General features: G+C 44.7%; 1 protein-coding gene across 1 annotated transcript; it reads left to right on the top strand.

Moving 5' to 3' along the window:
* Positions 1-64,898: 64,898 nt before the first annotated feature.
* Positions 64,899-92,059, top strand: LOC147712974 (olfactory receptor 11L1-like). Its single transcript, XM_086919757.1, has 3 exons — positions 64,899-65,226; positions 88,217-89,114; positions 91,783-92,059. Exons 1-3 carry the CDS (start codon positions 64,899-64,901, stop codon positions 92,057-92,059), a joined length of 1,503 nt encoding a protein of 500 aa, XP_086775883.1.
* Positions 92,060-144,179: the final 52,120 nt, after the last annotated feature.

Below are 144,179 nucleotides of genomic sequence, written 5' to 3'. Positions count from 1 at the left end.
CAGTTTCTTCACTTCGTCCCTTGAGTGGCCTGTGCCTGTGTTTGTGCGCCTTGGAGGTTTGGTGACAACCAGGATTTGCTTATCCCCAGACAACAGGTTATGAGTCACTGCCCTACAGGAACGAAAAGTCCCAAACATATTTTTTAAAACATAATAAAGCTCATTCTCAAGAAAATCTCCATAGAATCAACACCCTATGTGATAGACATAAGTAAAATGATTCAGGCTCGGATTGTACATTTTCTTAGACTGAACCCAAGTAAGATTCGGTGCAAGCAAGTTAATCAGATCTTCACTCATGTCACACATGACTATGCAAAAACAATACCTAATGATAACACAGGGGTCCTCATAGTCACAGACCCTAGAAATTAAAATGCAGAGACCTCAGTACAGAACCATTCACTCTTAGTTTGTCACTGCATTAATGTCCACTTTCCTCATCCACTCTACCTGCATGTAATGTTATAAGTATGGTGATGATAAACAGATATTTTAGGGAGTAACCAATTTCTTACCAAATCATACTATGTATCTACAGCTAGTATACTATTCTAGTACGCTACATCTTACTAGAATAGCTTTGCAAAATAAGCCTTGTATGGTTACAAAACACCCTAATCTCAAACCAGCTAAAATAGGCATGCTCTTTTATGGTGATCAAGTTGTAGCCCCACCCTCTCAGCAAGGCCCTCCATCCTAAAATAGCATAATCACAGACTCCAAACCCATTCTAGAATCACAAATCAATAGAGTTTCAGATCTGTTAATTCAGTCTCATACGCATTTTGTCAGCATCAACATTATCTGGGCTACTCCCAGAGTTTTTTGGCTTGCAATTGTAATCCTCTCAAACCATGACCATGCAAGCATGCAAACATAAGTCCTTATTTGGAGTTTGTTGGATGAAATACTCAATCAAATTGTGAAGGCTCAGTCAAAATGTGGACGCTGTCCCATCCCCCTATGACCCACTTGTAATATTTTGAATGGGATATCCAGCAGGATTGTGACTGAGTTTCTGGTATGCCAAACTTTAAATAAGGACCATACTGTTCTTATGCCTCTATAGCATAACATATTTGAAGACTTTAAAGTATCCACAATGACGCAGACAGGACCTTATTACACATTTGTTTAAGAGAACATAAAATACTTTATCCTATTCACTTTATGTAGGCTGTCTGAGAAGCTTCAGTTACCTCAATGTTACTCATAAACCCTATGAAGGTAAACGCCAAAACGCATCCCAGGACGAGCACTCTACATGCACACTCCAGTGCAGCCACAAACTTTTAATCAGAAAGTTGCAGTTCAATAATTAAATATGTTCAGATTCTCCCCTAGTCTAGTAGCAGCAGAATTGCATAATCTTCACAGAACTGCCTAGACACTTTGAACTGCATTATTACAAACTTGGCTATGGAATGTGGTAGTCCAATCATTGCATAAATTAGCCATGCCATATTTTACAACACACATTAATTCAACTGTGGGGTCTGGCAGTTTGGGCAGGGGAGTCGGCTGACTACACACACATGCACACTCACTGACATCCATGCGTTCACATGCACACATGCCCACACACACACATTCATAGCACACACTCACAAATACACATACATTCCTACAAACACACACACCAAACATTAAAAAAATGAATACTTGTAGGGATTTAGAGGTGATCTGTGGTGGTGGGAGGGTATCCTTGGTGGTTCCTGATATTTGGGACTGCTACCTCCTCTCATTGCCTGACCTTATTTAAGAGAAATTGGCAGTTCCTTACTCATCAGAGAGTAGAATGGAGTGAGTTAGAATGTTGATCCACTCTGTGATGAGAGTCCTTGATAGTCAATCAGCCATGAGCACTTCAGTTCTTACAACTGAAGCTCCCGGCTCCAAGGTTATCAGTGATGTTCCCCATATGAGGGGAGGACAACCAAGTGCATTGCCTGAGTGAGGAGGTCAGACAGGGCTGTGACATCTCCATCCCAGCAAAATTCAGCTCTGGCATTCTGGCACCTGTGCATTTAGTGCAAGTACAGCACCTGACTGCCGTACCTAAACATGAAGAGTATCTTTCAGACAGACCTTTGCTTAGCCTGACAGAAACTCTTCATGTTTGGAAAACGGTGGGCTGCAAGGGCCCCTCTGCCCATAAGGATAGGACCTCGCTGCAATTCAGGCAGCCGCAGGGGTTCACATTTATACACACACCAATAAAAATAATGCATCAACAACACTCTGGAAAACTCAAATCATAAATACAGCTCCAAACCAAAGGTCAACTTTTTGAAGCCAGTTATGCTGCATTATCAGCCTTACTAATCATACTTCATCAGCTTATTTCATGCCAACCACCTCTCCATCCACAACATAACCACATCCTACTATTCAACACCGGATCACCTCTTACTTACCACATTAACAGGGAGCTTGACATCCACACATCCACAAACTCTTCCTCAAAGCTCAATTAAACATGTGTTAGTGTTTCATTTGAAAAAACACAACCAGTGACAGGGTAAAGCAACAACTTCCTACAGATTTCTGCTGAATAACACACACCTCCTTACTAGAAAACAAAAGAAATTACACACAATCTTACACTGCCAAAAATCATATAATTCTGTGTCGTAAAAGGGTGTTTCATATTCTCAACTGGCAACATATATCATTCCACTCATAATTCCAATCAACATCTTAACATAGCACACATTTCTATATGTCTCCACACAAAAATATTCCAAAGATGAGTTACCATTTCTCTAGACAGCACTGGGTCACATAACATTTGTCTCATGCTCTACACTTCACACTAATTAATCCCTTTACTCACAACTACACTTCAACATGCCATGCTATCCAAATTTAAATTAGTAACAAAACATAAGTGAAATATCAAAACTGTAAGAGGAAAACTAATCCATCATTTTTTTTTTTGCACCCCACACCACCCGAGTTCAGACATGGCCATGGCAGTTCGGGCTGGACTGTTCCCATGAGGCACAGGGTCAAGGCTGATTTGCATATGGCCATATCTGAACTGGGGTTGTGTGGAGTGCTAAAAAACGATGGATGTAGGCCCAGATCTCTGTACTGTGGTGAATTTATGACATTGCTCTGCATTCTGTCCATCAATTGTTGTTTTTGCATTTGTCACCCCGAGTGGGATGGGTATGCTCAGACGTGAGTCCCATGCTCTCCACACCACTGGAGTCAAGCTATCCTCGCTTAAGACGGCTGATAGCCAGAAACCAGTCCTAGGATGCTTGATTCTGGTCCAGGAAAGACATGGCTTGGCAGTTCGGGCTGGATTGTTCCCATGAGGCACAGGGTCAAGGCTGATTTGCATATGGCCATGTCTGAACTGGGGTGGTGTGGAGTACAAAAAAACGATGGATTTAGGTCCAGATCTCTGTACTGGGGTGAATGTATGACATTGCTCTGCATTCTGTCCATCAATTGTTGTTTTTGCATTTGTCACCCCAAGTGGGATGGGTATGCTCAGACTTGAGTCCCATGCTCTCCACACCACTGGAGTCAAGCTATCCTGTCTGAAGACGGCTGATAGCCAGAAACCGGTCCTAGGATACTTGATTCCGGTCCAGGAAAGACATGGCTTGGCAGTTCGGGCTGGACTGTTCCCATGAGGCACAGGGTCAAGGCTGATTTGCATATGGACATGTCTGAACTGGGGTGGTGTGGAGTGCAAAAAAATTATGGATTTAGGCCCAGATCTCTGTACTGGGGTAAATGTATGACATTGTTCTTCATTCTGTCCATCAATTGTTGTTTTTGCACTAGTGGGCTTGCACCACTGGTTGTGCCACCCACAGAAGTAGACCTGAAAAGGTAACTCAGATCTGCCACCGCAAAGTCTGTGCGTAGTTTGTGACTGCCATGTCAATCTGACTAGTGTGCCCATTTGCCAGGCCCCAACCTTCCCTTTTTCTACATGTCAGTCACCCCTAAGGTAGGCCCAAGTTTCCCCCTGTGGGCAGGGTGCTCTGTATGTTCAAGGTAGGACATGTACTGATGTGTGTGACATGTCCTGGTGGTACATTACAGTGTATTTCATTTTTCAACATTGCAAGGCTGCCTGTTCCCATAGGGCAGCATTGGGAGTTTGTTTATACAATCTTATAAACATAACTACCCCTGAGAACAAGGTAGAACAATAAAGTTTAGTATGTTTGGACTCAGAATGTTCAAATGCATTTTTTAGTGAAGATGATTTTTACATTCTGTGATTGAGGACATCACTTTTAGAAAGTAGGTATTTTCTTGCTCAGCAATCCTGTGTGCCTCTGCTGGGGTTGTGGATTGACTTTCAGGCTTTGGATGACAGGGGATGGAGAGGGTCAGTGGCTCCAGAGCCTGACCGGGTCAGGGCTGGGCTGAATAGACCTGGGTCACATTTAGAGTAGTGGGAAGAGATTTCCTTGCACCTTAATGGGTGTGGCCTGTCTTGTCAATGCTATCTCCACTCCCTGCCAGGCAGCTGCACCAGTGAGAACAGGACTGGTTTGGGCTGGGTACAGACACTCTCTGCCTTCAGAGAACAAAAGATTTGGTGGTATAAATATTTGGGGCCAGACCCAGGATCTTTAGAACTCTTTTGGACCAAGAAGAAAAGCTGAAGAAGCTATGAGAAGGAACTACCACTTTGTTTTGTGCTTTGCTGTGTTGCTGTGCAGTGGCTGCTTTTGACTTGGGCAGTGAAAGGACTGGACCAAACTTTGCTCAATCTCTTTTTGTGAGTTTCTCCAAGGGCTTGAAGTAGAGCTTGCACCCTGTTAAAGAAGTCTCAGGAACAACAAAGACTTGAAGTTCTTCTGCTCCCATCACTGGGGACTGTGTGTTTTGTGCTGCAACAACAGAAAAAGCAATCTGACCCCGTCTACGATGACGCTGCTGACTCCGTGTCCAGAAGGCACCACAGAGGGCACCACCGCAATGCCACACACCAACCATGGTCTCACCGCCGCAGCCTGCGGATGCTGCCACTAAGCCGCTGCTTGCACCGCAACCTGTGGGACAATGGTCGCTATGACCTCAATAAACCAGAACTAATAATTAATTGACAAACTAAAAATCACAATTCATAAATTGATTAAACAAACTCATGCCTCTGAAAAACAAAATCACAAATGATAAATCAGGAAAGAGGCTGAAGATTGGAAGGAGTGTCGACGTTTCGACCCAAACTGATGCAGGCATGGAGTGGAACCTTGCTAGAGGGTCTTCATAAGGACAAGGGCGCGAAAGGGGGCAATGAATCTAGTCAAAAGGAGCGTAATCGGAGATGGAAGGGGAATCCGTCACATGAATCAGGATCCTGAAAATCTTAAAAGAGCTGTGGGACCCGAGGGGTTCCTATGTAGTCAATCTCTCCAGTAATGCAGTCGATCGTATTCTGACACATTAAAATCGCTGGACTCTAATGAGGGGGTCTGTATTCTATGCTGCAGGTTAGTTAAAATCGATGGTAAAGAAAGCCGTTGAGAGGGGTCAAGCCTCTGTGAAGGTTCTCGGGCTGTCACGAGGGTCTTATTTTAAAAATATCGTAATGAGATGGCCACATAAGTCGGTCAGGAGTCTTCTGGAGAGATTCACGGGCTTGCACGGGGGTTCTATTCATCTGCTAATGCTTATCATTTGTGATTTTGTTTTTCAGAGGCATGAGTTTGTTTAATCAATTTATGAATTGCGATTTTTAGTTTGTCAATTAATTATTAGTTCTGGTTTATTGAGGTCATAGTGACCATTGTCCTATTACTCATTTAGTCCCTTCACTATCCAACCACTACCCTTCCCTTTCCATCTTATTAGGGGCATCAAATGTGATCAATTATTGATGTATTTTATGAATAATTTTTTAAGGTACACGTTGTGAATAAAAATAATGTTGTTATATTCTCTTTGAATTCATTTAAGTTTTTCATTTATGGTTTGTTCGTTTTAGTATCTGGGACCACCTTGTCTGTATCACTGCTTTGTGAGTGGGACCTGAAGACAATTGAAAAATATTTAGATCAAGCATAGTTCAATTTAAGAGACAGGTAAGCTTACAATTTGGATCATCCTTATGTACAATGATATCTCTGAACACACTGACATTTGAATACACTATATAGATAGGATCTACAGCATTAGCTAAAGTCAATGCAAAATTAGAAAAATATTTGGGGGTGTCGATAAATCAATGCCTCTGAAAAGGAGCAGTTGGGCATGATAATATTAGAAAAAAAAGATCAAGAACTTTCAAACCTTGCATACTTTCTAGGTTGGTCATGGCGCAGATGAGGTGAAATGAAACAAACATTTCAGAGTCACTCCCTCACCCATTCGATCAAGCTTATCCAAATGCACCAGTGAAAACCCAGAATGAATACCACAGGCTATATTTGGAGGAGACAAACCCCATACGCAAGTTTCAGTGAGTAAAACGAGGTCCTATCTAGGTTCACTGAGGAGTCTAAATATATTGAAAGTGTGTTTTGGCAGGGACCTCCTAATATTTAGGCATGCCACTATATTCTTTATCACAGGTTGTGGCCTATTTTTAGCTTGCGTAAAGGGCCTTTCTTCTTTCTCACTAGTATCTCTTCTCGTCAGGGACACAACCAGTTTCAAATGGCACTTTGGACAGAATATTGAGCAATTTACATCAAGTAAATTCAACATGTTCTTGCAGCAGATACCTTTCCTGAGTGTAAATAGTGTCTGCTGGATATAGGATATTTCCTCCCTTCCTTGGGGAGGTAACTGGGCAGCATTGCTGACAGTGGACGTGGGCCAGGTGCAAGCTGGCATGCCTTTGGCACCCCAGAGTCATTATATAGCCATGAATTCCAACCCTAGCTTGGTCACCAAACACTAGAGCGCATCAATGTATTATGGCACCTCTATTTTGTAACGATCTTTCTGTGGAAAACAGCCACCTGCCTCCCTTCATGAACACAGACCAGGAAGCAATGATTACAGTTCAAGAAAGCACTTGGCAAACAGTATACAGTTTTAAAGTTTGGAATAAGTGAATTAGGTAACAACATAAGTGCAAAATGCAAAGTGCTGTACTGGTGGTGAAACTTGCTGACTGCACGTCAGTGACCTAGCCTCCATTATGTAAGGCAAGGAATTCATGCCCCCACTCCATTACCAAACGCTGGAGCTCATCAATCCAATATGGTGCCTCAAGGTTGAAAAAATCTCCTCAAGGGAAAATGGCCATCAGTCTCCCTATTTAAAAAAATACCTGGGAGCAGTATTACCAGTCCAACGTACTTCTCATACAGTACACAATTTTATAACTATCAGCTTTAAAATACAGGAATTGGACAATACCATAAAGTGCTGGCTCCATGTGAAACATGCAGTCTCTCCAGCATGAGGCCTTTTCTATATTCGCCCAGGATCTGGAACAACAACTCTTTATCCATCACCCTCTTCCAATGAAGGACAGATTTGGATGAACCTACCTTTTAAAAAAAGCACTTTATTATGATGCAGTAAGAGGCCACAAATGAGCTACCTCTCAAACCACTTGTTGGCTATATCCTTACATTGAACCAGTAAGACACTCCACTGGCTTTGAGTGGTTTAAGCTCCACAATTACTACATACATGTCTACATTTGCTCTCCAGTCTTGACAATGCAAGTGGACTTCATCTCAGTGAACTTGACTCCAGATAGTCCAGAATATAGTAGAAATGTGTTTACTCCATCCGTAGGACCATATCATTCTATAGCTACACACAATCTATTTAGCCAAGAGGATACCCTTCAAACTTATGTGCCTCACCTGCCATGCTTCTTTGATTATTGGAACCCTTACTTAATGAAAGAAGACTTTGGAAAAAAGATCAAGATCCGTTGGTTTAATAAGACTCTACTAGGAGGCTCAACATTTGGTGGCCAAATTTGGAAACTATGCATGTATTTTCCAAATCAAATTTACAAGAACCCTGGTTAAATGCATAATCTAGATGTGTCTGACTACAATGAGGAGTCGCGTTAATGACTTGCATACACATCATTTCACATTTTCAGAAATAAAGTGCACTCTTAGTTGATGTGAATGGCAGTTCTCCCCAAACATGTTTTTCTTTTTGTGCATGTTAAGTTCAGAAAATCAGCAAGATAGAAGTTGCATTCAAGATAATGTTTATTTTTATAAAATATAACTGTGTTCATTGGTGTTCTCTTAAGAAAGCAATAGATATGTGAGGATATTCCAGTCTTTGTAACATTCAAGGTCCTTTGACCAAGCCTTTTCTAGGGAACCTTCATTAGATAAACTGTCTAATGTATTTCTGCATTGTATAAATGTCAAGGTATCTCCATCACTCCCCATGCACACCTCTACATTAACATGCAGCACGGTGTTTTTTCTAGAAGCATCTTATTCAATGTATCTTGTGTAATCAAGTAATGATCAGTTTTTATGAATGTACCATTGTTAATCTAGCCCTATAAGTGGATGTCTCACCATACTGAGTACGTGGCTTCCTTTGACTGAAACCCTATAAAAGATGCTGTTTTGGGGAAATGTGCCAGACTTTTCTTGATTTCCTAACTGTGCAGACTGTCCATTGATTTATACTTAGACTTTCTCAGCTATTGAAAAAGAGCAGACACTGTGCTAGTCTGTTTACTTACATAATATTTAGACTTTTGCTTACTTGCTTTGGAGGCAGACTCCATGTCAGTTTTCTTCCTGAACTATAACTGGTTTCAGGATGCTATGTGCTTTAGAGAACAACCTTATGTTAATCTTCTTGAACATTTTCATTTCGATTTATATTGATTGACTTTTAACTGCTGCATGATGCTTTTACTTAATCTGCATGATTAAGTAACAACTCTTTGCCTTCTGCAGCGCCCTTAATTGTGAACACACCTTTAAGATTTTGACTTTTTATCTTGAAGAGCGTTGACATTATGAAAGATCTAACTCCTCAGTTACTTTGAGCTAGAATACCAGGTACAAAAACAACAACAAATGAACCAGATTAGCTTTGAAGTGGTCAGTTTCAAGTATAAGTAAAAAAAGAAAAAGGTTGTTCAATGATATCTATGAACCCAACTTTAGGCCAGGCATAGGACCCAGAAAGCCAGAACAGAACAGTCTCAATCATTCCTCTGCAGCTATTTTAGTAGACACTATTCAGTAGTATGAAAGAGTACTATCCATGAGGTTGACCAGGATCCAAATAATTGACAGGAAACAGCATCTTTCTTGTCTTGGCTTAGGCGGAGTGATGATATACCTAACCACCACTGCAAAACAGACACCCCATATAGACAACTTCTGACATATACCACATTCAAATAGTTTTAGATAGCTCAAGGTGATACATGCCCAAATAGACCACTACAGAAAGGAAGGCCCTCACTCGCCAGACTATTTCACACCAATCTATTTGGTCCAGAATCTGTCAGCCGGAACAAGGAGTTCTGCTGGGTGCACCCACACCTGTAGACACAAGTCTGCCCAAATAAAGCTCTAAGAGGCACATAATTAACTAATGGAGTAAAATGCTAAACATGCACAACATAACATCAGAAAGCTGACGACTGCCCACATTTGGAATGATATTAAATACTTCTGTTCTTTGCTGACTTTCCCTTTTCTTGTTCTGTCTGTCCACTGGCATCGTTTAAACGACCAGCAAACTGTGGGGCCAGCAACGAAAGAGAAAGTAATATATTTTTTTGTTCACTGATCTACCTAGTCCCGTCTTAGTATTTGCTGGTAGTTGTTTCAATAAGTGCCTTTTAAAAGTTACTAGTGTTGAGCACGCTGACTATACAGTCAGCTTTATTTCTAGCTGAAATATGTCATGAGATTGTTTTGAAGCTTTGTGTTTTATCAATATTTATATCTCCAAGTGCACATTTTGTAAAGTGTTGTGGGATCTGACGAACATTCTTTAAAGACTACGAACAATATCAAAATATGCGCTGTACCTTGATAAGATGTCTCTTTCTTTAAATTAAAACACATATTTTGATACATAGTCCACTTGCAACATCTTCTTTGCTCGAAAAACGCACATAAACACCACAGCAAAGAAAACGGTATGGTAATGAAAAGGAGCTTTAAAAAAATAGGACACAGTCACTTACGACTACCTGGGCCATAATTATTCCTGCACAGAGCTCCAGTTTAGGACGGAGCTTCCAGAAGCTCTAGAGAAGCTGAATCGAATTGCTACTATTTATATTGTGAGCGGAGTCATTAACAAAAGCAAAGCTAGGAAGTAAACTCCACACCGATTAATTACCGTTAATTAAAACACAGCTTTCGTTCCCAGGATGATGATCAGCTTTGCTTTCATTAGGCTAATTATCGAGTTCTAACCACCTGAACTCATCGAAATATTTTTAATGAAAAGGAAACAATCACATTTTAATTATGTTAAACAATTGCATACTACCCTGAGCAAGGATACAACATATGGCAAGTAGAGGTGTGTCTGCTAAGAACTCCTTCGAAGGTCTGCTACGACAATCCTGTGCAGAACCTAAGGTGCATTGCTAATTCATACTTTTTTACTGTGCAAAGGCCAGTGGCATTGTACTGCCTGATGTGCAAACAGAGATTCTCTCCGAACTGTGGCCCTCATTATGATGTCAGGCGGACTGCCATCAACAGGCTCTCTGTGGCAGTCTGCCCGACATAGAGGGCATCATCACTCCTCCGACTGCAGCATTACAATGCAGGTGGTCGGGTGATAATGTGGGGGGGGGTGGGACTCCCTCTCCAACAGAATCCAAGATCCTGTCAGGGCAGCGGTCAGATTTCTATCCCTACAATGAAGGCTGTGTTTGCACAAGCCCTGCCGTACTGATTAGAATGTCCCGTTTTGATTGCCTTTTCATGGTGGCTTTCATGGCTCTCCACCGCCATGAAAAGGTCATGTCCCCCGTGGGTCACTACTAAGTGCACACAACAATGCACATGGTGCCTCACACATGGTGCATGGATGTTTGCAAAGTGCCTTTTCCTACTGCTGCTTGTGCTGCAACTCTTTTCCTAGGCCACAGTATAAGCTGCAGTTGAATAAGGCGCTTTCCACCTGACAGCAAGGAGGTCTCATCCTAGTTCAGTAGATGGTACTGCGGAATGATTGTTTTGCAGACTCCTCCCGATGCGATGGTTGTTGAGGTCCGCCCAGCATCCATTGTAATAAGGCCCATTTTGACCTAACCAGAGTGGGTTTATTGACTTGGTAGGGGCATCCCATCCTAATATTAATACCCAATTTCTAAAAAATAGATGAACGGTGTGGAGAGATTTTCTTACCATTCTTGAAGGCAATGGACAATCCATCCTGCAAACTTAACATGAAATGCTACTAGATAGTCATTCCCAAATAAATAGTGTCTTTGACACGTTGGCCCTGATTACGAGTTAGGTAGAGCAGAATTCCAGAGTGGAATTATGGTCTACTTATGCACACCTAAATTGGAAATCTCACACCAGGAGTTTCTAGGTACAGGAACACTGGACCAGTTCTGCCTGCCAGCTATTAAAAGTGGTAAAATCAATTAAGTCTTTGGCTGTAACTGCAACAAGGCCTCTGCCTCGTGCCTGCCAAACCACTTTTTATGGCCATAGAAGGCAATACAATGCTTCAACCTGCCAGGTCATTTTTACCCCTCCCTACCTCTTAACTCTCCTCCCAGCAGCCCGATTCCAAAGAGAAACCCTTGTTCCCATTTACCATCTACTCAGTTCAGGGGGTTAATGGGTGCATTAAAGCCCTCAGAATAGAGACTCGCATGCAGAATCCTGGCCAGTATTTCAGTGACCACACAATTATTTCCAACAAATCATGCATAATTACTTGCCACTGATGGATAATTACTGCACAGTAGTGGTAACTACAGGCGCAGAGTTTGAACCCCACCAGTATTTTGCAACTCATATTTGGGGCCATATGGTTTATGTACAAAAGAAAGAATAAAAAATACATAACCACAGAAGCCCTAACACCTAAGTAAGCTGTAAATCCTAAAATAGAAACCTCCATGAATTTGTGATACATAACAGGCAGAAGCTATAGAGTGAGACTCATTTGGACTATCACAATTAAAAACACACTAAGGGGCATATTCACAACGAGTTACCTCTGATCTATCACCACCTTAACGCATCAAAAGTCGAGAAAGAACTAACACCCCATATACAAGCTGGTGCAAACAGCAGACATTGCCAGAATTCCGCGATGACAGCCCCAAAACCAAACATCACGGCGGACACCACCAACTAACGCTAATGAGATGCAGAGTAGGCATGTCCGTGCAGAAACACACAAAAAAATAGCAACTCCACTTTCATAACAAACTGACAGATCCGTGAAGTGACCTGAAAACACGTGTTAAGCTGTGTTAGCCGCAGGTATTTAACACCTGCCTCAAGCAGGTGTAAAGCCGGACGACTACCTGCAGTAGGCAATTGAGCCCCGCACACAGCCACACCCGAAGAACGAACAACGCCATGGAGCTACTCATCATGCAGCACGGAGCCCCAACAGGGCCCCAACACAAAGCGGCAGGCACCGCGAGGTGCCTGCCGCTTCGTGTATGCAAATGCGTGCATTTCATATTAAGATTGTGGCGGGCGGTGCAGTGAGCACCGCCCGCCACAATGTTAAAATGAGGATCCTAATGAGCTCCTAAGAGTTACACATCCTTCAGCACGCTAAAGTTAATATTGAATTGAAACAAAGATAAACTTGCCAAGCAAGCACTGAAACACCCTGAATGGACGGCGTTTAAACCAGGAGTAACCGTCATTTCCCCTTAATTAATTTGTGAATAATTCCTTTCAAGAAACTTTCTGACCCTCAATTAAAGCCTAGCAAAAAATACAATTTTAAATCGTATTGTTGTTATGTTGTGAAACAGTGCAATCAACCTACTCTATCAAAATATTCCTATGCAGCAACATATTGCTTACAAAAGAATGCTACTGGTTTAATTGGATGATACTTGTTTATTCATACTTGTTAGCAGTAACCATATTTTTTGAGTATATCTTCCTTCAAAAGTATGTTTGTATTTAGACCGATAGAGTTTTTGTTCAGCCCATCAAAGTATTTTGATAGTAACCATTTCAGATTGGTTACCGTAATATTTTCAAACATGATGTAATGTAACAAAGGCAGATTTAAATATCTAAAATGTTTTAATTGTATGAACGTTGTACGTTATAAAGCATCAAGTGTTCCCTCGCAAGACCATTTGTCATTGTTCATTCCCTCTTCTTTAATTCTCCTCACCTCAGTTCTTACAACATGTCTCTTGCTTTCCCACACACAATGCATTTAACAGCCTAACAAAATTCACAAAAGGAAAATATAAAGGAACAGTACTTGTTGCCATATCCTACACACCTCCATATAAGGCAGAAATTCCTAGCTCACCTAGGGCCACGTGTACAAATGAAGCAGTTTTCAATTTCCTAATTGCGACTTTTTGCAACTTGCAATAGACACATTTAGCGATTTCCAATGTGGTCGCAATTGACCTACCTCGTTAATATTAATGAGTTAGGTCGCAATTTGCAACCCATTGTGAATCGCTAAAAACACAGGGAAGGTGGCCTGCTGGGGACAGCAGACCACCATGCCTTTATTTGCTTTTAAATTAGGAAAAAACTTTTTTTCAAATGCAGCCCGTTTTCCGCAACGAAAAATGAAACGTTTCTGTTTTATGTTTTAAGTGTAGGCAGTGGTCCGTGAGACCACTGTCTGCTCTTAACAATTGTTTTCGCTACCATTCACAAAGAAGTAGGGGTCCCCTAGGAACCCCTTCCTGTTTGCAACAGGCTTACCACCTACTTGAAGTAGGCAGTAAACTGTGATGGTTTTGCAACAGCAATCCGGTTGCAAAACAATTGTACACCCCCCTGCGATTCACTATTAGGAAGGGACGCCCTTGCTTAGATTACCAAATCGCAAAGTATGGTTGGTTCATGCCAAAAGTGATATTAGCAGTCACTAATGGCCCGATATCCCATTATCAGCCTCTAAAAAATGTCATACATGTGCCACTATATATTATTATTTCTGCAGACTGATTACCAGTCTGAAGGTGATAGGTGATATTAGGTTACTTAGTTTTTAAGAAGCAATTTACCTCAAAGAGGAAACAGATTACATTGAGACCCTTGTGGCTACAAATGAGCTAGTGCAGAGAAATTGTATACACTCAATTGGATTTCTATATTTCACTGCTTGAAGGGCCTTCAAGGCAGCCCTCAGCGTTCTTGTGACATGGCCTTTCAGAACAAGAGTTGGTTGCCTTGATACCAATACAATCAGGAACCCCTGCATTTGTCTCTGTTTCATATTGAGCTACATTGTCTATCAGCAGGTTGTGTTTTTGGCAGTCCATTATTCATCTGTATATAGAGCATAAAAAGTGTTGAAAGTGCATAATTATAATATTAAATATTCTGAGTCACCTGCTTCTCAGCACACTCAAGAGGTTTAGTGAAACTTTCTACTCCTTCCTCTGTGACTAGGACTTGATCCAACAGGCAGTCGCTGTAACACTAGAGGACAGCAACTAATCTCCTTCTAATGTGTCTATGTGGGATGAGCCTAATGGTGATGAGTCTGAGGTAGTACTTAAACGGCTCCCGTGAGCCCTGAGCTGACAAGCTCTTGGAGACGCACCTGCGCGCCGGAGAGGCATCAGGGCCTGTGACGGTTACTTGGCGGCCTTCTCATCCACCCCAAACACTGCTCTGCTGACGAGGGAAACTGTCCCGAAACCCGGGCCATGTCTCGGGTCCAGAGAACTTGGGGATAATGAGTAACTACTCGCACCAACTGTGGTGAACTACTTTTTACTCGTCCATCTACATGCACTACATGTACCAGAGTGCCAAGGGGCGACCCGGAGGAGAGGCTAGTGGTGTGCGATCCATCTTGGTTGAGGTAGATACAATAATTGGGCTTTTTGAGCAGGGTACAGACTTTGCAGAGGTACTCCAACACTGAAGATCCTATAATTTCTCTAGCCTATTCAGGAGTAAGTTGATGATTTCTACAGGAGTAAGTTGATGATGTCTTCTTTCAATATAAAAGAAGGGAGCCAGAGTATGTCTCACTTCATGGGACAATTCCTAGGACGCTAACACAGTAAGGGAGTGGAAAAAGCTTGACCACTGATATTTCCAAGATTTCTCATGAAGAGTCCTCCCATGAAAAACTATATTGAAGAGTTTCCTTCCATGGTGAAGATAGAGTCACAAAGGGCAGGACCATCTCCTCAGGGAACCCTAATCTCCACAAGGCAGATGCAGTGGAAAAGAAGGCTGAGGTAGTCAGAAATAGAGTCCATTTGTAAGGACTAGCACTAATATGTAAAATGACTGAAGGTGTTTCAATCTCTGGATGAGCAGATGCATCAAGAACAAGATTGTACAACCACGTTGTGGAGGGCTGTGTAGGCATGCGTGAGGAGCTAGAAGGTAATACTTTTGTTGATATGTAGCCAGTGAAGGTCTTCCTGGTGACCTGTGATGGGGCTGGGGCAGGGGAGGTTCAGGATGAGTCTGGCTGCAGCGTTCTAGATATTCTGCAAATTTCTTTAGTAGTTTTTGGGTGGTGCTGGCATAGAGTGCGTTGCGTAGTCGAGTCTGTCGATGATGAGCCGATGAGTGACCGTTTTCCTGTACTCCTGGGGATCCACTTGAAGATCATCTGAAGCAGGAGAAGTGTGTGGAAGCAAGAGGATGAGATGGTAGTTGATTTGATTGTTCATTGAGAGCAAGGAGTCCAGGATGAGGTATAGGTTTCGAGCGTGGTCCGTGGGTGTGGAGGGGTTCAAACAGCATGGCCCACCCTCCCCAGCCCACAGCCATGTGTTAGATAACTCTGTTGACAGTGCCTCTTAATAGGTAGGTAGCCATCTCACTGAGGAGGGGGTTGTTGAGCCCTGACAGCAAGACCACAACCACCCCAAGGCCCCCTGTCTTCCCTCCCAAACAGCATGGCCCACCCTCCCCTCCCCACAGTCAAGTGTCAGCTAACTTTATTGACAATGCCTCCTAACAGGTTGTTAGCTATCTCAGTGGGGAGGGGGTTGTTGAGACCTGACAGCAAGACCACAACTCCCACAAGGCCCTCTGTCTTCCCTCCCAAAAAGCATGGCCTACCCTCTCTACCTCACAGCCATGTGTCAGCTAACTTTCTTGACAGTGCCTCCTAACAGGTAGGTAGCCATCTCACTGAGGAGGGGTTTGTTAACTCCTGACAGAAAGATCACAACTCCCACAAGGCCCTCTAACTTCCCTCACAAACAGCATGGAGCCAAATGACCCCCACATACAGTACTTGGTATTCAACTCTGGAAACCCCCATCAGGTGTGGACAGTGCACATTCAGCTAATACCATGGAGAGGCCATATGATTCACAGTGTATGTGATGAAGTCACATGTAACTGCAGAGCAAAATACAAGAACGTGATCACAAAAAGACAATTTGCAAGTCCCATTGCCTCAAAGCAGAAAGACTAGGGTCAGCAAAACACATGCATGGAAACTCTGTCAAACCTCACAAACCACAGGAAATAATAACAAAAATCATAACACAAATCATGAAGTTGTGGTATAGTAGTCAGCTGACTGCTGACAAACTGTTATGAATGCATAGTAATGTCAAGGTAAAAAGTAAGGCCATCTCAAATGAAATGTGCTAAACATGAACATCCTAGTTGTGCTGTGTAATGAACATGCTGACGATATAACCTCTCTTCAACAGCTGATTCGCTAGCAACAGCAGGCAACCGTACCATAGGCGAGACCAGCCAGTCTCCCCCCAGGAAGCTCAACCCTCGGATGCAGAGACTCTGTTCTTTTCGGATGAGGAGGACCGACCTGGCCCATTACGGTGTGCCCAGCACAGCTCGGTCTCTGGACCTCACTGTCCCCACCACCACCACAACTCCCACAACAGCTGAACCACCAATGCGGACCCCGGCAGTAAAGACCTGTGGGGCAGCCACATCCACCATCACCAGCGCTGCCTCCAACACTGTCCCTTTGCCAGCAATTGCAAATAACATCAGGCAGACTGGGGATGCTGGGGATGGTGTGCGGCGGAAGCGCCTGGCACCGCCACAGGTCCATGGCAGCAGAGCAGGTGGGAGGCCAACTGGGGGAAAAACTGTCCTTGGGTCATACCAGCAGAACCAGGGACAGATTGGCCAGGTCTTTGATGAACTGTGTGAACTCCGCTGGCTGCAGAGGTCAATGGACACTTGTTTGGGACAAATTGCAGAGTACATGGCCCAGCTTGTGGGTATCCTGAGAGACATGCATACAGCTCAAATCACTGCCAACCCCCCGTAGCCAGCCAGATGATATTCACACCACCTCAGCAGCTGCCACAGGGAGGGGTGAGTCACACCATGGTAATTCCTCAGACACCTCTGAGCATGCAGCAGGTTCCCTCCCACAGTCAAACAGCAGAGGGGGCATCTGAAAAAGACTCTGGGAGGATCACGTGGCACAGCACCGTGCCGTACCAGTTCTCAGAGCAACCGCTGATGTCACCACTGTAACACCAAGTATTGACTTTCTTGTAAATACAAAACCACATTGCCACGAGGATGGGAGTGTTCGGTTGGGATTTGGAACTCTACCATCCTGTGTTCTACCCTAACTATCCATGTACCATCACTTTCTACTTCACCCCTCACCTGTAACTCATTGCAAAATAAACACAACTCGCAACAGTATGCCTTTGAGTCAAGACCATTTTCATCAAAGTAAGTAGCACGTTGACTCACATTGCAATGTATCCGAATATGTAAAAGCGAAAATCCATTGAGAGAATGGAGGAACCTGGAAAGACCCAAGGAAATAACAGTGCATTGACATATTATGGAATAACCGCAAAGGCACACAACTAGGCATCACTGTACAATATGCATTATAGATAACACCAGCCAACACCATCAATATGGACAGCAGGGCGAGTGGAGCACACAACTGCACCTCCCAACACAGTTTAGCCCTTAGCATCCCGGTAAATGCGGTTCAATTGAAAAGCTTACTTCAGGTACTGTTGTCGTGCAGAACAATTAAATCCTTAGCAGTTTGCTCACAAGAGCCAGCATCACAACACATCCTGTCATGTGGATGATGGTGACATTGTCACATTCACAAACTATAGTACAGTTGCCCAGGGATTTTCATGTGACATGTATGATCCATGCATTTTTACCCACATGAACACTAGTCCCATGCTAAATCTGTTTTACAACCAAAGTTATCTTCTCCTGAATGAGCACAACTGCTGTGGTTACAAGGCAACGCACTGCTGCGGTTACAGGGCAGGCATCGCGTATATAGGAATTGTTGCACGCCATGTTCCTTGCTGTAGCAATGTTCTCCTTACTCCCCGATACGTGATTGTGAATAGTTATTTGTGGCCTCACATTAACACAGAGCAAGCATACTTGAATAAGTGTGCAGGCACAATGGGCTTCTGTTTCAACAAGTAGTTGCTCACACACCAGCCCTGAGACCTTCAAATTCCAGGTGGCCTTGACCATCCCCCGCGATTCAGTCACAGCTGAACACAGCACTCCCAATTTTTTTTCAGGGGACCAACACAAAAATCCTCGAAAGCCTCTGATACTGAAGGCTGTTGCACACTTTTTTCAAAATTGTGGGCTCTGGCCTTGTCCTTTCGTTTCATGGTATTTTCGGAGTACTACCGGTTGTCATTCCTCCAATTTTCAGACTGCATTTAGAGCGCTGGTCTAAGAGTACTCTCACACCATGTCTGCCCATCCTGTGGTCCAGGCAAACTCCTTTCAGTTGCAACTGTACCGTGACTGCATGCAGCTTCTCTTCAGATGTGTCCCATTAGCTGTGCTATGCAGCAGTTATAGGCTAACCTTCTGCTATGCCTATTTCACCTGTGTGCAATGTGTGCTCTACTGTCTCTGATGCCCCTTTCTCTGGGCCATGGATGTCTACCTTTCCAACACATCCCTTGATGCCCTGGGTCATGAGCTGTGGGTGAGTCCTTTGTTGGTCCACAACCAGGACTGCTTCAGTGACACACGTTTGTGGATGCTTTTCAATGTGTCAGACAGACTGCCAGCTGCGTCTGTGCGTTTGTGCAATGGGCCCTGTGCCATGCTGACATCAAACATCTCCCAGGTTGCCATGGGATGCTCCTTTCACCCTCATGGTGCGAGGAGCACATCTTTTCCTTCATACTACTGGATTTGATATCGGTCCATTTTGCTGAAGATGATTTGGATCGTCTTTTGGAACTGCTTGCCTTCGAAGCTGCTTTTGCCTTCTTGGACTCATAACAACTTAACAGCAACAGGAAATGTTTGTGACTAATTCAATATCCTTTTACCATTCAGCTCTCTGACTTTTGCCCTGTCTGCATTAACTTTGACTCTGCTGACATCTGCGGTCTGTTACGCTAGGTTCCACAAACCTGAGCAATCATGGACATTGTCGACCGGCATGAGCTCGTCTTCCATCATGCAGCTGTAGCGCACACAATTTACATGGCGTAGTTGTTTTGCAGGTACATTAGTATTTGTCTGCCACATTAAATATGTCCACAGAGCTTGTTCTCTTCACAGTCCAGGAGTACTGCCTGAATATTCTGTCCGTGGCAGGAGGACATTGTCCGCTGTCATTCTGTTCTGGTCATGCCTTAGCACCCCGACTCAACAAAGTGTCACAGCTGCTAGAGGGCACGGGTGCCTTTTAGATGTCATGGAGAGGCGTACTAGTTGCCCCCCACTTGGAGAGTGATCCATCCACTGATGAGAGTGAAAGAGCACATGGATTGTACATTTCACCATGTTTTGGCGTAGGAATGGGGTCTGCTGACAAAGGCCATAAACCTGGGACATCTCCTACAACTCCTCCCAGCAAGGGGTGCGGGGATATGCTTGTGGGTCTTTGTCCAGAGGGAATATTGATATGACATCTTGCTTCATGTGTTATAGATGTGTCACTATGGTAACTGTTTTTGTACTCATGTATTCTCAATTTGTTGTGGCACGTATGTTGCATGTTTTGACACTGTAGTAAAACATGCACATTTCAAAGTGTTTCTTGTCTTCAACTTATCTACACGCTCTTGAGGCACATTATCAATTGTGCTTATGGGTGCTTCCGGGTTCTTAGTCCTGCCTGCCCAAGTTCTCTAATACTGCCCATAGTCCTGTATGTGTACAAAATGCCAGCTACAATTCTCAAAGTTTGTGAGATAACAGAAAGGCACACAGACACAGTCATAGTAGCTCAATGTTAACTTACACTCAACATAAGTAGTTGATGATGAGCTGTTGACGCAGGTCAAGGCCTTCTTCCTCACCACTGTCATCGTCATTGGGCATGTGTGGGTTGGGAGTGGGGGCTGCTGCTGTTCATCATGGTCCAGAATTAGGGGATCCTTCGGCGTAAGGCCAGGTTGTGTAGCATACAGCAGGCGACTACCATCTGCAATACTTTCTGTGGTGAGTACAAAAGTGGACCACTAGTCTTGTCCAGGCACCTAAATCTTGACTTCAGGAGTCCAAAAGTGCACTCCACCACACTACGTGTCCTCCCATGTGCATCATTGTATTGGACTTCCCCCAGCGTTGTTGGATTCTGCAGTGGGGACAGCAACCATGGATGATAGGGATACCCAGAGTAACCTAGTAGTGAGATAAACAGGCAAACGGTGTGATCTAAATATGTGAAGAGAGCAGCATGTCACACATACATCACAGTCATTGACACAGCTCACTCACCAACAAGCCAGGCCCTCTCGGGTGCATATTGTCCATCAATTGGGGTATGGTGCTGTTCCACAAGATGGGAGTCATGTGCTGACCCAGGATACTTTGCACACAAGTGTGAGATGATCTGATCCACCTGGCATACCACTTGCATGTTGATGGAGTGTTAGTGTTTGCGATTTCTATAGATGTGTTCACTTGCCTGTGGTGGAACAAGGGCAATGTGAATACCATCAATGGCTCTCACAACATTTGGAATGCTTCCCAGGTCATGGAATTCCCCCTTCACAGCTGCCAATTCATCCCACCTCGGGAAGTGGAAATTAGGCATGGGCGAATTTTGCGAATCTGGTGTTCGCGAATTTGCGGATTTGCGAACTCGCAATCCGCAAAATCCGCGAATTCTCGCAAATTTGCAGTTTTTTTTTTTTGTGTTCGCAAGGATTTCTGCAAGTTCGCGAGGGTTTTGTACCAGTTCGCAATTGCGAACTTACATGTGGGCTCGCAACGGTCTCGATTATGTTGTTTCTACGTCTGGTTCATCATCACAGTTTCCCAGCACCCTCTGTTTCACCACTGCCACCCTCTGTTTCACCCATGCCACCCTCTGGTACATCAATGCCACCCTCTGGTTCATCATCACTGTAGATTATGGGGGGAAAAAGCAAGCACACCTGCCCTGCTTCAACTGACATGAATTAATTTGGGGTTGATTTATTAATGTGTCACTGTTTTAAAATTCCAGTCTGCACCTGCTTCCTTATCTGTAATTCGCTTTCTGTTGCAGTGCAATTTTTTTTTCCAGGACCTTTGTGGCCTACTTGTAGCTATTCTATGATCCGGCTGTGAGGGTCAGAGCAGGGTCATACAATTGTTGCCACTAGCAACTGAACTCTGGAGGGGCCCCAGTCAGGAAGCACTACAGGGAATGGTTACTAATGATGAATTTGAACTTTTGCACCTGCTGCTGAGTGCTTTCAGTTTAGCAAAACTCGTTTTTCTGCAGAACAGCAAATGTAATGCCAACAAACTTACTTGTGAAAGTTTATTTCTAATCCAAAAGTTATCCAAAGAAAGTCAAAAGGCCTCAGATCCAAAAAAGGGCAGGCAAATGTCAGCCTGAGGAGTTATTCTGATAAAAATCATCATTTTCAGAAGGTCTATGCTGCTTGCTAGTGGATTTCTTGTGCAGAATTGCAAATTTTGTAATTTCGCGAGTGCGAGATTGTTGCTGCCCGCCGCACCTACATGTACGCAATTGCGAACTTACACCGCACACCGCAAAATTGTATCACCAAGAAAAAAAAATCCGCTGCGTGCGAATTTGCGGATTTTCGGTAAATTCGCGAGCGTTCGCGGATTGCGAATTTACCGAAAATCCGCAAAATCCGCGAGCGGAACGGATTTTCCGCCCATGCTTAGTGGAAATGTCTGTCCTTGTAAAGCATCAATGCTGACAGGACATCATGCAACTCCATGCTGAACATGGGCTGTGACATCCCACTGGCGCTGATGACAGTGTACTGGAAAGACCCAATAGCAAAGAAATGCAGTGCAGCCATAACCTTCACTGTAGCAGACAATGCAGCCGTATATATTTTTTGGTCTTCAAATGCAGCTCCAACTGGCACATAGGTTTCGTAGTGTGCGGCGATTCAAACAGAATTTCTGGATGATTTTGATGTCCTCCATCGTCGTTAGGTCGGGCACAGGTCGAAAGATGGGTGGTCTCCTCCCAAGTATGTCAGGGTACATAAGCATGGGCTGAGTTATAGATGAGATGTGGTGAACAGCTTACCCAGGGACTCACACAACTACAACATTGATAGGACTCATGGTCATGTGAAATTCACAAGTGACCCACATTCAGATGTTGTTTTTCTTCACTCACTCAACATACTGACACTACAACATTCAAAGAAGTCGATGTGTATGGCATATTGTACACTGCTACATTAGGGATGAGCTGCCCGGTGGTTAGATGGCACAGCACTAGGGTTTCCCAGCATCAGTGCTGAGTTGCATGTATCTGCTGTCACAGCACAGCTGGAAGCTTTAGTCTTACAATACACAACAACATTACGGAATGAGGGCAGTGAGTGTCATCTGGACAACATGGATATACAGCATTGTGGACAGACACATGTGGACATTATGGGGTCAGTCTTGCGTGAGTATGTGAGGAATTTACATAACAGACATTGTAATGTTCACCTGAATGAGGCACAAATGCACATGGATTATGTATACATGCCCTCATGGCTGACAGTGACTGATGATGTCAGTCAGAGCTATGTTTGTTCCACATGTGCACTCCTATGACGTGTGAGAACATTTAACGGCAATGGCAGCTAGGCAAACTCAGTCCATGCTGGTCATGAGGCATTACTATGTATGTAATTTCACTCTCCTTTTCTTGGAAATACCGGTGCACAGTCTAAATATCGATTCCTAAATTTCGACTTACCGTAATATCGAGTTGGAAATATCGAAGATGGAGAATATCGAGGTCAAGAATATCGTTGGACAGAATATCGACCCTAAGATAAGTAATATCGATTTTTTTTACATCGATGTAAGTAATATCGAAGTTAGTAATATTGATATCAAATATATCAATGTTACTAATTTCGATGCTATTAATATCGATATGTGTTTATTGTTATGTATTTTATGTATTATATATGTATGTGTTATATATTTTTTGTTAAGTATTTTATTTGTTTTAAAGTATATGTGTACTATTTTTTATATATTAATAATGTTATTTTAAGTTAATTTTATGTCTTAGTACTGGAGCGGGTTTTGGGTTTATAGGGGAATAGGGTGGGAAGTAATTTAAATGTAGTAAAATAATTATAAATTTTTAGTAATTGTAAAATAATTGTAATTCATTTTTGTGTTGAAGTTCTGTAGCGGGTTGTGGGTTTATAGGGGAATTGGGTGGGAAGTAATTTAATTGTAATTAAGTAATGATTTTTTTTTATTGGAATTGATTTTTATTTTATTTTTAATTAATGATTGATTGGTAATTAATAATTTTAATTAGTAATTATTTTTTTAATTGGTAATTAATGTTTATAATTGGTAATTACATTTTTTAATTGCCAATTATTTTTTTTAATTGTTAATTAATTATTTTAGATGTTAATTCAGATTTTTAATTGTTAATTACTTTTTATTTATTGGAAATACATTTTTATCATTTGGTAATTATTGTTTCATTTAAAATATTTAAAAATAAATGTATTGTTTACTATATTTTAATTGTTAATTAATTTGAAATTTTTAATATGTTTGAAAAAAAAATAGTGTTCCATTTTTAATATTTGTTAACTAATATTTATTAATTATTATTTATTGGTCTTTATTGTTAATTTATTGTTAATTAATTATTCTATTGTAATTATGTTTTTAGTTTTGAAAAATATTTTAGTGTTCAATGTTTATTATTTGGGAACTAATTTTTATTAATTAATATCTATTGGTATATATTGAGCCACACGTGGAGAATTGTGGCTCAGTGGTTAGAGCGGCAGACCCTTATGCAGAGGTCTGGCCAGGACCAGGGTTCAATTCCTGACGCGGCAGGGTCTTGGGCTCAATGTCCACAGACTCAATAATTCTCGCCTCGGTGCCTACACTAATCATGGGTCCCCTCTCTGCAACTCTGGGCAATAGTTTTCTTAATCTCCACAACGGCCCTAAAGCGCTGGGATGCTGGGTTTCACCTTGGGGGTGCCCAGTAGGGAGCATCTCACAGGGAAAGCCAGGACGGGTTCCACAGCGGTATACAGCGCCAAGATGCCTGTCAGGTGATAGTGCGCTTTACAAGTATACATACATTTACATTTAAATATATTGTTAATTTATTATTAGTTAATTATTCAATTGTAATTATGTTTTTAATAATTATTAATGGGTATTTGAAAATGATGTAGAGTTTAAAAAAAATTAAAATATATTTTTTTTTATTTACAACAAATATTCATAAGATTGTTATATTTAACTTCTACGCTATCCAACATTTTCCCTACTGTTGCACTCTCTGGAGTTAGAATAGTAATTTTTACCCCTACGCTATCCAACGCTTTCCCTACTGTTGCACTCTCTGGAGTGGGAATAGTAATTTTTACCCCTACGCTATCCAACGCTTTCCCAACGGTTGCACTCTCTGGAGTGGGAATAGTAATTTTTATCCCTTCGCTATCCAATGATTTCCCTATTGTTGCACTCTCTGAAGTTAGAATAGTAATTTTTACCCCTATGCTATCCAACGCTTTCCCTCCTGTTGCACTCTCTGGAGTGGTAATAGTAATTTTTACCCCTACGCTATCCAACGCTTTCCCAACTGTTGCACTGTCTGGAGTTTGAATATTCATTTTTACCCCTACGATATCCAACGCTTTCCATACTGTTGCACTCTCTGGAGTGGGAATAGTAATTTTTACACCTACGCTATCCAACGTTTTCCTACTGTTGCACTCTCTGGAGTTGGAATAGTAATGTTTACCCCTACGCTATCCAACGCTTTCCCTACTGTTGCCCTCTCTGGAATGGGAATAGTAATTTTTACCCCTCGGATATCCAACACTTTTCCTACTGTTGCACTCTCTGGAGTGGGAATAGTTTTTTTTACCCATACGCTATCCAACACTTTCCCTACTGTTGCACTTTTTGGAGTTGGAATAGTAATTTTTACCCCTACGCTATCCAACGCTTTCTCTACTGTTGAAGTCTCTGGAGTTGGAATAATAATTTTTACCCCTACGCTATCCAACGCTTTCCCTACTGTTGCACTCTCTGGAGTTGGAATAGTAATTTTTACCCCTACGCTATCCAACGCTTTCCCAACTGTTGCACTGTCTGGAGTTGGAATATTCATTTTTACCCCTATGCTATCCAACGCTTTCCCTACTGTTGCACTCTCTGGAGTTAGAATAGTAATTTTTACCCCTACGCTATCCAACGCTTTCCCTACTGTTGCACTCTCTGGAGTGGGAATAGTAATTTTTACCCCTACGCTATCCAACGCTTTCCCTACTGTTGCACTCTCTTGAGGGGGAATAGTAATTTTTACCTCTACGCTATCCAACGCTTTCCCAACGGTTGCACTCTCTGGAGTGGGAATAGTAATTTTTACCCCTTCGCTATCCAATGATTTCCCTATTGTTGCACTCTCTGAAGTTAGAATAGTAATTTTAACCCTATGCTATCCAACGCTTTCCCTACTGTTGTACTCTCTGGAGTGGTAATAGTAATTTTTACCCCTACGCTATCCAACGCTTTCCCAACTGTTGCACCTTCTGGAGTTGGAATATTCATTTTTACCCCTACGATATCCAACGCTTTCCATACTGTTGCACTCTCTGGAGTGGGAATAGTAATTTTTACACCTACGCTGTCCAACGTTTTCCTACTGTTGCACTCTCTGGAGTTGGAATAGTAATGTTTACCCCTACGCTATCCAACGCTTTCCCTACTGTTGCACTCTGGAATGGGAATAGTAATTTTTACCCCTCGGATATCCAACACTTTTCCTACTGTTGCACTCTCTGGAGTGGGAATAGTTTTTTTTACCCATACGCTATCCAACACTTTCCCTACTGTTGCACTTTTTGGAGTTGGAATAGTAATTTTTACCCCTACGCTATCCAACGCTTTCTCTACTGTTGCAGTCTCTGGAGTTGGAATAATAATTTTTACCCCTACGCTATCCAACGCTTTCCCTACTGTTGCACTCTCTGGAGTTGGAATAGTAATTTTTACCCCTACGCTATCCAACGCTTTCCCAACTGTTGCACTGTCTGGAGTTGGAATATTCATTTTTACCCCTATGCTATCCAACGCTTTCCCTACTGTTGCACTCTCTGGAGTTGGAATAGTAATTTTAACTCTACGCTATCCAATTGTTTCTCCACTGTTGCGCTCTCTGGAGTGGGAATGGTAATTTTAAGTTCTATGCTAGACAACGTTTTTATTACTGTATTTTTTTTAGTTATGGGTTTTAAATAGTATTTTTATTTATTTAGCTATTTGATAGTGTTTGTATAATTTTAGATAATGTAGTATATAATTAATTTTAAAAATATTAAAATTATTTTTAATTTTGTTAATTTATTAATATTAGTTATTTACTTTTTATTTATGTTTTTGTTTTATGTTTGTAAATGTATTTGTAATTTATAATATTTGTTAATTTATAAAAGATTAAAATATTTATTAAAACTTATTGTTAAGTAAGTATATATTATATATTGTTTTTATATGTTTAATTAATGTATTATTATTATATATGTATTATTTAATAATTTTAAACATTATTAGATATTTTTAACTATGTTTATTTTATTTATTATTGTTATTTAATTTATTTTACATTTATATTTTTACAGTAAAAAAACAATATTTTTAACATCGATATTTTTAACATCTATGTATTTTTTTCGATATTTTTGTTCTTACCATGTTGTAGACGGGATGTCGATATTCTTGCCTTCAATATTTCAGTATCGATGTTCCTGTAGGTGGATATTTTGAAGGTCAATATTTTGTCAGTGATCCGGACTTACCATGTATGTGAAGACTTGACTCACAGGTCACACTCTCTCATACCTTCACAGTGTAATGACCAGCTGGTCACTGTTCTAGTTGTTCTGATGTACCAACCACTCCCAGAGAGTTGGCTTACTCCCTCCCCACAGCCACCTAGCACAGGCGTCACTGGACATGTGACCCTGCCAGAAAATGGGGCCGGATGCACGTGCCCTGGGCCAGATTTCCTATAAATGTATGGTGTCTGTGTGGTTACTTCATATGCATGTGGGCTTTTTGCCCCACAACATTACACATGGGGTGCACCAATCACTTTTGGCTAAAGAGTTGTGATGTAATTCGCATGGCGCTAATGCAAATGCAGTATGTGTTTGCATGCGTGGTAGCTGGTATCCGCAGCGATGACACGCATTGGCCCCAATTGAAGGATGCAGGGTTGTGGTCGCAGCTTCCAGGCTGCTGCGGTGTTGCAACCACTATGGGAATGAGCCATCAACCAATGGAAGCCTTTGGCCTACTTGTTTTGATATTGCAGTGTGCGCTCTGCAACTGGGGGACTCGGCTTTGGCCCCAATCGCCGTCAGGGGCACCAAGGGTCACTCATGGAGAGTGGGTGGGCCACGTACTTTGCATTTGGCAGGTTCAATATTCATTGTGGTGCCCCCACGCTTGATGGGAGTTGTATCTGTTCAGCGGTTGCATGAGTAGAGATGTTTGGAACACACCTCTGCTGTTGAGCATGGTGGCGTCTTACCTGCTGGAGGTGCAGCAGGTAGAGTAACTGGAAAGGTCTGTAATGCAGGATAGATGGCAGCTCCGGTGGTTTAATGGGTTCTGTATCGGGTATTCCTCTCCATTGTTGTGTTTCTGCTATTTGCACCGTGGTGGTTTTTACGCGGCAGTGGGAAAGATTGTTTACAAAATTGTGATCTGTTTGTCGGACGGAATGTGTTTCTGCAGGCCGGTCTTGCTCTGTTGGCTCCATCCACCACTCTTGCATACGCAAAAAATGTGCAGAGCCAGAAAGACCACAAATGACGGAAAGTGGCCTCTGTTGTACCATTGTAATTCGGTGGTTGCAATGACCACATCTGGAGCAGAAAGATGAACGTTTTCCGCCACATCCACCAGTGCAGATGTGCTTCCATCCATCATCGTAATAAGTCCCTTAATAATTACATTGTTTAATAAACATATAAAATGTTTAAATGTTTTAGAAAAAAATGTTGGGTTAATTATTAATGCTCATATTAAGATTTTCATATGTGTTCTCAATTAATGAGGTTTTCAAATATTGATGTGCTTGAAGTGAAGAACCTTCCCTACTGTTGTTTAGACTGGAGACGAAATAGTAAATGTACCCTCCAAAGTCAAACGCTTTAACTACAGTCGCATTGGCTGGAGTTGGAATAGTAAATATTACCCTTTCGGAGGGCAACACCTTCCTATGGTTGCACAGACTACAGTGGGAATAGTAAACGTAACCCTTCCGAAGTCCAGTGCTTTCACTACTGTTGCACAGACTGGAGTAGAAATAATAAATTAATTCCCCCCGAAGTCCAATGCTTTTCTTACTGTTGAAAAGACTGGAGTGGGAATAGTGAATCTTACCACTCCGAAGTTCATCACTTTCCCACCTGTTGCACAGAGTGGAGTGAGAATAGTATATCTTACCCCCCCCCGAAGTTCAATGCTTTCCCTACTGTTGCACAGACTGGAGTCGGAATAGTAAATGTAACCTCTCTGAAGTCCACCACTCTCTCAATTGTTGCACAGGCTGGAGTGGAAATAGTTAATCTTACTCTTATTTGGTTATGGCAGAAATAGTCAGTCTGACCACCCTCTGCAGAGTGCAACATCTTCCCAAGTGGTGCTTAGTTTCTAGTGGAATAGCAAATCTGTCCACAAATATTTGTAAGTTAAAATGGAGTATGAATAGTACATTTGACCCTGCTAAATATGTGCATTTTCTTCAATGTTATTTGGATTGGAGTTAGAAGAGTACAGTGGACCCGCTCAACCCCAAATAGATTCACTTAACCCAATATTAGTTGAAATGGAATTAGAATAATTATTCTGACCCCAACAAAATACATATTTGTAATTTAAAAAATAACATTTAATGAAATATTGTTTTACATTTTAGGAGATTTAGAAGTTACTTGTGATGGTTTCTTATGCTATATTAATAGTTAAAAAAAATATACCTCTTTATTTATATAGATGAATTTTATGTAAATAAATGATGTTACTATTGTCTGATTATTTAATTTAATGCATAAATACCATAAGGAATAATTACAAAATGAATTCCTTAAAGGTATATAGAATATAGTTTTAAAAACTACAAGAAATTAAATATTGACATTTCATATTTTAAAATTATCTTATCAATATTTTTAGACTATATTTAGATTTTTTTTATTTTTCTTAAATCTGATGTTACTTTTAAAAATCAATAGAATCTATAGATTAAATAATAAATATTTTTAACTATAGTTTTCTATTGATGACATTTTGGGTTACTCTTTTAAATAGTTTATTTATAAGTAATAAAGTGTTAGCGATATTTGGGTAGCCAATATTTTGATCTTGATATTTTGGGAGGTTGATATTTTTGTTTTCGATATTCAGGAGTAAATGCTCACAGGAACAAAGACCAATGGAGAAAATGGGGCAGAAAAATGCAAAGCCAAGGCAATGAGAGATTTTCTGAACAAAGTAATATTTGTTATCTGTTTGAGGGACTGTTGTTCTTCAGAGCAAAAAACTAATAACAGTAGATTGTTTTAAAAAAAAAAGGAATATCACAAAGCACACTACAGAAATATTTTTTGCCACAGTTTATAACTGTGCTACTAGTTTCTCCAGTGGTGTCCCTGGTGGATCCTGGATGGAGCGATTTTGTTTCATTTTATGCTATCACACACAGAATAATCAAGCACCCCACCCATCCTTGGATGGTGAAGGGAAGTCTGGCAGCACTGCACAAGGCAGGTAAACAGAATGCCTTGGTCTTCATAAACATTCATATTAGTTTCTGACATGTTTTCTCCCTATCAAATGCCATACTCTTCTCAACTTAATGCTTCCATCACCTCTAAAATAAACACCTAAAATTCTTGTGATGCTCGGCAAGCTTTTTTGTCAACTGTGTAACCAAGAACGGGGAAGTTTTCCACTTTGCATTCCAGCATAACTACCTACATGTTCTGTTAATTGCTTGACTCCAAGCTGTCATGGCTGTATTGTTTCCTGAAAGTCATGCCCTATAAATTGCACTCTTAAACTTCCTGTTTCTCAATGTGAACGGAGTCAGAGGCTGCCATATCATGCATTGTAATCACTCTAGTCACTTTTTGCAAGCGTGATTTATACTCCTTAAAGGCATTGATTTTTGTCCCTATTCTTCACTAAATCTTTCCTCAAATGAGGAACCATATTCACTTGGAGTTCATCATGGATCTTGACCTTTCACTCTTCACCATGTTTAATATGAATAGAGTGTTGAATCGCATTGTTGTCTTTGGATCTTTCTCCTAAATTCATCAAGCATCCATTTTGCAATTCCTTATTAGCGAAAAATAAGGATTCGCTAATGCGGAATAGCAAAATGCTATAAATGAGGAACTCTGAAAAATAGCGATTTCTTAAAATTCCGTAATTGCGACTCGCAAATTGTGATTCGCAATTAAGGCCTGGAGGCCCATAGGAATGAATGGGAAGACAATCTCAATTTGCGATTCTCAATTAGAGAATCGCAAATTGAGATTGCAATTTCAAGGGTGCCAGGGTGTCAAAAGGACACCCTGTTGCACCCCTAAAATCTGCATATGGGTACATCTTGCACACACACATGCCCTAAGGGCATGTTTGTGTGTAAACTGGAACTTTGAAAAATGCACTTTAGTGCATTTTTCAAAGTTTTTGCAAATTACCATGAAGTTCAATTTCATGGTAATTTGCTCCCCCTATTAGCAAAATCGCTAATTTTTTAACTTTAATGCATTGCATTTAAGGAATCTCAATTTGAGATTCCTTAAATGCAAAAGCAATTTAAGTAATCACAATTTTGCGATTTCCTAAAATGCGATTTTTGCATTTGGGATGATGCATCCCAAACGCAAAAATACCGATCGCAAAGGGGCAGATTCTGAGAATCTGCCCCTTTGCAAGCGGTTTTTAGCTTGATGCATCTGGGCCTTTATTCCTTGCCTGGGAGGATTTTTATGCTGCTGAATTTTTCCTCTAATCATTGACCACTGTTGCAGGCACTTGTCACTATTGTGTGTCTTCAGGAACATAAGGAAAAATTCAGTGAGGACCTGGCCTAACATTTCAGGATGGGCAGTTCTTTTGGGAGCAGGGTCAAGACTTATTTACATATGGCTGGGTCCAACCTGAGGTGAAATGGTGTGGAAAATTATGGACTAGGTAATTGCCAGAGTAATTACCATAGGCTGAGATTCATTCAAGTATTCATCTCCTATTTGTATACTTTAAAGAGCAGGTGCAACCAATGTGTCAATGTGGGATATTGACATTAATGTCCACTCCACCATTGTAACTTCTAAAAATAAGTGAAAGAGAATTGATAGAGAATGATGCTTATGCTAGTGGAATACATTTGCTTGCCCTACGCCTATATATTATAACATGGTACTGGTGCTTGAATATCCAGCAAATGTATGGGTCAAATCTATTGGAAGTAAGTATGAAAAACTGTAATATGTATGATGAGTGTTACACCTGCTATGTGGGTATGCTTTACGAGTGACTGTCTGAATCAAAGTTATATACTGAAATATGGGAGCACAAGGGTACAGTAATATGAATTAGTTCATCAAGAAATGTCCAAAAAACAATTTCAAATATTTTGCATTGCTTTTATCTGTTGTTAATAGGATGGTTTTGAAGATTCATAGCCACAACTTTTTCCAATCATCCATCTGCATATGAAGTGCCATCACTGGTTTCCTGCCAAAACCATCTTTAAAAGAAGAAGCCTTTCTGCGTAGGAAGTGATATAATTGCATTTCCCATCATCCATCTGCATACCACCCCCTCTACTCCTGCCTCGTCCCAGGATCTTCTTATTAGCGGCTGCAACATATCTGCACAGTGGATGTGTGTAGCAAGCACGCAGCTGATTCACCAAAGGCAAGCCATTCTGCAAGTGGACCAACCCAGTGTCAGGAACCCTGAACCTAAACCTAAAAACAACTACCCTGCCATTTTCCTCTGCAATCTCAACCCTGCCTGCTGCTCACCACACTGTTGCCACACTGAACCACATAATACGGAGGGAGCATTCACCTATGTCAGCTACAAATTCTAATGTACTCTTCCATAGACTACATCCAACTCTATCATACTAAAAGCACTGTCCTTGCTTACAGTCACACAAACCAGCCATTCAGTCACACCGACCAACCACCACACATACAACATGCCACACTCCCATAAATGCTCTTCACGCTCACCTGCTCACCAAAACCACTACTGAGTTATGGGCTTTACAGCTCCAGACCTGTTCTTCCTCACAGAAACATGACTAAACCAATCTTCTGCATCAAGCTTCACTACAGCCATCACTGCAGGCTACATTAACCCCAGGCAACACCACTATCATGAGCCCAGAGGCTGGGCAACCATCTTATCTAAACACACATTTAGATGCACCACCTATTCAAACCCCACTGCCAGCTACATGGAACACATCACATTCAAGATACACATCCTATCCAATTCTCCCCTAGCTGGCACCCTTGTACACAGACCACCAGAACCCCACACAAATTGGACCCAATTTTGTCCTCAATCAGCAACATAACAGTTCATAAGCCAGCAGCTATGACCTGCACAGACTACGCCATCAGCAGATTCTGCATACCCATTCCGCACCATCACATACCTACCACCATCCATCAGACCCACCTGCCGCAGCTGGAATAGGATCAGAAAAGAAGCTTCTAACCCCTATGTGCAGCCGCAAGGCTTCCACCAACAACTTGCTGAAAGCCATACGGATCCAAATGGCTTAATCACTGCATGTGATGATACCCTAGCTCCCTTCAAGTGCAACCCAAGGGCAAGAGCCTGGCCTCAGGCTAACTGGTATACAGAGCAACTCAAACAGACAAAACTGCAAGTAATTATAACAAAAATGGAGAACAAGTCAAGACACCATGGATAAAGCCATCTTTATGTCCAGCTTAAGATGCTACAGCCAGCAGATACAGAACATCAAGCATATAGTTATTGCAGTCAGCTTCAACTCTGGTTTTATCCTGCAAGATACAAACAGCAGCAATGAAATCCTCACCCTTGTCAAAAGTATTTCTTTGTCTGCTGCTGCCTCCAGGAATTTCACCCACTCACAAGACTTTTGCAACCAGCTTGTGAAATTAATCTGTGACAAAATCACCCCACATACTGCAACATTGATCCTCAACTAGAACCTGTTACCATTGCAATTCAACTTCCCATCTTGGTCAATAAGAAAACCCTGACCTTGTGGCCTGCAGTCACCACTGTCAAAATTGCATCTGCCATGATAATCATCTACTCGGAGGCCCTATTGGATGCTTGCCCCACCACACCTTCCCCATAGGACTTCTCCCAATTAGAAAAGCACTAACTTCCATGATCAATGCCTCTATCAACTCAGCCCTGCTCCTGAATGCCTGGAAACACACCATTGTGATACCCCTGCTCAAGAAGCCATCAACTGACCCATTCACACTCTCCAACTACAGACACATCTCAATCCTAAAATACCCAGCCAAAGTCTTAGAGAAACTAATTACCTGATGCCTCACTCTCCACCTAAGCATCTACCAGCTTTTCAGTGCTACACAGTCCAAATTTGAACCCAACCACAGTATAGAAACAGCACTCATCGCAACCGCAGATGACATCTGTATAATCCTTGATAGAGGAGACCACCAGCATGAGCAAGCAGCTCAACAGAAGACTACACACCATCCAGAATTCACCAGTAAGACCAACCATAACCTCCAACACATTACTCACATCATCCCACATTCTACTGGCTCCCAATACACAAACATGATCATTACAAACTCATCACACACATTCAAGGCACTACACAAATATAGCTCCACCTACCAGACAATTGCATCTCTTTCCACCAACCACCAAGACACCTCCACTCTCCAGGACTCCCTCTCACACATAGATCTCTTACACCACTGCTAAAGTTTAGAACATCCTCCCATTCCACATCAGAATATCTCTTCCCTGCTTGAATGCTACAAGATGTTACAAACAACAGGGTTGTACCCATGAAGTCAGAAGGACCTGGGTGAATAATCGTTATGGACAGAGGAGTACCAGACTTAAGGAAGCAATCGGTATAAGGTATACCACAAAAGTATTTAACAAACATGGAAATAAAAGAGAAAAACAAATAAAAGCAGTGTTTCTATTCACAATGCACTTGTATCACCTTTTTATGGTTTAGACGATATTTATCAAAGGAGACATTGGTATTTTTTCATTAGTTTTGTGCCCACATAGGAAAAGAGGGGGAAAGGAGTGCAGGGTAAAGATTGAAGTGAAATAGTTGTGACTCACTATTCAATTCATTGACATAAACAACATACATTAAAGTTCATGTATACGTTCTTTTAGATGGTCCCCATCAATCGGGGCCACACGGGAAATGCAAAAGTCAATACATTTGTATTTTACAGTCAAGCTCCTACACGGCTGTATATATCCTACTGATGGTAGGAGTTGATAGGGTAGATAGCAGTCTAGGTTTCGACCCTAAGGTTCGTAGGATGGATGATCCTTACAACGCGGGTCTTCATCAGGACAAACAGGGGAAGGGGAGGTAACGAGGGGGGCTGACCACCTAGGGTTGAAGAGGAAAGTAGGAAACGAATTAGTCATGAGGGTCTCCACAGAGCCCCTATGGGCCATAGCGGAAGGACCACTCGGCAGTTAGGTTAAAAATACACTGAGGACAGTACAGGTAAAAAGAGCCACATAGTTAATTGTGCTCTCACCATTTAAATAAATTATGATTACCTTGCCGAGGTTGTGGGTCGGATGGTGTCGGATGAGGCAAGGTTCACTCCGTGGATAATATGAGGGAGCGAGAGGACTGGGTAAGGATCGGGTTCAATAGGTTACAGAGGAGGCATAGCTTATTGGTGTGGCAGTGATTTATCTTGTAATCAGGAGAATCGGCTGGAAGGATTCATTCAGCGGCCCGTATCTAGAAAGGGAGCAAGTGGGAGGGCTAGTGAGTTTTTGGAAGACCAGGCATCAGGAGTCTATCCAACATAACTCAGACATGACACAGAGGTCTCATGTAGAGCTTACCTGTTCATTCAAGCATCTAGGGCTTGTACGAGGTCTCGAGGCTGTGGCTCATCGTGTCTCCCGTAACCAGGAAGTAAGACAGGGAGGGGGCGTGGTTGCCTTTTTATCTGGTGTGTTAGAGAGTGAGGAAAGACTAACATGCAGTGGTTGCTAGGTAACCTCAAGCTTCTCAGAGTGCCCATATGTGAACCTAACACACAGCGATTGGAGCGCATGTTACCTAGATGATTACAGCTAGAATCAAAAGACAGTTGTACGTGAGACTGCCATCAGGGGGGTCAAGCAGCATAGTGTGCGCTGCATATTTCGCTAACCCTTTCAGGGTATAAATATTCATATATGTACCAATATATGAATAGACTCATGACAACTTTCAGTATAATATATAGAAACCTCCTAGTTGGCGTGAACCTACCAACAGGGTGGTTTAGACGCACAATATATTGCGATACGGGCTGTCCACACATGCAAAACACATTTCTGTAGATCATATGTTTGCGCGAACCTACCTACATGGTGGTTTGACGCACAACGTTGCAATTGGAGGTCAGCCCCCATCGTTACCTCCCCTTCCCCCGTTTGTCCTGATGAAGACCCGCGTTGTAAGGATCATCCAACCTACAAACCTTAGGGTCGAAACGTAGACTGCTATCTACCCTATCAACTCCTACCATCAGCAGGATATATACAGCCGTGTAGGAGCTTGACTGTAAAATACAAATGTATTGACTTTTGTATTTCCCGTGTGGCCCCGATTGATGGGGACCATCTAAAAGAACGTATACATGAACTTTAATGTATGTTGTTTATGTCACAATTAATTGAATAGTGAGTCACAACTATTTCACTTCAATCTTTACCCTGCACTCCTTTCCCCCCCTTTTCCTATGAGGGCACAAAACTAATGAAAAAATACCAATGTCACCTTTGATACATATCGTCTAAATACAAGTGCGTTGTGAATAAAAACACTGCACTGTTTTGATTTGTTTTTCTCTTTTATTTCCATGTTTGTTAAATACTTATGTGGTATACCTTATACCGATTGCTTCCTTAAGTCTGGGACCCCTCTGTCCATAACGATGAATGCTACAAGAAGCTGAAGACCTGGCTTTTCAATTAACAAAGATATCCTAGGCAGGGCCTGGCACACCCACCTGCTAGTGCCAGGCTACCTTCACAGGTGATAGTGCTCTTACAACTACACTTAACAACCAACAACCATAGAAATATATGGAGTTTTGAAAAGCAAGCCTGTAGTACCAATATATGATTACCTTTCCAATATTTTAGTACTCAATATTATTCAGCGATATTAATGTAGCGCCATATTTGTTAAATACTATTTGGTTGCTATAGCTGCAGAAATAGGAACAGAAAGGTGAGCAAGGAATCCTCAGAGAAGGTGTGTCTCTCTGACCTCTATCAAACATTTGCATTTCCGCTATCCTAATGGAGCATATGCAAGTGTTATTCCTATCCATGCCTGATACCCATTGGTTGATACTCTTGGCTGGTTATCCCTCTTTTAGCCTACACCACCATTACTTTTCTAAAATTCTTTCTGTGCACTTTACTACTACTACCCATAACTAAAGGGTTTGTGCCTCTTATTAAACATAGTAGAAATGAAATACTACTAGTGGGCCTGTAGTACTTATTGTACCACCCACAACAGTCGCCCCTTAATGCATGTCTCAAACCTGTCACAGGCTTAATCTGTTTTTTGACTTAGAGCTTCTTTTTTAATACATAGGTAACCCCCTAAAGTGGGCCCTCATTGATCCTAGGGCAGGTGCATGGTATTTCAAAATTAGGACATGTGGGTTTAAGTTTTACATGGCCTAGTAGTGAAAGTCATATTGTAAAGCTTAACTCTCCCTTTGACTTACATTGAGTTGCTTTATTCCATTTAATATGTGTTAACGTTTTATTGGGAACAGGTGGACAATTATTTCATTGTCTCTTTTTCTCTTTAATGGTAGAATTGGATTTTAAAGTTGCAATTATAAAAATTTCACTTTTGTAAAGCATACTGAAAAGTGATGCATTATTCTAAGTGATACGTAATTACTCAGAGCCACCTCTCGGTGTATTGAGGATCCCATTAAAATTCGCCCCATATTACTAATAATGAATATGTGGTCAAAAAAAGAACAGGATCTAAAAAGATGTATGGTGAAGGACTGTTTGACATTATATCTTAGGTACGATATACTCTGGCTATATTTTGTTCAAAGCACCTTATGCGATCTGGGCTATACTCACATATATTTTTTTATCCTAAGCAAATTACTAAAGAAGGGGTTGTGTGGGTTAGTAAAGCATTTTCTGCACGAGTAAAAAAAACAAGATATAATTGTATGTTGGTGAATATATCTGGGGCACAATTTGCTATGGTTAAATTCATGAGTAATACAAAAATGTATTTGACTTTAGGCATGGCAAGTTCGGCCACCATTGCTTTACCTACAGTTTTTATCTAATGTTAAGGTCTACTTTTATGTATCATGGTTTTTAGCTGGGGTTTATCACTCTGAAAGGTTATATGAGATTTTACATTTCGGTGCTTGTATTTAACACTGTATTTTAAGTATTATGTACTTTTATGGTTTACTGTGTTCAAATTGAATAAAGCATTTTTTAAATTCTTCTTACATCCCGGTGTATCATTATCCCTGAACCAGAACACTAGCAAACCAGGACCGGTTTTGTCCTAGTTATGTGCTCATCAGCAGGGTGTAGCTTGTTTCCAGTAACACAGTGTGCACGGACCCACTTGAGGTGAGTAGGAAGTTGACTCTTTAAATGATACATCAAAATGAGGCATATTGTTCAACACGTCCAGTTATTTCCTTACTGGTGGACAGCAGCTTGATTTAGAAATCCCAAGATGCTCTACTAGGGTGTAGAGTGGTCGAGCAGCCTTAGGCTGATCAGAGAGGAGTATACAACATCTGCAAATGCACACAATAGTCGATAAATGAGGCAACCAACTGAATAAGGAGATCCATACCAATTTATAAAATTAACATGGACCTATATATACATTTAGATTCCAGAATCAATATGATCAGGTAAGTACATTTTTCAAGAGAAATACTTTTGCATTTAAAAATTCGACACAGTGCAATTTTCAAAGGCTGCTAAGTTATCCTGTGGAAGGAAAAACGAGCACAGCATATTATTTCTTTGCAGCAATATACAGGACCAGGCTCCTGGATTAGAGGTGAGTATGGGGCACAGTCAAGGCAGCACCAGCAGGTCACCTCCAGTCACCTTTGCCGGCAGAAGGGTGGCCGAGTGCAGTGGTGCAAACAGCGTTGGGTGCCCAGCGTAATAAAATAGGAATCGATCTGGTCACAAAAAGGATGCAGGGAGGAACTGGTGGAACTAATTAGTGGGTTCAGGTCTTCCGATGTTGGCAGACATTTGGACACTTTTGGTCCTCTTTTACTCTGGCCGGGGCACCAAAGTGGAGAAGGTTTTTGGGCTGTTGGGTTTCTTCATCTGGCAAAACCTGCGGTTGAGAGGGCCTGCACACAGAGGCTGCAGGAGGCGTCATAGAGTTCACAAGGGGCAAAACCAATGTGGACTCCATCGCTTGAGGACTTGAGGCCCACTCTGACTCCATTGGCCCACTTCATCACGGGCCCTGCGAGGTGCAGATGCAGTTGTGCTTGGATGCATTCGGTTTTGCAGTACTGGAGTCCTCACAGATTTTCTTCTTTGGGAGCCTGCGGGATGCAGGGAAATGATTCTGCTGTTTCACAGGAGTTTTGGGTACCTGGGTGAAGTTCTGGCTGGTTTTTCAGGCTTTAGAGACTCAGCAACTGCAGAACAAGTCATCTTTTTGTGCAATTGTCGAAGTCAGCAGGCAAACCGGCAGGGTTGGCATCAGGTCAGTTACTGGGTGTTCTGTTCTTGCTCTTTGCGAATCTTCACATCCGTCCTCTTTCAGGTTGGCAGGATCTAATTTTTTGGTGCAAGGGGCTCTCATAATTACTCAAGTTAGGGGTGTTAGGGGAGTGTAGGGTAGTAGCCAATGGGCGACTGACTCCTGGGGTCACTATACCTCCCATATGACCACTTCCTGTGGTAGGTGGATATAATATTTATGAGTGCTTCCAAATGTCTTGGTTGCAACCCCCTTTGGGGCACTTCTTTCTGTGACCAATAAAGTTTTCAATAAATTTCAAACAAAAATTCTTGTTCTCTTATTCATGAATTGTATTCATTCATTAGTATTCTTCAATTTGTTTGGGGGTTGCAACCAAGACAGTTGGAAGCACTCATAAATATTAGTTTACAAGACGTTCATACAGGACAGAAACGTCACCCCTGGGAGCAACCTAAAAACACAAAAAATCCTTATCAAAATTGGAAACTTTCACAAAAGGAAACAAGATATATACCATTTCTAAATAAAAAAAACTAAAAAACTGGTTGTGCGCAAGCAATCCTTAAAGCATTTATGTTGTACATCCGCTCACAGCAAGCAGCATGCCATGGCATCATATGATGAAATCACAAAAACTACTGATCAAAGGGCAGAAACATATGCTTTTACAGAAGATGCAGCAACTAGGATCTATGTGTTAATACAAGAAGAAACATCTCAGGCATCCATGCACAGATCAAAGGAGCAAAATATTAAACAATTAATATATCTATCCAAAAGAGAAATAAACCAACGTTTACATGCAAGCACGCTCATTTAATATCACCGGGCCCAAAGGATACCCCGCGGATTACGTATTGCACTCAACCCTTCATTGTGTAAGAATGCGAACAAAATTTCAAGAACGATGGTATGCCATCCTAAATAAGTGCTCATTGGACCTTATTTTATTAATCGTTGAAGAGCTATCTAACATTCTAGAGGAGTTGTCTAAAGAATTTATGAAGGTCACAAATGAACTAACAAACATGATGTCAGCAGAAGAGTGGTCAAAGATCTTGGAAGGCATTATTAGCCACATCTCTGAACACTCACAGGAAGTAAATGAACGGAAGATACGAAAATACAAGAGGGACACCCTCGGCTACAAGTTGGGGGAGGTTTATACTTTGGCAGAAGCTTACGCCCAAAAATGAAGGAATCGCCCTTACACCCAGAACACTGATACGTCATCATCAGGTAGTGAAAACACAGAACGACCACAACGTAAAACTCCTCAAGAAAGCAGTTCAAGTCACACAGCTCCACAGGCAACAACTGAAATACAACCAACAACCTTTGGACAACCTTTTTTAGAGGGAGGCCAAAGCGGAACAGAAGACCCAGGAGGGGCAAAAGACAAGGAAAAGGAACATCCGAATACCAGGAGCACCAACCAACCAAAACTAGACAAGAAAAAGATAGTGAAAGAAATGTAATCATTAATAAATCGGATTATGAATTAACCCCCCAAGAGTCAAAAATACTACAGAAGGGAATATTTTTCGTACCAACTACTGACAGCAACTTATTGGAACTTGACATAGACCTTTTCAAACTCATGTGAAAGCTACGACTGAGAAACTTTTTTGATAATGTTATACAACCACAAAATCCAAAAGAAGAGGAAGATAAACTTCAAGGCCTAAGGGGCCGAAGCTCATATATGGCTCCAATGAGCCATAAGACCTTAGACCTTTTTGAAAATTTAGTCAAACAAGAGTTGAGTTCAATAAAGTTCAAGAAGACAAATAAGAAAAACACTACACGCAAAGATTGGAATGCATTGAAGAAACTAGCCAATAACCCAGATATAGTATTTTAAAAAGCGGAGAAAGGGGGAGCACTGGTAATACTTACCAAGACACATTATGACAAGAAATTAAATGAATATATTATGAAGAATAATGTATATATGAAATTGGATAGTAATCCCACCAAAGAATTTTCTAAAACATTGAGAGAAATAGTGGATAAGGCATATGACATGGGAATTATAAAAGAAAGAACAAGATTGCTCCTACTAACGCAGAACCCCAGGTGTCCGGCACTATATATATATTGCCCAAAATGTACAAAAACCTTACGGATCCTCCGTTCAGACCTATTGTCTCCACATGTGGAAGCATTCATGAGCACATAGGCAAATTTATAGATAAATATCTCCAGCCAAGCGTCAATAGAAAGACATCTTACACAAAAAACACAACCGATATTATTCTGAAGCTTCAGAAAACGAAATGGTCAACTAATGATAACATCATATTGTGCACAGCGGATGTTAAATCCCTGTACACATCAATCTCTCATCAAATGGGATTAGAAGCAGTAGAGCACACACTATTGAACACTGATTTAGAGACCAAAATGCAAGTGTTCATCATGGAACTATTACACTTTTCGCTCTATCACAGCTACTTTAAATGGAAGGAGGAATTGTTCCTCCAACTAAGCGGTACATCAATGGGGAATTGTATGACGCCCTCATACGCTAATCTTGTGATGGAGAAGTTATGGAGAGCATATTTTATCGAACCAGGATTGGAAACCGCATATTGTAATGTACCAACGTTATATAGATGACATATTCATGTTGTGGAAAGGCAACAAAGAAAAGGCAAAGATTGCCATTCAGACTTGGAACTCGTTCAATGAACATCTCCGGTTCACTGGTGAAATTTCTGAAACACAAATAACATTCTTGGACGTACTCATACTGAAAACAGAGAAAGGTTTGGAAACAGACATTTTTCGAAAGACAACAGACAGAAACAACATTTTACATTATTTTAGTCATCGCCAACAATCACTTAAAACACACTTACCAACATCACAAATGCTCAGAATTAGAAGAATAGTTTTGGATAATGACAAGGCCAACCTCAGAACAAATGAAATGGCAAAAAGATTTAGAGAAAGAGGGTACCCTCCATCAATAATTACAAAAGCAACAGCTAGATGCCAATCAATCACACGCATGACAGTGTTGACCACCACTGCAAAAAAGACAAAAACACCAAAATGGTGCTAGTAACAAAATTTTCTACATCCAGTAAAATCTTCAAGAAAATAATAAATAAACATTGAACCGGATTTCAAGAATGCATTTTCTGAACCACCATTATTTGCCTATACAAGAAATAGAAATATTGGAGAAATTCTCAAAAAGAAGGATTTACACAGACAGACATACACAGGGACCATGCCCTGTTTAAATTGCCAAAACTGTCACAACATCATCCATGGAACCACTATTCATCACCCAATGAAGGGCCATGAAATCAAGTTACATATGACCGCCACTTGTGAAACCACAAATGACATATACCTGCTAAAATGCCCATGTGGCAAGGTTTATGTGGGTTAGACTGAAAGAAAAGTCTGACTGCGAATTACCAAACATAAATCCAATGTAAGAACAAAGAATACCAAGTCAACTGTGGCAATGCCCTGTTTAAATTGCCAAAACTGTCACTACATCATCACTGGAACCACTATTCATCACCCAATGAAGGGCCATGAAATCAAGTTACATATGACCGCCACTTGTGAAACCACAAATTTCATATACCTGCTAAAATGCCCATGTGGCAAGGTTTATGTGGATAAGACTTAAAGTAAAGTTCGACTGAGAATTACCAAACATAAATCCAACATAAGAATAAAGAATACCAAGTCAACTGTGGCAACACATTTTGAAGAATTGAAACATAACATCTCACAACTGAGATTCTTAATCCTGGAAGTAATCGATAAAATTGAAGGAAGAGACAATAACAAACAGCTATTGAGAAGAGAAAACTTTTGATATATATATTTGCAAGCCATGAGACCATATGGTCTTAATGACGGTACTGAATTTGCCTGTTACTTATGAACGCCAAGTGGGCCATTTTGCTCTAGAGAACCTGTGTTTGAAGCCTTTTATAATTGCTGTAAATAGTTTTATTTAACAAAAAAACATACACAAAGTGCACATTAAATCATACTAGATTGACATATAATACTAGGGAGAGTTATCACATCACGTCCGCCTTCTTTTATAACACTTTATGAACACTTCATGTACTTCATTTGCATACACCCGCATAGTTGTAGATCTTTTGCATAATTGTAGTTCTTTTGCATAATTGTAGTTCTGTCATCATAGAAGTCTGTCTTCTATGTCGCCAATAGTCCATTCATACGGAATACGTTCAGCACCCTGAATGGAACTATTCACTTAACACAGAAGCAAGCGGCCGGTAAAGAGAAGTCGTTTGCACAAGTTACTGAGTAAGTGAAAATTAATAAGCAAAGCACTTGTCTGTTAGCAAGCACGGGTAAAAACTAGTTAACGGTAAGGCCATATAGACATAATGCACTAACAACGTGGCAGGACCTCGGGGTAGCAGCTGACTAAAGCGCTAGAGTAGACAAAATTGTTTACCACCACTAGTTCTGACATATTATGAAGCAACAGGCAAACACATTAATCGTAACAAAATTCTTCCTTGTACAGATCTTTTATACAGATTTCCCATCATACCACGCAACAATTACGTGAGTAAAGTGGTTTTTCCTGATATTATAATGCATTTTTAATACTATTTCCATAGACTGTACTCCCTGATGAAGAGCAAATATTGCTCGAAATGCATTGGAGAACAATGTAAAACTAACATGTGGAAATATAACATGTAGTACAGAGGAAATTGAAGAATAATGTCAAAAAATAAAAAACAAATTGAAGAATACTAACCCTGGGCGAAGCACTACGCTACGCTCGCGGAGTTTGCGAAGTTTGGTCAACTTCGCACTACGCGAGCTGCACGTAGCACAGTGCAAAGACTTATTTTTTGCTTGTTCGCGGTCCTGAACGTCATGTTCATGACCGCGAGCAAGCAAAATGACATCCCGGCGAGATTCTCAACGCGGGGAGGTAAGGTTTCTCATTGTGAGTGGTTGCGCATGCTCGCGACCGCTCTCAATGAGAAACTACCAGTTCGCGTTGAGAAAGCTGCAGCTCAAGTAATAATCTACTCAAGCAGCAGAAAACTACAGCTCGCACTGTGTAAGATGCCATTTTCAATGATTGCACAGTGCCGGATGCTTGTCCGCACTGTGCAATCATTGAAAACACATCTTGCACAGTGCGAACATGCTACTACGCAGCTCGCGTAGTGCTACGTGAAGTTCGCGTAGTGCGAAGTGCACTTCGCGTAGCTTCGCGTAGCGCTACTTCGCGAACTACGCCCACCCTTAAAGAATACTAATGAATGAATAAAATTCATGAATAAGAGAACAAGAATTTTTGTTTGGAATTTATTGAAAACTTTATTGGTCACAGAAAGGAGTGCCCCAAAGGGGGTTGCAACCAAGACATTTGAAGCACTCATAAATATTAGTTTACAAGACGTTCATACAGGACGGAAACGTCACCCCTGGGAGCAACCTAAAAACACAAAAAATCCTTATTGAAATTGGAAACTTTCACAAAAGGAAACAAGATATATACCATTTCTAAAAAAAACTGGTTGGGCGCAAGCAATCCTTAAAGCATTTATATCGCAGGTAGACATAACCCAGTCCCAGAATTCTAAGTGTGCCATCACTAAGATGAACAACTCTGAAAAGTTGTGTCAGCTCCAGGTAGGTCACATTAGGGATGATAGTAGCCTGAGGGTGGGCATGCCTACCTGACAAGCTAATATTCCCACCTATACAGGTGCCAAAGGGCTCTGGACAAAGGGGGGCAGCTCCTTCTCCTGTGAGGGGTGCCAGACTGGCATTTCAAAGCCCTTAGCTACTTTAAAGCTTTCCTGTCTTGGAATGCTAATCAGCAGGTCATCCTCTGAGAGGGGGTATGGACACTCTCTTCCCAAGCAGGCTTTGTTTCTGACCTCCGGTGAGCAAAGGCCCTCAACCTTGGAGGGCGCAATCTTATCTCTGATAACAGGCTGACAGAAAACCTGTCAGTCAACAAACCAGAGGTTGGTGGGCTTTTCAGGGGGAACCTCTAAAGTGTCCTCTGGGCGCATTTATTAATAAATCCACTACTGGAATCAGTGTAGGTTTATTAATATGACATGTTTGATAACAAATATCCCTATTTTCAGTGAAGCCATCATGTAGCTGGGGAACTTGTTTTCATCAGTGTCCAACACATGTTTTAAAATGGCTTTGCTTTTCATTTGCGCTGGCGGTAATAGAACTGGCCAGCACAGGGGCATATATCCGCTCATTATGATAAGTCTTCACATTTAATATAAGGTCCCCTGCCTTAGGGCAGTAAGGCCTGCTGTAGGGGTGACTTTAAAATATTACATGCAGTGTTAGGAGACATGCACACAGGGATGTGTGCCATGTCATGTTTTCGCTTTTGTCTACACCAAAATACTGAGTCTGCAATTGCAGTCTTACATGAGTTGGGCGGAGGGTCTTTTAGGGTGGTACAATTCGTGGTGCAGCCCTTATGGACCATCTTTAGTTCCTCAGACCCTAGGTACCAGCAGTACCATTTGCTGGGGCCTTACAGGGAGTGCTGAAGGTATTGCCAATTGGTGGATACAATTCAACAGTATTGGGAAAGAGATGTTGCACTGGGGACCTGATTAACAGGGAATCAGTGAAAAATCACATCAAATGCCAGGCCCAAAGTGGGGGAGACCATGTCAAAAAGGGGCACTTACCTAAATGGTGATACACTAAAGTATATAAAAGAGTGATGGGTGGAATACATGAATACATCTCTGCCACTGGCAATTACTCCGAGCTACATCTCAGTCATTTGTTATTTTGAACACTATACCTCCTCATGTTGGCTACATAAAATGGCCAAAGCAGCATGGCCAGCAAAGAAAGCAGCATGGTGGTCAAAAAATACAGTACTGCCTGCAGCAGCTCCCATCCTCAGAAATAAACACATCGTACCATTGTAGGGAAATAATTGCAAATATGTTATTTACCCAATGTGTCTGGGCCCACAAATTGAGCTGTCCTTTGCCCACCAAATAAAACCAGCTATACTATTACCCAACCACAAAATTAACCATGTAAAACATACAAAAGAAATGGTAGGCAAGAAGAAGGTAGTTCAGAACAAAGGAAGCTATCCGGCTACATAGGCATGGACTTCAGGACTTTTTGTAACCATAGCCAGCAACAGTACATGCAGACAACAAGTAAAACAGCCTACTTTTGGCATTTTATCCAAAGTCAACCACAATCCTCAAACGTTTTAAAAACATATACAGTAAAGCAGCAGTAGAATGTGAAAAATAAATCAAAAATACACCCAAGGCTGAATGCAGTGAAGACTAGGTCCCCACAAAGTAAAACAACAACACAGTAAAGTGGTAAACAAATCAATATAACATTTAAAAATCCACAAAAAAATTGGAAAAAAGTATATTTATCCCTAGGCCTCCAACATCAAAGAATTGCAAGCATTTCCCCAAAATAGTTAATCCAGAATGCCCCAACCATCACTTGTGCAAATACTCCAGGCCACCCAAACACAAATACACAAATTTAAAAAAGGAACAAAAATGACATGTGCATGCCTTCCCTTGAACAACAAACTTTTTCCAAAGTGCTGTTTTGAACTTACTTGATTTCTCCCAAAAAGTTAAAATTCCAATGGTGTGGATACAGCACAGACTGCAGACAAGAGAGAGAGAGAGAGAGAGAGAGAGAGAGAGAGAGAGAGAGAGAGAGAGAGAGAGAGAGTGAGAGAGAAAGAGAGTGAGAGAGAGAGACAGAGAGAGAGAGAGAGAGAGAGAGAGAGAGAGAGAGAGAGAGAGAGAGAGAGAGAGAGAGATGCTTTCCCACCAAAATCCAAATCCAAATTGACCAAGGGCTGGACAAATCAGAAGGACAGGACAGGAAGTGAAAGTTGTTACTGTATGTACAGTGTTCCTTCTTATTTAAAAAAAAGAAAAGAAAAAGTGCATTTTTTGCTACAAATCAAGTACAAAATCTATTCACCACACATGTTAATGAACTGCCTCCCTCAATTCAAATGACCGTTAAATGTTCTGATCACTATCGTCAAAAGACGAATGAGTCTTTCATGCTCTCAAGTTGTTTCAGTGCTTCTTGTGGTCTGATTTTCCCTGAACAGGCCCTAGGAAGACCTCAGAAGCTGATATCTTTAGGGGTGGAGGCATGTACTACCTGTGACAGGGCCCCAGTGTTTTATTCTCCCATGGGCCGTAAATTTATGTAAGGGGAAGGGTCATGTGACCATGAGTCCCAGATAGGACCGGGGAAGCCATCTCCTGGGAACGCATTTTTATACATGGAGGGGAGTGTCGAGCTAGGAGACACCATCCCTGAGGACCCAGTCAAAGTAGTGTCCCAGGTACCCCATTCCACAGCACACTGCTGTTCCGTCTCTTGGAGAGTGCAGACAGAAATTATCATTTAGTTCCGTGCCTGCACTCTCCTGGGCATGGTACACAAATTTGCTCCTCCAGACTGAAGTACAGATAAAGGCTGTTCCCACCCGGGCAGGAGCAAAGGAATGGAGCCAGCTCCAGCCTACACCCACAATGGGTGCTTGCTGGGAAGGTGACAGGGGCCACAGGGGCCCTGGGCCCTTCACAGCCTCTAACAATTGGCCGGTTATTGGTGACCTGGGTGTCAAAATGTTTCAGGCCTGATTCCCTGGGTCTCACCCATGGTCTCATCCATGGTAGTCACCCGCATTCCCAAACAATCTTGCAACATTAATTTCTGACTGCTGTTCCATAACAACCTTCTCAACCCAAGATAGCTTCAGTCAATATCGCCTCCTCAAATTCAGCATCTCCTCAGCAGGAGAAGCTTTAAAAAATTACATTGAAGTGGGGGCTGCAAAGTATCATTTATATCTATGATGCCATTCTAATCAATGCCCCTACAATCTCAGAGCAGTAGAGACTAGCAGCCACCCCCAGAGGATCAGCGACCTTGAGCTGATACTCAACAAGAAAAAATTCAATTCCTACAGCAAGAAATGGAATTGCACAGTTATGTCTTCTTGGCAAAAGCAATCCGAGCTTATCATTCTTAATGTGCTGGCATCAGTAATGCTGAACCTTCACAATCCCCTTCTGAGGTCAAGAGTTTTTAAGTCTTGCAACACACTGCCTATGGCTTACCTACAACTTGCTGACCTTAGCAGGCCACTGCAAAATTTCATGGAAATATTGCCACACTGAATCTGCAGAAAAGTGTAAGAAGGAGCATTCCAGGGCATCAGGGTAGCTCTTCTGCAAGACCCAAAATCCTACTTTGACCTTGTCATGGAGCCATAGCTCATTGTTCATGCTAGCCCAATTGGAGTCTTTGCAGTCCTGATAGAACAAGGGAACAACGTAACATGGAAACCAATTGCCTTCATGATCAGGACACTCAAACACACAAAGAAGATGTTGCATGCACAAAGAAAAGGAAACACTTGCAATTGAATGGGGCTGCATCCATTGTCACTCCACAAGTATGGAGAAGTAGTCAAAGTCACCACCAAGCATAAGCCCCGGCTTGTTGGACATGACAGCCTTAGAGTGGTCTTCCCCCCAACTCTTTGCCTAACTGTTCCATATCTCTGATCTCGTTTTTGCTGGTTTTATGACTCTGGGCACTAAAGTACATGTTCTCTTTCCGTATAACATGCTAACATTGGCTCACACATACCCAATTGGCATAAATATTGTTCTTATAAATCCCAAGTAAAGTGCATTACATGTGCCCTGGGACTGTAAATAAATGCTACCAGTACGCCTGCAGCACTGTTGTGCCGCACACATAAGAAGCCCCTTAACCATGACTCAGGCAGGCCACTGCGGAGCCTGTATGTGCAGTCTCACACTTCCATGTCGAGCTGGCAAGTAAACCCTCTTGCCAGGCCTAAACCTTCCTTTTTTACCTATAATTCACTCTTAAGGTAGACCTGGTATAATCCACAGGGCAGGGTGCAGTGTATTCAAAAGGCAGGACATGTACTTTTAAGCTTTAAATTTCCAGGTAGTAAAAAACAGTTACATTAATTTTTCACTACTGAAAGGCCCACCTGCCCCATATGATAACACTGTAATTACCTTATTCTATTTTATAAATGTAACTAGCAGCCCGACCCGACGTTGTCCGGGGCAGAAGGGGGCTGGGGAAAGCACCGCTGCAGGAGACGTGCAGCAGAGCGGCCATCAGCGGGAGCAGCAGAGCGTACATACCAGCTCCCGCGCCACCGCTCCTCCCCGCATGTCGGGTGTGTGTCCCTTGCTCCTTCCTGCGTTCCCACCAGCATCCCCGCTCCTCCCCGCGCTGGGCACTCCAATGTTGTGTGTCGGTCCCGCGCCACCGCTCCTCCCCGCATGTCGTGTTTTGTTCCCTTGCTCCTTCCTGCGCTCCGGTCCGTACAGCGAACGTCGCGTTGACGTGACGTCACGCCCACACGCCATTGCGCCTCTCGCAAGCGTTGTGACGACGCCGAACGCCACGCGCAATCACTGTATCCATACGCCCATACAGACTACTTTCCCCCTAACATCACCCCCTAATGTATATGGTGTGGTTTTCTATAGCCTATGTCCATCTCCTGGACCTCCCCTTTCCAAAGCTGTATTGGGTGTTGTGATTGATGGTGTACTTTTCGAGTTTATCTGGCTCAAAAGACACAGTTTTCTCTTTATAATAGTAGTATAGATTTCCAATAGGCACAAGGTAGAAATTTTGAGTTTGGTGTCTCTGGACAATTTAAAATCACAAATTATGGTGAAGTAGTTGTTAAATTTAAAGTCCGAAAATTCCACTAGCAGAAAGTTGGCCTCGCTTACTTTAACCATTCTGTGCTTCTGCCTGTCTCTGACTATACGTCTGTGATGGTTGACAGCTAAGATCTGTGCATTCACTCTAGAAAGCCACACACAATGGGAGCATAGTTGTGCCTGATGGTCCATTCACAACGTTATGGACCATCACCTGCCTGATGGGTATTCCTGAGCTAGATTGGAAAGAGGAGCTGAAACTTGCACCTGAATAGTAATATGCCTGTCCCGACACAAAGAGCTGCATAACCTGTGTAGTCAGTCTGGAGACCGGGCAGGAAAAGTAGGGACCTCGTGCACTTCAAAGCTTTTCTTTGAAGTTCCCCCCACTTCAATGACGCAACTGATATAAGTACTTGACCCCTGACGCCACCAACTCAGTACACTTCTGGACCTGTGACTACTCTGCCAGAAAGAAGAACTGGTGTGCTGCTGAATTGACTGCCACTTTCTGGACTACTGCTTTGCTGGAATCTCCCTTGGTGTGCTCTTGCCTCACTTAGCTGCAATTCAGCCTGTTGTTCCCCTGCCTGGGTAAGAAAGACTGGACCTGCATCCCTTGAACCCAGAGTGACTCCAATGGCTTGCTGGGGTGCCTCTTATTGCCTAAGTCTCAGGAACATCAAAGACTTAGAATCCACATGTCCCAACCCTTGAGCTCATGTGCTTGTGAGTCTGTCCTACCAAGTGGTGCCATCCCAGTCCTGGACCCTTGGAAGCAGACCTACGGGTTTGGTCCAGTGGAACCAACCCATTCTCTGCTGCAAAGGCAGATCTGGTGCATTGCCACTGTTGTGGGAACTGGATTGGTGCATTACACTCCAAACTGCCACATCACACTGAGAACCACCGCCCTGGAACCAATGCATCGCCGCCACTGCGTGGAGAACTTCGACGCATCACCTCTACAGCATAAAGAAAACCGATGTATTGCACTTTCAACCACCGCACTTCAGAATCAACACTTCCCTCACAGACCCGATCCATTGACCCCATTGGATGGAGAACTACAGCACAGCACCTCACCTGCAAGGAGAAGAATCAACACATCCATGACCTCCGTGATCAAATGCAATGCATCTCACAACACATCTGGTTGTGGGGACAGGGAATGGTACTTTGTTCCCCAGGGACTACATGGGTCCTGTAGCCGCTCTGTGCTGCATCGTGGGTGGCCTGAGCACCTGACTTTGTCCTGGCCCAGTGCAACCAATAACCTCTTTAAGTGCTACTTGATTCTAAGATCTATATTTTTATTTAAGCTTTAATTCATATCTTGACTACTACTGGATGGATTTTTGTCATTAGGGCCATATTTTTTTTAGAACATCAAATCTATTTTCTAACCCGGGATGGAGTCTTGTTGTTGTGTTTTCACAGTGTTACTGTATGTTTTATTGCACAAATACTTTACACAAGGCCTTCTATATTAAGCCTGCCTGCTCTGTGCTAAGCCAGCCGGCGGGTAAGACAGGATAATTCAGATGGGTTGTGACTTACCCTGACTAGGATTGTGGTCCCTACTTGGACCCAATTTCTAGCACCTGTAATAACTGCTACAGCGTCACACACCCCACCGTGAATAGAAAAATGGGAGCTCCAGCTTTAAAAGTATAAATGTGTGTTGGAATACAAATCCGACTCACTAATATGATGGATTATGTCTCTGGCTTCTGGCACCCCAGAACATGACAGACCACTGCAACAGATAGAGGTGCTGATGTTGACGAGTACATCAAATATTTTGTCAAGACTAATTGCCGTTGATTAGACCTCAGGAATATGCCTGCACAACAAATGTAGACCCAATGCTTCAGCGAGATTCCACAGCCAAACTTTCTAGCTAATAAAAGACTTCCCTCATCATGTCACTGGATGTGATGACAAAAGCAGCTGGAAACTGAAACATTAAGCTATGTATGTAACTAACTCCGTATAATGGACAGGGAATAGGATTTGCTTTTGCGTGGGTGCAGACTGGTTATCCGGCACTTGCAAAGACATCAGATGCTACACCTAGCCCAGAAAAGACATCAAGGAGTGATAAAAACGAAAGCCCGGCTAAGGTGCAAACTATAACACCCAACCTTGGACACCAATATTGAGAAGATGGTTGCCATTTGTCACTCCAGCAGCACACCTGACAAGCCAGCACAGGTTATCACTGGACAATACATTTTGGTAGAGTCAGATGCATGCTCCATATCTCCAGTCGTAGAGGTAGTTACCAGCAGTCATTTCAAACAAATGAGGAGTCATCTGGACAAGATCTTCACAGTGTTTAGACTTCCAAAGACATTAAAAACAAATAACGAACTGCCATTTCAAGGAAGAGATTTTTGAGCTTACCATGAGAAATAACACACTGGTGGCCTCCAGCCAACAGGGTAGTCAAAAGGCTCATGAGCAACTTGAACAAGGCCATCAGGATTTGTGTCGAACAACACAAGGATGTAGAAGATGTTATCAACAAGTTTCTCTGAGGCTATAGATGTACACCTCATAGCAGTGATCCCCACCCTACATCATAATTAGAAGAGCCACAAGAGATATCTTACCCATGCAGTCGTGGTTCCCAGCACCACTGGACACACACACCAGCCAGCAGAGACAAGCCAGCAATAATGCCCATGCCCATGTAAGCCAATCCTGATGGTCAAAATAATTTGATCAGTTATGGGTCCTGGTGCTCAATCTGTACAGTGGAGGCAAACTGACTTCCTTTTGAAAGACATCCCCTCACAATAATGAGAAGGTGTGGGATTATAGAACCAGCCCACATGGGCAGTAATCAAGTCACAAGAAAAGTGTCTGCTTCTTGGAGGTGGCACACCCACCAACAGGAAGGCAGGACAGGTCATGTCCTGACGCTACAGGAGATGATCAGCAATGCCACATTGACTACCGTTGGGGCATGGAGACTCCAGCATGCCCCAGCAACGATCTCACCAGAAACTGATCAAGCCAATACTTCGCAGGCAGTCGCGGCTGGCATGACTCGTGGGGATGGGGGGGTCGCGCGGGAGAGGGGGGTTAATAGAAAAAATTAAAAAATAACTTACCTTCGCCTCCGGTTCGCGTTGCGTCTCCTCCCTCTGATCCTCTAAGCCACTCACAATGCTGCAATGGCAGCATTGTGATTGGCTGGGACACCGACCGCACATGCATCTATGGGGAGGCCGTTTTCTCCATGCCAACTGCATGCAGCCTACATGGAGAAAAAGGGAGAGTTCCTATGACTGGTTTGGTCAGCCCTGGGGCCGACCAAGCAGTCAGCCCCCGCAACAGTGGACAAAACTCCTCCCCTGCCTGGACCAGGGCCGCCTACCCGCCCGCCCACAACCAAACCCTTCTGCTTTCGCACAGTGTTGGATGCAGAAACATAAAATTATATTCATAATACCATTTTATGTTTCTGCTTCTCGCACTTCTTTCAACGCTCCTCCACCCACATGGAGGAGCTGCCCCTGTCCCAGAGAAGAGTTGGGGTGGCCCCTGCGCCTACTGCAGAATTCCAGAAACAGCCCCACAACCTCCCATCTCACAATCACAAATTAGACATTGTTGACGTTTTGAGTTCAAAGAAATTTGGGGCGGAATATAGTGTGTCACGTGACACATTGCTTATGTAATGATGCAAACACGCATGCAGGCATCCTGACACCGGGTGCAGTGTCAGGGGAATCATTAAAGGACGGAGCTCGGACGTGCTCATACGGTGTGGAGCGTATATGTCCCAACATCTGGTGCCAGCCTCTTATTTGCACCCCAAACAGTGCCCAACCCGCCACCAACACACGTTTCACCTTCAAAATCAACTACTCTGTCCTTTGCCTCCCAGGAGAATCTTTGCCAATGCCCGTTACTCACACTGAAACGTGTTGCCACCCACGTCCCCTTTACTCTTCAAAGTCCCCTGTAATCCTTTCGCCAAGACTCATATTTTGGTGGTTGTGGCAAGCTTTCAACCGCCATTTCCTGTCGCAGAACATCCCACGTACCGGGCATGTTGTAGGAGGAAATGAGCATTTAGAGTGGTTCAGGTGGGTTAAACTTCGGATGATTTTTCTTGCCTGCAGGTGACTTTTGATTGGCCTTTAAACGTCTGCCCATCTTTTACGATGAAATTCAAAATACTGCCTAAATCAATATGCTTGTTTTCGTAACGTGACAAGTAAGTACCAAAGCATACAATGGCGTACTGTAAAATGAGTGATTACTGTGTCCTTTCTCATTGGTTTCTCAGTACATGGAAACTTTATATTATTATTCATTTCTGAATCCCGGTCCTTAATCTGCTTCTTGTAATCAGTGTCTGTGTAATGAGTTTCGTTTTTATGATATAATAAAGTACTCCCAAATGAACATTCCTAATGGGGGTTTGTGGAATTTACTTTAGATGGAATCTTTCTAATTAACTATATTTCCCAGAAGATGCATTGTCAATGTCCCAATCGTGTGGTAGAGGTGTGCCCATCTTTAATGAAGAGGTTTATAAATTGTGGCATGAGAATCACATTCTATAACAGGGTGAAATCGGGTCCTTTGTCCTTCAGTGATCCAGAGCTCCAGAAAGTTTTCAGAGTTCCACAGATGTCCATAGGTTTCTTTTTAGTCGGAAATTAGGGGACACCGTTGCAAGCCAGACTCCGTTTACAATCTGCGTTATAGAAAACTCAGTTGAAAATTAGTGTGTTTGGCTTTCCCCAACAGAAGGCTACATGTCAAGTGCTTGCCCCCCTTCTATCATCCATGAAGGTAATGCCAATCATGATCAACATATGAATTTTCTTTGCTTGTTTACACATCACGCTCCCTTGTCGCTGTGACATTCGCATGGAAGTGCATAATACTCAATTAATATTTTATTTGCTATAATGTGAGATATGTTTAGGATTTTGGACATGACACTGTGTCAAAAATTCATCACAAAACATAACAGGAAAGAATCAAAGCAGAATGACAGAGAGCAGCAAAAGTTCTTGGTGAGATTTCTGTCAGACCCTTACCAATGTCAGAGCTTACTTTTGCAGAAAGTACTGGCATGTTCTTTTTGCTGTATTTTATACAATATATAATGCTCTTCAGTTTCACTGTCTGGACCTTTGCAACTAAAGTGTCTATTCTCTAGATTAGATTGTCTTCGAGGAGCATCTCAGTATTTGATTGTAAGTACTTATTTCATTAGATTCAATTTGTTGCAATCATTCGTGAAAGATGTGAGGGGCTGCTTTGGTTGGCAAGTTACCTTACTCCCATAATCAGTGAACATAAATATTACAAACATTTGTGCATTAAAGTGCACTAATAGGAGTGATCCAGCGGAAGTCCAGGGATGAATACTCCACAAACAAATATTCAATGGTGCTCATACACATTTACCCAATTGTTCATTCACACGCCCTAGCAAAACCGCTGGGGGTCAAGTTTATAATTCACTTAAATTTGGATTAGTTAATTTTCCGTAATCTCAAACAATTTGGAACAATATTTGATACCTTATTAATCTTTCACAGATCAACACTCTTTCCTCTGGTCGATGGACAGTTAGCTGAGTTAGTTGATGGTAATATTAACAGTTATCTAACTAATTCATAGATCTTAGTGAAATAACCACAGACTTTGGATACGATTAATACGTTTTGTCTAAGTTTTCAGTCGTAAATTGAACGCTCACTAATACAACTTCACCGCGCAAACTCCATTATTCTTCACATGGGAGAGAAAATTTAATTTGGCAAATACAACCAATAATGCAAACTCATTCAACAAATCAATGCATAAGATTGGATAGATGAAGAGACAAAGGTTCTAGGACAGGATCTGGACAGGGCAGATGCTTAGACTTCTTTACAAACCCAAAACCCAACTGCGCATTACACTCTCCCCCTCCTCGATGTTCTTCCAGAATCTTCAAATCTAATCAGACTGTCATTTGGATATGAATCTTCCCAGACTGCTCTCTCCTCTCTCTCAACCCAGCAGCAGCATCAAGATTAACTTGTCTTCTCTAGGCTTGGCAACCACATCTCCCATCAGCAGCAGCTCTCGCCTCTCTCTTTTCTCTCGACGATGACACCAACTAATCCTAAATCACTGTAGTTACAGTCTTCATTTCTACATGTTCCATCCTCAATGGTTGCAAATATTAGTAAAATGCGGAGTATGATTGGACAGGGCTAGGGGAGTTTTCATCACACTATGCTGACATATTAATTTTGTCAAGGTAACATTGTCTCGCAAACCCTTCCCCTTCAGCGCATTCATAATTTTCTTTCACATACATATATTGTTGGCATTTCAATACAGATCCGTAGAGGATGGATACATATCTTCACTTTCCCATGTCTTCTGTCCTTGGTATCTGGCAGCTTTTCAGTTTTCCGGTCATCGGGTAACTTTACGAATCCACTGAGCATGCATGACTCATTGTCATCGAGCGCCATTTCCTCCTTTTGTCATGGGCGTAACAGGCCCAAATGCTCACTATTAATAAAAGAATCATAAACAGATGTCATTTTCTTAAACATATAATTCTCACTGTTCACCACCCACTTCAATTCTACCCCATTTGGTTATTATATTTCCTGGGCAAAGCACTAACAACTGTATGACAAAAAACAACCTAGGCAACTCACATCTAGACATTCAATTGTATTAATGGACAAAAGGCTACAATTACTTAGGAAAATATATGTCTTTTTATTTTAAATCATATAAAAACACAACATACGAAAAGTTTAAAACAAGGAGAACAATAAACATCAGTAAAATATTGTCTTATCTGTTGGATTCAAGACTGACATGTATTTGTGACAATCAATGACAACATATATGAAATCAATTAAAAAAACTGGAAGTGGCAATTAGTGTCTACGCGCGTTTCGGCGAACCAGCGCCTTCTTCTGGAGTAGCCACACAAGCTAAATAATGTGCGAGATTATGACATCAAAAGTTGATGGAATGCCCAGTTGATGTCCCAATCTGTTCAGGTTAGGTGATGTATCCTTATATTTATAAAAGTGGGTTGATAATTCCCGCCCGCCGGATAGCTCAGGTAGATAAGTACTGTATAGATATTCAACTTTCGTCGTTGTTCACAGAGTTATCGATTTATTTTGGAGATCTCTCTGCCCACAATTATTTCGCAGAGCTCTTAACGATGAAATTTTTAAAAGGGAAGACCTCCCTTAGTTGTAAGGAGAGATGTTCTGATAAAGATAGTAGTTTTTTGAGTACTCCAAGGATGATTGGTAGTATGGTTAAAGCACTAACAACAGCAGCTTTCTTTTAAATTCAAGCAAGCAGATGCCTGGCATTCAGTTCCTCAAGATCACGTTAGTCCTCCTTGCGCATGCATGAGGCTTTTCCCTCTCAAAGCAGGTTAGTCACGTTATCTCTATGTAATTCTGGTTTGCACATGCGCCAAGTGTTTTTACAAATTAATGCAGGTTTTAGTCGTGTTGCACTTTATTTCACATTAATTAAGCATTTGTAAAGCTTTCTCCCTATGTGTCGAAAACTAGTTTACAATACAAACCGCTATTAAAAACTTTAAAAACATATAAACAGAACTAAATGCAATGATATCCATTTTACTTTCATACAGCATTAATGTGAAGGATGATCACAGCCACGGTTAGCAGGCATATTTAAAACTGTGAGTTAGCATTAAAACTAGCTCAAAATGCAATTGTTCCCTTTACAGAGCTAACACCAATCAGGAGTTCCCGTCAATTTGCACTTCTGTTTTTTTAACCATATTTAGCCAATGAGCACTTCAAATCATGATGCGATTAAAATACAACTGCATAAAAAAGTTAATTATCTGGTATTAAAATAAAGCATGAAAGTAGGCCTAAATTGGAGAAATACCACCTGGACTAATGTAGAATGTAGTGACCTCACTCCCAACTTGGAAAAGGAGAGACCCCAAAACCCCAAGAACTTTACTGCGTTTTGTTGCCAATGAATTTGGAAGGTGCCGGGAGATTATAATGTTGAATGTCTTATGAGTCAAATATGCACACACTAGAGACTCTGTCATCTGTAATTGACTATGCCATTATTGTCTTGCTCGAGTGATGTGCACATGCACCCAAGGGAATTAATCTTCCAAGCATGATCAGATGCAAATCGTTCACAGAGCCTTGTAGGCTTTTTGAAACATGTGGTATTTTAAAGCTAATTCAGGAATGCAGACACAACTGTATTCAGGAAGTCTCTGCACCCTCAGACTCCTGAAGCAGATATCACTTTTTCTGTCTACATTAGATATTGGTAAGCTTGCAGCAAAGCATATATAGTCACATACTCTTAGCTTTAATTACACTAAAAACAAGCATTTGCAATGCAATAGGTCTCGCATTTGCGAGAGTTAGAGATATCGGCATTGTTAATGACAATGGGCCATATTATCAAGAACAGGCGATACATTATCGCCGCTTTGGCAGCAGGAAACTGCTGCTAAAGTGGCGATAAGGGGCTTGATATTATGCCCTATAGAATTCCAATAGAAGCTCAGGTTTGATGTCCTTCACACCAGAACCTGGGCTTCTATTGGAATTCTATAGGGCATAATATCTAACCCCGTATCGCCGCTTTAGCGGCAGTTTCTTGCTGCTAAAGCAGCGATAATGTTATCACCCGTTCTTGATATTATGGCCCAATGTCTATAACCTATGTGTTTTAGTTTGGAATGTAGTGGATGTATGTGGTGTGGAGTGGAATTATGTAGGTTGTATTTGAGTTGTTATGTTGTGGAAATGTGTGGAGTGGAATTTTGTGGTTTGAGTACATTTGTGTAGTGGTATTATATGACACTTGGTGTTCCTGTGCAAAGCCCAGTTCAAACCGGTTGCAGGGGCAGCCAGCCCCTGCTCTTGCGAGAAACCGGACAAAGGAAATGGGTATAACTACCCCTCTTTCTAAACCCTCCCATAGGTGGGTCCACAGAGTATGTTCCTACCCGTTTCTTAGTACAAGCAAGGGACCCCTGGGAACAGGACTTTAGATTACACCTGGACAAAACTCTGAAACAGAATCCTGGAACTTCGATGCTCTACTAACAATTAGAGGACGAAAGAATCTCCCTTGGGGTCAAGTAGTGACTCTCCTTTTCAAACAGGCACCAATGAGGCATTTGCCTGTCTGCATCTTTGGAGCTCCCGCCGGACTCCAAAGTACCTGCAGCCCAGAAAGAGGATTTCCAGACTTCTCTAAAACCGATCCGAGTCCCCAGCAAAGCTGAGACCCACAGCTCTCACGAGTGACGTGGAACCGAAAGCCTGGACACTGTGCACATTTGCTAAGTGCCTTTAATTCCCGATCTTTCCTGAAGTTGTGCTTTGGGTTACTTGTAGCGCAATCCCCAAGAATTATCTGCACCAAAGATTGTGGACCTACACTCCACGAGTATTCTGTGAGCCCGCTTCTAGCATTTCTGCTTTATGCTCCTTTGCGATCCCTGGTCTGTTGACTGTTGGGTCCCCTCGAAGGTAACTCTACTTTTCCTTGGGCTTCCCTAGTTGCTCCAGATGTGCCCTGACTCCCTACCTAGTGGTGAGTCTCTCAGATCTGGCTGGTCTGCACCAAAGCCTATCTCTGCTTTCTGTGTGGGTTGCTCTTGCCAAGGCTTGTTGGGTCCAATCTGGGCACCGACACTGCAGCACTCAACATGATTTGTGGGACAGGTCGAATCCAGCTCCTGGTCATCGTCGACATCTACGGGACCTCGTGGCTGAAGAGTCAAGCTTCACCTTCTTCACCTGAAATCACCCGACATCGGTAGACATCCGCCTATCATCCTCCTGGTCACTGGCAATTGACCCAGACTCTGTCCCCTCTGATTTCAGGTTCTTCACAACTCCGATCCAGGCTTGGATCCCTCTGGACACTTTCCACTTGGATGCAAGCAGCACTTTGCAGCAGATTGCCATTGAAAATGACGACAAAACCTGACACAAAAAGACACCAATGCACCCAGCTTACCTGGGTGAGGTAACTCAAGTACTCCAGTGCTCCCGTGGGTGTTAACTCTAGAACCTCCTAGTTCTAAAGGGGTTTGCTCCAAGTCCTCTTCTAAGTGTACTGTATCTTTAAAATTCCAACCGCGACTTTCCCCATAGAAGTTAATGGTGATTCTCGTCTGTTTTTAGACACTGCACACTTCCCCCGTGGGTCCCCTGTGTCAGTACCTTGGGTGGTTCCTGGTGGCCCCAGCAGTTCTAAGTGTATCTATGCAAGTCGTGGTTCTTACACCACTTTATTGATATATGGTTTGGTTCGCCCCTAGGGCTCAACGTATATTGTGCAAATTTACTGTGTGCCATTAAGTTTACTGAATGCGCTTTTGCCTCGAGCCTAATAAAGAGACTAGAGAGATGTGTTTAGAATAAATACATATATTTTATATGTATTTCTGGTGTGGTTCTCTTTCATTTGGTCATTCACAAGGTTATAGACTGGTAAAGCAAGTTGCTTTACGTTCCTTCAAGACTTAGCCTAAAGGCTGCTCTCCACAGCTTCCTCTAGGATAGCTTTTTATAAAGGTTGTCTTTAACCTACCATCAATAAGGGGTCGTTTGGACTGGTGCAAGGTGCCCACTAGAAAAGGGGATGAAAAATGCCAGGCCAACTTCTCACAGGAGGGTGCTGGCATGGCCTGGTCAAAGGCTTGGAATTTCAAGTTTTTAGCTGCACTCACTGAAAGGTTTAGGACTTTCTAAGAAAGTGGCTGTTACCAATAGCCATCAAGACCCAAATAAAGGTGAATCCTTGAAACATGCTTAGCAGCAAAATATAGGCATGCACTGTGTTGGACTTGGCCCTTTTGGGAATTTCACCCCTAAACTTTTTTAATTTAATTGTGACCTGATACTAGTTGTTTTTGGCTTCTGCGCGCTTTAACCCTGTGTCCCAGTGTAAAGTGTGTGCGCAAACTGAGTTCGTGTGGTGAGAATTGGCCTGCCCTCCCATAGGAATGCATGGGGAATGTATGTGTCCATGGTAGTTCCTGATGTGTGGGGAGTTTGGTATGTGCGAACTCGCGAGATTAATGCTGCGTGACGGTGTGTGCAGATTTAATATGGCTAGTGTAGAAGTGCCACTTCTAGAAGTTGGCATGTTTGTGTGCAGTGAATGTGGATTGCCTGTCTGGCTTGTGAGTGACAGGAGCTGGCTGGTGTGCCTGGCTCCAGGAGTTAGGATGGGTCTGCCCGGTGGAGAATGGGGACATCTGCATGATGATGGCAGGGAGGAGTACACCTGGGACCTGAATAAGGCTGGGCCTTCCCTCCACAATGCTGGGTCCACCTCCTGTGGTGCGTCTGATGTCCCTAGCCTGCCCTGTGAATAGGGAGAAGGGCTGAGCACAACAAAGTGCTCCAAAACCAGTTGCATCTGGTTTTCCCTTCACCCTGTGCTAGGAGACAAAGGAAAACTGTGTATAAAAAGGGGTTGTGACCCCATGAAAAAGGTTCTCTCCTTGACCTACCTTTAGAGGGGCCTGCTGCTGGGCGCCAGGAGTATCACCACTGGGAACTGCCTCCCAGCTGGAGGGCCCTGTGAGCTGGCCCCTGGGCCCAGCCTTTGCCCCCCCTGCACTCTAAAAAGCTTTTGGACTGCTATGCCCATGAGCGCTCTCTTTTGCATTAGGAAGAGCGCTCTTACTTATCTTTGCAGAGCGCAGTATTTTTTTTGCCCAGCAGGATTGTGGAGGGCTTATAGCGCGAGACTGTGATCCTTTGTAGAGAGAGAGGGAATCCCCAGCATAGGGATTCCCCCGTACCACCGACCGTAGCGGGTGCCCACCCCACTTATTGTTCTGGTGGTTAAGCAGGTGCCCACCCTGCATTTTGCCCGCATTTTTTTGCGACATCTAGTGGGTGCCCACTTCGCCAGGGACTGTGTACCAAAAAGTGGGTGCCTACCCTGCATTGGTGGTGACCTTCAGACGGAGCCCACCCACATTATCCGCGGCATTGAGGAGGATACTGGTGCCACCCCACTTTGAGCTCATTTCCAAGTGCAGGTCCCCACCCCGCTGCACGCCGCCAGCCCGGGGACTTCAGCAGAAGTGCCGTGTCCCAAAGAATTTCCTGCAGATGGCCTGGGGATTTCCTGGAAAGTGCTGTGCCCGCCTCCTCACGCAAGGGCCGTGTTGCCATTAGCTGTGGCGCCCCGGCGTCTGGAGGCTCAGCGTGAGGGCTGCGCTGCCATTGGCGGAGGCGCCCCGGAGCCTGGAGGCTCTGCGTGAGGGCCGCCCTGCCATTGGTTGCGCACAGGAGAAGAAACCAGAAGCCAGGCACCAGACGTCCAGACGTGGGCGTGGCCGGGCAAATTCTTCTTCCACTTCCCCCGGCCTGGGGAAGCCGAGCAGCGCCTCACCGGGCTCCTGAACAGAGGGACGGAAAAGGATCCTAGGCGGGGCTCCTGTAATGAGGACGGAGCCCCGCATGTTGGCCTGGTGACGTCGCATCCCAAAGAGACTGCCGGTGAGTGTGGGCTGACATTGGAGCAGCAGTTTTGTGCTTCCATGTCCCAGTTGGGGCAGGTTGTGCTTTCTCCCCCAGCATGTTTATTGCTAGAGCCTTGTTGGCTCCAATGATGGGTTGATTGATTCAGAGCCTGCGGTGCTCCAACGATGAGGCAACTTCAGTTAAAAGCCCCCTGGTGTCATTTACAGCTGCCCCACTTGCTAGAGGGCAGCTGCCATGTTCTTGGGTACATGAGGTGCCAGGCCTTCCCCAGCTGCGCAGCACTTAGTGCCAGCTGCAGCGTTCAGGCCCCATGTGAAGATTCCCAGCTGCCCAGCAATGAGTGGGCAGCTGCCACGTTTAGGCCTGGTCTTTTGCGTTGTTGCTTTTGGCTGCCTGCACAGCCGGCCCCGACACTGTTGGACAAAGGGCGTTTGAGCCCCATGAAAGGCCAGTTGGCCTAGGGGACAGTCCTCATGTGTTGTGCCCTCGCTTGGGGGTACACTGTTTATGCCTAATGTGATTTATGTGTAATGTGCAGTGCCTTTATTCCTGTGATACCTCAAACTGTGTTGTCATGCTTAGGAGGTTGTTTTGCCTAGTATAGTTTATACTAGTGAGTTTATGTTTCCCTGCGTGATCTATGCCTAAGGTGATTAGTATTGCATAGTGTGTACCAACCTTTTACCAGGGGTTACTGGTTGTGTTCTACAATTGTTATTTTGCGCTACAGTTATTATATGTTCTACCAGTGCTATCTCTACTGAGTGGTGATTTTGGCAGTGGCCCACATGGCCCTGTCATGTGTAAATAATCACCTGTAAATACTGCCCAGTGCCAGTTGGCACAGTGTAACTGTGTGAATATGATCTAATGTGTCTATGGTAATACAAAGGCTATTTTTATATATAACCTTGTGGGAGTTCCCTTTTGTGGTGTGCCTAGTGTGTTGCTGCTGTGTGTGTGTGTGTTGCACAAACGCTTTACACATTGCCTCCTGGATAAGGCTGACTGCTAAGGCCAAGCTACCAAGGGGGTGAGCAGGGGTTATCTTGGCATGTAACTCCTTTGCCCTGACTAGAGTGGTGGTTCCTCCCTGGCTTTGGCGCAAGCCTTAGCCAACCAGAAATCCCATTTCTAACATTGGTGATCAGCGGTGAGGATAGGACTTGTGTTTGCGCAATACTACAGCGACGACTGGTTGCACAACAAACTCTGCATTTAGATAATCACATGTTTGGGGAATATTGTTTTGGAGTTTTAATGTATTGTTTCTCCTAAGAGTGTAATTTTTAGCTTGCGTTCGCTTGCTTCAGACAGTTAGTTTCCCTGTGTTGCACGTGTCCCTGAGCGTCCTGCCAAGATGGAGTAGGCCTTTAATTTCTGTGGTCTGTTTAGATACAGTATGCATAAGTTGGTAGAGTTCTGTGAAGAGAGAGACAAAGCAGTGAGTGTGTCAGACACCCAGTCCAAAATTAGGGACAACCTAATCCAATTGCAGAAGGATGACTGGGAATGTGAGTGCAGTGAGTAGGAGAGGGCCCGGGCTGCACGCAATGAGGGTGGTGGGTCTGAGGGGACCCCTGAAGAGTATGAAGAGGAGGAATAAAATGACAGTGCATGGACGCCAGTGGATAGTGAAGACCCCATAGATAGGGAGTGACTTGCTGGGTCCAGTGTCGGGAGCAGAGCCACATCCCTTTCCCTGTCCCCAGAGGAGTGGGTAGATGGGAGGGAAGAAAGGGAGCACCAGCTGGCTTTGGAAAAGCTCAGGTTAGAGCATGCCAAGGTGAAAGCGCAGCTGGGTGTGCAGGAGAGGATGGCGGAGGCTGAGAGGGCCTTTGCCAGGGAGAAATTAGCTCTGGAGAGTAGATTATCCCCTGAGCGCAGTAGTAGTTTTCTGGATTCCCCAGGGAGGGTGGAGTCCAGTGGTGGCAGCAATATGGAGTCCAGGGCAGGAAGTCCCATTCCCAGTTCCGAAAGTATGGTACCTTGTTTCAGAGAGGAGGAATGCAGGTTGAAGTTCAGGGGCAGTAAGAAGCTGTCTCACCAGGATTGGGAGGATTTTGCGGATGATTGTCATGATGCACTGGCTGATTGGGTGACGGTTACTGCGGTAGAGGATTTGCAAGAACTGTTCGATCTGGTTATCAAAGAGCAGCTGGTCAGTTGTTGTTTCCCCGAGTTGCGCCAACACCTGTTGGAGTGTGGATTTGCTAGTCCATGGGCCCTTGCAGAGGAAGCAGATCGCTGGGAAAGTGCCAAAAGTTCTGAAGAGGCATTGGTGAGTGATCCCAAAAGTAGTGGTTCAGGTATCTTCCAGCCCAGAGTGGTGGAAGAGGTTCAGAGTAGCCCAGCTAGGTCCCAATGTAGCGAGAGGGGTGTAGGGGCTCACGTCTCGTCTCAGTGGAGTAAGAGTGAGCGTGGGACTGAGTGTTCTGAGGTGCCCGAAACCCAGTCTCATAACCTGGATGGTTTCTTCAGGGAACACCAGGTTGGGGACCTAGGCTGTTCTGTTAGTCCATTTGAGGAGGATCTCCTAGTGTCTAGGGAACCTAGAGCATCTGTAAATAGTGCTCCCGTGGTTCAAGTGTCTGGCAGTGCCACTCCTGTTGGGAGGGCACAGAAGTCCGAAGTGAGGAGTGAATGGGGGATGTTTTCCCCAGTGGAAGAACCAGTGGGTCAGGGAATAGCCAGTTGGGCTACGTTCCCTTGGAGTGACCATGGCGACACCACTTCCGTTCTGGGGGATCTTCACGCACTGTCAGGTAGACAAGGGATGGGAGATCTGCGCCAGACAGACGGTCACACAACATATGAGTCATGTGTTACCCTCTGGGAGATGGTGTGTGAGTCCCCAGAAGTCCTGGAATGCCAGGCAAGTATTCCGCCAAAGGTTTTAAACCTAAGGTTGGGAGGCCAGGTTCAGGATCTGCCTGACCTGGAGGGAAGGATGTCCGTAACCAGTGTCCTGACCGGTTTATCTTCCAGGGGTACCACTTCAGTTGGGAGGGTGCAGAACTCTGGAAGGGGGTGCAGAAGGAGGGAGTCCTCGCCTCTGACCCCGTCGCAACCTGAGGGGTTAAATCCTAGATTGGGAGAGTGGTGTTCTATGGGTACCTCTCCGAGGAGGAGAGGGCAGAACCCTAGAAGTAGAGGAGAGCCTCACCCGTGAATTCTGGTCCGCCTGAGGGTGCAGACCCTATGCTGGAGGATCAGTGGCAGTCTAGAACTGTCCTGAGGAGAGGAAGAGTAGAGAATGGCTTCTGTGTGGCGGGTGGCCTAGGGCCTGGTCCGGGCCGCGGACAGCTTGGGAGTACCAGTGGGGTAGCCCAGTTGTTCCAGACAGTTTTTTTAGACGAAACCACATGGGTTCACCATGGCATAGAAGAGGAGGGTATCCCTGCAGTTGGGGGCCCGCGTCCATGTTCTATCGCCCAAAGCAGGGTAGCCCATCACAGTGGTGATTGGTCTGCCCTTTGTTTTGACTGGAAGGGGGTTGTGTTGGACTTGGCCCTTTTGGCAGGTTCACCCCTAAACATTTTGCTTTTATTTGTGACCTGATACTAGTTGTTTTTGGCTTCTGTGCAATCTAACCCTGAGTCCCAGTGTAAAGTGCATGTACAATCTGAGTGAGTGTGGTGAGATTGGCCTGCCCTCCCAAAGGAATGCATGGGGAATGTGTGTGTCCATGGTAGTTCCTGGTGTGTGGGGAGTGCAGAGGGGGGTTTTGGTATGTATGAACTCGCTAGATTAAATTCTGCATGATGGTGTGTGCAGATTTAATATGGTTAGTGTAGAAGTGCCACTTCTAGAAGTTGGCATGTTTGTGTGCAGTTATTGTGGATTGCCTGTCTGGCTTGTGAGTGACAGGAGCTGGCTGGTGTGCCTGGCTCCAGGAGTCAGGATGGGTCTGTTCGGTGGTGAATGGGGATATCTGCATGTTGATGACAGGGAGGAGTGCACCTGGGACCTGAATAGGGCTGGGTCTTCCCTCCACAATGCTGGCTCCGCCCCCTGTGGTGCGTCTGATTTCCCTAGCCTGCCCTGGGAATAGGGAGAGGGGTTGAGCACAACAAAGTGCTCAAAAACCAGTTGCATCTGGTTTTTCCTTCACCCTGTGCTAGGAGACAAAGGAAAAATGTGTATAAAAAGGGGCTGTGACTAAGCATGGGCGAAATTTGCAAATTCGCGATCCGCGAATTCGCACGAAAAGCGAACTCGCAATTCGGAAAAATTTGCGAATTCGTGCAAATTTGCGAATTTGCTGTTTTTGCCAGTTTGCAAGGGTTTTGTACAAGTTCGGGAATGCAAACTTACTTGTGTGGTCGCAACGGTCGCGACCATGTTGTTTCTACGTGTCCAGCCTGTTTGCGACCATGTGGTTCATCGCGGCCACCCTCCGGTTCATCACTGCCACCCTCTGGTTCATCACTGCTATCCTCTGGTTCATCACCTTGTGGTTCAACACTGCCACCCTCTGGTTCATCACTGCCACCCTCTGGTTCATTACTGCCACCCTCTGGTTCGCCACTGCCACCCTCTGGATCATCACTGCCACCCTCTGGTTCATCACTGTCACTCTCTGGTTTGCCACTGCTACCCTCTGGATCATCACTACCACCCTCTGGTTCATCCCTGCCACCCTCTGGTTCATCACTGCCACCCTCTGGTTCATCACTGCCATCCTCTGGTTCATTGCTGCCACCCTCTGGTTTGCCACTGCCACCCTCTGGATCATCACTGTCCCCCTCTGTTTCATCACTGCCACCCTCTGGTTTGCCACTGCCACCCTCTGGATCATCACTGCCACCGTCTGCTTCACCAGTGCCACTCTCTGGTTCATCACTGCCACCCTCTGGTTCAAGGCTTCCACCCTCTGGTTGATCATTGCCACCCTCTGGTTCATCCCTGCCACCCTGTGGTTCATCACAGCACCCTCTGGTTCACCCGTGCCACCCTCTGGATCATCACAGTCCCCCTCTGGTTCATCACTGCCACCCTCTGGTTCATCACAGCACCCTCTGGTAAACCAGTGCCACCCTCTGGTTCATCACTGCCACCCTCTGGTTCACCACCGACACCCTCCGGTTCTCCACTGCCACCCTCTGGTTCATCACAGCACCCTCTGGTTAACCAGTGCCACCCTCTGGTTCATCACTGCCACCCTCTGGTTCACCACCGACACCCTCTGGTTCACCCCTGTCACACTCAGGTTCAGCACTCACCACTGCCACCCTCTGGTTCATCACAGCACCCTTTGGTTCACCCCTGCTGCCACCCTCTGGTTCAGCACTCACCACTGCCAGCCTTTGGTTCATTCCTGCCACCCTCTGGTTTGCCACTGCCACCCTCTGGTTCAGAACTGCCACCCTCTGGTTCATCACAGCACCCTCTGGTTCACCACTGTAGATTATGGGGGGAAAGCACACCTGCCCAGCCTCAACTGAGATGAATTAATTTGGGGCTGGTTAATGTGTCACTGATTTTGAGCTTCAAGTCTGGCACCTGCTTCCTTAGCTGTAAGTGCTTCCTGTTGCAGTTTAATTTTTGTTACAGGAACATTGTGCCATGCTTGTAACTTTTCTCTAACCCTGCTTTGAGGGTCAGAGCAGGGTCAGAGAATAGTTGCAAGTAGGCAACTGAACTCTGGAGGGGGCCCTCAGGAAGCACTACAGGGAATGGTTACAAATTAGCTTGAACTTTTGCACCTGCTAAGTGCTTTTCAGTTTTCCAAAACTCGTTTTTCTGCCATTTTGCGAGATTCGCGGGGCGCGAATTCGTGTGAAATCAAACTTGCAATCCGAGAATTCGTGTGAATTTGCGGATTTCTTTTTTTTTTGCGTGTTCGCGCGTTTTTTTGCTTATTCGCGGACCGCTTGCAGCGCACCGACCCCGAGGTCGCCCATGCAGTCGTGTATAGGAGCGGCCATCTTGTTTGCGTGACGTGTTTTTGTTTCTGGCCACTAGTTGACTGCTCGCGTCGTATGCGGTGCGCGATTACGTATTTGCGGGCGTTTTTGCGTGCTCGCAAGGGAAATATTGCGTGAACTTACCCACGCGGTCCTCAATGGGTGCAGCCATCTTGTTTTTCATTCATTGCTATGGTTCTGTGCATGCTTTCTAATCCTCCTTTCATCTGTGCAATCCTTTGTTTCTTTGGACTTTTTTTTAATCTTTTCTACTCTATATCTATCCCTTTTTTTTCTAGATCTATATATATTTTTTTTAAACTTTTCGTTACTTTTAAAGCTACTTTAAAAAAAAAAATTACTTTACTTTTTCCCTATTCTTTCCTTTTTTTTTTCTTTCTGCTGTACAGGACCATGGCAAAGGGAGCCGGGAAGGATAAGGGGAAGGGTCCATGCGGGCGATTGCGGGGGGAGAACGTCACAGTCCAGGAGATCTTTAGCGCGCACTGGTTTTTTATGTCCAGCGCCGCCTCCCCAAGACCATCGTGGCAGGCGGCAGGATCGCTGGCGGGTACGAGCTCTGGGAGCGTCGGAAGCGGTGGGAGAAGGTGTGCTGGGCCATGTATCAACACTCTCGGGTCTGGCGCACCTACAACCAGGCCACGCACCGGTGGTCCGACATCCTGGACCGAGAACGCGACCTACTCGACCTGCTAGGCGTCGAGATCCCTGGGCTTGGTGAGTAGTAGTAGCTATTTAATCACTACTCTGTTTTCTCCTGCTCTATGTGTTATCATATTGCAAATTTTTTTTTGTTTCCGAAGAGCAATAATGCTGCAGATTACATGTAGGTAAATTATGTTTCAAAATGTTCTGTGATTGCATTTCAGGTGCACTGCTCTCCTGCTCAGTGGCGGTGCTACTATGCTTATTTGTTTCCGATTTTTTGTGTTCATTTCATTGGCCTGAGTAATTATGTAGGAGTGTACTTTACAGAACTGCGTAATGCTAGACACCAAGGGGCAGATTTACAATTACTGGCGCATCTCTGCAAATTAGCAGGGATGCGCCAGTAATTTTGCACCACGGCTCCACCACCCATGGTGCGCCGCATTTACAATGCGGCGCACCACAGGGCAAAAACAACACAGAAGCGTCACGCATCTGTGCCCTAAAGTCAGCGCATTGCTGGAGTTGCGTCGCAACCACGACGCAGCTCCAGCAATGCTCTTGGGTGCCCTATCTCCCCAATGCTGCGTCAAGCCGTACGTCTGCTTCAAGCAGCCGCAGGGTTTAGAGTGACGCAGCATTGGCCTAAAAGTGACTGAGTGAAATCATGTAGATTTCACTCAGCCACTTTTAGTATGCGTTCCTGCGCAGGAACGCCCTCCCTTGCGCCGGAACACCCCCTGATGGCGCAGGGCTTCACAACGTGATGCATCTCCCAGATGCGTCACGTTGGTAATATACCACGCACCATGGCGCCTCTTTTGCGCTGCTGCTGCGTCACAAAAGTCACGCAACGACGGAGCAAAAGAGCCGCAAGGGACTTGTAAATCTGCCCCTAGAGACTCAAGTCCAGTCCTTCCTTTGTACACCTGCAACTAATAAGAGTGGTGGTGGATTGATAGTTTGAGTATTTTAATGACCGGGTATGTAGTAGGAAACTTACTTTTTAGTGTTCTCACTGGTCTGCAATCACGATGGACTTTGTCTGTCACTTCACGTGCTGCGGAGTGTTGCCTGCCAGTCCTAGTCGAACCTTTTTGTAGTTGCTTTAGTGAGTTACATGACTTTCCAAGTCGACGTTCCGTGAATCCAGCAATGCTAATATCGTAGTAGACCAAACCAGATAGGTCAATAAATGTAGTGCAATTGTTGTCAATTTGCTATTTTCCCGAAATAATTTGTTATTGTTCTTTTGAAATGTTTGATTTGGTTGACAACAATCATCCATGTTTGGGTCTTTCTTTCATGTTGTACATCAGCTCCCCCCATGGGCTAGAGGACAGAGGAGGAGGAGGTAGCGGCGCTGGCGGACGAGGACCAAGAAGGCCAGGATCGGTCCGGCGAGGGCTCCTCTGCTGGCCCCAGTAAGTTTTCATGTTAATATTAATAATTATACTTCCCTACCTTTCAGAGTACCTATTTTTTACTAACGTTCCTCATTCAATTTTCCCTACATCGTCTTTGATCTTCTTGTAGACTGTTTCTAAATTCTTATCCTGCCTCTACTATGACTCCATGTGGTACTACTAGATTATTATTATTAGTCTGTCTGTGTAGCTAACTAAGCTTACACAGTTGGCAAAAGGTGTTAAGCAAAACTCCCATTATATTCATCAATAGCTCTATGCACGGAGTGCAGTCCTCTGGGTTGTCCATAATGTCTTTTGAAGTCTTCTAAATGTTTATGCTTAGACAATTCCCAAAAAGAAACTGTCAATGACCACCAAGAAAGAATAATATACTAGTTTACTTTTTGATTGGATAGGATGACAATCCATACTACTATTGTTGCAGGGACAATTCTGCACAAACAGAACTATGGACACTAAATAGTGCATTGTTTATCAATTTATAATAGGCGTAGTTAGACTTTCCAGATACCTCAGTCATAACAGAATTTAAACCCCCATCTCCTCACTGACTAGCTATTGTGACAGAGTCATTTAGCTCCCTAATTCATCGATAATTGATCCCCAATGATGATTATCCAACCCAGGACATAAGACTACGGAGTCAGAGTCCAGAACTGTCAGAGCCACGGACTCATGCTTGCAGATTGCAAACCCTTTCGTTCACTCACTCATGACTAAAAACCACTGAGTCTATGTAAGTTTTAAAGCTTTATTAAAAGTAAAAACATTTATTAAAATCAAGTTCATCATACAACATGAACGGTGGACTGAAAATGGAAAAAGTGCTTAGTGATTTCACACATTAATTGTGGGCGAGCCCTCACCTGGTTGGAACTTCAAATCTTCTTTGTGGTGCTGAATTGTTGCTGACTTCATACTAGTGAGTATGATCTGATGTTGCTCTTGTTCTTAGAAGGGAAGCTTCTGTTTGTTATGAGAAAAACGGTGCATGTTAAAAAGCAAGCATTCATCAGTTGTGCCAAAAACTGTAGCAAGACAAGCAACACCCTTCCCTGAAAAAAAGTGCAATTTTTAGTTAGACAGTCACAAATTATTACATTTCTTTGTGTAGCCGTAATGACATTTTTTCATTCCTACACAAAATACTAGGGAGTGGTGTATATGACATATAAGAATCTGAAATGTATTTTCTAGGCGGAACATCGGCAGAACCATCCACCGGTGCCGGGGCCAGTGCGGAGGTGGGCACTCCTGGGGCAGAGGTGGTGCAACAGCCAGCGGAAGCTGCTGTGGGGGATGCCACGGTAGTGGCGTACAGTGGTAAGCTATTATATTCCTTACTTATTGAGATAGCAGACTGCAGAGTGTGCTCTCTGCACGGGTGTATATTGTACAGTACAAGTATACTATACTGTGTACCGGAGGTAGTGCACAGTATTATTCTTAGCAGGCTTGATTACTGCAACGCACTACTTCTGGGTGCTCCTAGTACCTTGATTGGTAAGCTACAGCGCATACAGAACATGGCAGCTAAGTTGGCCCTCTCTCGGTTGCGCTCAGCTTCTTCATTCTTGGCGCTCAAAGATCTCCACTGGTTGCCTGTCCACCAACGCATTTGTTTCAAAGCGTCCTGTTTAGTCTTCAGAGCCCTTCATGGACAGGGGCCTGTCTTGTTGCAAGAGCTTTTTTCCTGGTACTCCACAGCTAGACTTTTGCGATCTACTTTGGCATGTCTGGCGACAGTTCCAAGAATTCAGAGGATACGGATGGGCGGCCGTTCCTTTGGATTCACTGCTGCCAAACTCTGGAACTCCCTTCCTCTGCGCTTAAGAAGTGTGGGGGAATTCATTTCCTTTAAAAAAGGACTGAAGACTCATCTTTTTCCTAGGGTGGTATAACTTTAGGTCTGCATGATGGTCAGGTAGAGTCAAAGCGCCAGGATACCCTCTGGGTGACAGTCTGCGCTATAGAAGTATGCGATACATACATACATACATACATACATACTATTAAGAAGACTTACAAATTTAGAACTAAGTTTTTATTAACCAGGTAGTAGCCTCCTCTAAATTGACTTCAACTGAGCTGTGAAAGTTTTTTCGAGAATCCAAGTCAGATCAGAGATAAACTTAATGGATGGGATGAACGAAAAGGGAAAGAAGGGTGTAAGTAAGTGTGGAAGGACGAGCGAGTTAAAAAGTAATGATGACTGGCAAAGAATGATACGTGTTTTTGAATGCTGCCCGAGGTGGCTGGGAATATGATGCATGGCCGGTTGAAGGATGAAGCAAGGATGGGTGGAAGGAGAAAGGAAAGAGGACTGCCTTAGTGGGTGAAACAGAAACTGTATGTGTGCGCAATATATCCTTTGGTTGAAATTTAAATGCAACTCAAGCACGGATGCATGGCTTGCGGTTTCCAAAATAAAATGAAAAAGTTGTTTTCCCAAGAGAAAAAGTAAGGTTTGTCCACTTGAGACATTAAGAAGAATGATTGACATTTACTTTGAATGGATGGATGCCTGGATCATGGTACTATCTGACTCATAGATAGCATATGTGTATATAGAGAGAGTAGACGGTCACTGGATGAACTAAGTGTTACTTTGAAGAGCATGTAACACCGCACCCGCACGTCCGTTCCAGTGTAGGAAAGGCAAGAAAAAGAAATTGTCTTTTTCCGAATACTACCATGAATAGTAGCAGTACTTTGTATTGCTAACACAGCATATATCCGGCGATTACGGGGGCCACTCACTACCTCTGTTAATAATTTTAGTACAACTCTGTTATTCATGTGTGGCCAATCAGTGTTCCCTCAATAAAAAAGAAATCACCTAAAGTCATCCCATATGTAATCAAATACATATCCTGTGAAGGGATAGATAATCATATTATTTATCTTCTTCATTTTCCTTTTCTAGTAGTCATTGGCACTGTACGGTGAAAGTTAAATTAATTAAGCAGTAGCCCTTGTAACAGAGTATTCTCAGTGCCACCCGAATAGAAAAGTAAGAGCTTCACCACCTGCATGTACTGGACTGTACTGGTACAGTAACGCAAGCCCGTGTCATCATGGCGTGCATCTGTTTTTCTCAGGAGCAAGTTGACTGCGCTGGCATTATGCCGGCTTCCAGAAGTTTATGTACCAATTTCGCTAAACAAGAGAGAAGAAGAAGAATAAGACTGGTGTACTGTCATAGTCGACTCTAATGTAGTGAGTCCATAGTGCTCATAGAATTGATTCCTGAAACTCCGACTAATGTTAGAGCAAGGCTGAAGAAGTGGGAGGTTAGATAGATACAGGCCACAAATGTTATGTACTGTGCTTGCAAGTTGCTAGTTCTACCTTGACACAACTTTCTGCTGAATTATTTTGTGTTAATCTTAAAGAGCATTGGTTACAGACTATGTTTTTCTTTCTTCATGTAGATGCTCCTTCCAAACTGTCACGGAAGGAGCTGGCTAGACGGGCCCGGCAAAGGAAACTGGAGGCGACTCTCGCCGAATATCGGCGGCTGGTGGCCCAGGAGGAGGAGGAAACGCAGTCACAGACCACCACAACATCTACAGGGACAGCTGCATCCTCCTCTGTGCTCCCTGGGTCAGCCAGTCAGCGCAGGCCTCCAGCGGTACGGAGCCGTGGTACCGCAGCCACCCGCCACCGCCAAGCAGACAAAAAATCAGCCCCCCACATCAGGTGCAAGGCACGCGTGCACCGCCTAACACTCAGGGTGTCCTACCTTGAGCAGGAGCAGAAGAAGCTGAGAATCCTGCTCAAGAACCTCCGCAAGGGGCATGGCCACCTGGCCCAGAAAGTACACCGCCGGCGGCATATGAGAAGGAGAGACTGTCCCTTGCCGCTTTTTTAAAGACTTTTGGGGGGTGGGAATTGGGAGTAGGGTTTTTTGGACTTTGGGGACTTTTTATTGCACGGACATTCTTTGGGGTTAGGGAGTGGGGTGGGTCGGGTCTTGCGGGTTAGTTTATTTTTGTTAGGGATATAAATAATTATTACTTTCAACTTAAACATAGCATACGTGTTTTTACTGCAGTTGAGGCTGGAGGGGGGGAGTTAACTGTAAGTTTGTTTTCTGGAAACTTAAGTGGCTTCTTGATTCAAATTGTGTAAGAAATTGCCCAAATGTTTACAAAAGTAAGTGCCTCTCACGGAGTTAGTGAATTCAATTTTCCTAGGACTTTACTAGTACTACTGCCAGTCTCTCGTCTCTCATACTACTCCATTATTCTTGCTCCCCCAAACGCTTATCTTACCTGTAATTCGTGTTTGAAATTAGGGCTAGGCACAGGGCTTGCTGCATGGCAAATGGCGATTAAGGTTGGCAATCCTTGGTGGTACACAGTGGCAGTTGCAGCATATGAAAAAAAAGAAATTGAAACCTTGATTGGCCTTAGCGGAGCATTAGAACGGTACGATAGATACTATAGCACTTGACAGTACACAAGCACAGTGCCAAAATGTAGCCTTACAAATGCCAAAGTATTGAAAGTATATCTACCACTTGCGTGGAATTTGACATTGGCTACTACTACTACAAGATATAGTACTGAAGGTGAAGGACACAGCAGCGTAATCATTTGACACGTGTAAGAGGAGGATGTTCTTCATGATCAATTCATTTCATGGCGCCCATGAAAATCTGCTTTGATTTGCCAATAGTCATGGGTCTGTGTCAAGCTGACTAAGATTATATCCTTCGATTCCTTCACCAGCCTTGAAATGTAATTCATTTTCAGTTGCTATGACCGTATCCTCCCCAGCAAGTGTGTGGAATTATTGCTGTCCTTTACTCACACATCAATGAAAACCACACAGCCCGGGGGAAGAGGGTTAGGGTTTGGAAATTAGATGGGAATGGGGTTTTTTGGGAAAGTTTTGTTGTGAGAGAGGAAAAAAAACACAGCAATGGACAAACAACAAATGAAGATAAACAAATCTTTGGATACGAAGATATCCATACAGGGGCATAAAGGAAGTGCTTGCACTTCTGCAGGCATGAAGTTGATTGCTACATGGATGGTTAGGTTACTTTAACTAAGTAGAACTTTCTAATAAATTAAAGAATTCAACAGTACAGGGTTGCAGTAATTATGCGTTTTCACTTGCCTATCTCTACACTCGAAGAAACACTTTGTTCATTAAATTAGTTTGAAAAATAGCAAAGAAAAAGTATACAATGGCTGGAGGGATGAATTTAGAAGCAGAGAGCAAAGAAATGCTGAGTCACACTTAAAGAAGTTCACAGGAATAACATTACTTAAAAGATAAGTAGAAATGAATGGATACTGTTACTGTATGTTGTTGTACTTGTCCTGTTGAATTTGGGAAGTCGCATGCATCAGGCCATTCCTCTTATTTGACGCTCCGTCGATCAATGTTGGTGACCAGAAGACACCCTGTCCACTGCCTGCTTGGCGGATTAGGGTGAAAGTCGCCCTGTAAATGTTGATGGAAAAACAGGAAGTGATATTAGAACACCACCGAGAACAAAATATAAGGTACTTACGCTGTGTGGTGCAAAAAGTCACACTTTCAGTTTTAGAATCAACAGTACAATAGTTTCGAAAGGGCGTACTCTGAGTCTCCTTTTGAAGGATAAATAAGTGTGGGCAAATTTTGCGGATCTTTCCCCTCAAGCTAGGTGTAGTGTAAGCTAAGATTTTAGAACAAAATTAGACCTTCCCAGCAGTGCTCACAGACCCTTAAAAACAGATGCTAAAATGTAGAATACCCCCAATCAGACCCCAAAAACGTGTGATACTGCTACCTATCTGAGGCCTAGTGGAAAATGGTGACAAAAAGTACTTTGAAAGTAAAGTAGGCCCAAATCAGAAATCCCCCCTTTCCCACCATGGATGTTCTTCAAACCACTTGCAACCAAAATTAGACATTTCTCGAAAAGTGCTCCACCAAGAGTAGACCCCAGAACCAAGTTGGCAAAATCTCGAACACCCCCAAACACATGCAATACTGCTAACCCTAACTAGCCCTAAGTTAAAAATAGTGTCAAACGCTTTCTTCAATTAGGCCCTAACTCCCCAAGACTAGGCCCATGCACCAACTTTCCAAAATCACTCCCCGCGCGCTCTGCAGCTAGGCCCTAGCTCCCCTTTGCCACCATGGATTTGCTTCAAACCTCTTGCAATCAAAATATCCATACCCAGCATTGCTCCCAGACCCCAAAACCCTCCCCCAAACACCAGGAACCCCCCCAAACAACACCCCAAAGACAAGCAAGTGAGCAAAAACACAAAAAAAATTCACCATGTATTTTATCCAAAACACTTTTATCTGGTATTAGACATTCCCAGCAATGACCCCAGACCCGTCAAGAAAGGCGGAAACAAGTAGAACACCCCCAAACAGCCGAAAAGCAAAAATACAAAAATAGTGACAGAAATTTTGAGGCAAATTTCCAAAATCACTCCGCACGCGCTCTGCAGCTAGGCCCAAACTCCCCTTTGCCACCATGGATTTGCTTCAAACCTCTTGCAATCAAAAGTATCCATACCCAGCATTGCTCCAAGACCCCAAAACCCACCCCCAAACACCAGGAACACCCCCAAACAGGACCCAAAAAACATGAAAGTGAGCGAAAACTCTAAAAAGTGAAAACCCTTTTCACCATGTATTTTATCCAAAACACTTTTATCCGGTATTAGACCTTCCTAGCAATGCCCCCAGACCCGTCAACCCAGGGGAAAAAAAAGTAGAAGACCCCTAAACAGGCAAAAAAAACTCACACTTTGAAATATTTAGGCTTCATTCCAAAATCACTCCAAGCGCGCTGTGCAGCTAGGCCCTAACTCCCCTTTTCCACCATGGATTTCCTGAAAAACAAATGCAATCAACATTAGACTGTGCCAGCAGTGCTCCCAGATCCCAAAACCCACCCACAAAAACCTGGAAGCCCCCCAAACAGCATCCCAAACACAGGCAAGTGAGCAAAAACGCAAAAAACATTTCACCATGGATTTGGTCCAAAACACTTGATTCCGATATTAGACCTTCCAAGCTATGCCCCCAGACCCCTGCAGCCACCCGCAAAAAAGCAGAACACCCCCAAACAGGCAAAAAGCAAAAATGGGCCTACTACCTTTAATTCAGACCAAATACGCTGTGCAGCTAGGCCCTAACTCCCCTTTTTTCACCATGGATTTCCTGAAAAACAAATGCAATCAACATTAGACTATGCCAGCAGTGCTCCCAGACCCTAAAACCCACCCACAAAAACCTGGAAGCCCCCCAAACAGCACCCCAAACACAGGCAAGTGAGCAAAAATGCAAAAAAAAATTCAACATGGATTTGGTCCAAAACACTTGATTCCGATATTAGACCTTCTGAGCTGTGCCCCCAGACCCCTGCAGCCACCCGCAAAAAAGCAGAACACCCGCAAACAGGCAATAAGCAAAATGGACCTACTACCTTCAATTCAGTCCAAATACGCTGTGCAGCTAGGCCCTAACTCCCCTTTTCCACCATGGGTTTCCTAAAAAACAAATGCAATCAACATTAGACTGTGCCAGCAGTGCTCCCAGACCCCAAAATCCACCCATAAAAAACTGGAAGCCCCCCAAACAGCACTACAAACACAGGCAAGTGAGCAAAAACGTAAAAAAAATTCAACATGGATTTGGTCCAAAACACTTGATTCCGATATTAGACCTTCCGAGCTGTGCCCCCAGACACCTGCAGCCACCCGCAAAAAAGCAGAACACCCCCAAACAGGCAAAAAGCAAAAATGGACCTACTACCTTCAATTCAGTCCAAATACGCTGTGCAACTAGGCCCTAACTCCCCTTTTCCACCATGGATTTCCCGAAAAACAAATGCAATCAACATTAGACTGTGCCAGCAGTGCTCCCAGACCCCAAAACCCACCCACAAAAAACTGGAAGCCCCCCAAACAGCACCCAAACACAGGCGAATGAGCAAAAACGCAAAAAAAAATTCAACATGGATTTGGTCCAAAACACTTGATTCCAATATTAGACCTTCCGAGCTATGCCCCAGACCCCTGCAGCCACCTGCAAAAAAGCAGAACACCGCCAAACATGCAAAAAGCAAAAATGGACCTACTACCTTCAATCCAGTCCACATACGCTGTGCAGCCAGGCCCTAACTCCCCTTTTCCACCATGGATTTCCTGAAAAACAAATGCAATCAACATTAGACTGTGCAGCAGTGCTCCCAGACCCCAAAACCCACCCACTAAAAACTGGAAGCCCCCCAAACAGCACTCCAAACACAGGCAAGTGAGCAAAAACGCAAAACAAATTTCAACATGGATTTGGTCCAAAACACTTGATTCCGATATTAGACATTCCGAGCTATGCCCCCATGCCCCTGCAGCCACCCACAAAAAAACAGAACACCCCCAAACAGGCAAAAAGCAAAAATGGGCCTACTACCTTCAATTCAGTCCAAATACGCTGTGCAGCGAGGCCCTATCTCCCCTTTTCCACCATGGATTTCCTGAAAAACAAATGCAATCAACATTAGACTGTCCCAGCAGTGCTCCCAGACCCCCCGACCCAGCACCGCAAATCTAGAACACCCCCAAAGAAACCGCCAAAAACCTGCAATACTGGTATACTCAAAACATGGCAAATTGCGCTGTTCACAAAAAACAAACAGCAATTGTTTTCAACAGAGACAGACAGCCATTGCTGTCCACTGCATGCCATATTCTCATTATTCATTACCTGTTCTACTTTTTATCCGCATCTTCTTCGGAACGTCAGGGCCCACAGGGCAGCCTCGCCTTTAAATTTCAGAAGTAAGTCTGTCAACAATCAGTAAGCATGTAGTCAGTCAGTTATTTCAGTCCCACTTGAGGGGGCTCGTCTACGAAGACAAAGTTTGTTTTTTCTCCATCATCCATCCATCTGCCTTGAGGGAAATGGATAGGGGGAGTCTGGAGGAGGAGTATAAAGGAGCATGATTGAGTTGTAAACTTGTGAACCTCAGGAATGCAGACTGCGGCACCTTCAAATCAATAAGGAATATAAGATGAAGACAGTGCAGCTGATGGACTTGTTGTGGCTAGGTGATTAGAGTTTTGTTGTGGTAAAAGTTGCAAAACAAAGATAGACAAAGAAGGAATAAAAGTGAATAAGGACGAAAAAAAGGATGTCATTTTCAGGGCTCGGTGTCAGGGAAGTAGAGTTCGTTCTCAAACTCCATGAATTGAGACGGGAGTAGGTCAGGTAACAGAGAAGAACTTCCGTCACCTAAGTCGGTGTCCTCTTCTTCCTGCGTGCATTCACATACTTTGTAATCTGGTGGTATGAAGTGCTGATTCATCTTGATCAGTGTTAACCTCTCCACATTTTTGGCAGAGAGGCGGGTCCTTTTTGAAGTTACAATGGCACCAGCAGCACTGAAAACACGTTCAGAAGACACGCTTGCGAGTGGGCAAGACAAATAATTTAGAGCCAGGTTGGTGATCAGTGGCCATAGAGCCATTTTCCTGTACCAATATAGCAATGGGTTCTTATTAACAAAGACCTCTTTTGGGTCATCCAGATAGGCCTGCACCATCGACTCAAGGTTCTCCACGGTTGCTCCACTTTACGTACCTTCTGTGGCCTTTGCAGCACTGGAACGAGCAAACCCTTGATGAGTTAGCCAATCCGCTTCCGACAATATTATGGCTGGGCCTGGTGCAGGTGAGGATGATGATACGGTTGCTGCTGGTGTGGTTAACGACTGTGAGGGAAAGTGACCCCCTTCGCCCACAGATTCAGAAGTGGAACTTGACGCTGGATGGCCTGCTGATTCAGTTGGACTTCAGCCGGCTCCTTGAATTTTCTGCCGATCTTTTTCGAACCGAGTGGCTGACACAGCTAGCCAATGTTTGTACTTTGAAACATCTGCTTCATCAAAAGGAATGAATGCTTTGCTGGCCACTGCCTTTTTGTGCTGTGGATCCAGAATAGTGGCACAAATGTAATGTTGTTCTGTATGTATGTTTTTAAGCCTTTCATTGGCAACTAGGCGGCTTAATAACCTCTCTGTCAACGAATATGCATCTTGCTTTTCAACATCACCTCTGAACATTGAAGACACCGCCTTCAGTTGGTGCTCTAGCATGACCAACAATGGGATAGCTTTGCCCAAAGAACAGTCCTCCCTGCTGACTTTACGCGTGAAGACCTCAAAAAGACGAAGCATGTCTGTCAGGCTTTTAACTAGCTTCCATTCCTCCAACTCTAGCCTCATGTCTTTCATAGTAGAACCTAGTTGGAAGACATACTCATTGATTACCATGCACTGCTCAGACAGACGCTCAAGCATGTAAAAGGTTGAGTTCCAACGTTTTGCCTCCTCCTGGATGAGTCCTTTGACCGGCACTTTACGTTCATGTTGAATGCTCCTCAGTTCCTTCCGGGCCTTAAAAGAATAGCTGAAATGTGTGCAGATTCTTTGGCAGGTGGTCAGTAACTTCCTGACTGTGTTTTCATTTTTCAAGAAATCTTGCACAACCAGGTTCATACAGTGCGCCAAACACTGCACTCTGAAATAGTCACCTTGCTGCATGGCCTTAACTATATTACTGCCATTATCCGGTGAAACATAACCAACTATGCGATTTCTTGGTTGCAGCCATTCAGAGACCTTACTGTTAAACTCCTCCAAAATGTTTTTTTCCATTATGAGTTTTCTCCATGGCAAACATAGCTAATGTTGCATGTTTCCGAGTAGCTTGAAAAACTGTGTCCTGGTCAACAACTGCACTTGACTTGTCTCTAACCCCTGCAAAAGACCCTGCAAAAGAGACCCAGTGTGCAGTGATGCACATGTAATCAAGGGCTTGGCAACTGGTCCACATGTCTGTTGTCAAGTGGATAGTGTGAACATCACTCTTCTGCAAAGCTGCCCCAATCACCTCCATCACATCTTGATGTAGTGCTGGAACCGCAACTCTGGCAAAATAGGACTGGCTAGGAACCTTCCATTTAGTGCAGACTGTTGTCACTAATTCTAGAAACCCCAACCCCTTCCACTAAAGAAAAAGGGAGAAGGTCCAGCGCTAGCATTTTAGCCAGCTTTGCGTTATACAGACGTACCGTTGTGTGGTTGAGTTCAAATGGCGCCTCCGACCACAGCATTCCGCGAATGGTGGGCTGGATCATTTTACGTGATGATGATGATGACGTCTTCAAACCAGTTAGGCCCAGTGATGTAGTTTTTCGCATTGGTGTCACTCCCAAGCTCTTAGTGTGCCTCATACATGTTGCAGGGGTAGATGGTGTGGACGCTACCACTGCAGTGCTGCTGCCAGGGGTACTGGGTGTACCAGAAAAAAAGTCGCTTGATTCTTTACTTCCCCCCTGCACAATCAGCCCCTCGTCAGCATCAGATGCAATGTGAATGGATACCTTTGGATCAGTTCTACTTTGTTGGGCTTCCTCGATCTTACCTAGGTGCGTATACCACTGGATAGGGTGGTGTTTTTTGAGATGACCTCTCTGGCCTCCGGTACCATAGTTGGTACCAAGCTTACCCTGACTAATGGATACTTTACAAATCGAACAAACGACTATGTTTTCCGCCTTTGCGCTAACAGTAAAGAAATCCCAACTGGGGACTGGTGATGTCTGCTGGTGGTAGAGGTGCTACTTTGACTTTCAATGCCAGATGAAGTGGAGGATGGGCGTGGCTGCATTCATTTCTGTTGTTCACTTACAGCACCACTACTTGAGGTTGAGCCGGCCCTTCTGAATAATAAAGATGGAAGCTGTAGGTCGTGTTGGTGTTGTAGTTAACGGTGGTGGTACCAGTGCCACGCCGCCCATATCCCGCTCAGCAGCCATTCGGGATAGGGTCAAAATTGTCTGCTGCATGCCCCCTGGGGCTGGAGTGATGACTGTGATGACTGGGTCATCGTCAGACTGTTCATCAGCAGCAGAAGACACCACTTCTTGTTCGTCGTCATCACCCATAAGTCGAAGCCTTGCGGGAGCCTTCCTTTTAGGCTTAGCTACCTTTGTTGGCTCATGGCGTGACTCACTCTCAGACTGCATTGCTGGGTTCCAATCATGATCACGGTCATCAGAATAAAGGGGGCTTTAAGAAGAACTTGTAGTAGTAGTAGTATCCCTCCTTCACCTTTTTCTTGCTGGGGATCTGAAAGACAATTGATCATCATCAGGAGGAGTGGCTTCCTCGAATGATACCTCCTCTTGAATATCAATTTCCTGATGTGCCCCTACTTCTGGAGGAACAAGCGGTGTAGGCAGTTGTGCCGCTCCATGAACCTCTAGTTACACCTCTCCATGCGCCTCTCTTTGCGCCTCTCCTTGCTCCTCTCCTTGCGCTTGGTGATTGAACAACCAAAGTGGCAGCCTCATCAGCACTCATGTTCTTGGACCTGACTTAGCGTGGTGGCACTGAGCCCAATGAAGCAGAGATGCTGCTTCCAGCTTGGTCCCCGGCGGACACCACTGCTGCTGCAGGCTTAGTTTTTTTTTCCCAAAAAAAGGTGTTGGTGGGCACACCAGTCTCCTTGGTAGGTGGTGCCACTTGCTTCTTCTGCTCCTTCTTCCTGGCAGTGGCACTGGCAACGTTTTTCGCTGAGGCGCTACGGCCAACTTTCTTTGGGGCCATCTTTTGAGATGTCAGAACAGCAGGCCGCAGTTGCACGAGTTGCAGAGTTGTCTTGTTTGTGGCCACACGTGACATCACGTGATGTTGTGCTGCACACACCGCTGCAGGACTTCTTCCTGGCACTGGTGGTTCTCTTGTGCACCTAAAAGCAATAGAAGCCATAGGAACATCAGTTATACACCCCAAAAAGTCAAACACACTCAAAAAATCACCACAATCCAATGCTATCCATGCCCTCAATGATGTTTAAATTCAAGACACCCCACAGAAAGACTAGGCCCATGCACCACTGAGTACCCCTGGGCATAATGGTTGAAAGCAAGGCAAACTGGGTGCAGGCCTCAGCACACTGCCTGGCTACAAAATGGCCCCTTGACCCCCACCACATGGCCCGGCCCTGCCTGTCCCAGACCTCAAAATGGCCCCCGCCCACATGGCCAGGCCCCAACAACGCCCCAAAAAGTCGAAAAACACTCAAAAATCACCACAATCCAATGCCATCCATGCCCTCAATGATGTTTAAATTCAAGACGCCCCACAGAAAGACTATGCCCATGCACCACTGAGTACTCCTGGGCATAATGGTTGAAAGCAAGGCAAACTGGGTGCAGGCCTGAGCACACTGCCTGGCTTCAAAATGGCCCCTTGACCCCCACCACATGGCCAGGCCCTGCCTGTCCCAGGCCTCAAAATGGCCCCCACCCACATGGCCAGGCCCCAACAACGCCCCAAAAAGTCGAAAAACACTCAAAAATCACCACAATCCAATGCCATCCATGCCCTCAATGATGTTTAAATTCAAGACACCCCACAGAAAGACTAGGCCCATGCACCACTGAGTATCCCTGGGCATAATGGTTGAAAGCAAGGCAAACTGGGTGCAGGCCTGAGCACACTGCCTGGCTTCAAAATGGCCCCTTGACCCCCACCACATGGCCAGGCCCTGCTTGTACCAGGCCTCAAAATGGCCCCCACCCACATGGCCAGGCCCCAACAACGCCCCAAAAAGTCGAAAAACACTCAAAGAATCACCACAATCCAATGCCATCCATGCCCTCAATGATGTTTAAATTCAAGACACCCCACAGAAAGACTAGGCCCATGCACCACTGAGTATCCCTGGGCATAATGGTTGAAAGCAAGGCAAACTGGGTGCAGGGCTAAGCACACTGCCTGGCTTCAAAATGGCCCCTTGACCCCCACCACATGGCCAGGCCCTGCTTGTACCAGGCCTCAAAATGGCCCCCACCCACATGGCCAGGCCCCAACAACACCCCAAAAAGGCGAAAAACACTCAAAGAATCACCACAATCCAATGCCATCCATGCCCTCAATGATGTTTAAATTCAAGACACCCCACAGAAAGACTAGGCCCATGCACCACTGAGTACCCCTGGGCATAATGGGTGAAAGCAAGGCAAACTGGGTGCAGGCCTGAGCACACTGCCTGGCTTCAAAATGGCCCCTTGACCCCCACCACATGGCCAGGCACTGCCTGTCCCAGGCCTCAAAATGGCCCCCACCCACATGGCCAGGCCCCAACAACGCCTCAATGATGTTTAAATTCAAGACATACCACAGAAAGACTAGGCCCATGCACCACTCACTATCCCTGGGCCTACTGGCTAGTGGGGATTTACAGGCAGCCCAAAATAAAAAAAAAATCTACATATAACAGTGAGCTAAAATTCCATGACATAAATGAGAATTAAGTTTAAAAAAATCACAGAAACAGTTGTATCATGCACCCATGACTAACCCTGGGCCTACTGGATACTGAGGCTAGCTACCCACCACAATGTATATTTTCTTAAAGTTGTGAAAAAAGTTTTAGAACTGTATTTGCCTCAAATGCAATGCCCCAAACAAACAACACCAACTTACTTGTAAAATCTCAAGTCCAAAAGTGATCCAAACTCCAAAGTTCAAAAAGTCCTCAAATACAAATATCCAGCAGCAGCCACAAAAAAGTAATCCCTACAGCTCCAGATCCAAATCAAAAGTGACCAGGACATGGTCAAAGCACTGGGAGGAGCCTGCTGGACAGGAACAGGAAGTTGGAGACTCTGGGGCACTTCCTTCCTCCTACCCCACCCCAAAAAATGGACTCCTGCAGCAAAAAGTGCGGCTAAATGTCAATCTGAGGAGTTATTCTGATCAAAATCATCATTTTCACAACGTATATGCTTACTGCGGTGGATTTGTTGTGCAGAATTGCAATTTTTGCAATTTCGAGAACGCGAGCTCTTCAGATCTCCCGCCGGAAGTCAGCTGCGCGCCGCATCTATGTGTTCGGCATTGTTTACTCCTGCAATGCGTGACTGCGGGCCTTTATGACGTACTCGCGTTGTCAAACTCTCGCTGTGCAGAATGGCAAGCCGCGATAATGTAATCGCGTTCGAAAAACTCTTGCGCGATCACGCAGCACGATTGAAAATGGCGCAGCACACGCAAACCGGGAGAAAAAAAACTCGGCGGACTCAGAATCATGGTAAGTCAACGCCGCGCGCGCGATATTGTATTTTTCAAGCGCAACCAAGGAAAATTATTCGTAGCTTGCAAATTCTCGCAATTCTCGGATCGCGAAATTGCCAAAAATCCGCAAATTTGATCGCGAAGCGGATTTTACGCCCATACTTACTTTTCACTGTAAGGATATGTTTAACACTAAACCTTTACTTTTCCTTCTTTTAAATTCCACACAGGCTGCCTCATAGGCAGCAAAGACTACTTATAGGTGACTTATTAATGTTTGATATAGGTCTTCAAACAGACTGTATTTTGACAGGTTACATTTGCAGTTTAACACTGCACAGCTAGGCTACAATCGTAGGGTAGAATGGAGACATGCTTTATATTGCCAGTGCAATGGATGACACAATGAGTTCTACAGTCTATAGGGAGCATTTAATTTACAGGACATGGGTACACCTGCTACCATATAGTGGGATCAGGTGTATCCCAATTTTACCATGTTGAAAGGAATAACACTAGCACATTACCTCTGAGGGTAAAGTGAAAAGAGTTCTATAGATAGCAAAAAGGCAAAAAGAAATCCAAGGTGACTCTGCAGAAAAGGCAAATTTCTAATTCACCAACATGGATAAAGCCTAGGTTCATAGTCTGTGTACTTTCGGAGGGCCTGGTATGTCCTCTAATTGGATTTGGAGCATGGTTAGTACTAGGTGGGTGACAACATGTTTTTCTCTGCTCAGCTTCAGGGGAAGACTGTGGTGCTCAGGGCAGACAAGCAGTGGACCAATCCTCTGGTTGTGGTTGTACGTTCTGTTCTCTCAATGGCAGAACATCTACACTCAAGCCAAACCTCATACATTCCTGGCACAGAGAAGTTTCAGGTAGAGGTTCTGAATCATGTGTTCTCATTTGCAGAAACTGATTCATAGACAATCATATTAATTTACCTATATACGTACAATTGCATCAAGCGTCCTCCATGTATGCAAACAACGTCTTGCTCTTCCTTCAAACTCACAGGCAACACATTTACTAAGACCATAAAGGATGCTGTCTTGAAATTGCTGGAAAAAATATAGAATGGAATGCTCTAAGGAAACTTTAACACACACATTTTTAAACCTCAACGAAACAATTAAATATTACATTTTTAATTACAAATATTTCTAATATACATATATTTGTTACCCAAAGGCTGTGCTCCTAAACCCATCCAAAACAAAACCATAATTGTTGATCACTGGAAAAAGGAATTAAAAAAGACATAGATCAATGAAAAATGACACGGGAGAAAGTTCTTATGTGTCATATATTTAACAACTGCCCTCCAGTGGCAGGGACATATAAAGTTTGATATTTCCTTGTGACTTCCTCTGGGTTTTTAAAAAAATTAGGTAGTTATTACATTTTTTCCTTCATTCAATCCACTTGAAGGTAGTCCTAATGTCCAAAAGGAGTCATAGGCTAGCACCCCTTGTTTCTTCCTAATGCTAGTCTAATCTAAATCATTCTACTTCATTGGACTCCATCCATAACAATCTATGTCTTGGTGCAAGGATGACAGCGTTGATGGCAAGATTGTTTTGTGTAAGAAGGGGCACCTTCCTGCATAAAACCAATCCTCAGAGGAAACAGCCAGGAGAAATAAAGATATTTCTCCTAGTTGTTCCTCTGGTTGGGAGGCGTACAATTCTGATGCATTACCAGGTCTGCCGGTGTTGGTGGATCTGGGAAAGTGTCAGAATGCATGGTTGGATGCTTGGGAATATCCACGCTTGAACCACTAGCATGCCTCCCTGCTGCAGAGTAACCTAAGGCAACGATTTGCGCTGCCTTGTGTGACTCTAGATATATCAAGCCACACAGAGTCATGGAAGGCGGAAGTGCGTGGCTTGGTGAATTTCATTTAGGTTTTGCATCGTTTCGTCTGATTGTGTGGTGTAAGGATTATGTAAAACCTTGTCAAATATGACCATACGTTTTTTTTGTAAAAATTATTGTTAAACACTGACAGCCTAAGTGAACTTTTTAATAAATATAATATTTTGTTTCCTTTTAGATCTTTGGCAGGAGACACATTGACAAATGCATTTGTCATGAAAGCAGCACTGCCCTTGCTCCGGTATCCTACTTAGGTTTAACAACCTTAAGCATCTAATGGCCACCTCTGGTTGTTCAGGAAACACCACGGAGCTGCCACGCTTCACCCTAATAGGTTTCCAAGTTCTTCCCGAGATTAAGCCTTTCATGTTCGTCATGTTCCTAACAATCTATTTGTTAACAATGACTGGGAACTTACTGATTATTGTCATTGTATCTTCAGACATTTGTCTTCACTTACCAATGTACTTCTTCCTCGTTAACCTCTCGGTCTTGGAAACATGGTACATGGCCATTATTGCTCCATCCCTGCTTGGTGGTCTCTTAAGAAAAATCAGTGATATTTCTCTTCATGCATGTATCATGCAATTCTTTTTCTTCGGTTGGATGGCCTGTACTGAATGCTTACTATTAACGCTGATGGCATATGATAGATATATTGCAATCTGCTCCCCGTTGCGATATGGCACACTGATGAACCAAAGCCTTTACCTGAAGATGGCCATGGCTGCTTGGGCGATTGGATTTGTGCCCCCGTTTGTCACTGCCTTCCTGTTGTGGAATCTGTATTTTTGTGATTGCGCTGCGATTGATCATTTTTTCTGTGATTTTGCACCTCTTCTAAAGGCTGCATGCTCTGACACGTTCTTGGCTGAAAGAGCTCCTTTTGTCATGTCTTTCGCTATTCTCTCCACCCCATTATTGCTGATTATTGTATCTTATGTTTACATTATCTCCGCCATATTAAGGATTCCATCAACCATAGGACGGCATCGAGCCTTCTCAACATGCAGCTCTCACCTCATTGTGGTAGTTTTGTATTTTGGGACCCTGATTGCTTTATTTGTGGTACCAGCATCTGGTCACTCAGTTAACCTAAACAAAATTCTGTCTCTGTTGTACACCGTGGTCACACCAATGCTCAATCCTGTCATATACACTCTGAGGAACAAAGATTTCAGGGTGGCCTTTAGCAGGTTTGTTCGTAGGAAGGGCTGGTAACAATGATAGTATCCCAGAGAGGTTTATATATTTCACAGAGATGAAAGTATCCCTCACCAGTCTGCAGAAAGAAACCAGAGATTTCCGTCAAGATGATGATCACCTGAGGTGTTACATCCGAGAACACCCAAGTTGGGTTAAAAGTAAAACAGTTATGTTTTTTGTTTTTGATGTGACATTATGTTTCAAATCTTAGATGTCATCTCAATGTATTTATCTATTTATTTATTGATTGTTATTTTTATAGCTTGCACATTACCCAAAGGTGCTAGATTGCTTTACAATAAACAAGGTTTGTTACAAGGATAATAGGGCTGGATGTAGTTAAAATAGTAATCGTGATTGGCAAGTAGCAGGTTTTTGCAAATCACTATTTGGCCCATTAGTGATTCGAAGTGGGTTGCAAATAGACCTATCTCATGAAAAAGAATGATGTAAATCACAATTTGTGACCCAATATGATTTACTAACATCACAGGGATGGTGGCCTGCTGGAGTCAGCAGACCACCATGTCTGTGATTGCTTTTTAATAAAGCAATCATATTTTTTTTAATGCAGCCTGTTTTTATTAAAGGAAAATGGCATGTGTTTAAAGATAAAAAAATGAAAGTTTAATTTTTATTTTTAATACTGGGCAGTGTTCCATAGGACCGCTGTCTGGTCTTCAATTTTTTTTTTTAACATTCTCAGAGGGTGAAGGGGTCTTAAAGGGACCCTTTCCCAATTGTGAATGGGTTACCACCAAGTTTGAGTTTTTAATAAAGTGGGAATGTTTTGCAACCGTATTTCAGTCATGAAACATTCACACATCCAATTCTGATTCGGAAATTGGAAGGGACTTCCTAAACACGCCTCTTTCAAACACAGAATCGATATGTATTTGCAATTACAAACTGCAATTTGACAACATGTTACTAATGTGCCATTTGGGATTAGTACATACCAAAATGCCTTTCTGGGGTCAGAAACGTCCCAATTCTGTGAATCAGGCTGTTTGCAACTGCAAAAATGCTTCTTACCTGTAGTCCATAGTTTGAAAGAGATAAGATTGCTCGTTACATAATGGCACAGATTAGATATTCAAAAAAAGTATGTACATTACTGAAGGTAGCAGCCTACCTAAAGATGACCTAACCTACAAGAGAAGTTAAAGCCATGATAAGGATCACTGTGAGTCTACAAACAATGTCTTTGGAGGAGTAAGGCTTTCAATTCTGATTTGAAGACAGCCGCTGATATGTAGGTTCAAAGGCAAGGAGTTCCACATGCTGGTCGTGTTTCCTGAGAATTATTGTGCACAAGTCATTCCTTTTTAGAGATTGGGAGTTCAAGTAGCAGTGTTTCAGCATTTTGCGATGTTCTAGTGCCGGCAGAAATCTTGAGTTTTCCAGCCAATGTTGGATAGTGGTTTATTAGTAGTGATATATAGTGACTTACTACTAGTAATAAGGCCACAAACACAATAAAAGGTTCAGACAAGGTCTCAATAAATTATTCCCTTGCTCAACCCTTAGTAGCTAGCAATGAGTAGGTAGGCGTAACTTAGGAGACACATGAGTAAAGCATGTAAAAATACCACACATTCTGTGATACAAGGTAACACGTGAGAGGACATCTGGGGTGACAGTGCGTGGAGGGCACCAAGGACCCTGGTTCCCTTGGCCCCCACCGCTACGACACCAGTGCCCTCCATGCACTTAACCCTGGACCTCCCACTGCCTGTCACCTCGCATCCCCATAGGACACCCAATGCCAATTCACCTGCCACAAATGCACCTTCTCCTGCCTCTAGACCCACCAACTGAATGACCCTCAAGAACTGGACCGATCACCTTAGCTGCATTCTACTCAACACCTACTCCCTCAAAAGACACACCGTGAAGATCTGGGACCTGCATAACTCCATCTCCCCCGATGTTGCTTTCCTCGCGGAAACATGGATGAACCCCACCTCAGCCCCAGAAATCACAACCCCATCCTAGACTGCTACAAAATCATCCATAAGGACCACACCAGCTGGCTGGGAGGAGGCATAGTACACAAGAACACGCTTCACCTCACAAATAAACACCTACGACCATTCACCTGAAATGCAAGACCTTCACTTCCAGATCTAGAGCAACCCGAACACCACCTTCCAAATCACCCTCATCTATAGACCTCCCAGAATCCCCCTTCAACAAAGCCATAGCCGACTTCATTGGCCACCACACTTTAGCCTCAACAAACTACATCCTCCTCGCTGACCTCAATTTCCACCTGGAAAACCTCGACCACCACAACACCACAACTCTACTGGAGAACCTCACCACCATCGGACTCAAACAACTGGTCAACCCTGCAACCCACTCAGCAGGACCCACGCTCAATCCCATCTTCTCCGCAAGCAAGAAGATCTACGTCAGCCATGCCGCTATGCAACACTGGACTGACCACCACTGCATCCACTTCTCCTTTACCAAACCCACTGTACACCAATCCATCCACCGCTGTCCTCACAGAAGTTGGAACAATGTCATTGAAGACCAGTTTACCAACTCCCTTAACAAAACCCCACCACCGACAGCCACGTAGGCCAATGCCTCAGCACGCAAACTTCACCTTTGGATCTCTAACTGCACCAACACACTTGCTACCCTCAGGAAACCCTCAGGCAATCAGTGTCCAGGAAAGCCAGATGGTTCTATCCCACCCTCCAAGAATCCAGGAGCACCTGCAGACAGCTTGAGAAAAGATGGAGGAACTGCAAGATCTAAACAGACCTTGCAGTCTTCAAAACCACCATCATCTGACACCAACACCTCATCAGAAAAAGAAAGAGAGCAGCCATACACGAGCGCATCAACGCCAATGCACACAACAGCAAAGAACACATCACAGAGATCAAACAATTCACCCAACCCAGCATGGAGACAGTAAACATTCCTCCCTCTCAAGTCCTCTGAGACAACCTTGCATCCTTGTTCCAAAGCAAGATCAAGGAGATTTTCGTCAGCTTTTAAACCCAAGACCCACCTACCCCCACGATCAACAACTGCAACCAATCTCTCCAGACCCTAGCAGACCCTGCCCATCTGGACCACCCTCACCTCTGATGACACCCTAATTATCATGAAGAGCATCCACTCTGGAGCCCCATTGGATCTCTGTCCTCCCTGCAACTTCAACAGAGCTGGCATCTACATCGCCCCAGAACTCTTCAACACCATCAACTGCTCCATTGATTCCACCATCTTCCCAGAAGACAGGAAACACACAGAGATAAACCCCCTGCTGGAGAAAACCTCTGTGACCCTACAGACCTCCAGAACTACAAACCCTTCTCTGTGCTCTCCTTCCCAGTCAAAACCATTGAGAAGGCTATAAACGCCCAACTATCCAAGTTCTTCTAAATAAACAACATCCTGGACCTCTCCTAATCGGGCTTCAGAAGCAGCCACAGCACTAAGACCACTCTCCTCACTGCTACAGACAACATTCACACCTTCCTCAACTGAGGTGAAACTGCAGAACTCATCCTCCTGGACCTCTCAGCCGCCTTCATCACCATCTCCAACCGCACCCTCTGTGCAAGACTCTATGATGCAGGCCTCTATGATTCTATAAGCCACAAGATATATATATATGCCTCAAGGAAACATGAGAGGTTGGCCCCATTTCGCTGGATGGTTTTCAATCTTATAAAACTTCAGCACTCCCCTCTAGAGCCGATAGGGCAAAAGGGGGACTACTGATAGTGAATACCCTCAGGATTAACATTTTAAAATTTGCTATTGATTCTCCCAATTTCTATTACTTGGAATGTGAAGGCAAAGGAGATTGGGATTTGGTAATTTCAAATTATTACAACAATCACTTTGGAAATATGGTATACTTGGCCAGAGAAGTAGAAGGGATAATTAATGATATAAGTTAACAGCATCATAAGCCTTTGAAATTTACTTGGATGGGAGATTTTAATATCAGAAAGTTGTTAAATAGTAGAGAAACCAATCTGTGGGGTAACAGATTGTGATGGCGAACTTATCACCCACTTTAGTCCCAGTTCTTTTGGGAATGTATTAAATAGAATTTTGATTGTATGGAATTTGAGGATTGGGAATAGGATAAGCCTGATTACTGGAGTAATGGATAAGACCTTTGTGAGTGCAGGTAAAGGGTCTACAATTGACGTGGATGCGCGTGAGGTAGTGGTACTGCTGTGCTACCGTGTTTCTGCTGTTACACTGCCCAGTGCTAGTTGCTTGACGCTTGATACTATTATTTCCCACCCCTCCTTCACAGTCAACTGGAGAAAAGTGACTGACCGTATTAAGCTGGATACCCAACCCCTGGCCCAGGCCCCCAAACTAGTTGGAGATGTAGTAGCTGTTTCCCGCAACTTCCATGCCTGGATGGACCAAATCGTCTCGGATAATTCCGACTCCAATGGCCACCATGCGAAATGTCACAAAAGAAAGCTGAATGCACCCTGGTTCACCCAGACCCTAACCGATAGCCATCTCCTTTGCCGAATACTAGAAAGGAAGTGGAGAAAAACTTATGATGAGGCCTCAAGAACACTCTACGTTCAGCAGAGGAAATTATACCTCTCCAGCATAAAAGCGGCTAAAAAGGAATATTTTACTAAGGCTATAAATGAAGCTCACCATAAACAAAAAACTGTCTTCTCAATAGTCATGTCCTTTACCCACCCCAAAGCTCTCATGCCCGAAATCCCACCGTCCGAAATTCTGTGTAATCAAATCGCAGATTTCTTTGTGGATAAAATTGTTAATATTCAGAGAGACTTTCTTCCTCCTTCGATCACTCCTCATGAGGTAACTGATAACTATCCCCCTCTTTGCAGCTTTAAACCTGTTTCCTCCAGCAAACACGCAAGGCAATTCTGGCCTGCAAATCAGGAGCCCCAACCAACTCCTGCCCTCCTAGCATTCTACACCATCTAATCGAGGTAGTAAACCCCAGCATTAATGCTATCATCAATGAATCTCTTCATTCAGGGATAGTGCCCAGCAACTGGAAAAAGGCTATTGTGAAGCCCCTGATGAAGAAGCAGAACAAATCTCCAACTGATCTTACCAACATGCGCCCCATTTCACTTCTACCTGTTCTAGGTAAGATCACGGAACAAGTAGTGCACGGAGAGTTAAAAACATTTGTAGAGACTCACAACATCCTGCATCCTCAACAATCGGGGTTTCGCTCCGGCCATTCGACCGAAACAGCCTTGATAGAACTATCCGACTCCATCAAGTTCCTGCAGGATGAGGGAAGGCAAGCCGTCCTCATCCTGCTTGACCTAACAGCAGCGTTCGACACTATCTCTCATGTCATTCTGATTAATAGAATACAAGAGATTGGCGTGACAGACACAGTGCTGGCATGGGTAAAATCCTTCCTGTTTAACAGGTCCCAAACTGTGTCATTGGGTCCCTACCTATCCAGCGAAAAACCCATTACATCAGGAGTACCCCAGGGGTCCATATTAAGCCCACTTTTCTTTAACATCTATATGGCTCCCCTCCTCGCTGTGATAGAGTCTCATGGGATCATCGTCACGTCATACGCCGACGACACCCAACTTGTCGTCACCATCGATAAAAAGTGTACGGACGCAGACTTGCGATTTCGGAACTGTCTCACTGATGTATTCCAGTGGCTGAACAAAAACCACTTGAGGTGCAACAGTGCGAAGACCGAAATCATACCGCTGGGTAAAGACCTATCTTTCTGCTCGAAAGAATGGTGGCCCATAGGATCAGAGGCCCCACCCAGTGCAGTGTCTTCCGCGCGGAACCTAGGCGTGCAATTTGATTCATCCCTCTCTTTTGATGACCACGTCAGGATCACTGCTGGGCGCTGCTTCGGACTTATTAAATCCTTAAAGAAATTCTTCGACTTCCTCCCCATTGCAGCTAGAAAATCGGTCGCGGTAGCTCTAATACTCTCCCGACTCGACTACTGCAATGGTTTAATGGCTGGAGTAAAGAAGTCCACTCTTAGGAAGTTACAAAGTATACAACACGCGGCTGCCAGATTGGTACTGAAACTCCCTAGAAGGTCATCAGCCTCAGCAGCACTAAACTTCCTCCACTGGCTGCCACTTCATAAAAGAATCCTTTTCAAACTTCTACTCACTGTGTTCAAATCTACGAAAAATACAGGGCCCTATTACCTTGCTAATCGTTTCATGCATTACAACCCCACACGATGTCTGAGATCCTCAGGGACTAATCTCATCACGATCCCGAGGTTCAAGTATAAAACTAGGGGTGGGAAAACTTTCACCGTCCTGGCAGCAAGGGCATGGAACAACTTGCCCGTTAACCTCAGACTAATCGAAAAGGAGAGTCTCTTCAGGAAACTCCTGAAGACATGGGTGTATCAACAATCAGACACCTCTGTACTGGCAGCTATCTAGATTCTCACCACGTATCACTTACACGCATGCTCAGTGCCAAGATGCTCCTTTCGGAGCGAAAGTTCGCGCTTTACAAATACCCATAAATATAAAAAAAAATTACAACTTTTAGCTTCTTACTATTACCAATGTTGTTCACAAAACTTTTTAAAATCTTTTTAGACCTTTCAAATTTTACGACCAAAACACCTGACTTCACTGAGGTTCCACCTTTAAGCAATCCTTCCGGTTGCTTCCCCAGTCCACCACGTGTCCCAATCCCAATTGAGTGGAGGGGGGCTACTTCCGGCGAGTTGAGGGTTGGCAGTCAAGTCCCCACTCAACCACATAAAATCTCATGCAGAACGGAGCGCGCAGCAGACATGGGCAGTGGGCGTGCCAAAGGCAAGCCCGTCTGCGCCCGTTAATGCCAGACTAGGTTCAGGGCCCAGAACCCCTGCCCCACCCTCTTCAGCCCCCCTCCGATACTCCAGGAAAAAACGATTCCAAATCATGAAAACCCCTAACCCATCTTGCACCCACTCTATCTCCATGGAGAAATTGCAGGACAAATGTCTACACTGCCTATATGAACTGCCTTCAATGGCAAGTCAACACCCCTCTGCAGGGAATCAGTTCAACATGGCTCTGTTGAATTGCATATCCATACCAAAACACAATACGGAAATCTCAATACTATTACAAGATACAGAACAACATGTTCTGTTCCTCACTGAGAGGTTCAGACCCAGACATTGTTCAAGTGCTCCCTCCTGGTTACCTGATTCAGCGCTTAGATAGAAAAAGTAGTAAAGGAGGTGGGATCTCTATCATCTACAAAGACCACTTCATCTGCCCGATCTTGGACAGCCCCCTCCTAGATTGCGAAAATGCCTAATTTTCTATAGAATTCACCCCCTCACTTACTTTTGTTGGCATTCTCCTTTACCGCCCCCCAGGAGCACAGGGACAATTCTGCCGCTCGATACTTGAAACTGTCCTAAATCTTGCCAGTGCATCGCCCAATTTTAACCTTCTTGGATCTTTATTCTGATGACCCCTTAGACAAAGTGACTGACAACCTTGCCCACGATCTTGCAGCCTACCAGTTACACCTAAAGATTCACCAAGCCACTCATATGAAAGGTAACCTTCTTGTCCCTTTTTTTCCAAGTATAGCAGAATTAAAAGGGAGGGAGCCCATCCCCCTCCTTTGGTCAGACCACTTCCTAGTCCCTTTTTTGTGGTACCCATCCAACCCGCACTCTCATTTGCTAGCATCAAGCATCCAAGCCCGCCGCTGGCCTAAATTGATTGTAGAGGACTGGACCCGTGAATTGGAATTAACCAAACCCACACACTACCCCGACACCTCAGTAGCCAACAGACAGTTCTCCTCATGGATTGAGAATTCACTAGATGTAGTACTGCCCAGAAAAAACATACTAAAAAAACTGACCCAATAAATCTCCCTGGTTCACCCCCAAAACAACAGTGTAAAAGATTAGAAAGAGTATGGAGGAAAGACTTTGAAAACGGGAAAAAATCAGACTACAGGGCATCCATTGCCTCCTACAAAGCAGCACTAAAAGCAGCTCAGGCTGCCTACTACGAAGGAAAATTGTAGCCTCCTCCAACTCCTCCAGAGAAATATTTTGGATTGCAAAAAACTCATGAAAGTTCCCGAGCCCCCGCAGCCCCTGACCCGTCTGGACACCGATAAGAGGAATTAGCAGGTTTCTTCTCCACCAAAATCCAAAATATCCTTAATCTCCTCCCACTCGCTAACACTGAGCACTCACCCAAGCCCAATGAACTAGAACCTCAGAATAACACCTTTTACCTAGAATCATACGTTCCACTCGCTGAGGAACTTCTCCCCCCTTTCCTAGACTCAATCAAGAGCAGCTCTCCGCTTTACCCTATCCCCCCCAACATCCTGAAGTTGGCAACACCCCCCACCATCTCTCCCATCACTAACTTAATCGATGCCAAGACACCGGGTATAGTCTCCCAAGACTGGAAGAATGTCATGGTAAAGGCGCTACTAAAAAAAAACACTTAGATCCTAAGGGAGATGGGCAATTACCGCCCCATCCCCTTACTCCCTGGAATTAGCAAGGTTGCAGAAAAAGATGTCAATCGCCTACTTTCTGCGCAGCTCGAAACCTCTAAACTGCTCCACTCCTCCCAGACTATCTTCCGCCCTGGCCAGGGCACTAAGACTGCACTGATAGCGGTGGTGGAGGAGTCCAGAAGGATTCTTGACTCTGGAGGGTCCTCAGCCATCATTCTCCTGGAACTAAGTGCAGCCTTTGACACAGTGAACCATCGCACCTTGGTACACCGTCTCCAAAAAGTGGGAGTGACAGGCATGGCCCTGTCCTGGTTGAAATCATTCCTGGAAGAAAGATTCTTCCAGGTATTCGAAGGTAACACCCAGTCCCAGTGCCGCTCCAATGTGGGGTTCTCCAGTGCTCGTCTCTGAGCTCCACACTTTTTAACATGTACATATCCCCACATTGAAGAGATAGTAGCCCCTTTCGGAATCCAACTTGTTACTAAGCATGGGCGAATTTTGTGAATTCGCAATTCGCGAATTTGCGGATTTGCAAATTCCAAATCCGCGAATTTGCGGATTTTTCTTTTTTGGTGCACTCGCGGGGCGCTTTGCGTGTTCGCGTTTTTTTTTTTGCGAGACCGCTCGTTGTTGTGCCCATCTGCCCTCTGCCCCACTCGTTTTTGTGCCATTCTGCTCTCTGCCCCACTCGTTTTTGTGCCCTTCTGCCCTCTGCTCCACTTGTTTTTGTGCCATTCTGCCCTCTGCCCCACTCGTTTTTGTGCCCTTCTGCCCTCTGTCACACTTGTGGTTGTGCCCTTCTGCCCTCTGCCCCTTTCCTGTTTTATTTTAGAATGGCGCCGGCAAGCTGCCAGCGCCATTCTAAAATAGTTACTAAGTTAGCTTCATCAGGAAGCACTAATAGATAAAATAAAGCAGGTGCTCGAATTCAGTTAAACTCGAGCACCTGCTTCAATTAGTGCTTCCTGTTGAAGCTCACTTAGTAACTATTTTAGAATGGCGCTGGCACCTTGCCGGCGCCATTCTAAAATAGTTACAAGCTTGAAGCTTGAACTTTTGCCCCCCGGATCCGTTCCACTCGCGGATTCGCGGATTTTTGGCAAATTCGCGGGAGTTCGCGGATTGCAAATTTGCCGAAAATCCTCCAAATCCCCGAGCGGAACGGATTTTGCACCCATACTTACTTGTTACCTACACGGATGACACCCAGCTTATCATGGCATTGAACCAGGTAGAGCAGTTCCCCACAAACCTGTGCTCCTGTCTCAAAGAAGTGACTAGCTGGATGAGCTCATCCCACCTCAAACTCAATGTTGACCAAACTGAGCTCATGCTGTTGGGCAACCAATCAATTTTTAATTCTAACACTCTGTGGCCGACTTGCATGGGGCCTGCACACCAAAAAAAGAAATAAAGAGCTGGGTATCTGGCTCGACCCCAATCTCACTTTTAGAACCCAAGTCAGGAAAACCGCCGCCACCTGCTATGGTCTGCTCCGGACCGCACGAAAAGTACTTCCTCTTCTACCTTGCCACTCTAAAAAGCTTCGTTTTCAGGTGCTTATCCTCTCCAGGCTCGACTTCGGTTATTCCCTTTATCTGGGTGCTCTCAATTCAGTCATTTCTAAACTACTGGTGGTCCAAAATGTGGCACCAAGTCTTCTCACAGGCACAACAAAGGGCTGCTCAGCCAAGCCTGCCCTAAGAGCACTTCACTGGCTCCTGATACAGGAGAGAATACATTTCAAGGACCTCTGCTTCGCGCATAAAAGCCTTCAGGGTAAGGGTCCTCCAATCATCCAAAACCTTATCAAACCATACAAAGCCACCAGAAGCCTTCATTCAGATGAACTCCACCTGGCTGAGGTCCCCAGAATGAAAAAGGCCCGGACAGGGGGCCGCCTTCTCTCCTGCAACGCCTCTAAGCTCTGGAACTCCCTTCCTCTCTTTATCTGCAAGGAAGCTAACCACTTAACATTCCGCAACATCTGAAGACATGGCTATTCCCATAATCCCATCTGCTCCTCTACCCATCTCCGCAGCGCTGGGATGCTTCCGGGTAGCCATGCGCTATACAAAAACATTTTTCATTGCATTGAGTATATAGTAGTCTCCAAAACACTGGGAGATAGGTTTAATAATATGCAGGCAATGTTTACAGAATGTAGTGATCATGCCACCTTGTATGTGATCTGAATTGGGGGTAAATACTACGCTGGTGATGTGGAGATTCCAAAAATCTGTTTTAACTAGGAAAATCTGCTCTATATTACAATGGAACAAAGTGGACAAGGCTGACTTATTAACAACAGTACTTACACATAAACATCTTTAAGGTATGACCAGTTTAGATGACAGTGCCACCCCAGACAAGGTGTTGGGGGAATTTGAGGAAGTTTTGGCTGGAATTAACCAACAGCTAACCCACCCATCACTAAGTAGAGAGTGCTCGCAAGCACGGTGGTTTGACACAAACTGCACAAAGGATGTATCTAGTTTGCGTAAAGCTTTCCGTAAGTTCCCCAGAGATGTCCTGCTGGTATGGACCTTACGTGCCAGACATAAGGAAGCAAAAGAAAGTTGGTTAATAAGAGAGGAAGCATTGGATGATTTAGTGCAAGCATCTGAGAGGGAGGATAGTCGAGGGTTTTGGATGGTAGTGAATGCCCTATTCCTAAAGGATCTGCTGAAACCCTTGTTAAATGTGCATATTGAGGAGGGTGAATAGGACACGCACTTCCAAGGTATTTTTCAAAACAATAAATAGTCTATAAACCATATCTGTAACCTGACGGTGGGAAATAATTCCCATCTGATTTTTGAAGTGGTAGAAGCAGAACGAGCCTTGGCACAGTTGTGTTCCTTGAAGGCCCTTGGCCCTGATGGGGTCCCTGTTGATATTTTTTTAGACAGTAAGTCGCTGGGGTCCCCTATTGATGAAGGTTTTTAATAGTTAAATTGTTTCCGCTTACATCAGTTATATTAAGTAAGCACTAGGTGATCATCTCTATATTTAAAAAGGGGGACAGATCAAATCCCAAAAATTGTAGACCCATATCCCTAATTGGTAGTACAGCTAAGTTGATGGGATGACTTTTATTTAATAGGTTAGAGAAATGGGTAGGGGAAAAGTAAGCCCTATCTGAGGTGCAGTATGGCTTCAGGATGGGCAAAGGAACAATTGACCAGTGCTTGAATTTGATGATGTTGTCTACTAAGTATACAATGGCAAAAAAAAAGGCCAACTTCGAATGGCCTTTATGGACCTCTCCCCCGCATTTGAATGTGGGGCCCAAAGTAAATTATAGGTCATTATGGAGAATATGGGGGCGGACTCACCTTTTATTACCTTTATACGGCAGCTGTATTTAGGTGCCTCAGCATGCATCTGCTATTGCAGAGAAGAGGAGTGTACCAAACCTTTTAATATTGAAAGAGGTATGCGACAAGGCTGCTACCTTGCTCTATTCTTGTTTGCCCTTTATACAAACAAACAGGATGCTGCACTGTTTGAGAGTTTGAAGGAATTTTCATAGGTTGGGGCAGACCCTCACCTGTAACTCCTCTATGCAGACGATGCAGTGCTTTTAGCCAGAAAAGAGAACCCCCGCTTTGCAGACACTCATAGAGGAGTGTACACATTTTATGGCTAGCCTGGACCTATATGTCAAAGAATCTAAATCGTTTTTGGTAATTGCAGGGGCTCATCCTAAGGAATCCCCAAGATTTCATAGAGCTAACAGAAGGTCTATAGGCGGCAGAAAGATATGGTGCTAAATAGAGTTACCCTCCTGGAAAAAAGGATTGCTGCAATCTTTAATTTTTCATAAAAAATAGGATCAAAACCTATTCCTGAGATCCCAAAGATTATTTAGCCAAAGCAAAGGCTATTGCCACATATGAAACAGCGATTTGAGGTATGGTGGATGTAAATTCCCTGCAGCGCGTGGATGCCGTATTTTGTAAAAGATTAATATCAGTGTCCAGTAGCTGCGTGAACTATGTTTGTGACAGTGAATTAGGTATACATTACATTGGAGATTCGATTAGAGTTGCTCTCTTATTAATATGGCATTCAATACGGAAAAAAGGATAGTGTTAAACTGAACCAAGTGGTCCTAAGGGAATGTTTACAAATAGATTATGCACCTAGGATACAATGGCTGATTTATTTAGAGACTACCTTGTCAGCATTGGGTCTTCCATTTCTGTTTGATATCCCTTTGTTTTGTGCCAGCTTCCTGAAGTCCAAGTTAAAAGAGATCTTTTTGGCAAAGGACTCTCCGCATAGATGAGCACAAATAACAATAAAAGCACGCTAGCTTTGTACCTTCGGTGAAGTATGGTGCGCAGTCTTGCATATCCTTTGCACAAAATCACCAGCAATGGAATATTTTAAGACGGTTCTGTCTAAATTAAATCCCACCTATGCTTGGTTCCTCTGCCAATATTCATTCGCTGAATCAGCTGTCCCCCTGTCCCTGTGATAGGAACTTGCTGTAGTCTAATCTGCACATTTTATTTTTTTGCTCCTTTTATAGCCAACAAAGGAGAAGGTTTATAGTGCCTCAGGTTTATAGCCTCAGGTTTATAGTGCCTCTTCTAATATATATAATTGTATACAATGACAGCCAGCATTCTGTTTCATCCAACAGTTGGAAGATCAATGTGTGTGTTATGCCCTTGTATCTCATCTTTGGGCTGTTTTAAAGTGCTGACGATCGCACCAGGTGGTGTGATTTGTTTTCCGGTTGTGATCACAGCACCATTAATTGCTCTGTAAATATTTTGGTAGATGTCTTTGGCTAGTGATTTAAAATCCATATGATGCATGGGAAGTTATATCGAAGAAAACGTGGCATAGATGTTTTTATAAAAGTCCAATGAATGGATGATTCTATCTTATAAATACAGGGGGATCAAAAAGAGGTTTAAACGGTGGAAGTACTGTGTCTGTATGTTTTGGACATGTGTCAAATGGAGCCGCTCAAATATTGTTTAAACGTAGATTTAGGTGATATCTGGTTTTTAACATGTATTTTACCGATTATGAGCAAATATAAATTATATATTAATTGTTCTTTAGGATGGATACTTTTTAAGATAACTATCTTTTTTATATATTGCTGCTTTTGTATGTACGCATATGCATTTCAAATGATGGGAAATAAACTTGTGACTGACTAATTGAAAATATCTTTATGTATATGTCCTATCATCCACACTAAGAACAAGTTAATAACTTCACATTACAACTGAGGTTTGAGGAATATTCTTATATTGTACTGATTGTCTTATCCTATGTTACATACATAGGCGCTACATTCCGCAGTACTTTGTCAACTTTAACATGTCATAACCCAGCACCTATAACAGTTTGTTTGCTAGGACCCTAAGGATCAATCAATCAATCAATGCTTTTCTATAGCGTGCCTACATACCTGTGAGGGTCTCAAGGAGCCAAGGAGCTGGGGGGGGGGGGGGGGGGGGATGGCAGAGGCCGCTACTGATCGAAGAGCCAGGTCTTGAGAAGTCTTGTGAAGGCCAGAAAGTCCTGAGTCTGTCGTAGGCTGGTAGGGAGAGCGTTCCAGGTCTTGGCGGCGAGGTAGGAGAAGGATCTGCCACCGGCGGTGGTTTTCCAGATACGAGGAACTGTGGCAAGGGCGAGGTTGGCTGATCGAAGGCTTCGGGTGGGGATGTGGAAGCTGAGACGGTTGTTGAGGTATGTAGGTCAGGTGTTGTGCAGTGCTTTGTGTGCATGAATGAGGAGTTTGAAGGTGATCCTCTTGTTGATGGGGAGCCAGTGCAGGCCTCTCAGGTTGGGTGTAATGTGGCTGCATCGGGGGACGTCGAGGATCAGACGTGCCGAGGCGTTCTGGATTTGTTGTAGTCGTCTCAGGAGCTTGGTTGTTGTTCCTGAGTAGAGGGCGTTCCCGTAGTCGAGTCGGCTGCTGACGAGGGCCTGGGTGACGGTTTTTCTCGTGTCAGGAGGGATCCACTTGAAGATCCTACGGAGCATTCAGAGGGTGTTGAAGCAGGATGCAGAGACGGCGTTGACTTGCCTGGTCATGGAGAGGGTAGAGTCAAGGATGACCCCCAGGTTGCATGCATGGTCTGTGGGTTCCGGGGCAGTGCCTAGCGATGTGGGCCACCAAGAGTCGTCCCAGACTGATGGGGTGGGTCCGAAAATGAGGACCTCCGTCTTGTCTGGATTCAGCTTCAGTCTGCTGTCCTTCATCCAGTCGGCTATGGCCTTCATTCCTCTGTGGAGGTTGGCTTTGGCGGTATGGGGGTCTTCGTGAGGGATATGATCAGTTGGGTATCGTCGGCATAGGAGATGATGTTGAGGTTGTTTTGACAAGCAACGTGGGTGAGCGGTGCCATGTAGATATTGAACAGCTGAGGGCTGAGGGAGGATCCCTGTGGGACGCCGCAGATTATCTCAGTGGTTTTTCAGCGAAAAGGTGGGAGGCGGACGCTCTAGGTTCTGCCGGAGAGGAAGGATGTGGTCCAGGCACGGGCCTTCTCTTGAATTCCGGCATCATGGAGGTAGGCATGGGCGGAAAATCCGTTCCGCTCGCGGATTTTGCGGATTTTCGGGAAATCCGCAATCCGCGAGATTTGCGAATTTCCCGCAAAATCCGCAAATCCGCGAGCAGCGGATTTTGCTCGCACTGCTCGCACTGTTCGCGTGAGTTCGCGCCCCGCGAATAAGTGCAAAATTGCAGAAATACGATCTTAGCAAAACTGAAAGTAACTACTTACCAGGTTCAAAAGTTCAGGCTCATCATTAGTAGCCATTTCCTGGAGTGCTTCCTGAGGGGCCCCTCCAGAGTTCAGTTGCCAGTTGAAACTATTATGTGACCCTGCTCTGAACCTCAGAATAGTTACACATATGCCACAAAGGTCCTGAATTACAGCTAAGGGAGACAAGCAGGAGCTAGGCTGGAAGTTAAAATCCATTAATCAGCCCCTAATTCATTATTGTCAGTTGGGGCAGGGCAGGTGTTGTAACTAATTTTGCAACAATGAAAGCACTTAGCAAGTGCAAAAGATCACTAATCAGGGCGCACTAAGGAAGCAGGTGCCAGCTAAAAAAATATTCTGTGACACATGAATCAGCCCCAAATTAATTCAGGTCACTTGAGGCAGGGAAGGTGTGCTTTGCTTTGCCGAAAATAATGTACACTGGACAACCAGAGGGTGTGGTGATGAAACAGAGGGTGGCATGGGTGGGCCAGAGGGTGGCATGAGTAGTCAGAGAGTGGCAGTGGTGACAGAGAGTGGCAGTGATGAAGAAGAGTGTCCCAAACAGGCTGGACACGTAGAAACAACAAGTTCGCGAAACTTGCGACCCGACAGGTAAGTTCGCAATTTGCGAAAGTGTACAAAACCCTCGCGAACTGGCAGAAACACGGGCGAACACAAAAAAAAAAAAATCCGCAAATTTGCGGGAATTCGCGGATTTTGCGGATTGCGAATCCGCAAATCCGCAAAATTCGCGAACGCGAGATCCGCAAAATTCGCTCATGCTTACATGGAGGCGTGCTGATAGGGTGCGGTGGCAGACTGTGTCAAAGGCTGCTAATAGGTCCAGGAGGATGAGGGCGGCTGTTTCCCCTTTGTCCATTAGGGCCCTGATGTCGTCAGTGGCGGCGATGAGGGCGGTCTCGGTGCTGTGATTGCTGCAAAAACCTGATTGGGAAGGGTCCAGGATGTTGTTGTCTCCAAGGTAGCGGGTTAGCTGTTTGTTGACAATCTTCTCTGTCACTTTTGCCGGAAACAGGAGACAGCGAGATGGGCCGGACGTTCTTGAGGTCCTTGGGGTCCGCCTTCAGAAGGGCGTTGATCTTGGCGTGCTTCCAGATTTCCGGGAAGGTTGCTGTCTCGAAGGAGCTGTTGATAGTTTTCTGGAGGTGGGGCGCAATGGTTGTGCTGGCTTTGTTGAAGATGTGGTGAGGGCAGGGGTCGGATGGGGATCCGGAGTGGATGAAGTTCATGGTTTTGATGAAGTCTTCATCACTGACGTTGGACCAGACGGTCAGGCGGCTGGTGCGGGTGTTGGTCGCGGAGGGGCTGGGCTCGATGGTGGGTGCGGGGTCTCGGAGTTGAAACTGTCGTGGATGTCGATGATCTTGCGGTGGAAGAAGGTGGCCAGGGAGTCGCACAGGTCTTGTGATGGTTGGATGTCGTTGGTGTTGGAGCTGGGGTTTCACGATGCTGAAGAGCTCTTTCGAGTTGTCTGCGTTGGTGTCAAGGCATCCTTGAAGGCAGTCCTCTTGGTGGTCATGATGAGTTGGTGGTGTTTGTGGATGGCGCTCTTGTGGGTTGTGTGGCTGTTTTGTGTTCGGTCGTGGAGCCATGTCTTCTCCAGCTTCCGACAGGTGCACTTGGAGGTCCGGAGGTCTTCGGTGAACCAGGCGGCTTTCTTGTTGGTGTGGTTGGCTGCGGAGGCCTTGAGAGGGGCGAGGGTGTTGGAGCAGTCATTGATCCATTGTTTGAGGTTGGTCACGGCGGTGTCGTGGTTGTTGGGGTCGGCGGTTGTCTCAGGGCGAGGGTGGTAGTCAGTTGGTCCTTCGTGACCTTGCCCCAGCAGCGGTGTGGCAGCTGTTGGGTGCGGTGGTGTGTGGTGGGTTTCCTGAAGGTGAAGTGGACGCATCTGTGGTCAGTCCAGTGGGGTTCGGTGGTGTGGTTGAAGGAGACGAGGGGGCTTGTATGGAATATGGGTTCCAGCGTGTGTCCGGCGGCGTGGGTGGGTGTCGTCACAAGCTGTTTGAGTACGAGGAGGGCGAGGTTGTCGAACAGGGAGGTGGAGTTGGTGTCGTTGTTATTCTCGAGGTGGATGTTCAAGTCCCCAAGGAGGATGTAGTCCGTGGAGGAGAGGGCGTGGGTACTGACGAGGCCGGCGATGATGTCGCTGAACTGTGGTCTTGGTCCGGGTGGTCTGTAGACGAGCGTTCCTCGGAGGGTCGTGTTGGCGTCAGTGTGGATCTGGAAGTGCATGTGTTCGGCAGTGGTGAGGGTGTCGTCGGTGTTGATTGAGACTCTGAGGGTGTCCTTGTGAATGATGGCGATTCCCTCTCCGACTCCGTTGGTGCGGTCTCTGCGGGAGATCTTGTAGCCTTGAGGGATGGCTATGGCGATGTCTGGTGCTGAGGTGGCGTTCAGCCAGGTCTCCATCAGGAAGGCGACGTCGGGGGCGGTGGAGTCTGGGAGGTCCCAGAGTTCGATGGTGTGCTTGCGAGCGGAGCGAGTGTTGAGGAGGATGCAGCGGAGGTGGTTGGGTTCTCTGGTTGGTGGTCTGGTGGGCTGGATGCTGGTGAATCTGCAGTTCTGGCAGGCAAAGGGCCCTTGGGTGCGCTTCGGGGTGGCCCGGTAGCAGAGATGGTCTCGTCCGGTGTTGAGTGCGTGGAGGGTGCTGGGGTCGTAGTGCAGTCTGGCGTTGCGTGGGCGCGGGGTCCAGGGGTTCTCGCACTGGGCGCGGTCCAGGTGGAGATGGGCACAGACGGGCTTGCCTTTGGCGTGCCAGCGGCCCGCCAGCGGCGCGGCCGCTGCGCGGCCTCCATATAAGGGGTAGAGGGAGGGATGAGCAGCTGGGAGGTGGGAGCAGGGTGGCCAATCGGGGACAGTATTGCCTATTTCACTTATTTTCCTTAGTGTGCACTTTATGTTTTTATTTGCAGCTGTATTTCTATTGACAATTTAAAATAGCATAAGCACTGTGTAGTTAGAAGAAGATATCATTTTGTTTTCTTTCAAAGTTATTACCAGATAGGCGCCACACACAGACTAAATACATATGTACATAAAAAAATTCCAATTTGATGATAGGTGCCGGGTTATCTCCTCGAAATATCATGTAATTTACACCCTATGTAAAAATAGATTTATACCCTACATTTATGACACAATACATTAGTCTGGTTGTGGGCAAGTGCAACTGCATTTTGTCATCCTCTGGAGGAACTTGCTGGTTCGAAAAACCCCTAGTGCATATTTGTGAATGGAAAAATGACTCTCACACGTCCATGCCTTCTCTTTCTCTGACTGTGAATCCTAATTCACAATGAGGGTCTTCTTGCAAGGGATGGAGTGTGCAGTGAGAGCAAATGCATACCTCAGTCCACCTTGCATGACAAAGCAGAGGGCACAGGCTCACTGATTTACTATGATTTGTCAACCTGATCGATGTTGGCATAGTAACGGATGCCTTCTGAATATATATCCGGCTTCTGTGTTGATACCCACATAATCCAGGGAGGCACTGACCTATGGTGCACATGGCACATGGAGTAGCCGTTCAGTCTGGACTGGACGTTAGAGCTGTTACACAACTGATTTACTTGTGGTTGGTCCCTGTAATAACCAGTAGTTCAGATTATTTAAAAAAACAATCTTTCGTTTCACAGCTGTCAATGTGGTGCTTCACAGTTTGAGGGGGATGCCAAAATAGAGGGTGGAACTTGCTTTGCAAAGGTCTCAAATTGCACATTTGTGTTTTGAGCACAGATGCACAGAAAGAACCTTATCCACTATGTACAACAAAAGAGTGGGCCTGTGCCTAGTGCCCGTTTATGCATTGGCTGTCGAGGCCAATGCGGAGAGTTTAATGCAGAGGGAACATGACTAGTAGCGTAGTCTAGACTATTGAGGCTGGGCCAAGACGAAATTGCATATAGTTGGTCCTTTCTGTACAAAAAAAACAAGCCAAAAATCAATGCAGTGGAATGCACTCATAGTCAGTGCCAGTAGTTGGGGTTAACTTAAATACATACCCTTGGTCCTGATTGTTGTACATAAGGTCATTCCTAATTAGAATGGAGATATTTCCTACACCGGAGTGCAATCGAAAGGTATTTAAAAGTAAAGGTTGGTGGTGAGAAAAAATTCCTCATTGTCAATATGTTCGTCAAGTAACAAGCTTATGAATTAACACAGAATGTACCTCTGATAAAATCAGTAGGTCTATGAGCCTATTATAGAATGGAGAGACCAGGTGCATATTATTTTTAATGAGGTCAGTGCTGTGTGATAGTGCTCTATTCTATAAAGATTTGTGTTAAAGACGGGTGCTGTTACCGTGGTATACTTGTGGTGTGTTCATGCATTTGTACACAAACTGGGTCTTTAATATTTATGTGAAAGTACCTAATTCCAGTTCTGTTCTGTAGTTTCTGCAATATATAATTAGAGGAAAATTTGATGAACATCCTTCTTAATATTATTACTCTTAGAGTTTGCAGTTTGACATTCTTTGTGTCAGTCATGTTTGACTTACATGTTATGCAGTGATAATTCCAACACGCATAGGGGTTCTCTGAGAGGCGTCTGTATCTTAGTACTTATTGTTTGGTATTGGTGGCCTTTATATGGCTTCTGTATCTGTAGAAGTGGCTGCAAAAAGATTTGGGATTTCAGTTTTAGCCGTTTAAAACTAATTGTATGTTGAGAAATAGTAAGACCCACATGGTCGTGATTCGTGCTATCTATCGATTCTCTTTACTTAAATGCTTCACTCATACCAATATTATGTCTAGATCGTTGCTTGGCCTGTTTAATATGCAAGCAGTCTTTGTAAATACTGTTAACGGCGTGTAATTATTCCTGTAAATCCTCTTAGCAGTAAATGTGCGTTTATCGTATGCGAATGTGCTGTACTCCCACTTCTTAATAATTAACATTTAATGCGAAAGAGCATCGTTGTTCAGGGCGGAAAGTCTAACCAAAATCTAGAGAGGCACAGTGGATATTAAAATTGCGAGCAAGAATGGCTGTGACTTACTGTTTTAAATATGAAACTGTAAGCAGATAGAGAGACTGACAGACAGCACTTTTACACAGATACTGGCCCTAGACCAGGAACTAGAAAATATCACATGAAAGTAGTGTTAAATAAACATAATAATGAATAAATAATAAAACATACAGTGACTACGACAGTAATTGGTCCCGGACTACCTTTCCTATAGGAAGATTATGATAGAGTACTCAAATATAGAAAGCGCGGCAACATTATGAAGAATTATAGTATAATAATCGATTGCCACGTAGGAGACCAACATATTAGGGGCACTACCTAGGTCAAAGAAATTAAGAAAAAAAAACGACTTTGAAATGCATCTTTTACTCAACACGAAACTTTTAGACAAATTATTAATCGGAACGTCAAAAATTTAAAGATGCCCGCCGTCATCACTAAGGCTCTTAGTCCTTCTTCCATGTTACTACAGGAAGCAGGCAGAATCAAATTCAAATTACTCGAGATCATACCAATCCCAACGTACGCTTATAAACATATATCCCGTAACTAACACTCGAGCGTAATTAAAAATTTGCAAACATTCGTGACAAGAATTTTCAATTCTTTTAAGGACACGGAGGCGAGGATTATGCTTTCTCGATTTCTTTACTACCAACAGCAGCCAATAGGAACACAGTAAAGAAACGAAAAACTACAACTCCCATGAGCACTTAGGTAACCATAGAGAGCATATCCTTATATAAAGAACCATAGAGGGCAAGACTTCCCCTTTCTTTGTCCAGTAAAATAAATAAGTCAATGAAAAGTCAATTCACGTGAAACCGAAGAACAGCTTGGAGGAAACATCCGAAGGCAACAGGAGAACGACCATCAGGCGACATTCCAAGACAAACCAAGGAGCAGGAGACTGGAGTAGGCAGAACTCCACAGGTCCAGCATCCGAAAGAACGGAACCAGGGCAGTAGAAAACTGGAGGAGCTCACTTCTGGTCAGAACCTAAAAGAAAATAAGAGCTGTAACATACCATCCCAGAACCATAAGGTAACATACAAAGGGTAGGGAAAAAATGCCAGAAAACATGTCACAATGCCATAGCAATGAGAAAATACATGATACTTGCAGTAAACTACATTTGGGTTGGATAATCCTCGCCTCCGTGTCCTTAATAGAATTGAAAATTCTTGTCACGAATGTTTGCAAATTTTTAATTCTATGGCAGGACAGGAGGCTCAGATTATGCTTGTTCAAAGCTGATCCACCACAACAGAAGCAATATCCACAATGGGTTTGAAATAATACGTTTTAAACACAGTATCGGAACACCAATCAGCGGCCTTCATAACGTCTGTCAAACTCACACCAACAGTAAAAGCCTTAGAGGCCATGGCACCCCGAGCGGCATGAGCTCCGAAAATGGAGATATCAATTCCAGCCTCAGACATAAGCCAACGTACCCAACGGGCCAGGGTAGCCGGCGCCACAGGCTTAAAAGGCTTCTGCAAAGCAATCAGCACCTGTCTAGACAAATATTGTCGAAAAGGAGCAGTACTTACCTCATAATCCTTTATGCATTGGACCACACATAACTGTGGATTCTGAGGAAAATCTGGATATGACACAGAAGACATATTACTTTTGGTGCGCCGGGAAACTGTAAAAGTGACCCCGTCCGGAGAAAACGAACGTCCTACGAGATCCAATGCTCGTACATCTGAAATGCGTTTACAAGACACTTAACAAAGGAGCATAGTCAACTTCGCTGAAAGTTGCTTACGAGACAAGGAAGAGTTGGGAGGCCAAGCCTCCCGAAAACGTAAGACAATGGAGACATCCCAAAGAGCGACATACTTTGGACAAGGCGGTTTAACTAGCCAAATTCCCCGAAGCAATTTAGAAATCAAGGGATGCTCCCCAATAGGCTTCCCGTCAAAGAAAAATTGTGGCCCGCAGAAACAGCGGAGCGAAAGGAATTGACTGTCCTATAAGCAGAACTAGAGGAAGCTATGGAGGCAAGAAAATTAACCACTAAAGTAACATCCGCTGAAGCTGGATCCAAGTTCCGTTCAGAACACCAACCACACCATCGACGCCAAGCTGATGCATAACGCTTGTGCGTGTTGGGGGCCCAAGCCTCACCGATAAATCGTGTAGCACCCAGATAAGCCAGGGACTTTCCAGCGTTCCCCGAAAGGCGCCACGCAACCAGCCGGAGCTGACCTGACAGAACCAGAGGATGCGGGTGGAGCAGAGGATCCAACAATGAGTTCCACTTCTGCGGAAGCAGAAACGGCGTCAAGCAACTCATCTCCAGAAGATCCGGAAACCATGCCTGAGCCCTCCAAAGAGGAGCTATCAGAATGACCTCCGACTGGAAGTGCTTTGTTCGTGCCAAGACTCGCGGAATCATCGCGAATGGGGGAAACGCATAGCAAAGATGAGGGGGCCAAGTCTGGAGAAAGGCATCCGTGGCCAGAGCCTCCGGATCCGGACGCCAGCTGTAAAACCTGGGCAACTGGGCATTGAGGCGAGAGGCGAAAAGATCAATCCAAGGCCGACCCCAGAGGCGAGACAGGTGCCGAAACACACAGGGATGAAGCCGCCAATCGCTGAAATCCAGCAGATGGTGAGAGTTCCAATCGGCCACCTGATTCTGGCGACCCGGGAGATACTCTGCAATAAAAGTGATCTTCCTCTGCAGGCAGAAGTGCCAGAAGTCCTTCGCAATCTCGACCAAGAGCTTCGACCTCGTTCCTCCTAGTTTGTTCACATACCGCACCGCAGAGATGTTGTCCATGCGGAGCCGAATGCAACAGCTGGTGGCCTGAGGAGCAAGGCTGCGGATCGCAAACGATCCCGCCAGGAGCTCCAGACAGTTGATGTGAAGACTCAGTTCGTCCTGTGACCACCGGCCGCCCGTCGTCGCAGACCCGCACCGGGTGCCCCAGCCCCAAAGACTCGCATCCGATTCCAGCACTACATCCGGAGTCGAGCCAAACAGGGCTTTTCTGTTTCAAGCCTCCATGTGGTCAAGGCACCACACCATCTCTGACTTCGCGTCTGGTGATAGAGGAAGAAGATCGGAATATCGAATACCTTTCTGCAAGTGCCTGATCTTGAGTCGTTGTAGGGCCCGATAGTACAAGGGACCCGGAAAGATCGCCTGAATGGACGAAGCCAACAGCCCGACAATCCGAGCGACCGACCGCAAGGACACACTCTGTTTGGACAACAGTAATGTCAATTCCCTCTTGATAGACCTGATTTTCTGGGAAGGCAAGAGCAGTTGACAAGACACCGAGTCAACCAGGAAACCCAGGAACTCGATCGACTGAGAGGGATGTAACAGAGATTTTTGAAGATTCACTAGAAATCCTAGAGACTGCAAGAGCTCGATCGTCCACGTCAAGTGGGTTCGCAATTGGACGGGACACTGAGCCATCAACAAGATGTCATCGAGATACACGATGAGACGCACCCCGCGTGCCCTCAGAGACTCCATGACTGGTCTCAGAAGCTTTGTGAAGCACCACGGAGCGGAAGAAAGACCGAACGGGAGAACCGTGTACTCGAACCACGTTCCCATCCACTGGAATTGGAGGAAACGGCGTTGAGGGGGAAAGATGAGGACAGACAAGTAAGCGTCCTTCAAATCCAGGCGAACCATCCAATCGCCGTGTTGAAGGAGATCCCTGAGAAGATGGATGCCCTCCATCTTGAAGTGGCGATAGACCACTACGTTGTTGAATTCTTTGAGGTTGAGCACTAGGCGAGAACCTCCCCCTTTCTTCTGCACCAGGAAGACATTGCTGACGAACCCCTGAGGATGCAGGGAAGTCCTCACAATTGCCCCTTTGAGTAGAAGAGATTCGACCTCTGCGGATATCACGTCCTGATCTAGTTGGGAAAAAACAAAGGGAGAAGGGACGCGACTTTGAAGTGGAGGATGATAAAACTCGATGTGATAGCCCTGAACTGTCTGCAAGATCCATGCATCGCTGGAGATTGTGCAACAATTTTGAAGAAAATGTTGCACCCTGCCCCCCAGAACAACACTGTCGTAGGGAATCAAGCTCACCTGTAGAGGAGAAATCCTGGCGTCCTCCCTGGTTTCCATCATAGCCTCCTTTGTTGGCCTGTCCTCGACCTTTTCGGGAAGGGTAGAAAGTAGACTTGTTTCTGGAATAGGAAGACTGTTGATGTCCACCTCCTTGCTGGGACTGCTGGCCACGCTGCTGTCCAGAACCACGGCCGAACGAACGTCCCCTGGAACGTCCGGCCCTGCCAAAAACCGGGCGGAACGCCCTGCGCAGTGAAGATTGCGCCTTTTCCAGGCCGCTAAAGGTGGCCACAAATTTTTTCAACTCTTTTAGAAAAGGTTGACCAAAAAGGAGACCCTGAGCAAGGGGCCCCGACTCAGACGTCGCAAGCTCAGCCAATCTGGGGTCCATCTTCAACAAGATGGAACGTCGACGCTCGGTGGACAGAGCACAGTTCGCGTTCCCCAATTGACAAATAGCCCGTTGAGCCCAGCCAATAAGTTCATCGTGATCGATGCCAGACGCTGACCCCTGAGCCTGGTAACCTAAATCTAAAATTTTAGTAAGGGGGCCAAGAAGATCCAGCAATTTATTCTGGCATAGGCGCCAAGACCAGTCAATGCCCTTCTTGGGATCTTTAGTGAACTTCTTCAGGTACGTTAAGATAGTGGGATCCACCTCCGGTGTGTCTGCCAGCTTATCCGCCAACTCCGGGCGGGGACACTCAGAACAGAGACGAGATCGCACCTCCTGATCAAAAGGCTCACGGATGTGCGCCTGTATATATTCCGCAACCTCAGGTGCAGGGAGCCAAGACTTCGAGTTAGGGTGAATGATATCAGTGGGTTCGAAGGTGAGGACAGGTGGATGAGAAGAAGCGTCCACAAAATGTTCCTTTCTGGACTTTTTAGCTGGGGGAGGACCAGAGGGATCGGAAGAAGAGGAGGAGGTATCATCAGTGTCCGGAGGAGGCAGATGAGACCGCTTGGAAACAGTGGGGGCAGAGAAAGACTTGGCCAACTTAACAAAGTCAGACTTATGCGGGTTTTTAGGTGGCTTAGAGGATTTTTTACCTGAGGTAGAAGGCACCCAACCCTGCTGCTGAGCGTAATCGGTCAAATGACGCTTCAATGGGCCAATAGCGCGGACCAGCACAGTATTGACCCAATGTTGCACCCCCTGGTCAAGGGTGTCAACCAAATCATATTCAAAAGAGTCTTCAGGCTCCTCGTCATAATAATATTCCTCAGAATCCTCATAGCCAGCCATGAAAAATGTAAGCAAAGCACAAATGAGGAAATAATAATGAGGAAATAATAATGCCCACAGTACAATAAAGCAAAGGTCAAATGTCAAATTCAGAAACCAAAATGACCCAGTCCGGGGGAGTGACCACCCCAAGCAAGCCAGACAGGCAGAGTAATACTCAACCCAAACAACAGATGTGTTAAGATGTGGAGGGACAGGCTTGCCACAGACAGCCACTCTAGGCAACGCCTCTAAAGATTATACAGCCCAAATCAGTAAAATTGCAGAAAAGGGCGTCACTGGGGACTCTCCGGTAGACAGTGGGCCGAGGCTGTGGTAAATGCAGCCTCTCAGCGTGTCAGAGCTCTACGAGGAAACAAGGAGCGTAATAATAACAGACGCGCAGGCGCGTCAGCTGAGCCTGATCCCCGGATGTGGAGCGACGCGCGACACCAGTGCGCGAGCTCCCGAGTCCCCGTCCCACTCCACCGGCAAACGAACGCGGGCACAAAGCGCCCGAGTAGAGAGGAGAGGCGACCACGCGCTCTCCACAGTCAAACACTGCAAACAAACGGTCCGCAAACCGGAGGAGCAAATAATACGAAGTGCCAATAGAAACAGGGAAAGCGTCGGAAGACGGTAATTAGCGGCGCAACAATGCAATGCAGTAAAATCACACAGCAAACATGCAAAAAGTACAATAAATGTAGGAAGGGACTTAACTGGCTGCGAAGCAGCAAAGAAAGAGGAAGTCTTGCCCTCTATGGTTCTTTATATAAGGATATGCTCTCTATGGTTACCTAAGTGCTCATGGGAGTTGTAGTTTTTCGTTTCTTTACTGTGTTCCTATTGGCTGCTGTTGGTAGTAAAGAAATCGGAAAGCATAATCTGAGCCTCCTGTCCTGCCATAGAATTTGCTTCGAGCGAAGTGGGGGCGTTTTTTACTACGATTCCAGAAAAACTGCAAAAGGTAAGAAATGCGGAGCTCTCATTGCAGAATTACAATACTAAGAGTTACAACGCAGACCCATCTTATGATACTTTTAAGAATTCGACAACTTTTAAAAACTGGGGGCGTAAAGGAACATTATGATTTCTCAGCTATAGCTGGACTTCGTTTTTGTTTACACTTTCCCGCCCTGAACAACGATGCTCTTTCGCATTAAATGTTAATTATTAAGGAGTGGGAGTACAGCACAATTGCATACGATAAACGCACATTTACTGCTAAGAAGATTTATGGGAATAATTACACACCATTAACAGTATTTACAAAGACTGCTTGCATTTTAACAGGACAAGCAACGATCTAGACATAATATTGGTCTGAGTGAAGCATTTAAGTAAAGAGAATCGATAGATAGCACGAATCACGACCATGTGGGTCTTACTATTTCTCAACATACAATTAGTTTTAAACGGCTAAAACTGAAATCCCAAATCTTTTTGCAGCCACCTCTACAGATACAGAAGCCATATAAAGGCCACCAATACCAAACAATAAGTACTAAGATACAGACGCCTCACAGAGAACCCCAATGTTTGGCCAATTACTGGCACACCACAACAGGTGAATGGTCGGGGTAAGATAGTGTTCACTATTGTGCTTGGGGGCAACTAATGTTTAATGAAGTTGATGAAATACTATACAATTTTGTATGTTTATTTTATGCAGCCTTGAGAAAGTCGCGGAACCACTATCTGTAGCGACGAAACGCGTTGGCTGTTGTGCTGTTTGGAGAGAAATCTGAATTAAAACAAGACAAGAATTTGATTTGGAAATTGGAACTATTGACTCACTTGTTTTTTGTTGAAGATATATGTATTGTTCTGAATAAGTGGAAACAATTTGAAATAAATACGTGTGCTTGGGAGCTAGAAAAAATACATTCTGTGTTAATTCATAAGCTTGTTACTTGACAAACATATTGACAATGAGGAATTTTTTCGCACCACCAACCTTTACTTTTAAATACCTTTCAATTGCACTCTGGTGTGGGAAATATCTTAATTCTAATTAAGAATGAACATATGTACAACAATCAGGACCAAGAGTTGAGTCCTAAAGCATATATGTTTTCTGTGTGTTCTTTCATTCTGTACAGCCTTGAGAAAGTCGTGGGACATTTCCCAATACGACGAAACACGTGTCGGCTGTGAAAAATCTCCAGAATAAACCACATAAGAATAAAATTGGACAACAAAGAAAAGAGAAAATTATTACTGTATATTTTTTTGACTACTTGTGGAAACAGTTACTCATTAGAGTTTAACTTAATTATTACGTGTGCTAGGGGGAGTTTTACTTCTAGAATGCAGCTGCCTGGTTTAAAGAAGAATTGTGATTCTCTTTACCTTATAGCCCCGTTTAAGAAAAAGTGTATGGAATTATACTGTGTGAATTTCAAAGTGGCACCGTATAACCTATATAAAAAAAACACTATCAAGCTGATCTAACTTAAATACATATTTGCTTTCTAAGTGGGTCTGGCTAAGTAAGAGGGACATGCCCAAATGTGGGTACTGATGTTATTAAGCCAAAGGAGGCAAACTGCACATCACTGATCAAGGTTAAGAGACGGGTTATTGTGTACCTGTGTCCCCTGTCAGAGGGGACTTCACTTGATTTAAAGGGTTAGGCTGGACTATCTTTTTTGGGTTGGGGCTAGAAAGAGGTGCACATGGTCGGCCGTATCAATAATGACATAAACAATCTGAAGAACACTGGGAGGGAATGTACAGAGTCTGGGCGCATCAAGGCAGAATCACGCTTTCATGTTACCCGATCTATTAGCTCCATTTGAAACAGTTGGCCGTGACATCCTATGCACACAGCTGAAAATTGCTGACATTACTCAGCCCACCCTCGCAGGGATTAAATCATACTCATAGACCATTTCTAATCCGTCAACATGTTTCTTTATCTCCTACATTTTTTGTCCTATGCCTGTCAGTACTATCTACAAAATCATTTTAACGTCTATTGTTGCCGTCTGGTTGAATTACTTCAGATTCCTGGGCTTGTTTGACGCGTATATGTATGCTGGCAGCATCCCAGAACTTGAGCTTAATGGCAGAATCATATCTAGCCGACAGTTCCAGCAATGCATGAAAGCTATATGGAACTAGCTAAGAGACAGCTGGGTCCTACTTAATTAAGACTAAACAGAGATTGGTAGTAAACTGAGAGCACACTCTTTCGGATTTAGACAAGAGTCAAATGTAAAGTGAATTATAAACACTCTTGATTGCTACTGTGCCCCAACCCTTATGCATGGACGCATCTGTAGGTCCGCAGATATAATTACTAGCGATGTTGAAACAATATTTTTGAGCAGCACCAGGAACCTGATCAATTTGCGGGACTCAACGCCATAAAGCCACTTAAGATTGGAGTTTGGAATACTATCCCTGCAGGCGCGAGCTAGAATTACTGAGTGCCACTTAGTGGAGGATGATACCTTAAAGTTCCACATCAAGAAAGAGTGGCTCATTACCACCATAGCTGTACCGCTAGCATAATACTCTTTTAAGATCGAAAAGTCAATTGGTAAATCACTGTTAAAATAGAAAATAAAAAGAATGTTATGGCTATTAGACATTGCGAAATGAACTAAGTAAATATAAGAGCACGAAGTACACCTTAGCATCATAAACTTTGCAGCAGCAGCCATACATTCATGTTAATATTGGCAGCAAGAGAAAAAAGCTATACTCACGTTTTAGGCTTTTTTACTCACGCTTTGTAACTGTTTGACTGTCATTGGCCCACAAGAAACAAACGGACGCAATGAGGCAGTAGATAGTGTGAAAAATGCAGCTTTATTGAAGACAGGTGAACCTACCATAAACATAACCTCGGCCTTGCCGTACAAAACGAAACCTAAATAAACATTGCTTCATCTACTTATCCTCCTCCCCAACAGGGGCGGCTGGTGACATTTGAAAGTGGTGGGCCGTAAACTAATTTGCATATTGCAGCGAGCGAGCGAGCCTGAACCACCTTGCATCCATCCATACATCATTCATGCATCCACCCATCCATCCACCCACCCATCCTGCATCCATACATCATTCATTCATGCATCCACCCATCCATCCATCCACCCATCCATCCTGCATCCATCCTGCATCCATCATTCATTCATGCATCCACCCACCCATCCATCCTGCATCCATCCTGCATCCATCATTCATTCATGCATCCACCCATCCATCCATCCACCAATTTGCATCCATCCTGCATCCATCATTCATTCATGCATCCACCCATCCATCCTGCATCCATCCTGCATCCATCATTCATTCATGCATCCACCCATCCATCCATCCTGCATCCATCATTCATTCATGCATCCACCCATCCATCCATCCATCCATCCTGCAATCATCATTCATTCATGCACCCATCCATCCATCCATCCACCCATCCATCCTGCATCCATCCTGCACCCATCATGCATTCATGCATCCATCCATCCATCCATCCACCCATCCATCCACCCATCCATCATCCATCCTGCATCCATTCATCCATCCATCCATCCTGCATCCATCATTCATTCATGCATCCACCCACCCATCCATCCTGCATCCATCATTCATTCATGCATCCACCCATCCACCCAGCCATCCATCCTGCATCCATCCTGCATCCATCATTCATTCATGCATCCACCCATCATTCATCCTGCATCCATTCATGCATCCACCCATCCACCCACCCATCATCCATCCTGCATCCATCCATCATTCATGTATTTTTATGACCATATAACTTGCACACAGCTTGTCAGTGTTCAATACCAGTCTCGAACCTTGTACTCCAGCGCCAATGATACATGATTAATATTAATTGTTTTTACAACATGTATTTATTCGACACCAATTTCACACCTTAGTCGGAACATCATTTTTATTTGTTTTTTAAAATATCTATTTATTTAACACAAAAGTAAGTAATGTATACATTTTTATGGCTCGAAAAGAGGCTCGAACCTGGTTTCCCAGCACCAAAGTCAGCCGCGCTACCCGTCAGACCACATCCTCTCCCCTTCGGTGTGGCCCTGCAGTTTTGATGGTACATATTCACACCAAAGTCATGTATAAATTTTTACAACTTCACACCAAAATCGGAACATACATATTGAGCCCAAAGTCATGTATACATTTCTACAACTGAACTACACACCAAAATGGGAATCCCCGCTTTCTCCCATGTGAGCTCATTTTGTAATGCGTTGATAGTCACTAAAGAGGGCAGCGTCTGATGCTGCTTGGGAGGCAGAAGTGAACCCCCCTTCCCCCCCCCCACACACACACCTACTCTGAATACTTCCTGCTATGCACATGCTGCCACATAAGCAGATGTGGTACCCAGGCACACGCAAAGCAACCAAGTACCTCGTTGTCAAAGACTTAACAGACACAGGCATGAACCACTTGCCCCCAACCAGTAGCAGAAAAAAGGCTTGCACTCCAGCTTACAATTCAGCACTTTAGCAATTGTTAACTTATGGACATCCAGTGAGCAGTCAGCAGGCAGTGGTCACGCTTGAAATGAAAAGTGCACATGGAATAGGCCCACACAAGAGGCAGGAGCACCATAGTGCACATTCATTATTTATGTGGCGGTGATGGGGTTCGGCGGGGCCGTATCCTAGCACTCTGAATTCTGATCCTACCTGAGTTGAGTGTGAACGCCGGGTCTCCCTGGCCGTGCAGTTCCTTTGGGACTTGTCGTATTCCTGGGTCCGGTCAGGTCAGAGGTTAAGTCTTCAATCAAACCCCATACAAACAGAGGCCGCAGTACAAGGGAGGGAGAGAGAGCTCTGCCCCCCCCCCCCAGACAGGGGGTTTTGTACCTGGGCTATGTATTGACCTGCCAATCCTGGCACTGTATGCAGCACCAGGATTGGCTGGGGGGGCACCATGACTCCTCGCCCAGTCGCCCTGTGTAACCCCAGGGGCTGCGGCCCACCCCCTGGTCCTCTCTCTAAGGGGGAATTCACAGGAAAAAAATCTGCGCATGCGCGGGCATGCTTGTGCCCAAAAATAACCTTGCTCAGCTGCAGCAGGCCCATCCTCCCCCCCCCTGCGCACTCTGGGAAAGTCGGTTGTCTCCCGGTTTCCCGGCCGGCAGATAGCGTGATTTTTTTAAATATTTGTATTGGGCTTCTAGTGACGACGCGGTAGGTCCATAGGGCTTAGTGGGGCTACGCCCCTAAGCCCCAATGGACGCACCGCGCCTGCTCCCCCACCCCTAATGTTTCCCTAGAATTCTCTCAAGCGACAACCGACTTCATCCAATAAGCTGCTCCCTAACCAGATGCTGCCCTCAACAACAGGAACCCCCTAGGCTAACGCTCTCCCCCAGCCCATTTAAAGTAAGGTAGTGTGGGGAAAAAACAGCAACTGACCCTGCACTGACCGGCTGCCGTGTCACCTTTCTCAAAATTATGCCACGGCCCCTGTAATGGCCGGCTAAAAGCACCCCACCTGCCAGTCCAAAAGGAGCCCAATGCCAGCCAAATTGAATACGGCTGCACCATCATCCCAAAAACACTCGGGGTGAGAGCCTCATTTGCATTTGTCCAACCCCCCAAAGCCCCATTGGGCAGCAAGGAACAGACAGACACAATGAGGCAGTAGATAGTGTGAAAAAGGCTGCTTTATTAAAGACAGGTGCATCTAACATACACATAATCTCGGCCTTGCAGTGCAAAACTAAACCTAACTATACATTGCTTCATCTACTTATCCCCGTCCCCCACCCCTAATGTTTCCCCAGAATTCTCCTTTAATTGCAACTATTTAACAACCCAAACTCATTCCTTAACTGATGAACCTTTAAACCCTGTAACCTCTTCGCTACTTCTCTAACGATTTAACTAACTAAGTATCTCCTATCTTAACCTTATTACCTGCCCCTGTATTAACTTGTTCCCAGCCCTAAAGGTACCCGTCCCCCCTGAAAAAATATATCATCGTACATTTTGGTTACGAGTGCTCCACCCTCCCAAATCCTGCTTTGGTACAAAATGCTCTCATGTCCCTGTATATCTTCCTCCTGGCTTTGTCAATTGTGGCGGGTCTTTCGTCCCCCCTTCACTGACTCCTAGGTAAAAATTCAGTCTACATTACATGGTAACCTGACCACCTTTGCTTAATCTCTAACAAATCTCTTTTCATTTGCTTTATTAATGCCAAACATTTGCAAATGACCAGGTCATTTTCTCTTAGGTGTGTAACTAAAACATCAGGACAAACATGGCGATGCAACAACAAATTTAAACTTGGAATAGGTTTGTGCCAACGAATGCCACCCTTACCGTGGCAACATATGGTAAACAGCGCTGGGTTCAATCCAAAGCACACATTTTCCTTTCTGAATCACATGCTTTTCTGCCCATTTCAGGAAGGGTGCCAGACTATACCAATAGATAGTGACGCCGACTGCGGTCCTGCTACTGCACCTGAAAAGACAAATGCATAAGAAAAGGAAAACTATATGACAGCATTATCCCCTCCCCCCTTCTTCATGTATCGCTTACAGCAATCCAACAACCAGTGCCCCAGCCTCATTAATTTCTCCGGACCCCACCCAGCTCATGCAGCATCTGAAGTCACCCCTTTTCTGAAAGAATGCATGCCAAAATCCCCAGGAACATCTGCCAACTGTTGCAGAGCCCCTCTCATGATCCCCAATAGGTGAGCCTCTATCACCTTTTATCCTGTTCTTCTGTGGAAATCTTTGCCTGCCTGCCCCTATACCTTTCCTTCAAAGTATTCCCCCACTGAACTGGGCATATCTTCGGGTTCTTGCTGTCCCTCATTTCTACCCATTTTCAGACACCTCTCTGATCAGTCTTCAAGCGCTTGATAAGGATATGTACTGCACTGCTACCTATGTCCTGCACATCTACTTCCTCCAAAAGGAACCCTGGGGACACTCTTTTACCCAATAGTACTCATACTCTGAAAGCCCCACAATACAACCACAACATTAAGGCTGAAAATAAGACAACTCCCTCCTGGCAGTAGCATATTCCCAGAAGGCCTGGCGATAATAGACACCTGCCTCCTGACTCTTTGTCCCTTACCCGACTGTGTGGCCCAGCCCTCGAGCACTCGCTTCCCCAATTCCCCTGCCAATGGCGAATAGCCCCACCAACGCTTGCCCATGAATGCGAATCCTGCCAACTTTGCTGCAATGGTCACCCTCAATAAGCCTTTTTCTATCATGGCCAATATGAATTGTATAACACCTTCCTCCCTTGCCCAAACTCCTATCCTCCTCTGATCCCCTCCCTGCAGAAACTCCAGCCAATCTTGGCATTACGCCTTTCTCAAGGACACTGCTAATGATCCTACCACCAGTTGTAGCATCCTTTGTCTCCTTCAGCCCGTATTCCTGTCGGCAGCGGGGTCCTGAGTGTGTCAGCCTCTGTGGCCAGCCCATTGAACCTATCCCATTGCGAATGAGACAAAGCATCTGTGATGTCATTGTCCACCCTAGACCCCAGTCTAAATTGAGTGTTGTGCTTCAGACAACTCAATATGAACTCTCTCAACAACATCAAAACCTGCTCATCCCAGGCTGATTGTCTGTTCAACACCTGCACCACTGAAATGTTATCCACTCTAAAAATTACCTTCTTATGCGCTAAGCTACCCCCATACTGTAATGACCACAACCAATGGGAACATGTCCAAGAAAGCAATACTCCTCCCTCCATTCTTCCACTGGTGCGGCCACTCCTCAGCACACCATCTGCCCTGCCAGTACAGTCTGAACTGACAGGTCCCTCGCTAACTCTTATAGTGAGCTCTTCTCACCTGCTTGCCCTGCTGGTTTGGCGCCAAACAGTCCACTGGGGACTGCAACATTTCTCTTTGCTGCCACATTTGCACCATCAGAGGACGGGGACTACATCCCCCAGCATCCTCCTGTGGCACTTCCAGCCGCATCAGAGCACAGCGCCAGGAGGCGCTTCATAAGCACTCGAGGACTCCCGCAGCGCGGGTCCCTCGCTAACTCTTGTTGCCCATAGTGAGCTCTTCTCACCTGCTTGCCCTACTGGTTTGCCGCTAAACATTCCACGGGGGACTGCAATGTTTCTCTTTGCCAACACATTTGCGCCATCAGAGGACGGGGACTACATCCCCCAGCATTCTCCTGTTTTACTTCCAGCCGCAGCAGAGCACAGGGCCAAGAGGAGATTCATAAACACTCGGGGGCTCCCGCAGCGCGGGTCCCTCCCTAACACTTGTTGCCCGTAGTGAGCTCTTCTCACCTTCTTGCCCTGCTAGTTTGCCGCCAAACAGTCCATGGGGGACTACAACGTTTCTCTTTGCTGCCACATTCACACCATCAGAGCACAGGGACTACATCCCCCAGCATCCTTCTGTGGCGCTTCCAGCCGCATCAGAGCACAGCACCAGGAGGCGCTTCATAAGCACTCGAGGGCTCCCGCGGCGCAGTCCTCTTGCTAACTCTTGTTGCCCATAGTGAGCTCTTCTCACCTGCTTGGCCTGCTGGTTTGCCGCCAAACAGTCCACGAGGGACTGCAACGTTTCTCTTTGCCGCCACATTTGCGCCATCAGAAGACGGGGACTACATCCCCCAGCATCCTCCTGTGGCGCTTCCAGCCGCATCAGAGCACAGTGCCAGGAGGAGCTTCATAAACACTCGAGGGCTCCCGCAGCGCGGGTCCCTCGCTAACTCTTGTTGCCCATAGCAAGCTCTTCTCACCTGCTTGTCCTGTTGGTTTGCCACCAAACTTTCCACGGGGGACTGCAACGTTTAGCTTAGCCGCCACATTCGCGCCATCAGAGGACGGGGACTACATCCCCAGCATCTTCCTGTGGCATTTCCAGAAGCATCAAAGCACAGAGCCAGGAGGGGCTTCATAAACACTCGAGGGCTCTAGCAGCGCGGGTCCATCGCTAACTCTTGCTGCCCGTATTGGCTCTTCTCACCTGCTTGCCCTACTGGTTTGCCACCAAACAGTCAACGGGGACTGCAACGTTTCTCTTTGCCGACACATTCGCGCCATCAGAGGAAGGGGACTGCATCCCCGAGCATTCTACTGTGGCACTTCCAGCCGCAGCAGAGCACAGCACCAGGAGGCGCTTCATAAACACTCGGGGGCTACCACAGCGCGGGTCCCTCGCTAACTCTTGTTGCCCGTAGTGAGCTTTTCTCACCTGCTTGCCCTGCTAGCTTGCCGCCAAACAGTCCACGGGGGACTGCAACGTTTCTCTTTGCTGCCACATTTGTGCCATCAGAGGACGGGGACTACATCCCCCAGCATCCTCCTGTGGCGTTTCCAGCCGCATCAGAGCACAGCGCCAGGAGGCGCTTCATAAACACTCGAGGGCTCCCGCGGCGCAGTCCCCTCGCTAACTCTTGTTGCCCATAGTGAGCTCTTCTCACCTGCTTGGCCTGCTGGTTTGCCGCCAAACAGTCCACGAGGGACTGCAACGTTTCTCTTTGCTGCCACATTTGCACCATCAGAAGACGGGGACTACATCCCCCAGCATTCTCCTGTGGCTCTTCCAGCCGCATCAGAGCACAGTGCCAGGAGGAGCTTCATAAACACTCGAGGGCTCCCGCAGCGCGGGTCCCTCGCTAACTCTTGTTGCCCATAGCGAGCTCTTCTCACCTGCTTGCCCTGCTGGTTTGCCACCAAACTTTCCACGGGGACTGCAACGTTTAGCTTAGCCGCCACATTCGCGCCATCAGAGGACGGGGACTACATCCCCCAGCATCCACCTGTGGCACTTCCAGACGCATAAGAGCACAGCACCAGGAGGCACTTCATAAACACTCGAGGGCTCCCGCAGTGCGGGATGCGCGCGGGCATGCCCGGGCAGTGCCCAGGCAAAGCCCGGGCCAAGGACGGGCCCATCCGCGCCCTTCAGAGCCCGGAGTAGGCCGGGCTGGGCCTCACCATTGACTATTGCTATGTCGTCCTGTAAGCTTTATTTTCCCCGTTTTATTCTGCTGGTGTGTTATTTGTTATTTGTTATCTGGTATTGTGTTGCTCAGTGGATTTCCAATCATGAGCAAAAGAAAGATGGGGAAGGGGTTGTGGGTACACTAGATGCCTTCTTAAGTAGAGCAGAATCCATGCTGATGCACGAAATCCAGATAACGGAACGCAGGCTATCATTGGAACCAGTGTCCTGCCAGGGCAGCTGTTCTCATAGCTCAGTTATCTCAATCTGTGTTAGGTAATGCATCGAACCCAGGTAACCACAGAAGATCATCTCACACGTCTTGCAAAGAGCTAGTGGCCCCAACCCCAGGTACCTCCCAAGATCAGGGTAGTCCCCTAAGCCCCGCAATGGTAAAAACCAGGGGAAAGAAGGTTACAAGGGTGGAACCACCTTAAAAAAAAAGGAAAGGTCGAGACACGACAAAGCACAACAAAGCGGCCCCCAGCAGTGATTCCAGTAGAGCAGCTATCTTTGGGAAGACAGGAGTTAATACACCGGTTGTAAAGACTATAGCCAAACAAACTCCGAAACATACAGTGTTTCCTACAGAGCAGGCTGCCGATAAAAACAGTACTGTCTGCTCACGTATCCAGTTTAACCCGGAGGATTTGTGTTCCCTACTAAGTAAGCAAATTGCAGCTATCATAGACCCCTTACTTAAAAGATTAGATTCAGTGGATGATATTCTAAAAAAGATTGAAGATAGTCTTACTTGTAGCAATCGAAGGAATCCAGTAAAACCTACTGAATATGGGAATGGGGGGGTGTCATCTAATACATTAAGGGCTGAAAACGATGTGCAACAGGGTACTATGGTCAACGTCCGCCAATGCGCCGCACAAGCATCATCTGTGATAAGTATAGATTGTAACTCTACCCCAAATATAAGTAATGGCTCTTCATCACTATTGATGCAGCAATGAGGGGTTGAAGGTAGTAGAAGGAGGCAGGATGATCCAGTTGTAGAAGGCGACACAAATACACACCCTAGTCTTCACCTTCCCCCTGAGGCCACGCCGTACACAGTGGTTCTAGCAAACGTGCCCACACTCCCCTTATGTTCTAGGGAACATTGGTCGACACTTAAAAACAAGGCATTACATTGCCTGGGCAAAAGGTCAGGTATTAGAGACCAGCTGTTTATGGAATTTAAAATGGTCCGAAGAATTAATTGGATAGGACAATCACGTAAGTCCATGAAAGGTGATTGTGTGGTGCTTAGTTTCAGATCATCTTTGATTGTTCACCACATTTTGGAAACAGCTAGTTACCCCTCCCCTGCAGTAGACAACATTAAAATTCTCCCATTGGGTTATTTTTACAATCCTTGGAAGATGCCTAGCGACAAGGACCAGCGGGGTCCCAATAGGGTGTAAAATCAATCTGATAACCCAATTCAAACCAGTAATCGATTGGATCTACTTTCATCCCTTGAAGATGTTGACTGACTGGGTGGTAGTGACAACCCATTATGGTCTGAATTTGAAGGATATAGTGTCACAGGGGTTGTGGGAGGAAACCCAGGAGTTTCTGCCGGAGCCCTGTCAGATAGCCAGGCTGCACCTCCATGTGACATACAGGTAGTTGGTACAAGGCACATAGGCACAGGGAGTGACTTACCAATAAAATCTAGTGTTGTTGTTCCTGGTGCAGCGCCTTCAGCACCCGTAAACTCAGGAGGATGTGCCCATCTCCCCTCTTGCACTCAGAGTGAAGATTTGCTAATAGTAGATAGCACCAATGATGCAGAGGGAATATCTAGCACAGAGGAAGCGGGTTTTATTTCCCCAAAACCATGTACAATCTTATCCTTGTGAAATATTGCAGGCCTTCCATCAAAAATACCTTCCACAGAGTGGTCCTCATATATTGAGGAATCTGATGTCTGGTTATTTCAGGAGATTTTAGACAGAGTTTTCTATCCAGGTTACCTAAATTTATCAAAACCAGCATTAAGAGGTATGAGGGGCAGACCAGTTGTAGGGCTGACCTGCTGGGTAAGACCATCTGAGGGGATCAGGGGGGATGAGCTTTTTATAGATAGCCCTGAACTTATAGCCATGAAGGTTAGATCACCTAAAGGTCTTGAAATTATGTTAGTTAATGTCTATTCTCGAGGTCAGCCGGGTGGTAGGGGTTCAAGTGTCGTCACAGTATTTAACAGCTATTTGGAAAATGTTGAAGTCACAGGCAATTTGATTATTGCAGGTGACTTCAACTGCAGCTTTGAACCCCTGGACTCAGAAGATGGAAGGCTCTGTGAAGACGAGGATGCGCTATGGGACATTCCCCAGTTAGAACTATAACCCATCAGATAATGGACCGAGGCCGCTTTACAATTGAAGGGCCTCTGTCTGGAAAGGGGTCTGAGGGCTGCTAATGAGAGGATGCAGTCCGACAGGTTGGGTGCAAACACTTTTCATAATGGAAGAAAGTGTAGCCGTATAGACTACATCCTTATTAATGTTGAATTTTGGCCCCATGAACTAGATATGGAGGTTCAGACGAGGCCGGAAAGTGACCACAACCCGTTGGTTTTAAGAATCAATGATAGAAGTTTTTGCTGTTCTAAACAGCGGGAAGGGGATCTTGTCACTAAAGAAGTAATTATTACCAATGATTTGAGAAGAGTTCGGTGGGGAAGGTTAGTTAACAATGAGGGTGAAATTGCACAGATGAGAGACAAGGTCCAGCGGTCACTGTCCAAACTCTCGGACGGTTTTATTTGTTTATTTATTTAGAGAGTTTTATATAGCGCGAATGTGACCTTTGGGTATCAGAGCGCTTCACAGTTACAAATACATGAGGTAGGTTTGAGATACAACTCGCATAACATTACCATATAGTAAATGAGGTAGGTAAGTATAGAGCTATATAGTAAAAGTATCTCACTGATATGAGGTAGGTTAGGTATACGTCTAAAAGGGATATATCCTAGAATATGTACAATAGTATGGTAAAATTAAGCTGGTATTAACATCAGGATTACACATTTCTATATAATTTCAGTCTGTGTCTTTCTCCCAGGTTATTATATATGTTATTCTGCTAGCCTACTATATTGTATGTTGTATTCCTGTACCAATAGTTCCAAATTATCTTTATCTGTGCAATCTTCCTCCAGGTTCTGGGTAGGTATAGCGCCTCTAAGTTGTTCCCCGTTTAGCTAGAGACTTTCTCTTTCTTCCATTCGATGTTCCGTTTTGGCACATCTAAGACGAGGTGGCGGTGAAGTTCGTTCTTTTCTATGTAAGGAACTTACTCATTAGGAAGATCTTAGCTTCCTTTTTGAATGTTGTCGTGTTTGTCATTTTCCTGATATTCAGAGGGAGTGAGTTCCATATTCTGGGGGCTGCCCCAGAGAAAGCTCTGTCATATGTTTTCGTCTTCCAGACGATGGGTGGCCTTAGCAGCAGCTCCTTGGCACTCCTGGCTGGTCTGCCTCCTCCAGAAAGCTCAATCTTCTGGGCCAGGTATCTTGGTGTTTTGTAGTGGAGCGCTTTGTGGGTGATACATGCCATTTTAAATTGTATTCTGGCTTCATATGGTAGCCAGTTTAACGCTTTCAGGTGTGATGAGATATGGTTGAATTTCGACGATCCGGTAATGCGCCTTGCTGCTGCAGTGAGGCATGCTTTTTTTGGTGCCGTGGAAATTTTTGGTAGGCCTGCTAAGGTTGTACATCCGTATTCAATCCTTGAGATAACTAATGATTGTATTGCCACTTAGAGATCTGACGACAAGATGAATGGTTTCACTTTCCTTATGTAGTTCAAGTGAAAGGGGCATTTTTTGCCATTGATTTGATGTGGGCTTTCATGTCTAGATTCTTATCCAATGTGATTCCTAATGAGTTGGCTGAGTCCACTAGCGTAGGGGTGCAGGTTAGTGCTGTGATCAATTTGGTCCATTCCTTCGCCTCTGTGTGGTTCTTTGGTGGTGGGAATAATAGGAATTCAGTTTTTTGTGCATGTAGCTTCAGGTGATTACTGGTTAACCAGCGTATTGTCTCTTTTAAAGCCTCATTTATTAAATTGATGTCCTCCAGAGATGCGACTTTGATGTAAATCTGCGTGTCGTCCGCGGATATGTTTGCGTCTCAGAGGATTTCTGTCAGAGGTTTGATGTAAAAGTTAAAAAGTGAAGGAGATAGTGTAGATCCTTGAGGGACTCCGATCGAGTTCGGACATGATTGGGATCGTGTCTGGTTGACCAAGATTCTTTGTGATCTGTTCTGAAGGAAAGATTCAAACCATTTCAGCACATTTCCTAACATTTCCTAACATTCCCATCCTGTTGTGTAGTCTGTCTAGTAATTTTTCATGATTTACAGTGTCGAATTCAGATGACAGGTCAAGAAGAACTAGTAGACATGTTCTATTGAGAATCAGGGCCTGTATTGCGTCATCGACAATATGTAGGATTGCTGTTTCCGTGCTGTGGCCTGTTCTGAATCCTGATTGGCAGTCGTCCAATAGCATGAAATTAGCGATGTGTTGGCTCAGTTGGTTTTGTACACATTTCTCAATTCATTTGGCCAGTAACGGAATATTGGTAACTGGACGAAAGTTATAGGATCTGCTGGGTCCGCTGTTGGTTTCTTGATGATCGGGACGACTTGGCCTGTTTTTAAGCATTCTGGAAGGATCCCTTGTGATAGCGAGGCATTTATTATTTTTGTCCATATTGGGATGATGATGTGGTTGATGTATTGTAGACATTTGGTGGGGAGTGGATCATTATAGTGGTTATTCGGTTTGATATCAGCTAGTGTTTTGGCGATGGTATTCTGATCATATAGCTTGAAGGTATCCCAATGCGCTTTGTTTTTGCTTCCTCCGTGTCGATTGTCAGAGTGGTATTGTTCAGTCTGTGTGGTTGGTTGGGCAGGTTGCCTGCTGCCAACTTGAGCTCCATTTTCCAAAGTGTTGGCCTTGTCGGTGAAGAAATTTGAGAATTCTTCACAGCTCAGCTGAGTTTTTGTGGTTTCTTGGCCCGATTTTGCCAATTTGTTGGATTGCTGCTTTAATATCTTAAATAGTTTCCGTGGCCTCTTTTTGGCGTTATCCAATTCTGATCTAATATATTCTTTTTTGGACTTGAGGATCTTTTTGTTGTACTTGTTTCTAATTTTTCTGATTGATTTCAGCTCTGGTGTTTCAGGGTATTGTCTCCATTTTCTTTCAGCCATTCTTAGTTTCCGCTTATCATCATTCAGTGTAAGTTTAGACCCTTGAGGCCAAGTACTTGGTATAATAACGCATGCAGGAGGGCTTACAAATCCCTTGTGAAGGCCATTAGATCTAGGATACAGGATAATAAAAAGTCTAGAGCAAACTATAAGGCAGAGCAGAAAGAGAGTTCAATGAAGAGAGATGGCAGAACCTGTTGTTGGCATGCAAAGGAAAGGAACATGACCCAATTCTGGCACTTGGTCAAATGGGGGAACAGAATGCAGTCTCAGACACCGAGCAACCATGTTGTTCCAGAAAAGTGGGTGATGTTTTTTGAGGCACAGTTTGAGTCCACAAATAAAAGCGAGGAGCCCCCTCAGATTATTTTAACTGCCGAACCACTGAATTTTACTAGCACCGAGGTTGAGTCTGTGTTAAAAATAATACCGAGTGGTAGGGCCCCGGGACCCGACTGTATTCTTGCAGATTTATTCATACAGGATAAAGACTTATGGGTCCCATATTTAAAGCTTTTGGGGATCGATCAGAACCCGAGAATTATAGACCTATAAGTCTCATAGACGCAGCTCAGAAGATCATAGCCAGACTAGTGCTAAGCCGAATACAGGGTTGGATGACGGAAACTGACATCCTAACACCACTACAGGCATGGTTTTGTTCACACCCAAGCACACTTGACCAGGCCTTCAGGTCTGTATTAACCTATTGGAAGGAGGTGGTCATAGGCGGGGGCACACTCTATGCGGCCTTTGTGGACTTGAAGTCCACCTTTGACCTCGTCCCTCGGGGGAAATTGTGGAAGGCACTGCTGACAATGGGGATGCCTCCAGGTTGTGTGGCTATATTGGTTAAACTTCACAATGCAACTTATGCGAAGGTTCACTGGGGCAAACCAGGAGAGACCACAGAGATGTTTATGGTGTCCAAGGTGGTTCGCCAAGGGTGTGTGTTGGCACCCACTTTGTTTTCCTTATTTATAAACAGGGTAGTCCAGTACTTCCTAGATCATCCAACTGACGCCCCAACATTAGCGGGCATGAAAATACCATTGCTCATGTTCGTGGACAACACCCTGCTTATATCCAAGACGAGACAAGGGCTGCAGGCGGCACTGTCCCATTTTGAGGTGTTTTGCCGTGAACATGAGCTAGTGGTTAATGTAGGGAAGGGAAGACAAAGTTTATGGTACTCCATACATTTAAGACCATCAAAGCAAGTGTATATGTGGACGGTGCTTTATTGGAGCAGACAGATGTGTTTACCTGCTTAGGTGTTACATTTAGCAGCAAACTCAGCTGGAAGCCCCAAGTAGAGATGCTAGCATTAAAACATGTGCAATTAGCCGGTGCCCTGCTTAAGGAATTTAGGCTCTCCCGAACAAAGCCTATCGCCCCCATATTAAAAATATACACAACTAAAATTAGCCCAGCTATATTATATGGTGCAGAGTTATAGGGCTTCGATAATTTATCCCCTCTTACCACAGCCCAAAATAAGTTTGCAAGGTCTATAGTTGGTCTCCCACAATCTTCTCCTTTATTACCTCTTTACCTTGATTTGGATTGTCACACCATTGAAGACGTGGCGCATTATAGACCCCTGGCATTCGGGTCTACACCAGGGCTCTCCCTGTATGCCAAGGCCTTATTGGAAGTGAGGAGCTTGAGCCGATCACATAAGCTCCCATGGCTGAACAACATTAAGTCCTTATTGTCCGATATGGGGATGAGCAACCTATGGGAACATCCTGAGGCTTTGGAATTTCCATCAAAGAAGACCTATAGAGCAGCCTATTGGGAATTGGTTAAAACCAAGAGATTCTAGTCCCACACAAGGCAGTCATTGTCGAGGGATTTCCTTGACATTAAGGACGAGGTTGGTTTTGAAGGCTATTGGGATCTTATCACTAAGCCTCATGATCGGAAGCTCTACCACCAGTTTAGAATAGGCACGCTGCCAATAGGATGCTTTACAAGCAAATGGAATCCCACCAGACGTGACATGTGCATATTTTGTCAGGGCCATAGTGAGAACATAGATCATCTCCTATTCGCTTGTCCTGCTTATCACTTGCCGAGGATAAATTGGCTTAAACCGGTATGCTTGCCTATGAATAAAAGATCGGCGATGGTTGCAAGAAGAATTTTAAAATCAGATACCACCGGCCTCACTGTGATTGGTGTGTCAACGTTTTTGAGTTGGGCATGGGCCATTCGTAACAAAAAGGGTGGGTAATGTAGGCTATAGAGTAATGATAGACCCTACTTTGTTGGAGTATGAACTATGATCTGGCCCGTCCTGTTACAGTAAAGTAGACAATCTGTTCTTTTTAACGCTCTCGTTGTTGAAACGAAGACTCCATGTAGTTTTTACATATCAATTTCACATTTAAAAATTCTGTTTTAACATGTATACATATTTATTTATTAATTTATGTTGATCTGGAATAGTAGTTTTCTTTAATATTTATTTATTTATCTGATGTATTTTAAGAGAAAGAGTATCTGTACCTTGGATGAACATGTCTTTTATTATCAATAATCGAAATAAAGTCTTTATTGAATTTAATTGAATTGACAGGCCCCTGCTGTGTCTGAAAATACCTGTACCTCCCAGACCGAATCAGTCGGGTCGGCCATAGGAATCACATTGAATTCCTCCAAAAATCTGCACCACATGCGGAGATCCTCTTTTGTTCATGCTGACAGTCTCATGTGATGATTGGGCAACGACAGACCCGCCATTGACCTGCCCAATCTCCTGCAAAAAGGTCTCCCTGACCTGACCACCCTGCAGGCAAATTTCAGACGTCCCAGCAGCACTTGTACTGTCCTTGCTGTCACTTTCTACCTAACTAACATGTAGTCAATCAGCCACCTCATCTGCAGTTTTTTATCAGTCAGTAGCCGCATGTCCATGGGAACTGAATCCATTAAATACCAAGAAATGACAACACTGTACTTGTGACCTTATGTCTTCTCGAGCGTCAAAGGTACCCCTAGTGCCCCATGAGCTCTTTAAAACTTGACAGCTGTTGCTGACAGTCCGTAGAACAAGGCCAACCCACTTGGAACAAGTCATCAAGGTAATGTGTCACTGTCTCTTTTCCCGTTCACCATGAGAACACCCATTGCAGGACCAAACTGAACTTCTCAAATAGAGCACATGATATTGAGCACCCCATGGGCAAGGCCGTATCAACAAGACCTTCCCATCCAGCTGAATACCCAGCAGCTGAAAGTAATCAGGGTGTACTGGCAGGAGCCGGAATGCCGCCTTAATGTCGCATTTTGCCATCTCAGCACCTCTGCTAACCCTTAGAACCAGGACCCTGGCTAATTCCACTGACGAGTTCGACACTGGGGTTAGCTCCTCCACTATGAAATCATGCACTGATCCCCCTCTGGCCAGGACAAATGCCGGATCAAGCAATACTGGCCTGGCTCTTTTTTGGGGACCACCCCCGCAGGAGAGATTATCAAGTCCTTGATCAGACATTCCTCAAACGGGCCGGTCGTGCACCCCTCTAAGACTTATTTAATCAATTTGCCCCAAACTACTACCTTGTGTGCCGCTACAGACTTTAAGTTTTCTGCCCAACGTGCTGACCAAATACCTCGTAGCCCAACCTAACCCTCTCTAAAACCGTTACTCATAATCCATTTGTCCTGCTCCTTTGGGTAATGTCTCAGGCAGTCATCCAAACACTCCAAATTAATGGGCCTTTTCCCATATATCCCCGAGCTCATCTTCCACCTCTGTCCCCTGCCCTAAGTTGGCCTTGCTTACTGTTGTAGCCCCCATGCTTCTGGATGCTCTGTCCCCCTTGTTGGCCCTGTCCCATGTATCCTGTTCCAAAGCACTGCACCATAGGGTACTTTCCTGAGCACTTGGAGAATTTGTGTCTTAATTTACAAAATTCCCTTGAGCAAGGGCATTTGTTGTAATCCCAGCATGCCCCAAGCCACCCACCCCTGGATTGTGCTGTGTAGCCCACCCCCTGGGTGGGGCAATTCTGAAATAGCCGGTAAACTAAGGAAAGTCCAAGGCCCGTATAAGTTGTTTTTCCGAATTTCACTGCCCCCATTGTAGGCTTATATAAGACAGAGTCAATTTCCCCCCATATTGCCTCTGGGTCCCGAGCTAGCCTGGCTCGAAATTCCTCATCATAATGTGACCATGCATATCCCTTGTAAGTTAAGTGTGTCTTTTCTGACCACGTCCATGTACTCTAACAAGGACAGGCACCTGCGGGGTAATTCTCACTGTACAAACCCATATCAGAAAATATGCCTTCCAGTTTTCTATGGTCATGGGTGTCCTGGTCCTTTTTGACAGGTCTATCTCCTCCTCCTTCAATCCCTCTTGAGACCTCAATTCCCTGTGCAGGAGCTTCAACATTTCCACATACTCTCCCTTCCATATTTTTCTCCTTCATGGCCAGCACAAGGTGGGCTCCCACTGGCTTTGCCATCCTCAAGTATGCCATTTTTGGCAGCTTGACCACGCTACTCCCTTTTCCTGCCCATTTGCCTGCCTTCCCCTCCCTGGTGCTGTCAGTGCCCCTATGTCCTTCTGTCCATCCACGCCTACTTTCTCTGTTGCCTGCCCTGACCCTTCCTACCCCTCTTTCTGCTGCTCTTCTGTCCCCACTCCTGTGTCCCGCACATATGGGCCTTTTTGCAATTTGACCTCACCTTCAACTTCCTCCCTGCTCGCATCTGTCCCTATGGACACTTTCTGCTTACTCCCGCTTGCCGAACATACTTTCCCCCTTTCTTACCTGGCGTCAAGGCCGGTGTTCACACCGGATCCAGCCGCCTAACCAGTCGTGCGCGGGTTGAGTTGCATGAGCCTGAGCCGGGTGCACCACTCCTTTTCTTGTGCTCTGTAAAAGACTAGCCACATTGTTACTCTTCTCCCCCTCACCCCTTTTGCCCTTTCCTCATCCACCTCCACTATTTCCCCTTCCTCAATACTGTCCTTGTCATAATCCAGTTGTATGTCCTCCTCTGTTCCCCCCTTGCCCCAGTGTGACCCATCTGTGCGCCTCCATACTCTCTCGCTTACTTCAGATAAGTTCCTCAATATCCAGCACTGCATGCTGCGGGCTCCTGTTGCCTGTCCGCCCCTGTGCGGGTCAATTCACCGCTGATTCAGAGGCTGAATTGACCCAACTGGGCTGTCGGCCAGCTCTGGCCCTCTCAAAACTCTCCTTTTGCATGTTACCTCCGTCCCTTGTCGTAGTCTGGCCTGCCGCCCTAGACCCTACCCTCACTTCTGCCAAGTAATGTGGAGCCGCATGGGACCCACCCCAGCTTGGTGCCTCTTGCACCTGTTGTCCCTGTAAAGAAAAGGCAAGGTGTGGCAAGCTGGGGTTAGTATATCGACCTGTCCCTGCCTGTAAAGGTGTCAGACACCATCGCAAGTATCTCCCCACACCAAGCCCTGTTCTCTGCATCTACATCTTTCCAATGCTCCCCCTTCTCAGACCTCATGAAACCTTCCCTCCCCACTCCCGCGGAGTGCACCCCCTGTGTGTTAGGGCCCCCCCGGATGTTGTCCTCTTAAGTGGGGGCACCTGCTCCCCAAAATCCTCATTTATCCTTCCTACCCTTCTTTTTCCCACCCCCTTCCTCTGACCACCTGTCCCTCAACCCCAAGGGGCTCTATCTAATCACACCCTCATGTCTAGGGCCTTTGCTGCCACATCTAATGACCCCTGGAACCCTCTCCAGCTCCCCTCACTTTTTTTGCCGTTACCCCCCTGGGTCCCAGCTCTCTGCCCCAGCGTCTCTTCCCCCCTCCCCCTCACTTGCCTGGGTCTGCCCCTCCCCGCTCCTGCCCATGGCCCTACTGGCTCCCCCTTTGACCTGTGTTGCCCCCCAGAGCCTGGCTCTCCAGTGAGGGGTTCCCCTCTCCCCTCCATTTTTAGTGTCCAGAGGATCCATACCCTCCGTGCCACCAGCAGCTCTCCTGGCTGCTGGGCCTGCATATGTCTTCCTCCCCCTCGTGGCCTCCCCCTTCCCCAGCTCAAATTTCAGGGCCAGGCGCCGAGCCTCCCCCTTTCCTCCTCGCTTTTCTTCCGCATCCCCAGCCCCTCGCAACTACCTTGCCAACACCTTCCGTGCCTGCTTTCTGCCGTGGTGGGGAACACGCCCAGACTGCCATGGTCACACCACCGGCTGCCCGGCGTGGTGGTCACACCAACTCTGGAGACCTCACAAAGTTCATGCGGCCGGCCTCAGCCAATAGCCGCATGGCCTACAGCACCTTACTGTCAGCCTGCATGGTTCGTCTTCTGTGAGCCCTCTCAACCTGCACTTTTTTTTTTAGAAAGGGAAAGCAACTCACTGACCGACAATCTAACACACAGAAAAACCAGTAACTGACCAAGCACTAACCGGCTGCCTTGTCACCTGTCCCAAAATGGTGCCACAGCACCAATAATGATTTAGAAAAGGGGGTGGTGATGAACAGAGTGTCTGAGTTAAACAGACCACTCTTACCCAGTCCAAAGATCAGGGCTTGATCCATCACCGTTATTTATCTCACTGCCCCATCCCAGCTCAGAACCTGGCTATATGCAAATCAGTCTGTCCCTGGCCCAGTGCATCATGGGAACAGGGCAGACTAAACTACCAAGCCAATTCTTCACCAGAAAGGAGACAAGCTACCGGGGACCGGTTTCTGGCATTTCAGCCTTCTTCGGCCCGGCTTGCTTGAATCCTGATGGAGCAGTGAGAAAGGGACTCATGTCTGAGTATACCCTGCCACACCTATAGTGGCCAAAAATGATTTAGAAAAGGGGGTGGTGATGAACAGAGTGTCTGAGTTAAACAGACCACTCTTACCCAGTCCAAAGATCAGGGCTTGATCCATCACCGTTATTTATCTCACTGCCCCATCCCAGCTCAGAACCTGGCTATATGCAAATCAGTCTGTCCCTGGCCCAGTGCATCATGGGAACAGGGCAGACTAAACTACCAAGCCAATTCTTCACCAGAAAGGAGACAAGCTACCGGGGACCGGTTTCTGGCATTTCAGCCTTCTTCGGCCCGGCTTGCTTGAATCCTGATGGAGCAGTGAGAAAGGGACTCATGTCTGAGTATACCCTGCCACACCTATAGTGGCCAAAAATGATTTAGAAAAGGGGGTGGTGATGAACAGAGTGTCTGAGTTAAACAGACCACTCTTACCCAGTCCAAAGATCAGGGCTTGATCCATCACCGTTATTTATCTCACTGCCCCATCCCAGCTCAGAACCTGGCTATATGCAAATCAGTCTGTCCCTGGCCCAGTGCATCATGGGAACAGGGCAGACTAAACTACCAAGCCAATTCTTCACCAGAAAGGAGACAAGCTACCGGGGACCGGTTTCTGGCATTTCAGCCTTCTTCGGCCCGGCTTGCTTGAATCCTGATGGAGCAGTGAGAAAGGGACTCATGTCTGAGTATACCCTGCCACACCTATAGTGGCCAAAAATGATTTAGAAAAGGGGGTGGTGATGAACAGAGTGTCTGAGTTAAACAGACCACTCTTACCCAGTCCAAAGATCAGGGCTTGATCCATCACCGTTATTTATCTCACTGCCCTATCCCAGCTCAGAACCTGGCTATATGCAAATCAGTCTGTCCCTGGCCCAGTGCATCATGGGAACAGGGCAGACTAAACTACCAAGCCAATTCTTCACCAGAAAGGAGACAAGCTACCGGGGACCGGTTTCTGGCATTTCAGCCTTCTTCGGCCCGGCTTGCTTGAATCCTGATGGAGCAGTGAGAAAGGGACTCATGTCTGAGTATACCCTGCCACACCTATAGTGGCCAAAAATGATTTAGAAAAGGGGGTGGTGATGAACAGAGTGTCTGAGTTAAACAGACCACTCTTACCCAGTCCAAAGATCAGGGCTTGATCCATCACAGCACCAATAATGGCCAGCTATAAGCCCCCAACCAGCCCGCCCAAAAGGAGCCCAACGCCAGACCAATTGAATTCGGCTGTACAATCGTCCCCAAAACCCTGGGGGTGCGAGCCTCACTTGCGTTCAGCCGCCCTTCAAAGCCCCGATGGGAAATGCCAAAGAGAGTCAGCAGTATGTGCCGTCTATGACATACGGGGCAGAAAATCTTGGAACATAATTTCTGCCTATGCTGTGGGCTTCTTGACCTCCGTTAGCAGTACTGAAAGCTATCTTTAAAGCAAGAGAGTTACAACAATACCTGTAGCAATGTTAATTTTCTTTAGGGGTACTGCCCCAAAAGTTGTTAGCAATTTAGCAAATTATTTGAAACAAGCTACCATGAGAAAGGTAGCTATCCTGACAGTGAGGAATTTGGTGTTACATCCATGCTCTTTAATTGTTGCTATTTTTCTCTGTTATATTTTTCGTTTTGTCTTCAGGAGGTAAATTTGCATGTCCTTTCCTGAACTAGATTATAAACTGCATTTCGTTTTATATTGTATTTGGTTGCGTACTATATGATTCACTGGGAAATTGGAAGCCAATTAAGTCCTCCTGAGTCTCAAAAACATGATCATAATTCTAAATCCCTAGACCAAACAGATTGCCATGGGTATGGTCCCAGAATTCTGTAACCATAATATTGCGATAGAAACACTGGAGCCCATTCACAAACTGCATTTTGTAGTACTATTCCAGTATTACAAAAGTACTACTCAATTCTACTGAAACATTTCTGAATTAAATAAACGTTTACATTTTTCTATTCTTTACCGTAAAGATACTCTCTAGCCGAGGTGGATATCTCCCTATGGTACAGTATGGGCAAAATTAGGAAACATTTATTAAACCTTATATTAAATTATTAAACACATTTTCATGTTTGTTTTTATTGTAAGGTATTTTTATATATTTGTTTTTCATGAAGACGCTAAAAATCTACTTCTGACTTAAATATTTAATTCAATTAAATATATTAAATTAACTTAAAAGTATTTTAATGCACCTCAACCCGTGCGCGGGTTGAGTTGCATGAGCCTGAGCCGGGCGCACCACTCCTTTTCTTGAGCTCTGTAAAAGACTAGCCACATTGTTACTCTTCTCCCCCTCATCCCTTTTGCCCTTTCCTCATCCACCTCCACTATTTCCCCTTCCTCAATACTGTCCTTGTCATAATCCAGTTGTATGTCCTCCTATGTTCCCCCCTTGCCCCAGTGTGACCCATATGTGTGCCTCCATACTCTCTCGCTTACTTCAGATAAGTTCCTCAAGATCCAGCACTGCATGCTGCGGGCTCCTGTTTCCTGTCTGCCCCCTGTGCGGGTCAATTCACCGCTGATTCAGAGGCTGCATTGACCCAACTGGGCTGTCGACCAGCTCTGGCCCTCTGAAAACTCTCCTTTTGCATGTTACCTCCGTCCCTTGTCGTAGTCTGGCCGGCCGCCCAAGGCCCTACCTTCACTTCTGCCAAGTAATGTGGAGCCGCATGGGACCCACCCCAGCTTGGTGCCTCTTGCACCTGCTGTCCCTGTAAAGAAAAGGCAAGGTGTGGCAAGCTGGGGTTAGTATCTCGACCTGTCCCTGCCTGTAAAGGTGTCAGACACCATCGCAAGTATCTCCCCACACAAAGCCCTGTTCTCTGCATCTACATCTTTCCAATGCTCCCCCTTCTAAGACCTCATGAAACCTTCCCTCCTCACTCCCGCGGAGTGCACCCCCTGTGTTTTAGGGCCCTCCCCGGATGTTGTCCTCTTAAGTGGGGGCACCTGCTCCCCAAAATCCTCATTTATCCTTCCTACCCTTCTTTTTCAAATAGGGTGACAATGAAAATAAGCCACAGTTCAGAATGATAGCACATTTTTCAAGTGATGCTGATCAACTTTGGAGGATTTTTAGTAAGAATTGGCATATTTTAAAAACAGACAGTGTTATTGGCTCATATATACCAGCTCAACCATCAATAACTTTCAAAAAAGCTAGGTCCCTGAAAGACACCTTAGTACATAGCCATCTGGAAGTCCTGCCGAAATCTTTTGGAACTCTTTAAGAAATCAAAGAGTTCTATCCATGCGGCAAGTCCAAAGCATGTGTAGGAAACAGGAAATGCCTAACATACAAGGTACCTGAATGGATCACCACTTTTAGTTAAAAAGAGTGTAAGCCGATACACAGCATAATATGAAGAAAAAAGAAGCAATTTTACATTCAGTATTCACGAATAAAGGGGTGATAATGAGGTTTTCACGATAGGTGAAGATACCTAACAAAGCTGATACACAGCACATGTAATCCTCCGAACACCATGAAAGCAATAATTGATGGGGCCGAAAGGTATTTACTTTCCAAATGTATGAAATGAATATAACAATGGTGAAGACTGTACATGGCTTTAAACACAGTAAATGGTTTTATCATGTTATGGGTACACTTGTGCTTTGAATATTTAAAGATGCAGATTCATTTGAATGGAGTGTTGTCTGTCTTCAAATACAAGACTCCGGAATCCATATGACCTGGCTTTGAATGTCGACTGTGTATAAAAAATGCTGCAATCTTGACGTGCTTGTAAAACATATGAGGAAAGCGCTAGCCAAAATGCGTCATGTTTTGCTAAATGCTAGAAAACAACGGATTGAATACCAATCCCAGAGAGGGCCTCATTTTCCAAGGACAAATGGAGAATGAGCAGGTATATATATATATATATATATATATATATATATATATATATATATATATATATATATATATATATATATATATATATATATATATATGGACTAATTGAATGTTTGGAGCTCGTTTGTGGGCCGTACCTGTCTCAGGCGTCTGAGGATTCCGGATGTTTCAGGACTGCTTTGATATATATATGCGTATCTTCATTGTTCCTACCCTGAACAAACCAAAACCGGAAGTACTAAAAGCATGGCGAGAGAACACTAATGCCTGCTCAAAAACGATGATGCAGATCTTGGTGAAAAACGCCTGGGAGGAGCATGAGGACTTAGTGAAAGAAATACAAGTACTCTTAGACGAGCTAGCCACTGAGAAGGAACAAACAGAGGTATCAAAGATTCTAAAGAATGTGGATGAAAAAATAAACAAATTTGAGAAGGATCTTATTGCAAGGAAGCAACGCAAATTTGAACGCGATGAGAGAGACTATAAGCTTGGAAGAATTTTAACATTTGCAAAGAAATTTGATAAAGCACGTTCCACCCTATTGAGGGACAAGGCATTGGGAATGGCAGATAAAGATCGGTGGCAATCTGGGACCAGCCTGAGCTCCGAAGCAAGCTTAACTGATGTCAATACAGCAGAAAACCTAGGGGTAACGGTTTTTTCCGACGAACTGCTCCTGGTAACAGAGGCCAACGAACAATCTATACGGGGAAGAACCCGTTATCAAGGCCGAGGAGGCAAAGTAAAAGCAAAAAGCGGCGGCAGCGACGCAACAACCTCAGGAACTACTGGTGTGGGAAACAAAGGCCAGACACAGAAGGGCAAATAATGGATGAACAGACTCCAGAACTTACGGTAATGAACCTGTCTAATAGACCCTTAACTGAAGATGAAGAAAAAGTTCTTAAACTTGGTTTAACATTTTGTCCTGATCTAAATTTTGATTATACCCAAACACGTATTGATATGTATATGTTTGTGAGAAAGCTCAAATTGCATAAAATACATACTCACAAAAAGATTAACGCAGAATTGCCCAACGTTGCCACTGATTCTTCTGCCAATATCATAAATTTGCATGATGCTTTAGTCTCCTTGCAAGAAGAAGGTAGGGTTGATCTAACTCAGTCTCAGGTCCCGACCACACAAGAGGTTGTAGATAGTATCCCCGTACTTATTGATACATCTAGTGATATTGAACCTAATTCCTGCACTGTGACCACGCCCTTCAGACCCAAATCCAGATACAGACCCCAGCTACCTAGAGACAATATAGATGTATTCCATGATCTTGTAAACAATGACATGTTGAAACTATTGAATAGACCTCAGGAAAGACAGAACCTAACAGCGGGGATGAGGTTGGCACTTAATCAGCTTAAAGATGACGATTCGATCGTCATAAAACCCTCTGATAAGGGAGGGAACGTAGTTTTGTGGGACAAGAAACTGTATATCAGTGAAGCGATGAGACAACTGTCTGACACCACATGCTACACAAGGGTAGATCACTTCTATCTAGGCAAACTACTAAATAGGGTTCACCAAAACATTCGAGAGTGGGAGAGAATGAAGTTACTCAGTTGGGATGAGACCAAATTCCTCATTAATGAGAACCCCACCACCCCCACATTCTACCTACTCCCTAAAGTGCACAAGAATCAGACCCAACCCCCAGGAAGGCCGATTGTATCTTCTATAAACAGCCTCTTAGAAAACGTCTCACATTATGTCGATCATTTCTTAAAAAACTATGTCAAAGACCTAACTTCACATCTAGAAGATACTAAAGACTTTTTGCAGAAAGTTGAAAACATAAATTGGGAGGCACATTTTTGGTTAGTATGTCTGGATGTTGAAAGTCTGTACACCTCTATTCGACACAGAGACGGTCTGAAGGCCTGTGAATATTTCCTGAAGACAAGGAGCAGGCATTTGGAAGCTCATTCCAAAATGCTGCTTCAAATGATTGAACTGTGCCTAGATGAAAATGTCTTCCTGTTCAATGGGTCTCTATACAAACAAATCCAGGGGACTTCTATGGGCACCTGCTTTGCCCCCAGCTACGCCAATCTCTTGGTGGGCTGGTGGGAGGAGCAGGTGCTCAGGAACGATGAACTGGAACATTGGACCAAATGCGTGAATGTCTGGCTCCGCTATATAGATGATGTCTTTTTTGTGTGGGAGGGGAGCGAGAAAGACTTAATTGATTTCGTAGGAGCACTTAACATGAACAACCTGAATCTAAGATTCACTATGCAGCACAGTCAACAGACGATCGATTTTCTTGATATCAGACTAGTGATTAAGAACAATACGATCGAAACAGAGATCTTTAGAAAAACAACAGCAGGCAACTCTGTGCTCCATTCGAATAGCTGCCACCCTCCTAGCTTTAGGTGGGCAATCCCGTTTGGCGAGTTTTTACGCGCCAGGAGGAATTGCAGCACTGAAGAGAAGTATCAGGAACACAAGAAAATAATGCATGATAGGTTCAAAGTGAGAGGTTACCACGCCAACATGTTGAAAAAAGGCGAAGACAGAGTAGCCCTCATCCAGAGAAACGAGGCATTATTTAAAGACTCCAGAGCCAGTCCCTACAACCCAAAAGCCCCTATAAGACTAATAACCACCTACAATACCCAGTCCTCAGCTTTCAGCCAGATCATA

Source organism: Lissotriton vulgaris, chromosome 5 (assembly GCF_964263255.1).
Source record: "Lissotriton vulgaris chromosome 5, aLisVul1.2, whole genome shotgun sequence".
Taxonomy (NCBI): Eukaryota; Metazoa; Chordata; class Amphibia; order Caudata; family Salamandridae; genus Lissotriton; species Lissotriton vulgaris.
Note: the sequence above shows the minus strand (reverse complement) of the source record. Positions and strands in the feature narration are given on the sequence as shown.

Excerpts from the sequence above, each read along its gene's own strand:
- LOC147712974 (XM_086919757.1), top strand. The coding sequence starts at position 64,899 with ATGGTACCTTGTTTCAGAGAGGAGGAATGCAGGTTGAAGTTCAGGGGC. Across the intron at positions 65,227-88,216 it reads TCCCAAAAGTAGTGGTTCAG|GAAACACCACGGAGCTGCCA; the intron begins GTATCTTCCAGC and ends CTGGTTGTTCAG. Across the intron at positions 89,115-91,782 it reads TTCAGGGTGGCCTTTAGCAG|GAAACCCTCAGGCAATCAGT; the intron begins GTTTGTTCGTAG and ends TGCTACCCTCAG.